Raw genomic sequence first — 116,229 nt, 5'->3', positions numbered from 1 at the left:
TCTAGGGGGGGCAGCTGCCCCCTCCTGCCCCCCTGCCTACGCCCATGGTAGCTTCGAGAACACTGTCCAGCCATCTCGTCCTCTTACTGCATGGCAAGTAAGCTTCCTCAAACAAGAATAGAGCTGGGCAAAAGCAATGCCCCCCCCCACCAGAAAACACCCCCACATTCCTTGCCTTTTGCCTCTCCAGCCCACTCCCTCCCCACTCCTTCAGAATAATAAAATACAGTACAGAAAAAGTATTTTCCTCAGACCAGAATAGCGCTGCTGGGACAAAAGCAAAGCCCCCTCCCCAGCTAGACTTCTCAAAACTGCAGGCGCTCTCCCGGCACGTGTGGCAGACAGAGGAAATGGGGAGGGTGAGGAAGAGGACCAGCAAGCTCTGCGCGGCCCCACCCCCTACTCTTGAGTGGCATGTGAAGCAGCCAATGGAGCCTCGCCTCACCCTTCCCAAGAGTATGAGGAGCTCCGTCTGTGAAAAGTAAAGGGAACTTACTTAGGGAAGGCGATGGTGGCTGCAACATCGGGGCTCCAGCCTCCAGGATGGCGGTGGCAGCGGCCGTCGGAGGTGGTGGTCACCCCCGCCCCATCCAGCCTGCTGCACGCCCCCCCCATTACTACCGGTATGCTACTGCTCCCCGCGGCTGCTGGGCTGATCCACGGGGCCGGGCCAGTTAGGAGGGAAGGGCGTCATGCCACCTAGCCACTAACGTGGTGCCTCGCTAGCCTAGCCCGCCCCTCACCTCCTCCCAGGGCCCCAGCCCAGCATCCTCAGAAAAAAATACAAAAGGAAGCCACAGGCATGCCGGCCCGCCGAGCGAGATTTCTGGCTTGGCTTTTGATGCGCCGATCGCAGGGCGGGGGTGCGGCCCCGAGTGCCCCTACTCCAGCAGGCACCCATGTGGCGCCCAAAATATCGCTCGGCCGGCGAGCTCGCCTGTGGCTTACTTTGGTATTTTTTCCGAGGCTGCTGTGCAGAGGTGAGGGGTGGGGCTCCCCGCCCCCTGCCCCCAGCTTGCTTCGCCCCTGGCTCGTCGACTGAGAGCCTGGAGTCGTCGCTGTACGGTGACCTGCGCAGGCACAACAAGAAGGAGGTGCTGCAGGCTCTCAACGACCCCTTCGCTGGCCCTGCTTCTAGGGGGGGCAGCCGCCCCCCTGCCCCCCTATCTACGCCCATGACTTGCATGGTGCCATGGATGTAGATTGTGCCATGGAAATAATAATTTGGTGCGAGTTTTGTCACAGTGTGTTTCTTAGGCTTTAAATGGTTTATTTAATTTATTTAGATTTATATCCTGCTTTTTGACAAAATTCCTCAGAGTGACTAGGGCCCTTTACTAAAATAATGATGCTAGAATAATGGATTTGCAGAAATATCTACAGAAAATATCAAAATAAGCAGTCATGGGAACTCAATCACACTTGTTGCAATTCTTATGTGGTATTCATTCTGATGTGGCTCCATTCCCGTCACCCTGATAGCATCATTGATTGAAGTTCTCACTGCCCACATAGTGAGAGTTTCCACAATCAAGGGCAGAGATCACCTTAGTGGGGTGTACCACCCCATTTCAAAACCACGCCAGCTTAGTTGGAGGTGTGGGTGTACCTAGCCATTGAGGAGGCACAGCAACTGCAGGAAACATTTTCTTACATGCCACTGCATTGCACAATGATGGGATACGGCAATCAGAGTGTGATGGGGCACTGCTGCTCACCTGACCTCTGATTGATCACATTCCTGCAGCTTAACAGGAGGTAGAGGGGGAAAGGCAAGTTGGGAGTGAGGTCAACAGTATAAACACACACACACACACACAAACAGGAGCACTGGATTGGCTCCATCGATATTTTTGAATCACACCCACTTTGCCACTATCTTCCCCACTGTCTCTCTACCTCCAGATATGTAGAAATGATGCAAGGCACTGGTTGGTTCCCCCCCACAAAACCCTCAGGTATTGGATTACAAAAAATAACTCTCTTGCCCCAATCATAATCTGCATACCAGGCATGATTTATCCCCATTGTAAAATTTTGAAACACTTATTTCCAGTATTCTTTCTCATCCCTTCACTACCATCTTACCTCCATATTGAAGAAGCAACTGGCTTCTCCTGAATAGCCTGTACCAAGGAAAAGAGGAGCAAAAAAAAAAAAAAAGAGCATTGATTCTTCTAGTCCTTTGCAATCTCTCATTTTCTCAGTTGCTTTCCTGTCAAAAGCCACTAGTTCTAAAACAGGCATCCCCAGACTTCGGCCCTCCAGATGTTTTGGACTACAATTCCCAACTTCCCTGACCACTGGTCCTGTTAGCTAGGGATCATGGGAGTTGTAGGCCAAAACATCTGGAGGGCCGAAGTCTGTGGATGCCTGTTCTAAAACATTCAGGTGTGTTGAGATAGACTGCAGAGAAAGGGTCCATTTGGCCACCTGCAGCAGTTGCATTAGGGTGGATGCAACAAATTCAGGCTGTGCAATTAAAAGTGATAAAATGGCAATCGGCCTTCTGCCAGGCCCTTCCTGTCTGCCTTCACACATATGACATGGGGATGCCACTGCCTGCCAGTTTCCTCCTCTTCAGTTTCTGTTGCCATTGTAGTACTCAGCATGGACGAAGACTAAGGGCATAACTACAATCAGTGGCTCTGGGTTTTCTTCCTGTTGCCATTCCTGCCTTCTGCACTACCCATCTCAACAGGTGCCTTTTTATTTCCTCCACCTAAAGGCCAAAGGAACCTTTACCTAGTTGGGCTTTGCAAGGGTTGGTGGACTTCTGTGGCACATTTGTCTTTCGTATCACTTCCATGGGTTTTTTGTTTTTGTTTTTTGTTTTTGTTTTTTTGAGAAATAAAGGTTAATACCTTCTTCCAATGATGTTGTCTTCTTGTTTCTTTAAAGGTGCAAGGAAATTTTTATGGGAGAGGAAACAATGCTTCAATCAGCAAGGGTTGCTTGGCTAAATTACCCCATGGTGTCACATAATCTTGGTGAGATGCCTCCATCAGCAATCTAGCCACCCTATTCTATGCCTGCTGGTATTTCTTTATCAGGCCCAAGGGCAGTTCCACATCGATCACATTACAGAGAGCATTATTGGCTGCTCACTCTCCACGTTAGAACAAATCTATACCACCAGGTGACATAGAAAAGCACTAGACATATCAAGAGACCCATCACACCCTGGTCACCGTTTCTTCGAGCTCCTGCCGTTGGGATGGAGATATAGAACAAAGCAAGCAAGAACGAGCCGTCTCAGGAACAGTTTCTTCTCTAGAGAGATTTTGGCCTGAAATGGAAATTCTGGACTTTAAAGTCATCTTGTTTTATTTGTTATATTGTATCGTATTGCACTGTTTTAATTAAGGTTTTGTATTATTTTGGATTATGTGGAATGCTTTATCTGAGTGGATGTGGTAACCGAGTAATTTTGTTGTTGCCGCTTTAAAAATAAGTAAAAGCCGATTTTCTCGCTGGGAGGGAGAGACCGGGAAAGACAGCCTGCTCTTCTGTGAGGTTACAAAAAGACTGGATTGCTTGACAGATATATTGTCTCCTACCTGGATTGAATGGAGACTCTGTAGCACTCTGAATTCCTGAACAAAAGTATTGATAGACTGGCAACATATTGAGTTCTTCTTTGTCAATTTGGTGTATTTAGAAATAAGACTTTTCCTTGCTTCTAAGACTGTTTGCCTATGTGCTATTGGGAAGTCCTAGCAGCTGCAGCAGTGCGGATGGTGCTGAGAAAATAGTGACCTTGACATTCCAATCCTGCAAAGCAGTTATGTTGTGACTGGGATTGAGGTTTGCCACCAGAGGAAAAAAACATTTAGCTTGCCGTTAATATTTGGAACTGGCATACCCTTGTTTGTTATGGCAGGGGAAGGCTCAGGTGGTGCAAAGACAAGAAGGAAACTGTCGGTCTTCCCAACTTTTGAAGATGAGGTGCTTAAGATGTTAAATACTCTCAAAGAGGGACAGGATAAATTATAGGAGACGCCAGATAAACATACAGAAGAATTTAAAGATTTAAAAAAGGAAATTGGAACGCTGACACAAGAGGTTCAGCAGGTGAAGACAGATGTGGCTGGAATAGAGACTAGAGTGACGCATTTGGAGAACGTGGGGGTACAGGATTTGGAAAGTCAGCACTATCAAACACAGGTTCAAATCGCGTTTTTACAGATGCGGGAGCGGCAGATGAATTTGAGAATACGTGGTTTTCCGGAAATAGAGAAAGAAGATTTGAAAGCAACTTTGATCCAGGAGTTCATGACAGCTTGGGAATTGACAAAAGAAGAATTGGATGCTATAATTGTGAAGGCCTATAGATTTGGAGCGAAATCAAAGAAGAAAGACTCAAAATTCATAAGTGATTGTATGGTGGTGTTCCAGACGAAAGCACAAAGAGATAAAATTTTGGGCTTACACTATCAGAAGAATTTGAAAGTAAAAGGCAAGCATATCATTCTTTTTAAAGATACTCCGAAAATTTTTTTGAGCCTGAGGGAAAGATATACAGATTTGACGACTCTTCTGAGGAAGAAAGGAATATTCTTCCGGTGGGAATACCCGGAAGGGCTCTTTTTCAAATATCAACAGAAGAAGATTTGGATTAAATCAGTGGATGACAAGATAAGATTCCTGGAAAAAAACACGAAGGATTTTGAAGTGGAAACGGGAGCAGGAGCAGCACCACAAACAACATCACCACCTTTTTTTGACTTGAAACTGCTAGGAGCCGAACCAGAGATCACAGTTTGACAGCCGGGTCAGCTCAGCAACAAATGGAACCTGTTGGGGACTCGCTTTTGAACTCTATAGGAACCTTCGATGTCCTGGCCATCACCAAGATGCAACACTAGGATTCAATATTGTAAACAGAATACAGTGGAACCTCGGTTTATGAACACCTCAGTTTACGAATTTTCGGTTTACGAACGCTGTGGACCCAGCGTTCACTTTCACTTTCCATTACTTTCAATGGGAAAGTTCGCTTCAGTTTATGAACGCTTCAGTTTAAGTACTCCACGGACCGTCTGGAACAGATTAATCCATTTTCCATTATTTTCAATGGTAAAGTTCGCTTCAGTTTATGAACGCTTCAGTTTATGAACAGACTTCCAGAACCAATTGTGTTCATAAACCGAGGTACCACTGTACGGTGGTACCTCTACTTACGAATTTAATGCGTTCTGAACACACATTTGTAAGTCGAAACCCATAGGAATGCATTGGGAAGCAACCCTATCTAAAAATTTGTAAGTAGAAAAATCTTATCTAAACCGCATCCAAGATGGCGGACAGAGCTCCATTCATAAGTGGAAACATTCGTAAGCAGAGTTATTCGTAAGTAGACGTACCACTGTATGTTATTAAGGTTTATATATTGCAAGGTGATCCTATTGCATACATATCTTGTACTTTACTGGAAAGGGGAGAAGCTACCAGGAAAGGGAGGTAACACACTTGTCACAATACCTACTTTTACTCCTTAGTCAATAACTGGTTTTCTGTGACACAGTATGTTATTGTGCAATATGACTGCTATTGTAGATGTGGAAGATTTAAAAAAGAAAGAAAATTAGAGCAAACTAATCATGTCAAACAAATTAAACAAGGCAAGGCTATCAAATTATTTCTCCCCTGCTTATCAAACCCCTTAAAGCAGGAAAGTACTACTACACTTTCACAACAATAGCTCTCCCCTTAAAAATAGAAAATAGAGTAAAACAGACCACCATATGTGTATGTGATTATTGCTCAGAATTAAATAGACAGGTCCAATGGGAATTAAATAATAATAATAATAATAATAATAATAATAATAATAATAATATTTTTATTTATACCCCCTCCCTCCCAAGTCAAAACCAGGCTCAGGGCGGCTGACACAGTAAAATTACAATAAGACATAAAAGAAAAGAAAAACAATTAAATAAAATACAGGTTAAGATACAATTTAAGATTTAAGATTTTAAAAATGCAGCCTCATTTTAAAATACCCCAATGAGACAGGTTCAATGGGAAAGCTTTCCCTGATGCAGCACTAGGATTCAATATTGCAAACATAACATGTTATTAAGGTTTCCATATTGCATGATATATTGCATACACATCTTGACCCCATAAATTTAGATTCAATTACAAATGGCAGGTAGCAGGCACCATAAACCTTTCCTCTTTTTCACAATGCTTCGTTTCCTCATACAGAGGGCACTCCCAACCACTACATAAAGGGGCATGTCTCCATAGGTGTGGAAATTAGTCTACGAAAATATGGACCAGACAAGACTTCTGCTGCTCCCAGAGAGAGGTGACTGAATTAAAGGAAATTTAGGCTTACCAGGAACGTAAGTAAAAGTTTTTGTTCCGCGAATCATAGAGTGTAGAGTTGGAAGGGGCCCCAAGGGTCATCCCCTTCAATTTTAGGGCTGGGCAATATCAGGTTTAGAACATCACTATATACTACCAGCTAAATACCACAATATCTCAATACCTCACTTGATATATCTGCAGCTGCAGAGCGCCTTGCTGGGCTCTTGGAGAAGTTACCCTTTCTCACTTTCCTTAATACTTCAGCAGTGCGGTTTGGTGAGATCTTTATAAAAAGTATAAAATCAATCTATAATGAGCAGACGACCAATATAATTGTAAACAACATATCAGAAAAATGTATGATGTATAAAGGGATGAGGCAAGGTTGCTCAATGTCCCCGCTGTTATTTATATTATTATTAGCAGTAGTGGCTCAAAATATAATAATAAAATCAATGTAATAACAGTGGGCCAGCAAAATTACAAATGAAAAGCCTTTGCAGATGACATCGTATTAACCTTAGAACAACCAAGAATGAGCATACTGGAGGTGATAGAAGAGATACGAAGAATTGTAATATTGGCTGGCTGCAAACAAAATAAAGGGAAAATCAAGATGCTGCTAAAAAATAGAATAATCAAACAAAAAAAGACATCGAATCAGAATGTGGGTGGAAAATAGGAAGAGAAAAAAATCTGGGGATTTGGTGAACAATAAAAAACATAATATCTATCAAGACAACTACGTAAAAGCTTGGAAAGAAAGAAAGATTTGGAAATATGGGAGAGAATGAAGCTATCACTGTTTTGGCCATCAAAATGAATGTCCTTCCAAAAATGCTATTTCTATTTCAAAATGTCCAAATTATAAATAATATTTGATGTTTAAAACTGTGGCAGAAAAAGGTATGAAGGTTCATATGGCAGGAAAGGAAGCCCAGAGTAAAATATAAAATTATGATTGATGGAAAAGAGGAGGTTTGCTATGCCAGACCTTCAACTTTACTTTGAGGCATCATGCCTATAATGGATAAAACATGCTATCTTTTCCTGTTTTCAAAAATGCAAAAAACAAAACAAAACAAACAAAAACTTCAGCAGTGGAATGAAACCAGCTTGCTTTACAACAGATAAATGATGGAGTCAAATACTGTATTTGTCATTTGGTAAATCTCCATGATGGACGTTGGAAAAACAATATGGGAACTTGGCAAGTTACAATGGGGAAAACTAGGAAAATATTAAATAGCATGAGATTTTTATGTAATCATGAATGCTTCTGGGATGGCAGATCAAACCGATGTACTGCATTTTCTGTTTTCCAGGTAAACAGTGGGGAAAATAGCATCACAACTGAAGAAAACTTCACTTCATATATTTATTTCATTGGCATAAACTTGGTGCTTCAGATCAGGAAACAATGAGCTGGTTTACTCAAATGCTGCAAAAACTGATTAGTTTTCCTTACTTAGTAGAATACTGGAGCTCAGTGGTTCACCCTTGGTGGTTTCGTAAGCTGCTGGTTTTGCTTTGTTCATTAATAATAGGTATATATTTGGCTGGCTGTGCTTGCTCATTTTGGCTATATGTTTACAAGAAGATGAATAAGGACCAAGAAACTGATTCTTATAGCAAAATTTGGGAAAAGCCAAGGAGATTTATTGCTCATATTGTAGATACATATGGAAAGATATGGCATGGTGAGTAAATGTTTCTTTCATAGCAATAATTCTTTCTTATGAGTCACTAAAATTTCAAAGGACTGAGGATCAGAATTTCAGGCTTGAAGCACTGGAACAATAGTTGCCACAGTGAATCAAGACTGGACCTCTGAACCCACCTCAGAGTCACAGCAGCTTCAAATTCGGGTTGGCTATATAAGGATCAAAACAAAGGCATGGCTCAAAGAACTGGCTCAACTGACAGATAGATTAAGGGGAAATACAAAACAATCATTCACACAAAAATGGGTTATGTTCAAGAAATACCTACAAAAATGTAACAGTGACATAATATCTATGGCAGCGTTTGAATGACCCTTGTGTAAATTATATACAATTAAACAAGGAAATACGGTACAATATGTTATAAGAAAGTACGAGTAAGAGAAAGGTAAGAAGTACATTCACTGTCGTAAATGCAACTTACATCGGGAAATGACGGGAAGTCTGTTTTTATATGATTTAGTTTATTGGAATTTAGTTCATTGGATTTAATATCCTGATATATTTTTGTTTAGTTTAAAATTATAAGAAAAGAGCATGTACTTATAGAAGTGTAAAATAATATCTAATGGTTTAAGTATTTAAGGCTGTACATGTACCAAAGCCTATGTATGGATGTAAATTAACGAATAAAATTAATCAAACCCAAAAAATATCAATGAATAAATAAGACAGATTACAGAAGAAAGGGTCAACTGTTGGCTGCATAAACACCATACATTAAAACCACATTTTAAGTACGCTTCTTCTCCAAAAGAAACCTGGAGAATGTTGTTTACACCTCGCAGAGACACAATTAGCAACTATGTATACACAAACTATGGAATTTGCCAGCACAGAATGTGGTGATGGCCACTAATTTAGATGGACACTGCAAGAAACAGGATGGTCTAATACAGAGGCCTTTGCCCTGATCCACAGGACTCTTTATATGTTCTCAATGCTTCCCACAGGTCTCATGTTACTGTAAGTGTTGAAAATTAAATCAGAAATACACTACTAAAACCAGGTTTGGGCCATAAGGATGAGACCCTGTAGCTACTTAGGACATGGTCAAGGGTGTGTCTGTCTAGGAAACAGCTTTCTCACTTGGTATGAAGTGATTCAGAGAATGGTCTGAAGATGCCTGAAGTTGGAGCTCTTAGGGATGGGGAGGAAATATACTCCAGGCCCTGGATAGCTCTCATACAAAGCAACACTCTGCACAGAGGGGTGATGATACTACTCTTTAAATAAAAAGACTATCAGGAAAACTTAGTATAACAACATATTAAACCATCACAACAGAGAAAGTCTTGATCCGTGTGGATGACAACCTAGCATCCAGAATGAGCATATAACAGAGCTTTTAACCTGATCTTAAATTTTATTTTATTTTTCTGAACCACACTGATTTCCTCCAATAATGGTTGTGATATTTCTTTGTTGCATTTTGTATTATTTTCAGGTTTCGAACTTACTGGAACGGAAAATCTCCCTAAAGGACCAGGGATTATTATTTATCATCATGCAGTTGCTCCTCTCGGCTATATCTTATTTGTGGCTAGGTATTTCTTAGAGAGGGAGAGAATGTGCTATTCATTAATGCATCGTTTCGGGCATTGGATGCCAGGTAAATTCTTTAAATTTAACTAATGCTTTTTTAAAACATGTAAAATATGACATAAAACAATGCTATAAGCTATGAAACAATGCTATAAAATATAAAACTGTGTATCAGGAAAGCAGGTGAAAAACAACTGACAAACAAAATAGCAGCAACAGGTGAAATTGTATAGTTAGTGCAGATGAAGGTGTAAGAATAAGAATTATTTATTATTTATTCTCCACCCATCTGGCTGAGTTTCCCTGGCCACTCTGGGCACCTTCCAACAAAAGATTAAAAATTCTTTCTCACCAAGTCTTTACAAGTAAAACAGAATGAATGCAGGATGAATAATTATTTCCAATTAACAACTGAATCAGCAGAATTGGTCTCCATGAAGAAATGCCATGCTTTTCTGTCTACATTCTTCCTTAGAGATCTAAAAACTGAGGGAATCCGGATAATGTGTCATCTGATTCCTATGCTATGACATTGACTACAAGCTCTCATGTAATAATTGCTGCTCACTTTAATGCCAGCATAGGACAAGGCGTAGGGTTTGGGGTCTCTAAGTTGAAGATTTCCTCAAGTACAAAGTGTTTTGTAAAGTTCAGTCATTAGTAAAAATGGGATATTCCTTACTGGAAAGAACAATGCAAAGTATGGGATTCTGCTTGGGAGCATCTTCACTAGCAAACCCCCTGTGCAAAATCCTCTGTATTCAAACACCACTGGGTGGCAGCTGGGACGGGGTGGGAGCTACAGCTAAGGAAAAGGGCAGAAGCCCAAGTGAAGCCCCAAAGACATGTCCGTGGCTTTCGTGGCAAGTCCAACCTATCACCAAATCTGCACACAGATCCCAAAAAACATGGCCCCACCCGAACACATGGCCAATCAAACACTCCCACACCCATCCTTTATGCCCCCATGTGACACTGCAATCAAACACATGAGGCACCCTTGCTGTAGTGTTCATGGCCCTCCACTGCCGCTCCCCCCACATCATCTTCCTCTGCATGTACGCAGCAGCCACACCAGGAAACTATGACATCTCAGAAAGGTTATTTAAGGAAGGAAGGAAGGAAGGAAGGAAGGAAGGAAGGAAGGAAGGAAGGAAGGAAGGAAGGAAGGAAGGAAAGAAGGAAGGAAGGAAGGAAGGAAGGAAGGACAAAGCCCAAAGAGACCCAGTAGCACAGAGTGCTGCTTGGAGTTTTTCCACTGGGTTAATTAATGCAGCATATAATCCCCACCCATATAACTGTGGATCAATCTCTGCTGGTGGAGGCAGTTTTCCATCAGCATAGCCTCCTCTGTGCCATGTGCATATCTCTCTCTCTCTCTCTCTCTCTCTCTCTCTCTCTCTCTCTCTCTCTCTCTCTCTCTCTCTCTCTCTCTCTCTCTCTCTTGCTGCTGATGGGTTGCGCTGGGTTGGGGCTAGTGGCTCGCGGCAAGCCTCCTCCTCCTCCTCCTCCCGTGTTGCTACTGCTGGATACCGTAGGCAGCGTGCCGGGTCGGTGCCCAGCAGCGCCGCACGGAGTGCCAGATCGAGGAGGTGGCCTGCCGGGTCGGTGCCCAGCAGCACTGTGCAGAGCACCGAATCGAGGACGCGGCCTGCGGTGTTGGTGCCCAGCAGCGCCATGCAGAGCACCCTGAGCCTCCGGGAGCCAGCAACAGCAACACTCCCAGAAGCTTGGAGCGATCCACGGGGCTCTGCTGGGCACTGACCGGGCAGGCCGCCTCCTTGATCCAGCACAGCGCTGCTGGGCGCTGACTCTGCAGGCCGCCTCCTCGATCTGGCGCTGCACTCGGTGCTGCCGGGCGCCAACCCTGCAGGCTGCCTTCTTGATCTGGTGTTCTGCGTGGCACTGCCGACCCGACAGGGGGCCTCCTCGATTCGGTTTGGCACTGCTGGCCGCCGACTCTGCAGGCCGTCCCCTCGATCCGGAGCTCCATGCGGCGCTGCTGGGCGCCGACCCGGCAGGCTGCCTCCTTGATCTGGCGCTCCGTGCAGAGATGCTGGGCACCGACATGCACACCGCCTCCTCAATCTGGTGCAGCGCTGCTAGGCGCCGACGCTGCAGGCCGCCTCCTCCTCCTGCCGCGGCCGATGTGCTGGGTCCTGTGGCTGCCTGCAGGGTTCAGCGGTCTCGCTCCGCACGGCGCGGAAGTATGGCTTATTTTCGGGGTATGGCTTATATTTCACAAATGCCTAAAAATCCTGCTATGGCTTATTTTATGACATCTTAAAATAGGGGAAACACGGACGGTACTAAATACTTGACTTGAGGAACATGTCTAAAAAGGTGGCCACCTCATTACTCAACCCCACTCAATGTGCTTTCAAAAAAAGAGAGAGAAAACCTACTGTCAGAACATCTCAGCAAAAGAGGAATTAGCATAAAGTTCCCCTCCATGAAATCCTAGTTGAAATGGATTGGCAGAGAACTATGCAATATCTTTGCACTAAACACACTTGTATTGTATCTATGCTATTTCCTAAATAAGTTTCACATAAAATGCATTCTTCTATTTGGGACTCATTTTTTCAGGACTGCAGATGTTTTTTTATGTGATCGGGTTGAAATTTTACAAGCAAGCTGAAATTGTGCAAATTATGAAGAAAGGCCATTTACTGGGCATTTCACCTGGTGGAGCTAGAGAAGCAATGTATAGTCATGATTACTCCTTTATGTGGGGTAAACGCACAGGATTTGCTCGGGCAGCAATGGAGGCGAAAGTGGTGAGTGATCTTTGTGCAATTTGCATTGCCTTCAAAAATATCCTAGATAAGACATAATGCGTTGACATCCTTGATCCAGCATCCGAAATATCTGAGGATGGCAAATATCCTGTGTGGGGGTCAAATGATATCTGGAGTTCCAAGTATTTCCCACCCCTGCTTTAAAATCACCCTTCTGAAATTGGTGACATTTAAAAAGAAAACCTGCATTTTCCTTTTTTCCTTCTTTTTTATATTTTTATTTTAAAAATTGTTTTACTTTTTAAAATACTCATTTTATATCCTTAAGATATCAATGAATTCCCTTCTTCTCCTTCCATGGTTCATTATACATATCATAAATCCCTGCATATTTTACAAAAACTATACCATTCAGTATTCCATTATTGCATCCATTAAAACTTATTTAGACTGAATTTATCTTAATGAGTTTTCAGCTTTACACAATTATTTCCCATATATTCAGTAAACGTTTTCCAATCTTTTAGGATTATAATCCTCTCATCATCTATTTCAAGTCCTTTCTCATAATATGTCTGGAGCACTCAGTCTTTGATATTTCTAGAATAAAAAGAACCCAACCATCTCCTGGAAATGTTTTCTTCTTAGAATACGGGGATTTAATCCTGAAAGCATGATCAATAGCTTGATGTACCTCCTGCTTTTGAGTCTCAAGCTTATTTGCAAGTGCCTCAGTTATTTTATCCCTTATTGGTTCACCAGATTGCTTAGCAATGAATCTAAATCTTAAAAGCATCTCTTTTTGCCTTAATTCAATTAAAGCCAAATTGTCTGCCAATAGTTCCTGAGATGCTATAGCTTCCTGCATCTTTTGCTGTTCCCTCCTTATTTGTACAGATTTCTCCAAATTGCCTGTTTGCTTCTTTTGCTGTTCCCTCATTTGTTTCTTTTCCTCTTTATTCTTTTGAACAGCCGCTTGGAGAGTTTGTAAAGTTTTCTCCAAATTGCCTGTTTGCTTGTGTCAGGGCATTGTTGCGGCTACTCTCGAGTAAAGACGCTCCAGTCCGCTCTGTCTTTCAGCATTTTATTGTGCATATAATTTACAGTGCAGAGATATCAGAAAAGATGACTGCCTAGTCCGATTCAGAACCCGGCAATGGCTGCTTGCGGCTCTTCGGCCAGCATAAAACCCTGGGCACCCCAAAGCACCTCCCCCCAACCCTGCGTGTGTGCGCGCCTCAATTTGGGCGCCAGGAAGGGCTGCGTTCCTTCTCCCGTCCTCTGGCTGGAGCATTGCAGAGGCTCCGGCACCTCGCTGCGCTGCCCTTCCCTCTCTGGCCAGCTGGGTCGATGCCTTGGCTCTGACGCGTCTGAGAGCCCTCCCTCCACCCCACTCCATTCCTCATTCCCTCCTCCTGACCCGCTGCTAGTGCTGTCACTAGGCGAAGTGGTGGTCAGGATGACTGGGGGAGGGTCCTTGTAAGGAGTCCCCCTGACAGCTCTCAAGTGGTTTATTTCTGTAGATAATTTCCCAGCCAGTTTAATGTGGCTTTGGAGGTCTTTCCGCATTTCCACCATTGCCTCCACAAGGTCCATATTTGGCTCACCCTCCAGAAGGGGGACCGTCCTTGCTTGGCTAGGTGTCTGTATCGGATTTTTCTCTTGTGAGGCCATTCATATTTTAATTGTGCCGAGAGAAAAAGGGCTGACAATAATATTTATATTACAAGCAGTACCTTTAGTTAACCACCAGATGCCGAGGGATCCCTATATAACAGCAAGTATTGCTGCTCTTTGTTTTATATATCCTATTGTTTTCTTGGCCTCATAAGTGTTTCTGCAGCCAGTTTCATTTCCAGCTGTACAGTCCTCTCAGTTACCAATAACATAAAATAAATGCCAGAACCACAACTAGGAGGGCAGAAAAAGGGGGTTTCTATTCCAAGTATCGAGGAGAACAAAATAATAGTAATAATAATAAAAAGCAGATCTAGTTTTTATAATTCATAGGTGACATGCTTGGCAAGGGAACAGAAAGCCTGTCAGAAGGGAGGAGCAAGAGGGAAAAACAATCTCAATTAAATTGCACAGGAAACCATTGATTGAGAAAGTGAAGGGGGAGGGGGGAAAGGGGAAATCTAACTTACTAAATTAATAGCAATAAAATTTCCAACATGCCCAACAGCAAAAAAGGGAGGGGGTGGGAAATGTTTCAGAATAAAGAAAGTTTTCAAAGATCTTATCCCCCTCCTTTTATTTCCAATGATAGACTTTCTTTGTTTCCTTTTGGGGGGTGCTTGTTGCCTACGAGCTCCCCCCAAACTCCAAAAGGCAGCGGCTGGTTTGCTGAACCTGGCTTTCTTTCTTCCTCAGGGCAAACCAGGAAATCCTTTTTTCTCCCCCCCCCACCCCCTTCAATTCCTGAAAATTGGGAGGACAGCTTCTGAAGTTTCGTCATCTGAGATATATGAATAGATGTGTCAGCAATTATAAAGCCAATTACATTATCATTTATGAGTTGCTTCTCATTATATATTTTTCCAAATTTTAATTCATTTTATAATAAAACACAGTAAAACAACACACCAAAGACATTGCAACTACCCCCCCCAAAAAAACCCCACAGCAAACACACTAGAAACCAAAAAAGAAAAAAACAGAAAACTTCTAAAGCCAATAAATCATATTTTCCTAAACATTACTATCTGGACTTCCTCGGTCCCACCCTTCTAAACTTCATTTTAAATCATCTTTAGCAATTTTCATGAATAATAACTTAAAATATTCTCAAAATTCTATCCTATAAATTTCTCCTATCATAGCATTAACAATATATATATATATATATATATATATATATATATATATATATATTCTAAACTATCATGTTTGACCGTACAGCTACCGGTAGTAGCGTAGGAAGATGGTGGGGGGGGCGCGGCACCCCGTGTGGCGCGATCCCAGGGGTGCCATCGTGGCTGCCCGCCCCATCCACAGAACAAGCACCACGTCCAATGCGGGCAGCGCGACTGCTCTCCGCCCCCGGTGGCAGAGCATGAAGCTCCACCACTGCCTACACCCTATATCCACCTCCTCTTATATCCATAATCCCAATATTTCCATATTTTAAAAATCAAATTTAATTATTCCCATTTTCTAGCATTCCCCCTTCTAATCAGTTCCCACTAAAATTTAACATATTTAAACATTGTTATTTCTCTGTCCATCCAGTTCATTTTCAATCCAAATCTATCCTTTAAAGACAGTAAAACAACATAATATTAATTTCAACCCACTCCCAATCTAGAATATTTTCCAACCCTAAACCCAACTTTTCTCCCCTACTGCCTCCCAAACAGCTCCAGTTCCCTTTTCATCCAGTCTCTACCAGTAGCAATTTCAATTTCAAATTCCACACTCCATCTCTGATATATTCCTTGCTCTCCCTTCTGGGTGAAAACAGAATCCATTGCTGCTTTTCGACCGATTTTCTTTCCTCCTGATATTCTCCATCTTCATAAATTATTGCTTCATCAACAATACTTAAGTCCTCAGTTTTCTTCATCTCCTCTTTAATCATTGCTCCATTCTGTATTTCTTTTTCCGAGTCCTCAAAGCAGTCTTTAAATTTTTGATTCTCTTCTTTAAATGCTTTCACCACCTCTCTAGTTTCCTGCATCAAGCTGATAAGTGTCTCATAAAAGTCTGGTGTTACTTTGACATCTCTCCATATTGAAAGTCACAGAGCGGGGTTTAAAAGAAAGGGAATGTTAAAAACTTGCATTTTCCAACTTGTAAAAACAAAAGTTGAATGTCAATTCCAATCGCCACAATAGCTTCAGAGCCTCCAGCTGAGAAACGAAATTTAACAATCTCCCACTATTGTGATGTCATAATGGCCTCTCACCAATCTGAATAGGGTGCCTCTTTCAATCTAATTTACATAGCTTTGGAGGGATTTAAATGCAGTTAACCCTTTCCCCCTTACCCTGCCTCTGGGGTAAAGTTTAAAGTTCAATCTTACGAGGTTTAATTATTTCTAAATCGTTTTTCTGGCTTCGGTACACGCAATTGACTTCCAATTAACTCAGTGGGTAGAAGCACCTTAAAGACCAACTAAGTTTTTATTTTGGTATGAGCTTTCGTGTGCATGCCCACATCTCAGTTGGTAGAGATCGACTTCTGTTTTTTACCTCTACTGTGGCCAGCTTCTTAAAATTTAATCCAATAAGCAAAGAGTACTCATGGTACAGTCCTTATTTTGCAATTCTAATTAGAATAATTGACAGCTCCTGCCACTCAAGCCTGCAGATTCCAATGCTCTGGAGGGAGTTGCTTCTCGTTATAATCCCAGATGTGAAGAATTCTCCATAGTCCATAACAAAAATAAGGGCAGGATGATTGGGACAAAATAATTATCCAGTCCTCACCTTTCTTTTCATGTTTGTTTCATCTTTTATTCTTTTAGCCCATCATCCCTATTTTTACACAAAACAATTGTGAAACGTACAGGACCATTGGAAAGACAAGTAAGTTAAATACCTTGGTTCATCAAGAGATCTCAGGAAATAAACATTTTAATAATATAGAATGAGATTTTTAAAAGAATATCTATTTACTACTCACAAAAAGAGTTTATTCCATGTACACTTATCTGCAAAAGCTGTGTTGCCTGCCTCAGTACTGAGTGAACATGCCTTTGCTTAGTTTTCTATTAGATTTAACAGAAAGCTATAATCAAAAAATGTGGGAGCAACCCTAACATTGAAGGGGAATTGAACAGGAAACAAACCATATTCTGCAGTCTATTGTACAAAACTGATGAATCTGATTGCAAAGAGCTGAGAAGAGCTGACTGAATATCTTGTACTGTATGTCTTTTCCCAAGCCCACATATATACTTCCTCTTTGGGGTGTCTTTATTGCAATTGCTAAACACTGAGAATGTCAACTAATTTCAAATTTGATATGGTGTCGCTTTGCTTCAGAATCTTCTTCCATTTCATATACAGGGCTGACACAATGGCTATATGAAAAAACTCGATGTATGTACCTTCCCATTTACGGAGGGTTTCCAGTGAAATTGAGGACATTTATTGGAGAACCTATCCCATATGATCCAAATATAACCGCTGTGGAGCTGGCTGAAAGAGTAAGTCAACTCTAAACTTGGAAGTTTAAAAGCAGAATATTTCTTTTCCTCTTCATTTTTCTCTCTCTTTCACTCTAAATTGTATTGTACATATTGATTTCCTCATTCTATATGATCAGATATAGGGTTCATTATATATACTTTTGTGCATTATGCCCATCACTCAATTTTCCCACTCCTTAACTTCTTGATACAAATTAAATGGGACAAACTATGCGGCACAGAGAGAGATCTGCTCATGCAATGGAACTTCTTCTTCCCACTACGTTAGGGTTGACTATACAAAATACATTCTGGATGTTTATATCAATAATCAAATAATAGATCTTATTCTAATTTCTACTGATGAAAATGTTGGTCAATTGCATAAAAAGTTGTTGAGCTGAGCTTCTTTGGGGCCATTGGTCAACTGCCCTCTTGCGCTTTCTCCAAACTGTCCACATGTGTGAAACAGAGCCCACGCCACAAGGACAGAAGCCGAGCGGCCCCGCCCACATACAGAGGAAGACTTGGGAAGCTGACTCCCAAAGGGAGGGGGCTAAGGGGAGGAGCATGTAGGCTCCTGGTGGCTAATGGGAAGGGGTTGGAACATGGTTTAGTTAGTATGCCTGGTCCTCCCCCAAGCACTTTCTGGTTGTTTTCTTGCTGCTTTTGATTGCCTGTTTAAAGGGGCAGATAAATAATTTCTTTCTGCACGGGGTTATGCCTTTGTTGTCGTGAGGTTCCATCCTTTTATTTTACATTGTAACAACCATGCAAGGTAACTACGGTGTACAAGGCAGCCCAAGGCACATGTCTTTGTTTCTCTGCCATTCTCATACAGTGCTCTTGGTAAACATAAAGAGAGTGGGCTGGATTCTGTGAGAGATGAGCAGTTTCCTAGTGGGGATTCCTCACCCTGGCTGCTCTGGCCCAACCCTCCATATTGAAGAAGCCACCATTGAGGGTTGAGAGACAAGGACTCTCGTGCAACACATCTCAGTATACAAAGTCATTTGCGTGTCCCAGGAAGAAGTTACATATTGTGCTTTTATGGCTGCAATAAATCGGTTGCCTCTGGTTCTGATCCCCTTAGCTTTTTCCTCACAAATATTAATAACTGTGCATAACTATTTTGCAATCTATTCCTATAACACAATGTATTCTTCTGGTTTTCTTTCAACAGGTAAAGACTGCACTTGAAAATCTTCGGGATAAACACCAAAAAAGGCCCGGAAATATATTAAGAGCTCTTTCAGAACGATTTGATAAGCATTACAAAGCTGACTAGTCCATATAAAACAGTTGCAGTGTTTCTGACAAGATGCCTGTAATAGAAAAATTAATAATTATCTTATTAAAGCTAAATTGATATATACAGAATGGTGCTGGATTGTTTATTAATCATCTGGAAGGGACCCTAGCTCAGAAACGTTCCCTGCTGGTCCTAGGTTTTCGAAGACGTACAAGTGCTTTGCTGCCCTATCCTGCAATACACCCAGAATTCCTCTTTTGGGGGAACTTTCCCCTAGTGGAGGCAGAATCAAAGAGTATAACAGGAAGCCCTATAATGCAAATCCTTTTAAACTTATAGCAAGAGAAGTAGAGAAAGCAAAAATATAGCCAGAATTGGTGAAAAAAGTGACTGATGTAACGAAAACAGCCAACTCTGGCATGTCTGGTGCCTGCCCTGTAGCAGCACTGCCCACCCTGTTGAACAGCCTCTTATCAGATGTCAAATAGATATACAACTACACAACTTTCTCAAGACATCTGAAGGCAACCCTGTATCAGGAAGTTTTTAATTGATGATGTGTGGTTGTGTTTTTTATTTTCTAAACTGCCCACAGTAACTGGAGCAACCAGGCTTTCACACACACACACACACACACACACACACAGAGAGAGAGAGAGAGAGAGAGACTCAATTCCCATCTTAGCTGATTTCTTTCTTCCATAGCCTCAATTATGAATACAAGTGTAGGCTGATCAGGATTTAAGAATTTGTTGGGCATTTGTTTTGGAAGATGATGTATGCCTTGTGAACAACGGCCAAGTTTTAGATCTGAAGATCATTGGGTGTGTAATTATAGAGCTGGTAGGTAGATATTCTTTATGACGCCTCACAGTATTATAGTCACTTGCATGGTGCCATGGATGAAGATTGTGCCATGGAAATAATAATTTGGTGCGAGTTTTGTCACAGTGTGTTTCTTAGTCTTTAAATGGTTTATACAATTTTTTAAGATTTATATCCTGCTTTGTGACAAAATTCCTCAAAGTGACTAGGTCCTTTTACTAAAATAATGATGTTAGAATAATGGTTCTGCAGAAATATCTACAGAAAATATCTAAATAAGCAGTCATGGGAAATCAATCACACTTGTTGCAATTCTTATGTGGTATTCATTCAGAAGGGGCTCCAGTCTTGTCACCTTGATAGCATCATCAGGGCCGGTGCCTCCATTTAGGCAAACTAGGCCATCGCTAGGGCGCCGAAATGGAAGGGGTGCTGGCCAGCCTGCCTGCCGCCGCCGCCGCCCACCGCCTGCCTGCTGGTTGCCCGCGCTGCCTCCGCCTCCATGTCCGTTGCTGGAGCCTGGCGGGCGGCTGCTCGTCTCGTTTCTAGATCCTGGAGGCGCTGCACCCCGCGGGGGACCCTGCGCGCAGGCGAGGGGCGGGTGGGCGGGCGAGGGGCATTGTGCCATGGTGGCCGCGGGGTGGGGAGAGCAGCGGTGTCCCGCCTTGCCCGCCGGGGATGCTGCTGCTACTGGGCAGGCGGGCGGGTGACAGGGTGGGCGCCTTGCGTGGGGACAAGATGAGGCAGCGCGCCAGGCAGCCTCTCTGCATGGGGAAGGCAGGCGGCCAGGCAGCGCTCTGCGCACAGGGGTGGGCCAACCCCAGACGGGAGCCTCTCACTGGCTCTTCGTGCCCCTTGCGTGCCTCCCTGCGTCCGGGCGTCTTCAAAAGTTTCTTCTCTCCCGTGCTCCGCTCCGAGCTTGGCGTGCGCCGCCTGCGCGTAGCGGGACACGAGGAAGAGCGGAGGCATCCGAGGTGCCCGAGCTCTTGCGCGCTAGGAGGCAATCTGGAATAATGAAGGAACATGGAAAGAGAGAATCCTCAGGACACATAGGAGGCACTTTCTGCATTTCTTCCCCTTTCTTGGAAAGATGCCCAGGGGTGTGGGTGGCTATTGCTTGGCTTCAAGAAAGAACATCTGAATCTTGGGGCTGAAAGATTGGCACAATCCCCTGCTTCTTTAGCTCTCTGAAAAATTACTTATTGTTTTTCAATAACAAAAAAAGGTTACGTGTGTGCACCCCTGCACGCCGCAGCTTTGTTTTGCTTTGTTTAGAAAATGCTGTTTAGAAAATGCTTTGATTAGATACTGTGTTATTTGTTTCCCCCTCTTAGGTTAGATTGCAGCAATAAAAACCTAAAGTACTAAGTATTCATAACAGGAAGGCAGCTCCAGAAATTATAGGTTTCATTGGAGTGGAGCTCTTTCTGAAAGTTGGGAGGTGAGCAGGCTGGGTTACACTTTATTTGGATGTGCTGAGAGGGCTCTAAGCTCCCTAGTAGAGCACCCGCCTTGCATGTAAAGAGCCCTGTGAATCCGTATCATGTCTGATTAAATGATGATGAGATAGCTGGGTTAAGAAGAAACCTCTACCAGAGACCAGATAACACTTTCCTTTTGAAAGTAGACGATATTGGGCAATAGACCAGCTGTCTGGCCGTGAGGTGGGCTTATTATGTTGTTAAACCCTAATGTGTAGTCTTCTCCTCTAAAGGAGACCCTATGAGACTCTAAAGTCCCATTGAAATTATCATCATCATCATCATCATCATCGGTGCTGTTTTTGTAGAAAAATTGGTTTCTGAGCTCACCATGAACACCTCCCTCTTTCTCTTAGAAGGGCAAACGCCCACCTGAGTGGTGCTGGAACCAAGTTCTGGTTGAAAGGAAGCCCTGATGATGGTTTATAAATTTTCATTTTGCAACGTACCCGCAGCAGATTGAAGAGTAATTGCAACAGATGGAAAGTAAAGGATGAACAAAATTATAAAAGAGGCAAGCAGAATGTGGCGCCCACCCTGTGGAACGCCCTCCCATCAGATGTCAAGGAAATAAACTACCACCTGACTTTTAGAAGACATCTGAAGGCAGCCCTGTTTAGGGAAGCTTTTAATATTTGATGAGTTATTGTATTTTAATATTTTGCTGGAAGCCGCCCAGAGTGGCTGGGGAAACCCAGCCAGATGGACGGGGTATTATTATTATTATTATTATTATTATTATTATTATTATTATTATTATTATTGGAGTTAGAATAGCAAAGCCATGAATGCCAAGGAAGGCAGAATCATATAAAAAAGGAGGTTCTAGTCCTGGTTGAAATCTCAGATTATTTGTAATTTTCTCCATGACAGCTCTATTCCAGAGTGAGCAGCCCTAAGCATTTGGTGTAAAATTTGGGGCTGCTTTCCACTGAGCTGCAATTGCTATTCGTGCCGCCAAGATAATATGTCCTTTTGACAACACGTTTCCATTGGTATTACTGAAAATAATCAGTAACATTTGGGACAGTAGCTGCCTCAGTCATACTTGCCGTTGCTGTCAAAATGCAATCCCAAAAGTCTTGCACCAAATTTCTTTGGAATTAAATTTCTTTATTGCATTTATATCCCATTTTTTTCTGCAAGGTGCTCAAGGTGGGGCCTACATGCTTCTCTCCCCTCCTTGTTTTATCTTTGCAACAACCCTGTGAGGTAGTTTGGGCTGAGACGCCATGATTGGCGCATGGTGGCACACCCAGTGAGTTTCGTGGCTGAGTGAGGATTCGAACCCTGGTCTCTCCCAGATCCTGGTCACTCCCAGTGCTACAGGTTTGTTGTAGGGATTGAATGAGGAGGGGGAGAGCCACTTCCAGCTCTTTGCAGAAAGGTAATTAATAATTAATAATAATAATGATAATAAATAATAATAGTAGTAATAGTAATTTCATCTAGATTTGTCTTTTTTTAAAAAAAAATCATCTTCATTTAACATCAATTAACATCAATTTACACAAAACTCATAACTTTAACTTAGACAATACTCAGAATACAGACAGAGCCGGCGCCTTCAGAAAGCAGCGGGGGGGGGGGGGCAGAAGGTGATCTCGCCTAGGGTGCAAAAAACCCTAGCACCGGCCCTGAGCATCATTGATTGAAGTTCTCACTGCCCAAATAGTAAGAGTTTCCATAATCAAGGGCAGAGATCACCTTAGTGGGGTGTACCACCCCATTTCAAAAACCACACTAGCTTAGTTGGAGGTGTGGATGTACCTAGCCATTAAGGAGGCACAGCAAGCACAGAACACAATTTCTTACATGCCACTGCATTGCACAACGATGGGTTACGGCAATCAGAGTGTGATGGGGCACTGCTGCTCACCTGACCTCTGACTGGTCACATTGCTGCTGCTGAACAGGAGGTAGAGGAGGAAAGGCAAGTTAGGAGTGAGGTCAACATGGTATAAACACACACAAACAAACAAACAAACAGGAGCACTGGATTGGCTCCATCGATGTTTTTGAATCACAACCACTTTGCCGCTATCTTCCCCACTGACTCTCTACCTCCAGATACGTAGAAGTGATGCAAGGCACTGGTTGGTTCCCCCCACAAAACCCTCAGCTATTGGATTACAAAAAATAACCCCCTTGCCCCAATTATATATCTGAATACCAGGCATGATTTAGCTCCATTGTAAAATTTTGAATCACTTATTTTCAGTGTTCTTTCTGCTCCCTTCACTACCATCTTACCTCCATATTGGAGAAGCTACTGGCTTCTCCTGAATAGGCTGTAGCAAGGAAAGGAAGGAACAGCAAAAAGATAAAAGAGAATTTATCCTTCTAGTCCTTGCAATCTCTCTTTTTCTCAGTTACTTCCCTGTCCAAAGCCACTAGTTCTAAAACATTCAGGTGTGTTGAGATAGACTGTAGAGAAAGGTTCCATTTGGCCACCTGCAGCTGTTGTATTAGGGTGGCTGCAACAAATTCAGGCTGTGCAATTAAACGTGATAAAATGGCAATTGGCCTTCTGCCAAGCCCTTCCTGTCCGCCTTCACACATATGACATAGGGATGCCACTGCCTGCCAGGTTCCTCCTCCTCAGTTTCTGTCGCCATTGTAGTACTCAGCATGGACGAGGACTAAGGGCATAACTACAATCAGTGGCTCTGGGTTTTCTTCCTGTTGCCATTCCTGCCTTCTGCACTACCCATCCCAATAGGTGCCTTTTTTATTTCCTCCACCCACATGCCAAAAGAACTTTACCTAGTTGGCCTTTGCAAGGGTTGGTGGGCTTCTGTGGCACACTTGTCTTGGCTACTTTCACATCACTTTCATGTTTTTTTTGAGAAATAAAGGTTAATACCTTCTTCCAATGATGTTGTCTTCTTGTTTCTTTAAAGGTGCAAGGAATTTTTTATGGGAGAGGAAACAATGCTTCGGTCAGCAAGGGTTGCTTGGCCAAATTACCCCATGGTGTCACATAATCTCGGTCAGATGCCTCCCTCAGTCACCCTATTCTATGCTGACTGGTGCTTCTTCAGGCGAGAGAGCAGCTCCACAAAGAACACATGACAGTAATACAGCCTCAAGTTACCAACCACCACAGGCATCCCCAAACTTCAGTTCTCCAGATGTTTTGGACTACAATTCCCATCATCCCTGACCACTGGTCCTGATGCCTGAACCAACACATAGACCACAGTGCTCAGTGCTCCTGGCCTTGCTGTTGGTTCATTTTATGATAAAGGAATCCACCAAGACAACAAAGGCTGATTCAATTCTGAACCTAGATATTAAGGAATATAGATAACCTGGAAGGGATTTAACAGACTAGCAGATAACATCCCTCTCTGTAAGTTTGTGGTTTTTATTCTGCATTTTAGTAGGTTCTAAGTGGTTTTAATGAGTTTTAGTAGGTTTTAACTCTTCTTCAATTGATTCATGAAGGGACTAGTGAAGATTGGAGACCTGTCAATTTTTGTTTTTCGGTACTATTTGCCTTTTATAGCGCATTTATAATTGTTTTTTATCACATCTATGACGGAATTGTGGACAGAGTACTGCATGACACAGCATTTTTGCGGATAAGGAATATCAGCTACTTTATAAATCCTGTCCCCTCAAAAATGGAGTGAAACAGACCACCATATGTGTATGTGATTACAGTATTGCTCTGACATAACTGACGAACGCATGCTGGACATGGATCCTCCACCTCCACCTGACAATATTGAACATGTACCGAATGCCAGAGACCCTTTGATGTCAAAGCGTGCCAACCTGGAATTTCTGGAGCTCCTGAGAAAGCAAAGCATACTGCAGGGGCAACTAGTGAGAAACTTTTTGATGAGCTGCCTGCAGAAAAATCAGCATGGCAGAATTTAACCAAACAATCAAATAGGTGGTATTGGAGATCTTAGACAATGCCTAGAGCACAAGTAGCTAGTCACGTTTCTTAGAGTAGGATTGATTACTGAGGATGATTACTTGAGATTCAGTATTCAAACCTAGTAGGTATTAATGAAATCCACATATGCATGCTGCTGTAGCATTAAATGACAGGTCCAATGGAAGAGCTTTTACAGCACTAGGATTCAATATTGTAAACATAACATGTTATTAAGGGATGATCCTATTACATGCACAATTCCTACCTTTACTCCTTAGTCAATAACTGGTTCCATGTGATCCAGTACAGTATGTTATTCTGCAATATGACTGCAATTGTAGATGTGATCTCATAAGTTACCCTTAATTACAAATGGCCACAACTTCCAAGTAGCAGGCACTCTAAGCTTTCCCTCTTTTTCACAATGCTTTGTTTCTTCATACAGATGGCACACCCATCACAGTCACTTTAAACCACCACATAAAGGGACATGTCTCTATAGGGATGGGGATTAGCCAACGAAAAAGTGCACCAGACAAGACGTCTGCTGCTCCCAGAGAGAGGTGACTGAATTAAAGGCAATTTAGACTTACCAGGAATGTAAGTAAAAGTTTTTGTTCGTAGAATCATAAAGTGTAGAGTTGGAAGGAGCTCCAAGGGTCATCTAGTGCTTCAAATTTACTTTGAGGCATCCTGCCTATGTTGGATAACAGATTGGATTTTGTTGAAAAAACGAAAATTGTTAAACTTAGAAGGACATGATAAACAGTTTGGGTGGCACGCCTGCCTATGGTATAGAAAAGCAAAAATATATAAAACTTTTACAAATCATGTAATTAGAAAAAAACTATTTTTTAAAAAAGTATAAAAACATACTGGAAATAAAAACACCACTATGGATATATCCAGTAGAAGCTACGACCAGCAAAAGAACAAATATGGATAACCATTGGTTACCTTACAGTGAAATTTTAGAGTGACCTTAGAGGACAGGAACCAAAACTGAGAAATCTCTAGGAATTAAGAAATCTGGTTACAGATTGGCTACAGGTACGTCAGATTAATGAATTGTTTGAAATTGATAGGAAAAATGGCTTTGCAGAACAAAAGTCTCAGTTTATCAAATACCTATTACGGTAGATACAAATATAAAAGTATTATCAAAAATATACAAATGGCTGTTGGAGTGGGAAACTAAAGATGAATTTGTGAAAAAGAGCATGATTAAGTGAGCATAAGATGTGGGTCACAATATTGATTATAAATTATGGAAAAAGTTGGGGGAAATAAATATGAATTTTACGGCAAGTTATGCAATAAAAGAAAATAAGATCAAAATGGCCCAGAGATAATTTAACACCCACCAGATTGGCAAAGATATCTAAAAAAAGAAAAAGGTATATGTTGCAAGGGAACTTGAGGGATTTTTAATTCACATGTGGTGGTCCTGTAAAATAATTAAGGAATATTAGGAAACTATATATAATGAATTTAAAAAGATACTTAAAAAACTTTTCCCCAAACACTTGAGATTTTCCTCTTGGTGATGGTAATAATGGAGGTCCCAAAAAACAAGAGAGTTTACTACGTCATGAAAATTTTGGGAAATAATCGCACAGGGAGCCTCTTTAAAATGAAAACCTGTAACCAACAGTATCTCACCTGACCTTTGGTACCAGCATTTTTCACAGCTTTATACTACCGGTACTTCAAATATTGTGCATTTGAGTGTGATCCCTACATTCAAAAATGATTTATTAATTAGCTGGGATCCTGCCACTGATTCTGAATGCCTTCAATTAATTAAAACACTTAGAGAGGGTGGTGGGCCGTTATTTTGGCTCACCTTTTCACTGCAATAAAGTATACCTGTAAAATCCCGGCAAATTGGAAATTGAGCTTGCTGATCTCTATTTATAAGAAGGGAGATAGTCAAGATCCGTCAAACTACTGCCCTATAAGCCTTTTGGATATTGTTTATAAACTTTATACCTGTTATTTGTTAAATAAACTGGAAGTTTGGGCCAACCAATCAAACCTATTTAATCCAGAACAGTTAGGGTTGATACAATGTGCATGGTATTACAGGCCATAATAGACAGGTATGTGAAGGCACAAAAGCACAAGCTTTTTGCAGAGATAAATTATGGCTAAAACTTCATAATCTATATATATAAATATGTAAACTGGCCATGTCCGTTAGTATCCAATTTTCACCAAAACCAATCACATGCACCACTTCTGCGAATTCGAAACCTTCGGAAGTCGAGTCGTTCGGATGTAGAGGTATGATTATATTTGTAATTTTGTAAATCTCCATGAACAACGGTGGAAAAACAACACGGGAAATTGGCACGTTACAGTGGGGAACTTCCGGCTGATATCGGAGCAATGGCGGGTGCTGTTTTCCTCACCTGAGGAGAATGTGGTGCCTCTGAGGAAAAGGGGGAGTGCTCCAGCACAGCGGACCCCCCAGAAGAAACCCCAAATTGAGCTTTTTGGGGACGTGGACCTGGCAGATGCCAGAAGCGAGCTCCCCCCTCTCTCGGTCTGCCTGTTTTGGGGCGACAAGAGAGCAGGGGGTCTGGAGCTAACGTGGCACAGCGGAACAAAGCTTAAAGACCACGAGTACCAAAATAACTGAAATAAAAAGGAGAAATTAGAAAAAATCTGGTCACGGGAGGAGATTTAAAAAGGAATCTGGTCTCCTCCCATTGAGAGAACTGAGACACAGTTAACTTGCCTATAGCCGCAACAAGTGAAAGGAACTTATTAATTATCAAAGAATGGACTTAAAACCCTCCCCCTGAGGCAGGGTAAAGGGGAAAAGGGCTAAATTTATTAAAATCCCTGTAAGAACTTTTTAATTTAAATGGAGGAAAAAAAACCTGGAAACTGGATTTGGGTCCCTGGATGGATTAGCAAACCGCCATCGTGACATCACAATAAGAAGGAATTTGTTTACCTCTTTGAGGTTGAGAACTGTTAACTTTGAAGAGAGTGCAAAATATAAGGCTGTGGACAAGAAGTTTGACATATGCTCTTTTCATGAATGCACACATGATTTTTTAAGACAAGAAGAAGAACTTAAAATGAGATTAATAAACAGATCGGACATAAAATTGGTTTTGAAATACGAATTGCACCATCTCCTGCTTGGTAATCTGCTCTTTTCCCATGAAATCTGAGACGACCAGGATGTCTGTAGTCATAACATCATCTGAGTCATTTGAGTCCTTGGTCTTTCAGAAAGAACTTTTGGAACAGCTTTTGGATCTTAAAAATGATTTGAAGCAAAATAATATAGTGATACGCGAAATGAGTGAGAGAATTCAGAATTATAAGGGAAGTGAAAAAGGATTAATTCCAACAGAGAACGAAGAGAAACAAAATGAACAATTATCAGTCATGGACAATGCAACTGAATTTAAAGAAGAAGAGGAAGATGCATGGATTATTGTTCCCCCAGTGAGGGGGGGGGATCAGGACACCTGTTTGATTCAAGGAGTCCTCACAGAAGAACCAGTATGGAACAATGTCCTCCCAGTGAGAGAGGGAGTGCGGGATCCATACTGGGGCCTAATTTAGAGGGGGGGAACTGAGATAGGGCTGGAAAGTGGAAATATAACTGGATGGTTTTGTGCTACAATATTTAAAGAATTGGGGAGGCAACAGGAGAGGATTAAGGAAGAATGGTGGGTAGGACAGGACAGAGTGGGAGTGGTATAAGGGGTATTAATGGATGTAATTTTCATTGATGGGTTTGAATGATGTGAAACTGGAATGACTTCTGGAACTCGCTGAAACATCTGGGAGACCCTGAGCCCAGGGGAAGGGGGGTTGTATTAGTCTTAAGTGTTAATTGTCATTATGATATAAGAATTATTAATTGAATTTATGGGAAATCTTTGGTAATAAAATTTAGGCTAAAGGGAGAAATACAAGATTGAAGGATGGGAAATAAAATTTTGATTGGGATTAATTGATTAATTATTGGTGGAATATAGTTGATGTTTCTAGAATAGAAAAATAGAAAGATAATGATAAACGGTATTAGATTAAATTAAGGTATAAGATGGAAATTGCTTAAATGGAATTCTAAAATGGACCCAGTGAGAGGGGAATCGAGGAAGTCAACAATGTTAAGTAAAAATGTAACGAATGATGTTTTTCTTTTTTTATGTTTTATTTTATTTATTTTTTGTGTTTTTGCTTTTGTAATGTTGTTTTTGTATTTTGGAATATTGGAAAACGAATAAAAATTATTTGCGGGGGAAAGTTACAGTGGGGAAAACTAATAAAATATTAAATAGCATGAGATTTTTATGTAATCATGAATGCTTCTGGGATGGCAGATCAAACCGATGTACTGCATTTTCTGTTTTCCAGGTAAAGAGTGGGGGAAATAGCATCACAACTGAAGAAAACTTCACTTCATATATTTATTTCATTGGCATAAACTTGGTGCTTCAGATCAGGAAACAATGAGCTGGTTTACTCAAATGCTGCAAAACCTGATTAGTTTTCCTTACTTAGAAGAATACCTGAGCTCAGTGGTTCACCCTTGGTGGTTTCGTAAGCTGCTGGTTTTGCTTTGTTCAATAATAGTAGATATATATTTGGCTGGCTGTGCTTGCTCATTTTTGCTATATGTTTACAAGAAGATGAATAAGGACCAAGAAACTGATTCTTATAGCAAAATTTGGGAAAAGCCAAGGAGATTTATTGCTCATATTGTAGATACATATGGAAAGATATGGCATGGTGAGTAAATGTTTCTTTCATAGCAATAATTCTTTCTTATGAGTCACTATAATTTCAAAGGACTGAGGATCAGAATTTCAGGCTTGAAGCACTGGAACAATAGTTGCCACAGTGAATCAAGACTGGACCTCTGAACCCACCTCAGAGTCACAACAGCTACAAGTTTGGGTTGGCTGTATAAGGATCAAAACAAAGGCATGGTCATTTATTTATGAAATAAGAAAAACAAAACATTTTATGAAACTAAATGTGAACTGCCCTGACGCCTCCAGGTATAGGGTGGTATGTAAATTCAATAAATAAATAAGACAAGATTACAGAAGAAAGGGTCAACTGGTAGCTGCATAAACACCATACATTTAACAAAATGGCAGAAGGAAATCTCTAGATTTATTTAGCAGGGGTGCAGACCGAGGATAAAACATACCCTACTTATTGATATCAAGGAAAGGGGGGTTCGGCCTTCCTGATCTAAAATTATATTATGAAGCCGCATGCCTCTCTTGGATAAAAGATTGGTTTCAACTTAAATATACAGATGTAATGGATCTCAAGGGGCATGATCTACGTTTTGGTTGGCATGCCTATCTAAATTATGATAAGTCAAAAGTACACAAGAGCTTTACTAACCGTATACAGTGGTGCCTCGCTAGACAAATGCCCTGCTAGACGAAAATTTCGCTTAACGAAAGGATTTTCTGATCGGAGGTTGCCTCGCTATACGATGAGGTTTTCTATGGCCACCGCTTCGTCTTGCGAAGCGTGGCCATAAAAACCTCCGATCAGAAAATCAGGGCATTCATCTAGCGAAAGGGGAACCAGCTGTAGCAAGGAAAGAAGGCAAAGGAAGATCAGCTGAGAGGCGCTGACAGCTGTCACCGCCTCTCAGCTGATCTTCCTTTGCCTTCTTTTCCGGCTGCAGCTGGTTCCCCTTTGTGTTCCGCTGGTCTCTAGAGGAACTAGCGGGGGAGGAACTAGGTGTCCGCCCGCTTGCCTTCCCTGAGAAAGCCGGGCGCCTTCTCGGGGAAGGCAAGCGGGCGGGCTACGTGTCCCCCGCTTGCCTTCCCCGAGAAAGCCGGGCTCCTCCGTTCTTCCCTCCCGCTGCCCAAGAGAGCCAAAGGCTGGATCTGTTGGGCGGGGGGAGGGAAGAAGGGAGGATCTGATGGTCCTCTGTTCTTCCCTCCCGCTGCCAGACAGAGCCAAAGGCTGGATCTGTCGGGCGGGGGGAGGGAAGAAGGGAGGATCCGATGGTCCTCTGTTCTTCCCTCCCGTTGTCTGACAGAGCCAAAGGCCGGATCTGCGGGTGGGGGGAGGGAAGAACGGAGGATCCGATGGGTCCTCCGTTCTTCCCTCCCGCCACCCAACAGAGCCAAAGGCCGGATCTGCGGGTGGAGGGGATGGAAGAACGGAGGATCCGATGGTCCTCCGTTCTTCCCTCCTGCCGCCCGACAGAGCCAAAGGCCGGATCTGCGGGCGGGCGGAGGGAAGAATGGAGGATCCGATGGGTCCTCTGTTCTTCCCTCCCGCCGCCCGACAGATCCAGCAACCCCGGGATCTGTGCTTTCTGTCGGTGTTGGGGAAGAGAGGAACTAATGGGAAGGGCTGCTTTCTCCCCGTTCATTCCTCTCCCCTCACCGCAGACAGCAAGGAGAGCTGTGGGGCTGTTGCCGCCTGTCTCCCTGCCTTCCAGGGAGCAAGCGCCGCCACTTCCAGGGAGCAAGCGCTGCCTTCCAAGCGAGCAAGCGCCGCCACTGCCGCCAGTCCCTGGAGCCCATAGGAACACATTAATTAACTTTTAATGCGTTCCTATGGGAAACGGTGCCTTGCAAGATGAATTTTTCGTTGGACGAATTGGCCGTCGGAACGAATTAAATTCATCTAGCGAGGCACCACTGTAATACGAAATTCAATACATGGTCAAGCATGTGTCTGTCCAGGAAACAGCTGTCTCACTTGGTATAAAGTGATTCAGAGAATGGTCTGAGGATGCCTGAAGCTGGAACTCTTAGGGATGGAGATGAAATGTACTCCAGGCCCTGGATAGCTCTCATGCAAAGCAACACTCTGTACAGAAGGATGAGACTACTCTTTAAATAAACAAATAAAGTCTCAGAAAAATTAAATATGACCACATATTAAACCATCTCAAGGTCTCAACACCATAGAAAAGCTTAAAGTAGACTAAAACAGCAAAACACAGTTGTTAGCTCACTCAAAGACTGGGCAAAAATGTTTCCAGCTCTGCCCAAAAGGAAGGAAGGAAGGAAGGAAGGAAGGAAGGAAGGAAGGAAGGAAGGAAGGAAGGAACATTCTGAAGAGGAGAGAAGTCCCTCCATTATATGGAGCATATAACAGAGCTTTTTACCTGATTTGAAGAAGTGTGTTTTGGTTGGATGTTTATAAATGTGTGTTAATTGGAAAATCTAATAAATTGTTATAAAAAAGAAGAAGAAGTGTGCATGCACACGAAAGCTCATACCAAGAACAAACGTAGTTGGTCTCTAAGGTGCTACTGGATATATATATATATATATATATATATATATATATATATATATATACATATACATATACACACACACACACACACACACACACACCACACACAATATATATATATATATATATATATATATATATATATATATATATATATATATATCTCTACTGCATCAGACCAATATGGCTACCTACCTGAATCTTTAACCTGATCTTAATTTTTTTTTTCCTGAACCACACTGTTTTCCTCCAATAATGTTTGTGATATTTCTTTATTGCATTTTGTATTATTTTCAGGTCATGAACTTACTGGCATGGAACATGTCCCTAAAGGAGCAGGCATTATTATTTATCATCATGGAGCTTTTTGTATCGGCTATATCTTATTTGTGGCTAGATATTTTTTAGAGACGGGGAGACTGTTATTTTCATTAATGCATCATGTCGGGCATTGGATACCAGGTAAATTATTTAAATTTAAATCATGCTTTTTTACATAAAACATATAAAATATGACATAAAACAATGTTATAAGATATAAAACAATGCTATAAAATATAAAACTGTATATCAGGATAGCAGGTGAAAAACTACTGATAAACAAAATAGCAGCAACAGGTGAAATAGTTTAGTTAGTGCAGATGAAGGTACATTCTCACCAAGTCTTTGCTAGTAAAACAAAATGAATGCAGGATGAATAATTATTTCCAATTCACAACTGAGTCAGCAGAAATGGTCTCCATGAATAATGTTGTGTTTTTCTGTCTACATTCTTCCTCAGAGATCTAAAAACTGAGGGAATCCAGATAATGTGTCATCTGATTCCTATGCTATTACTACAAGCTCTCATGTAATAATTGGTGCTCACTTTAATGCCAGAATAGGACAAGGCGTAGGGTTTGGGGCCTCTAAGTTGAAGATTTCCTCAAGTATAAAGTGTTTTGCAACGTTCAGTCAATAGTAAAGATGGGATATTCCTTACTGGAAAGAACAATGCAAAGTATGGGATTCTGCTTAGGAGCATCTGCACTAGCAAACCACCTGTGCAAAATCCTCTATATTCAAACACCACTGGGTGGCAGCTGGGCCGGGGTGGGAGCTACAGCTAAGGAAAAGGGCAGAAGCCCAAGTGAAGCCCCAAAGACATGTCCGTGGCAAGTCCAACCTATCACCAAAACTGCACACAGATCCCAAAAAACACGGCCCCACCCAAACACATGGCCAATCAAACACTCCCACACACAGCTTTTATGCCCCCATGTGACACTGCCATCGAACACATGTGGAACCCTTGCTGTAGTGTTCATGGCCCTCCGCTGCCACTCCCCCCACACCATCTTCCTCTGCATTCACACAGCAGCCACACTAGGAAACCATGGCATCACAGAAAGGTCATTTAAAGAAGGAAGGAAGGAGTCCAAAGAGGCCCAGTAGCACAGAGTGCTGTTTGGAGTTTTCCACTAGGTCAATTAATGCAGCATATAATCTCCACCCATAAATCTGTGGACCAATCTCTGCGGGTGGAGTCAGTTTTCCATCAGCATAGTCTGCTCTGTGCCATGTGTGTGTGTGTGTGGGGGGGGGCAAAATATTGGTGCCTCAGCTTCAGGATCTGTCCTTCCAGTGAGCGCTGGAAAGCTCTGCATCCTAAAGGGATCAAAGGTTTGGGTGGTGCAGCAAGGCACAGTGAGCTGTATTTTTATCATAATGCAAACTTGAATGCCATTCTGTTGTACTACAGACTTGACTTTAGGAACACATGTCTAAAAAGGTGGCCACCTCACGACTCAACCCCACTCAATGTGCTTTTCAAAAAAAAAAAAGCCTAATGCCAGAACATCTGAGCAAAAGAGGAATTAGCATAAAGTGCTCCTCCATGAATTCCTAGTTGAAATGGATTGGCAGACAGCTATGCTTGTGATCCATAATAGTAAAATATATTTGCAGTAATGACACTTGCATTGTATCCACACTATTTCCTAAATAAGTTTCACATAAAATGCATTCTTCTATTTGGGGCTTATTTTTTCAGGGCTGCAGATGTTTTATTATGTGATCGGGTTGAAATCTTACAAGAAAGCTGAAATTGTGGAAATTATGAAGAAAGGCCACTTAATGGGCATTTCACCTGGTGGAGCTAGAGAAGCAATATATGGTCATGATTACTGCTTAATATGGAGTAAACGCACAGGTTTTGCTCAGGCAGCTTTGGAGGCGAAAGTGGTGAGTGATCTTTGTGCAATTTGCATTGCCTTCACAAATATCCTAGATAAGACATAATGTGTTGACATTAATGGTCCAGCATCCTAAATGGCAGAGGATGGCAAATATCCTGTTTGGGGGTCAAATAATATCTGGAGTGCCACAGGTTTCCCCACCCCTGCTTTCAAACAAACCTACTGAAATTGGTGACTTTTAAAAACAAAACCTGCATTTTCCTTTTTTATATATAATTTTATTTTAAAATTTTGTTTTACTATTTAAAATACACACAGTTTACATCCTTAAGTTATCAATGACTTCCCTTCTTCTCCTTCAATAGTTCATTTTACATATCATAAATCCCTGCATATTTTACAAAAACTATACTATTCAATATTCCATTGCATGGACAGGCGGAGTCCCCCAAACCCCAGGCGACCCCTGAGCAGAATAATGACTCAAGACAACTTGCTATGGGATTAAAATTGGCCACAACTTTATTGAGATTCAGATGTTGGGAGACCTTGGCTCAGGCATTGGGCATTTATCCTTCCCACTCACCAGTCAGGGATCTGGGAGACTTCAGGGTTAACCAGAATGTGTGGGGATTGGGCTGGCTCTGCTGAACATATGTTCAAGCAGAGAGCCCCCCTCCCCCCCGTTCACCACTGCTTGAGGGGAGAGCAATGACAAAAAAACTCCCCCCAAGACCCCTTTAACGGGGAACCCTGCACTGCCGCAAAGGGGGGGGGCGTGGGTCACCGCTTCATGCCCCCCCATTTAGGAAGATAGACTAAAGGATTCTACCCAAGGCCTGAGACCGCCAAAGTAGTGATGTTATGCCACGGGAAAGGCGAAACCTGCCAATGCAGGCAAATTCCTTTCCGGCCCTTCAACAGCGACCTTGAGGTAGCAGTGCCTGCGTACCTTTGGAGAAGAGGTTAACCTGCAAAAGAAAACTTAATTGAGGGAGTGGAGGGTGGGAGAAGCTCTGGAGCCGACTGCTGCTTCCCAGATAGGCTACACCTTCTGTTCTGTGGGCAGGGCGATCCCTCCCCTTACCTGGCCAATCCCCTGGCAACGCCTCTCCAGGCAGAATTGGGTGGTTGACTGAGGTAGGCTGAGACTGCAGGTATCCCGCCTGGGGAGGATGAAGCCAGCCCTGAACTACCAGGAGCAGCACTGGGATCCAGGCAACTGCGTGTGACCACGCAAAAGTCGCTGCCCTTTTTATGTGGGGAGCGGTCATTATTGAATCCATCAAAACATATTACACTGTAGAATTTATCTTAATGCTGCCAGTGTTTTCAGCTGTACACAATTATTTCCCATATATTCAATAAATGTTTTCTTTCTTTTTTCAAATAATTTTTATTCATTTTCCAATATTACAAAATCACAAAAACAAAAATAAAACATTTAAAAAATATCAATTCTTACATTTTTTACTTAACATTGTTGACTTCCTCAATTCCCCACATTTTAAAATTCCAATTAAGCAATTTCCATTTTATATCTTAAATCATTCTAATGCATTTTATCATTATCACTCAAATATTCTATTCTAAAAGCCTCATCTATTCTTCACCAATAATTAATCAATTTATCCAAATCAAAATTTATTTTCCTGTCCTTCTATCTTCTATTTCTCCCCTTAGCCTACAATTTATTACCAAGAATTTCACAAAAAATAAATATAAATTATTCTATCATACTAACATTTAAACACTTAAAACTAATTCAGCCCTTACCCTGGACTCAGGGTCTCCCAGATACTTCAGCGAGTTCCATAAGTCATTCCAGTTCCAGACCATCTAGATTCTAGATCAATCAAAAATTTACATCCATTATTACCCCTCACCCCACTCCTACCCTGTCCCAGCCTACCTCCCATTCTTCCATGATCATCCCCTGCTGCCTCCCCAATTCTCTAAATACTGTAGTACAAAACCATCCAGTTATATTTCCACTTTCCAGCCCTATCTCAACCCCCCCCTTTAAGTTCTGGCCCCAGTATGGATCCTGCCCTCCCTCTTTCACTGGGAGGACATTATTCCATGCATCTTCCTCATCTTCTTTAAAGTCAATTACATTGTCCAAGACTGATTATTGTTCTTCTTGCTTCTCTTCATTCTCTATTGAAATTAATCCTTTTTCACTGTCCACACAATTCTGATTCCTTTCACGCATTTCACGCAACTGTCTATTACTTTCACGCAACAATATATTATTTTGCCGCAATTCATTTCTCAAGTCCAAAAGCAATTCCAAAAGTTCCTTCTGAAAGTCCAGGCCATCAGGTGATGTTGTGGCTACAGACATCCTGCTCATCTCAGATTTCATGAGAACAGAACAGAGCAGGAAGTGGCGTAGATCTTATTTCCAAAAACATCAGGGACCAAGTTTATATCCGAACTGGTTATACTCTCATTTTTAATTCTTCTTCATATCTTAAAAATCTTGTGACCATTTATGAAAAGAGCATTTATCAAACTTCTTATACCCAACATTATGTTTTGTGCTATCTTCAAAATTGACAGTTCTCAACTTCAAAGAGGTAAACAAATAAATAATAATAATAATAATAATAATTTATTTATACCCCGCCCATCTGGTTGGGTTTTCCCACCTACTCTGGGCGGCTTCCAACCGAATATTTAAAACAGTACATTATCAAACATTGAAAACTTCCCTAAACAGGGCCGCCTTCAGTTGTCCTCTAAAAGTAAAAAAGTTACTTATTGCCTTGACATCTGCTGGGAGGGCGTTCCACAGGGCAGGTGCCACTACCGAGATGGCCCTCTGTCTAGTTTCCTGTAACCTCACTTCTCGCAATGAGGGAGCCGCCAGAAGGCCCTCGGTGCTGGATCTCAGTGTCCGGGCTGAATGGTGGGGGTGGAGACGCTCCTTCAGGTATTGTCATATCATAATGGCGGCTCACTGATCCCTCCAGGGACCCAACTCCAGCTTCCAGGGAGACTTTCCCTAATCCAAATTAAAAAAAATAAAATTACAGGGATTTTACTGGAGTCAGCCCTTCTCCCCTTTACCCTGCTTCAGGGGGAAGGTATTGAGCCCAATCCTTGGTAATTGATAAGATCCTTTCAGTCTTTCCGGCTACAGGCAAATTAACTGCATCACAGTTCTCTCAATGGGGGAGATTGACTTTCTGTTGAAATCTCCTCCCGTGGCCAATTCTTTTCAATTAATTTTTTCCCCTTGAATTTCTTTCTGTTACTCATGGTGTCCAATGTCTTCAAATCCTTAAAAAAAAAAAAAAAAACACCGCTCCTTCACTGCCGGCTCGGAGCTTCGCTTTATGAGGGTAGCCACCTTGGGCGCTCGGTCCATGGGCGGATCGGGCCCCGCCGCCGCTAACGGCCTCCCGCCGCCTCGGGCGCTCGGTCTATGGCCGGATCGGGCCCCGCCGCTGCCGCTAGCGGCCTACCGCCACCTCGGGCACTCAGCCGGAGGCCGGATTGGGCCCCGCCTCCGCAGCTAGTGGCCGCCCGCCGCCTCAGGTGCTCAGTCCATGGACGGATCAGGCGCCAGCGCCACCACTAGCGGCCTCCCGCCGCCTCCGGCACTCAGTCCATGGCCGGATCGGGCCCCGCCGCCGCAGCTAGCGGCCTCCTGCAGCCTCGTGTGCTCGTCCCATGGCTGGATCGGGTCCCGCCGTCTTCGGTAGTGGCCTCCTGCTGCCTCTGGCGCTCGGCCCAAGGCCGGATCGGGCCCCGCCGCCCCTAGCCAGCCTCCCACAAGATCGCCACCTACCCCACTCGGCCTACGGCCGGATCAGGCCCCTGCCACCACCACTAACCTGCTGCGTCACCGTCACCCGCCCGCGCTCCCTGCACTGAAAGGTAATGTGGGGTGCATGCCTTTAAAGTCTCTTTTAAAGGGTCTTTTTCCTAGGCTCTGGAACGAATAAATCCATTCCCAATGCATTTCTATGGGAAACATCGTTTTGACTTACGAATGTTTCTACTTACGAATGTGCATTCGGAACGGATTAAATTCGTAAGTAGAGGTTCCAATGCAGATCTAAATCTTAAAAGCGTCTCCTTTTCCCTCAATTCAATTAAAGCCAAGTTGTCTGCAAATAGTTCCTGAGATGCTATAGCCGCCGCCACTTGAATCCAGGGGGCAGGAGTAACAAAAGTTTGAATGCTTTTTCTTTTAAAAGAAAGTTTTCAAAGTTCTTACCCCCTGTCCCCCTCCTTTTATTTCCAATGGCAGACTTTCTTTGTTTCATTCACTGCTTCAGCCAGCTTGTTCCCATGCAGGATAGTCACCGTTTCCGGAGAAGACTGCCTTTTGGTTCTCCTGGAAGTTCACCAAATTAATCCAAATGCTAAAGACACTTGAATAATAAATCCCTTTTTCCTTGGTTTTATTTTCTGGGAAATAGGCTGCTGGCCGAGTAGGAAATTTGAGGCAGCCTGCTGCTGGAGCACACTGGAGCCCAAAGACCACAGCTTGACAGCCAGGTTAGGCCAGCACCAAATGGAACTGAAGACCCGTTGGGAACTCGCTTTTGACCTCCACAGGAACCCTCAGAGTCCTGGTCATCCCCAAGACCGTTTTGCAGGTGCTCGTTGCCTACGAGCTGCCCCCAAACTCCAAAAATCAGCAGCCAGTTCGCTGAACCTGGCTTCTCCCCCCCCCTCAGGGCAAACCAGGAAATCCTTTTTTCTTTCCCCCCCTTCAATTCCTGAAAATCTGGAGGACAGCTTCTGAAGTTTCTTCATCTGAGATATCTGAATAGATGTGTCAGGAATTTTAAAGCCAATTACATTATCATTTATGAGTTGCTTCTCAATATAATCCCAGATGTGAAGCATTCTTTGTAGTCCATAACAAAAATAAAGGTGGGATGATTGGGACAAAGTAATTACCCAGTTGATTGGGACAAAATAATCACCCAGTCCTCACCTTTCTTTTCATGTTTGCTTCATCTTTTATTCTTTTAGCCCATCATCCCTATTTTTACACAAAACAATTGTGAAGCGTACAGGACCATTGGAAAGACAAGTAAGTTAAATACCTTGGTTCATCAAGAGATCTCAGGCAATAAACATTTTACTAATATAGAATGATATTTTTAAATGAATATCTATTTACTACTCACAAATAGAGTTTATTCCATATACACTTATCTGCAAAAGCTGTGTTGCCTGCCTCAGTACTGAGTGAACATGCCTTTGCTTAGTTTTCTATTAGATTTAACAGAAAGCTATAATCAATAAATGTGGGAGCAACCCTAACATAGAGGGGAATTGAACAGGAAACAAACCATATTCTGCAGTCTATTGTACAAAACTGATGAATCTGATTGCAAAGAGCTGACAATATCTTGTATCTCTTTTCCCAAGCACGCATATTATTTAACTCTTCCTCTCTGGCGTGTATCTATTGCAATTGCTAAACACTGAGAATGTCAACTAATTTCAAATTTGATATGGTGTCGCTTTGCTTCAGAATCTTCTTCCATTTCATATACAGGGCTGACACAATGGCTATATGAAAAAACTCGATGTATGTACCTTCCCATTTACGGAGGGTTTCCAGTGAAATTGAGGACATTTATTGGAGAACCTATCCCATATGATCCAAATATAACAGCTGTGGAGCTGGCTGAAAGAGTAAGTCAACTCTAAACTTGGAAGTTTAAAAGCAGAATATTTCTTTTCCTCTTCGTTTTTCTCTCTCTTTCACTCTAAATTGTATTGTACATATTGATTTCCTCATTCTATATGACCAGATATAGAGTTCATTATGTGCATTTTGTGCATTATGCCTATCACTCAATTTTCCCTCTCCTTAACTTGTTGAGACAAATTAAAGGTGACAAACTATGCAGCACAAAGAGAGATCTGCTCATGCAATGGGACTTCTTCTTCCCACTATGTTAGGGTTGACTATATAAAATACATTCTGGAGGTTTACATTAATAATCAAATAATAGATCTTATTCTAATTGCTCCTGATGAAAATGTTGGTCAATTGCATAAAAAGTTGTTGAGCTGAGCTTCTGTGGGGCCATTGGTCAACTGCCCTCTTGCACTTTCTCCAAACTGTCCACATGTGTGAAACGGAACCCATGCCACCAGGACAGAGCCCGAGTGACCCCGCCCCCACACAAAGGAAGACTTGGGAAAATGACCCCCAAAGGGAGGGGGCTTAGGGGAGGAGCATGTAAGGTCCTGGTGGCTATTAGGAACAGGGTTGGAACATGGTTTAGTATGCCTGGTCCTACCCCAAACACTTTCTGGTTGTTTCTTGCTGCATCAAGTTTCAGCTTTTGATTGCCTGTTTAAAGGTGCAGATAAATAATTTCTTTCTGCAAGGGGTTATGCCTTGGTTGTGAGGTTCCATCCTTTCATTTTACATTGTAACAGCCATGCAAGGTAACTACTGTGTACAAGGCAGCCCAAGGCACATATGTTTGTTTCTCTGCCATTCTCATACAGTGCTCTTGGTAAACATAAAGAGAGTGGGCTGGATTCCGTGAGAGAGGAGCAGTTTCCTAGTGGGGGTTCCTCACCCTGGCTGCTCTGGCCCAACCCTCCATGTTAAGAAGCCACTTTTGAGGGTTGAGAGACAAGAACTCTCATGCAACACATGTCAGTAGGCCTATACAAAGTCATTTGTGTATCCCAGAAATAAGTTACATATTGTGCTTCTATGGCTGGAATAAATGGGTTGCCTCTGGTTCTGATCCCCTTAGCTTTTTCCTCACAAATATTAATAACTGTGAATACCTATTTTGCAATCTATTCGTATAACACAATGTATTCCTCTGGTTTTCTTTCAACAGGCAAAGACTGCACTTGATAATCTTCGGGACAAACACCAAAAAAGGCCCGGAAATATATTAAGAGCTCTTTCAGAACGATTTGATAAGCATTACAAAGCTGACTAGTCCATATAAAACAGTTGCCGTGTTTCTGACAAGATGTCTGTAATAGGAACATTAATAATTATGTTATTAAAGCTAAATTGATATATACAGAATTGTGCTGGATTGTTTATTAATGATCTGGAAGGGACCCTAGCTCAGTAACTCAGCACCTGCTGTGTGAGCAGAAGGTCCTAGGTTTTCGAAGATGTACAAGTGCTTTCCTGCCCTATCCTGCATTACACCCAGAATTCCTCTTTTGGGGGAACTTGCCACTAGTGGAGGCAGAATCAAAGAGTATAACAGGAAGGCAAGTGTTTAACTGAAAGATGAAATAATATTACTTGCGTGTCGAGATCCCCAGGATACCCCCCAATAACTCACACAGCACACAGAAATTAAGTTTAAGGTTTTTGGCATAATTTTGGCCACAACTTTATTTAAATACAAAAATGAGAGTGGTTGCTTAGACATTGGTTCCATACATACATCATACATCTTTCTAAGACAGAACTAACTGATTTCTTCACTTCCTGAAGTCAGTGCGGGGAGAGCATTTTGGGGAGAGAATGGAGCCGGAAGGCTGGCCCTTCACCTCTTCGCCAAATGCTCCCAGGGGCTGTTGCATGGCCCTAGCCCCTTGTTGGGGTACGGACTAAAGCATGTCGAGCCCCTGGATTCCTTTGACAGAATTCACCCATGCAGCAGCAGCATTAGAGGGGCCTGCACAACCAACAACCAATTCTGGCACCTCCACCAACCAACAACATAGGAGGGACCGGCACAACCAATCGTGATCCCTCCACCAACCAATTTATGAACCAATGCCTAACCGCCAATCAAGCTCTGAGCTCGCCGCCAGACCACTCACATATCCAACCAAACCTTCAAATCCAATGGAACAGAATCCAACCAGGCATCATTTCCCAACAGAGAGAGATGCACCCCATCATCCCTGTAAAGGGCAACAGCTTTGAAGGTGATATCCAGGTGCTCGATCACGACACCCCCCAACTCACAGACCTTTTAACTGCCGGAGCATTCACACATCTCCGAGCCTTTCCCACGGCAGCTGAGCAATAACTACCTCTCCACTCACGCCTTTGCAACAAATGCAACCAAAATATTTTGACTGCAGGCAAACATGCTGCTAACTCCCCCAAATCCTTTAGGATTGAAGAACGTAAGGAGAGGCAATCAGATGACGGCAAATCATTTTCACCCAACTGAACCACACTAGCACTGGGGGGGGGGGCTTTTTAAAACCGTCACACTATAGTGCGCTTACTTGCTCCCTCAGAGGCAGCTGGGCAGAGGAAGCAAAATGCGACCAAAATATTTTGAGACCGGGGGCCCTGGCATCAGCTCATCCAAGTCCTCTTGCATGTGGGAGGCAACCTATTTTTGGGGTAAGACGGAAAATCAGTTTCACCCAGCTGCACCACCAGCACTGTGGGAGGACCATCACGGGTCACACTCGACCGGACCAAAGGAAGGAAGTCCTCCTAAAGCATTCCCTGTCTGTACACCAAGGATACACTTGCAAGGGCAAGGCGGCCAAGATGGCACCCCAGTCCAGAACTGTCAGCATGCTTGCCAGCCCAGTGCATGATGCTGTGGCCGCAATCTGAATGCACACCTGTATTTAAATCCGTTTCCAGCTGGCAGCCCGGATGGTAAAATATCCCTTAAATCTCCTGGATTTACACAGCTCCTCTCCCTTCCCCTCCTGTCCCCTCCCCTCCCTCTTCCCCAGAAGCAGCCTCTTGCAAAGGCACCATCTTCCCCATGCGTTTCTGCATCTACTGCAGGGACGTCCGACAGGTCGATCGGGATCGACTCGATGCCTAGGAGGTTCCAGTTGATCGTGGTCTCCTTTCTCTTTGCTTTTGCCTAAGAGGCAAGAGCACCTGGCCCTGGCCCCACCCCCTCTCCCCTCCCTTCATTTTCTCCTGATCTCTGGAAGGGAAGACAGAGTTTTTGCTATGAGGCAGGTTGCTTTCACAGCGATCTTTTGGTGAGCGACTAATCCCTTCCCCCTTAAATTTTCCCAGATGGAAATTTTTTTCCAAAATGGAACTAACTTTCCTCCCTGAACCCCAATAAAACAGGGCTTAAAATGGGGGACTCCCTCTCTCTAAAAAAGCTAAACAGCTTTGACCTGAACCCCTGAAAACCGGGCTCTCCTCCCCCCAAAAAACAGGGGGGAGTGTTTTAAAATCACTGCCAGATTATAATGCTGAAAGTAGATCGCAGTGCTTATCTTGCATCTCTTTTTCCTCCCTGTGCAGTGCTGTATATTGTGTGCAGAAAAGGAGGAATCTGGAGGGTGTGTGTGTGTGTGTTGGGGTGATTTGCACATCCCCCCTTTTGTATGTGCCATCATGTTCTTAGGGTGTGTTATGTGTGGTTGCTTTTGCCTACCGTTTAGACCAGGCATGTCAAACCTGCGGCCCTCCAGATGTTTTGGACTACAATTCCCACCTTCCCCAACCACTGGTCCTGCTAGCTAGGGATCATGGGAGTTGTAGGCCAAAACATCTGGAGGGCCGCAGGTTTGACATGCCTGGTTTAGACAGTCACCCCTTTTAAGCCTCTGCATTGGCAAAATTCTGTTGCTGAATAATAGTAATAATAATAATTAAGCAGGTGTTTTAACTCTCTCAAAGTCATATTGTAGTTTTTTTAATCATGGGGGGGGGCAACGTTTTGGTTACAGGTGCTATAGGGAAGAGTGATAAGCTTATTGATATGCATAAACTGCTACTTTCTAAACCGTGATCGATAAGCGTTTAAATCACAGTTATTTTCCCCAAAGCAGCGTTGTTAGAAACGTACTTTGTGTACGGCCCAGAGACTTTAAAATAGAAAACCGGGAACCAGAAGCCTTGAGCTATTTTGTTGGTGGGGGGGGGGAGTCCTGGCTCTATTAAAACCTGTGGCAAAATTCCCATTTGACCTCCTTGGGGGGCAGATTTTCATCTGTTTCAGTTTGGCCTTGGTAGAAAAAGCAGAGTGGAATCTTCCTTTTCCTTGTGGTGAGAGAGGGGTCAGCAACATTTTTCAGCAGGGGGCCGGTCCCCCATTCCTCAGACCATGTGGTGGGCCGGACTATATTTTGAAGGGGAAAAAAGAACAAATTTCTATGCCCCACAAATAATCTAGAGATGCATTTTAAATAAAAGCACACATTCTACTCATGTAAAAACACCAGGCAGGCCCCACAAATAACTCAGAGATGCATTTTAAATAAAAGCACACATTCTACTCATGTAAAAAGTGGGGACACTGAAAAAAGCCTGGATGCAGGTGGGATGAAATGGTCCAGACCTTTGGAGTCAATGCTAGATCAAGTTGTGTGGAGGGAATATTAAAGCTGTCATCTGATACGCATTTATTTGGGGGAAAGCCCACACAAATGCAGTGGGATTTACTTCTGAGTAAACATGGTTAGGATCAGATTGCAGCCTGCCTCGAGGCAGGGTGACCAATAGATTTGAGGGTCCTGATTAAACCAAGAAATAATATGTATCAGTTAGACATTGGTTGCCCAGCAAAATGAACAAATACAGCATAGCACAATTAATAACAGGCCAGCACCTTGAGTGCCAGACAAATTCCACTTAAGCAGTTCAACCTTAGGCTTGATGAGAAGAGGGTGTACTTTCTATAAAGGCTTTTGTGTACAGACATAGACACACACACATCCTAAATCCCCTTCAGAGTGGTTGACCAGTCATGGGCAGAGCCGGCACCGGAAGTCACTTTTGCGCATGTCAGACATGCGCAGAAACGACTTCCGGTGCCGCGCCGCTGGGATCCCTTATTTTTCAAAGGGAGACTTGGCAGCTATGAGGCAACCTGCGGCACTTCCTGACGTAACCCTTGTAAGTATCAGACTTCCAATGACCTGTATTAAAAAACCCTGTCCACTGACAGGCCCCCAGTGCACAGCCTTTGTAGCAGCCCTGTTTGGAAGGAATGAGGCAATGTTCAGTGGTAGGCAAGCCGCAAGCTGCAATAACTGGTGCACCATGCGAGCAACTGAAGCCTGGCTAACGGGAACCCATTTCCGTGCACTAAGGGCAGGCCAGCCCCCCAGGGGGGATGTAGAGTCCAATACTATCGGGTATCCATAACCGGGCAAGGGTCCGCCGCACCTGTGACCAGGAGCCTGATGGTGGCACCCATGCCCACTAGGTACACCTTAGAGCTCCTGGCTCCAATGATAAGCTCCAAAGCGGATAAGGAAAAGTCCTGAAGCAAAAGCCTCTAGACTCTCAGCCCCGTGCTGGCACCAACACAATTCCCCCCAACCCTTCATAGTGTTTTTAAGTGTCAGGTATAACATCAACCTGAACACAGCAGAGTTTGCGCAGGTTTTCCAGAAGCTTCTGGCAGTAGCGTAATGACTAGACGTCTGGACGCAGAATAACTATATACAGTATTTATTGGACAATCAGTATCCAGAGTTACTATGTACAAACTTCAGAACACAAAAGAAATAAAACAAAATCCTTTCCTCTCTGTTTCTCTCTCACACAACCACCTGTTACAAAAAACCACAGTCTTTTTTTCCTCTTCTGTCTTAACATCACACAATCCTTATCTTTTAGGAGCTTGTTATCCAATCAGAGAGTAGTTGCTAAGGCTCCTGTTACCTTGCTGAGAGAGAGCAGATATTGTCTTTCTGCCCAGAGTTAATTGTCTGAAGAGAGAAGCTGATCTTTCGAACATATGCAGTTTGCAAAACCCAAACAACCCTCAGTGCACCAAATGCAATGGAATGCTGAAAGGAGCCTCGCCTCGATTTTTAACCAGCAGGCAAAATTCAACTTGTTGCGGATACTGCTAGAAGGTCAAAACTGACCGGCTACCTGCCCGCTGTCCTGCAAGGTTGGAGCCTATTCCAACCATTAAAGGCCCTGCGCATGACAAACTTTTTCCAGGGTCTCTTAAAATAAAGCTTTAATGTAGCTGGTATTGTAGCAGACTGAGTTCTGGTAGTTTCTAACAGCACATCTGAATCTGCAGCAGGTGGGCCAAATACTGCAGGACCTGCTCAGAGGATGAGGCAAGTTGGAGGATGGATGGTGGCTAACAGATTGAGGTTGAATCCTGACAAGACAGAAGTACTGTTTTTGGGGAACAGGGGGTGGGTGGGTGTGGGGGACTCCCTGGTCCTGAATGGGGTCACTGTGCCCCTGAAGGACCAGGTGCGCAGCCTGGGAGTCATTTTGGACTCACAGCTGTCCATGGAGCCACGGGTTAATTCTGTGTCCAGGGCGGCTGTCTATCAGCTCCACCTGGTACGCAGGCTGAGACCCTACCTGCCCGCAGACTGTCTCACCGGAGTGGTGCATGCTCTAATTATCTCCCGCTTGGACTACTGCAATGCGCTCTACGTGGGGCTACCTTTGAAGGTGACCCGGAAACTGCAATTAATCCAGAATGCAGCAGCTAGACTGGTGACTGGGAGTGGCCATCGAGACCACATAACACCGGTCCTAAGAGACCTACATTGGCTCCCAGTATGTTTCCGAACACAATTCAAAGTGTTGGTGCTGACCTTTAAAGCCCTAAAAGTCCTCGGTCCTGTATACCTGAAGGAGCATCTCCACCCCCATCGTTTAGCCCGGACAAAAAAAAATTTCCCCAGAAAAAATTCAATTAATGAATCAGGAAATTACTATACCCAAAATCAAAGAGGCATTACGAGAAGTGAAAAAAGGAAAAGCTCCAGGACCTGATGGAATTCCAATTGAATATTAGAAAAATTTAGAAGAAGTAATAATCCATTGAATGAATCATTGAATAATGTTTTATCAAAAGGAAATATGCCGGAATCGTGGGAAGAAGCTTTGATAACATTGCTGCAAAAACAAAATGCTGATTTAGAATTACCCTCAAATTATAGGCCAATTTCATTATTAAATTCGGATTATAAAATTTATGCAAAAATATTAGCCAAAAGAATAAATTTAGTATTAAAAGATATAATACACACGGATCAGGCGGGGTTTGTAAAAGGAAGACAAGCTAAAGATAATATTAGGAACATAGTAAATATTTTCAAGTGCTTGGAGAATGAATGAGGGGAAAAGGCAGCAGTGATATCAATAGACGCTGAAAAGGCCTTCGATGAGTGTGTCGTGGCCATTTATGGCAAAGGCAATAAAAAATCTAAATATAGGTGAAACCTTTGAAGAGCGATCCGGGCCATCTATAGAAATCAATGTGCAAATTTAATAAGAATTGGAAGACTTTTGGAAAAGATAGATATAAGAAGAGGAAGAAGAAGGGATGCCCCCTATTGCCATTACTTTATATAATTGTATTAGAAACCTTATTAAAAAGCATTAGAGAAGATGAAGAGATTAAAGGGGTGGTGATAGGCGGAAAAAGATATAAAATTAAAGTCTTTGCAGACAATGTAATTATAACCACTGAAGATCCAATTAATTGTATTCCAAAAGCACTCAAAAAAATTAAAGAATATGGAAAATTGACTGGCTTTAAAATAAATTATACAAAAACAAATATGTTGGTGAAGAATTTGGAAATAGAAGAAACAGAAAAATTACAAAAAATAACAGGTATTGAAATTAAAAAGAAAATGAAATATTTAGGCATACAGTGGTACCTCGGTTTACAAACAGAATTGGATCCGGACGTCTGTACTTATCCTGAAGCGTACTTAACCTGAAGCGAACTTTCCCATTGAAAGTAATGGAAAGTGGATTAATCTGTTCCAGACGGTCTGTGGAGTACTTAAACTGAAGCGTTCTTAAGCTGAAGCGAACTTTCCCATTGAAAGTAATAGAAAGTGGATTAATCTGTTCCAGACGGGTCCACGGGGAACTCAACCTGAAGTGTACTTGTAAGGGGGAGAGAGTACAGAGTACCTCCTCCTATCATCAGGAGCAGCCCCTCCCCGAGCAGTGAAGGAAGCACAGGCTCGGGGGAGGGCAGTCAGGACACGGAGAGAGAGTGTCCGGGCTCAGGCAGGATGAAAGAGCCCAGACTCCACAGACGGGAGGAGAGAGAAGGGGGAGAGGGAAAACATGGAACGCAGACCCTTTCCGCCGGTTCCGGAATTACGAAAAAGAAGAAAGGGGAGGAGATTCAGTGTCCCACGACTTTTATGTTGGGGGCGTTCGCGCCAGGGGGCACTTCCGGATTCTGCATCGGAGTAAGAAGATATGTTTCTACACCTTCCTCACTGTACATAGCAGCACCAATAAACACGTTATGGGAAAGTAACCTGAGGAGCGTCGTTACTCTAGAGTAGTCACAAGAATCCCCTGACAGCACTTAACCCAAGGTATGAGTGTAATTGGTTCCGGAAGTCCATACTTAACCTGAAGCATACTTAACCTGAAGCAAATTTTCCTATCGAAAGTAATGGAAAGTGGATTAATCCGTTCCAGATGGGTCCGCGGAGTACTTAAACTGAAAATACTCAAACCGAGGCATACTTAAACCGAGGTATGACTGTACAAATTACAGCAAGAGGCATTGATTTAATTCAGGAAAATTATGTAAAAATTTGGAAAGAAATTAAAAAGAAAATGGAGAATTAGGCTAAATTAAAAAATATCAAATTATCAAAGTATATCAATTATCAAAATGTCAGTTCTTGTGAAAATGAATTACTGTTTCCAAAATTTTCCAATATTGGGTGGTGTAAAATGTTTGAGTGAATGGAAAAAATATGTACAGTATCTAAATTTGTATGGGGGGGGGAACCAAGAATTAAATATAAAATATTAATTGACCACAAAGGAAGAGGAGGCTTTGGCCTACCAGATATGGAACTCTACCACAATGTGCAGCTTTAAACTGGATGGAGATTGGATGGAGAATAAAAATGATGAGATATTCGATTTGGAAGGGGCAGGTCTTGGTTTTGGCTGGCATTTCTACCTAATGGAAGGGAATTTAAAACCAAAGAACATCTTTATGAATAATATCATAAGGGCATCCTAGAACCTAAAACACCAGGTTGGATTTCGCCGTTGGAAACTGTAGCCGTCAAAAAGCGAAATATGGGCATAAATTGGCCGTCGTACAAACAGCTATTGGAAGAGGTTGATGGGGAATTAAAATTGAAGAAGTATGAAGTAGTAAAACCTCACTTGAGAAGTTGGCTGCAATATTTTCAAATAAATCAAAGGTTTCAAATTGATTAAAGAAAATGGCTCCAATAAGGAAATTTCAGAATTAGATAAAATATTAATAAGGTGTAAAAATAAATATATAAAAAATGTGTATGATTTATTATCGGAATGGGAAACTAAGGAGGAATTAACAAAAGGGACAATGATACGGTGGGGTCAAGATTTGGGAAAAATAATTATGTTAGAGAAATGGGAGAATCTATGGCAGAGAGATATGAACTTTACAGCTAATTATGACTTAAAAGAAAATCTTCTAAAGATGCAATACAGATGGCATTTAATGCCAGAAAAGATTGCAAAAATGTACAAGGGAGTAATGACATATGTTGGAGATGCCACAATGAAACCGGTACATATATACATATCTGGTGGAAATGCAACGAAATGAAGCCTTATTGGGATATGATTTATAAGGAATCGAAAAAGATACTCAAATATTCATTTAAGAAAAAACCAGAATTATTATTATTGGGAACGTTAGATGATGAGATCCTACCAAAGGATAGATGTATCCTAATGTATGCAACGTCAGCTGCGAGATTATCAATAGGGAAAATTGGAAGAATAAAAAGGTATCTATTAAAGAGGATTAGCAATTAAAAATGATTTCATATTATAATCTGGCAACAAAAGAAGCATAAATTAAAAGGATAAAGGAGGGGGAAAAGAATAAAGATTGGGAAAAATTCAAAGATTATATAGCAAACTTTGTGGAGAATGCCGCTCTCTCAAAAGATTTATGAAGGCCCACAGTAATAAATATCAAAATGCATAGTCAGGAATCAGGTATACATATGAGTAAAGGAACAAGAAAGGCGCAGTATGAGATTGGCTGGAAGCACTAAAGGGTGGGTGGAGGGGAGCTTATAAGATTGTATTTTAGTTAATCAGTGTTAATTTTTGAACATTTTGTTTTACTGATTTATTGATTATTGATTACTTTGAACCACTGTATGGCAAGGTGGACCTGAATTTCCAACAACGGCTGCTGTTGCATTAGGGTGGATGCGGCAAGTTCAGGCTGTGCAATTAAAGCTGATAAAATGGCAATCAGCCTTCTGCCAGGCCCTTCCTGTCTGCCTTCATACATATGACATGGGGATGCCACTGCTAGTATCCTGCTAGTTTCCTCCTCCTCAGTTTCTGTTGCCATTGTAGTACTCAGCATGGACAAGGACTAGGGGCATAACTTATTTCTCCCCTGTTGATTATGTGATTATTGCTCAGAATTAAAGAGACAGGTCCAATTGGAAAGCTTTTCCTGATGCAGTGCTAGGATACAATATTGTAAACAGAACATGTTATTAAGGTTTACGTATTGCAGGATATTTTGCATACACATCTTGACCCCATAATTTACGTTTAATTACAAATGGCCACAACGTCCAAGAAGCAGGCACTGGCACCCTAAGCATTCCCTCTTTTTCACAATGCTTCGTTTCTTCATACAGATGGCACACCCATCAGAGTCTCTTTAAACCATCACATAAAGGGACATGTCTCCATAAGGATGGAGATTAGCCAACGAAAAAGTGCACCAGAGAGACTTCTGCTGCTCCCAGAGAGGTGACTGAAGTAAAGGCAATTTAGGCTTACCAGTAATGTAAGTAAAAGTTTTTGTTCATAGAATCATAAAATGTAGAGTTGGAAGGGGTCCCAAGGGTCATCTAATCATCCCCTTCAATGCAGGAATCTCAACAGTCTCTCATCCAATTTGAAACCATACTGGACCCAGCTTCGTTTGCAAATGTGCTAGATTAGAACCTAAATAAAAATACATAGCAAACTGAGGTTCTGTCCCCACCCATGGTAGAAAGTACCCGATATATTTCTCTTTCTTTCTTTCTTTCTTTCTTTCTTTCTTTCTTTCTTTCTTTCTTTCTTTCTTTCTTTCTTTCTTTCTTTCTTTCTTTCTTTCTTTCTTTCTTTACAAAAAAACAGCCGTCTCCTGTTAAAGCACGTAGGCGCAAACAGCTCGAGGCGGACTCACCTGCGACCGCAGACTCATCCGAAAGACTGCGAAGCTCCTTTTAACACCAGCGCAACTCCTAGCTTGCAGACGCTTCGAGCTGAGGCTACCTTCACCAACAACCTCCTGCGAACAGCAGCAGCCGAGCCCCTCGGTAGGAAGCGCCGGTGGAGGATCTCTGGCGGCCGATAGCCATTCCCTCGCGTCAGCATTCTTCTTCTTCTTCACCCCTTCCGCCCTCCGCCAGCGACGGGCGAGGTAACCGCAGAGGTGAGGCAGAAGGGCGCAGGGAGCTCCCCAATCCCCCTGCGAAGCGCCCACGTGAGGGGCTGAGGACGCCCAGCCTGAAGGAAGCTGGGCGCGCGGAAGAGCTGCGGCGCTTGACTGAGAGGAGGCGAGGCGAGGGGGAAGCGGGCGCGGGGAGCAGGGCGAGAGAGCGGTTGATTTTTTTTGGGGGGGGTTATTGGGGCAAGGGAATGGTGGCGCTGCTGTGACTGTGGAGCTGAGCAACTCTGAGGGAGCTGCTGTGTCACTCAGTCGCCCTCCCCCAACACACACAACCAGGGGACCTCCAGGTGTTGGGGGCCCTGGCGTCTGTCAACTTCTACCCAACCCTCATTCCTTTTGCTGAGCACTCAGCCCTCTAGCACCGCTTTGGCTCTTATTCTCGCATGTAGTGCTTTTCCCTATTGTGAAGGGGGGGATCCACTTCAGGGCTCCCCGTGAATGCCCCATTGGGGGGGGTACTTCTGCTGGATGGTGCTGAGGAGCCCACCAGAGGCACCTGGCCCACCCACATGTTCTGAGGGCAGAAAACGAAGCTCTGTGCTGCTTGGGTGCTGCTGGCTTTACTCTGAAGCTAGGAGGGCAAGGTGGGGGAGGGACCTTTCCATCCTATCTAGCCCACTGTTAAGTCTCCAGCCCTGAACTTAAGACACAGTGGGCACCTTCACCCAGCACATGCTGGGGGGAGGCAGGCACATGCGCCAGAGGAGCGTTTACCTGGGAGTAAGCTTCCTTTTGCACAGTAGCACTTGCTCTTGAGTAAATATGCAGAAGGCAGCACTGTGAATATGTATAGCATCAAAACCATTTTGGATATGAAATCCAGGCTATGCTTCTAGGCAGAAGAAATTTACTGGTTTAACATTCAGTACCTGCTCCATGATAATAGTAACAACATCCCGGCACATTTGCCCACAGTATTGTGTGCCTGCTGCATGTCCCCTCCTTAATCAGCTGGACTCTACCTATTGTTCCACCATCTATGGTGCAGAGAACTAGCATTCACAGCCTCTGGCGAGACATGCAGTGCAGATTGGCTGGTGTAGTTCTTGGGCAAGATAATTTGATTGTATTGCTAGTATCTCTAGAACAGGAGGAATATTTAGCAATAGCAGCTCACATCTGGTTTTTCTGGAATGAAGAGATGCTTCAAGTTTTTTTTTTTAGGAGACTAGAGTTTGTGGTAGAAAGGGTTTCACATTGTTTTATTCTTTTTCTTAAAAAACAACAACAGGCCATTATTAGTCTGAATAAATGCTACATGCCAGAACATGTCGTACTCTACATGCCTTACGTATCTGATGGAAGAATGGATTTTTCTTGAATATCTCCCATATGTGATCATCTGTTCAGTAGTGCTGGTGTTTATCAACATCCTGTTACTTTTTACAATTCCTGTATGTGTGCTGCTTTTTCTTTACCTTTCTTCTTTGTTCCTCTTCATCTATGAGAGGACACATAAACTAAAAGAAGCTTATTCCAGTAAAGCATGGGATGGTGCACGACTAATTATAGCATTCATGTGGGATAGACTTGGAAGATTTTTGAATGGTAAGCATGTTTCATCTTCATTTTCTGATTTGTATGCTGCCTTTCCCTAATTAAAACCTTGCTCAAGGCATCTTACAACATGAGAATATTTACCATAATTACAAACATAACAAAACTAGTCACCAACAATCATAGACACCGAGAGACAACAGGATTGCTCAAGGTGCCCTGACTATAAAATTGGAGAAACCGAGAGAGATATAGCCGCACCGGCGGCATATCTCTTCTTACTAGCATCCAAAAATGCAAGAAGGGCCTTTACTCTCACCAGAAGCTTGGCTCTGCCCTTGCTGGTCCTGGAAAGATCCTTTTAAAAAGTCCCATATGCTCAGAGAATCTGCGCTTGTTCATCGGGGGGGGGGGGAGGAAGCTCAGAGCACTTATTCTTTGGATGTCCCTTTTATGAAGAGGCATATAGTGAGATCATTGATCCCCTGCTGGTGAGGCTCACCGACTCCCAGAAAAGCAAAAATTCGATCTCCTGTTAGGCAAAGATCAAAAGATGACACAGATGGTCACCAGATTTTGTGTTCAGATATGTAGGCGCAGACCACCCCTGATCCAAACTAGTTCGTCAAGAATATCCCCAAACTTGGTCCCTCGGGTGATTCTGGGTCATTTCTTTGTGGTAGCTTATCTCAAAGTTTTTAGTGTCTATACGCTTATCACATTTATAAATTTTAAATTTACTGTTGTTCAGTGTTTTAAATGTTTGTGTTCCTTCTGGGATTGTACCCCCAAGTGTGTTTTATATGTGTTTTATAATCCCGTAATAATAATCTTATCTAGTCATCAACAATAAATAAAACACATCAAAAACTACATAACCAAATGGAATAATTTCTCCTAATATCTAAAAATATCTAAAAATAAACACAAAAAATAATATAAATTAACAGCAACAAAAACTCCTAAACTATACCACAGTCTAAGAGTCTGTTCAGCAGCCTCAGGTTTTGTAGCTGTAGGCCAGGTGGGAAAAATGGCCAGGAAGGCAAGGAACTTGTTTTCAAGGACTATTTTGTATGTAGCTTGGAATCTACCAGGCGTTTAGCGCTACTCAGCCTTCGTCACCAGGCAAGCGCTCATGTGCAGGGCAGGGGTGGGGTGGGGTGAAGGAGGGTCAATAGTATTCTCCGCATTCCCTTGCCGCCAGGTGTTGCATGCTGGGTGAGAAAGGGGCACAGAGAGTGCCCTTCACCCTCTGCTCCCCAGACCTTGCCACCGCTGTGTCGGCACTTGCACGCTGGGCAGGGGCAGGGCATGGATAGTGTGTCATGGGGAGGGTGCCTGGTTCGCAACCCCCCAAATTGTGGTCTCAGGGAAATGGCCCCTCGGCACCTCACACTACACCACTGGAATCTACCATAGTTCAGTTACCCATTCAGAGTTACTTAATTTGAAATAGCAATCCTTTTGTTCTTTGCATTCCAAACAGGTTATGAACTACGTGGCATAGAAAACCTACCAGATGGACCAGGCCTTATTATATTTTACCATGGAACAATTCCTATAGATTATGCTTACTTTTTAGCCAAACTTATTCTTCTGAAGCGCCGAAGTTGCTATACAGTAGCTGATCGTTGTGTTTTCAAATTTCCAGGTGATGTTCTTTGTTAATATAAAACAGATTTCAGAAACTGGCAAGATTTTATCTGTCATAAAAATGGCGAAATCTATAAATTTCTCTCTATGTAGCACCAGGGGGAATGCTGTTTACACTGGCTAGATAAGTTATTCATTAGATTGGGCAGTTTTAATGTCTAGCCTTAAATATTTGAAGCACGGGATTCATAGTGTTGTGAGTATGGGGGTTTAGCCTGCATGGTGCCTGAGTCCCTTCTAATTCTTGGGGTCCTAGATCCAGAAAGGGTTAAAATCTAATGGAGGATTCCATTGTTGAACTAGCCGGGCAAGTTTTTTGATGCGTTAATGGCCCTTAGTGTAGCAAAGGAAATTGCTCTGTGCCAGAGAGCAAATTGGTGGGGCCCCTTTCCTCTCCTGGCTGGTAGTTAGAAAAGCAATAGCAAGCGTGTGTAAGAGCTGACAGCTAGAAGCAGACAGAAGCCAGAAAGTGCGAGCTATTCTTGACTTCTGCTAGAATCCAAAGTTGTGACTATGGGAGAAGCAAGACCACCTCAGGTGTTAATGCTGTGATCATTGACTCAGCTTGTATATAATCCTATGCACAAGAAGCCAGCATAAAGCAAGATGATAGAAATTAAGCCAGCATAAGGTTACACCAGATACAAACTCTATTCAGCAACAGGGCTGATGCTGTTGCTCTGCCTCTGCCTAAGCTTGGCCAATGGAAAACAAGCCTTTAATGGAAGGTTCTGTGCCAGGTCGCCAGGTCATGTGTCTGAGTGGAATGGACTTAAGATCCAGCCTAGGTTCCCTGCTCCCCGTCTCACCACATCCTCAGAACACCCTTTGGGGGGCGGACCAGGGCCGTCTTGAGCAGATTGTGCACCCTGGTGCTGAGGGGCGGAGATCGCTCCGCCACCCGCCCCGCCCTCTCAGGGTGCAATTGGTTTCCGCGCGGCAAAGCCCTCCTTGCCAGGCCGGCGCCCAGCTTACCAGCCCCCCGCCGTGGTGCACTGCGCCACCGGGGGTCTATGTAGAGCCGGCCCTGGGGGGGACTTTCACCAGCCTTCGCTCAATCAGCCTCATTTCAGTCAAGATGAGCAAGTTATGCTGGCATATCTTCAGCTGAGCCAGGTTTAGGACTGTTTATTTGTTTATGTCTTCTTGTTTATATTTTATAGGTTTTAAAAGATTAGGTGCTGTAATGTGGCTCTTACCTGGTACACAGCAAGAGTGTGTAAATGTTCTAAAAAATGGTCATCTGCTGGGAATTGCACCAGGGGGAGTTCGAGAAGCACTATTTAGTGATAAATCATACAAACTTGTATGGAAAAATCGGAAAGGTTTTGCTCAAGTGGCTATAGATGCCAAAGTGGTAAGTACTATGCATATATGATTATACATTTGGACACTTCTGAATGCATATATGTTATCAAACAAAATAAGAAGCTAAACAGCTAGAAGACATGGTTTTAACATAAAAAATATTGTTAATCAATAATCTAAAATTATAATTTTAATGTGCATGGGATTCATTTAATATAACTAATGAAGTAATAGTGATATACCAAACAATTATATTTAAACTGTTACCTGTGGTTATGCAGAGGTTATATTTAAACCGTTACCTGTGGTTCTGCAGAGAAGATCCAAGGTGCCTAAGTATCACTCTGTAACTGATTGCAGGGAAATTCAGGGCTCGAGGCCACTGTCCTCCTGAAGCAACTTGATTATTAAGGGGATCAGGAGTTGCGCTGATCCTTCCATTTGCATTAATTCTCATATCTCGGTCTATAAGATCCACCTTGTGAAGATAAATCTCCAGTCTCTAAAAGAATCGTTTAGGGGAGTTCTCCCATGTAAATATCACATAAATTAATGACTACTATTGTGACCTCTGTTTTCTTCATAACCAAAGGAAGACTACAAGGCACTAGTTAAATTTCAAACTTCAGCTCTGAATATCTTTATCAACTTGATTAAACCTTCTGAGTAAGTGATATGCTTTTTAGCAAGGCAACTTAAAATATTTGAAATTATACATTTTATAGTTAATACAATACAGAAAAGCTCTGCCCCCCCCCCAGTTGTTTAGTTGAACTCTAACTTCTACAAGCCCCACCCTGCATGGTCAGAGGTCACGGTGGATGGGAGTTGGAGACCATCAACATATGGAAGCCACATCTTCCTGGTCCTACACACAGCTGTTCTGTACATTTGAGAGTTAGACAGTGGCACACTAGAAATTCAAATTAAATCCAGACATATGATGAGCAAATTAAGCATCTTTTAAAAGTATCTTTCTGCTTCAAGAAGTGCTTTGAGCGGTGAGAAATAACTGATTAAAGCATACCCATTTGGAGTACTTGAAAAAGGTATTGTATAATCCTGCAGAAGTCCGGCTCTTTGGAATCCCATTCCAGTGCAGGAGAGAGAAAAATGGTAAAACATTTTAAATGAAAACAATGGGTCTTAATTGCACTTTATTGTCTTCTGCTCTTGAAAGTGCTTCACATAGGAAGTGCTAATAATGACTGAATCTAGAAAATTACAACTACTCGATAGACAAAGATCATCATATTTTTAAAGGATATTTCCTGCATTTCCGTTTCATAATTAAAAGATTGATTCTTGTTTTGTTTTGTTTTTTAAAAAAGTATGTTGCAACATGAAACCTAGTAGTATTTGTATTGTAAATCGCCTTGGGATCCTTGGATGGACAGTATAGACATTTCAGAGATAATAATAATAAATAATAATAGTATCAAGTTAGAATGGAGAGAAGCTTTTTTGTTAAAGAGAGCACATGTTATAACAAATAAAGGCATTGTTTTCCATCATGTACACCTCAGCCACTGATGTTAAGTTTTACCAGTTTTGCAAAACTTGCTTCAAAACTTGAGGCAGCCACACTACAAAAGAGGTGTTTGCTAATATGCCATGGAAAATGTTTGTGTGTCATCAGTTCTATTAAAAATGATGGTCTGTCTCAGGATATCCAGCATTATTATTTATTATTATTATTAATTATTATTAATTATATTATTATTATTTATACCCTGCCCAGAGGTATTATTATTTATACCTCTGGCTGGGTTTCCCCGGCCACTCTGGGCGGCTTCCAACAAATATAAAAATACATTAAAATACATTCACTGTACATGCTCCTGTCTCTACCTTTTTAGCTCTTGAAAGTCTTGCATTGCCATCTTAGCTGATTTCTTGTTGCCATAGCCTCAACTATGGCTACCAGAGTACCAGAGTAGCCTGGCAGGATGCAGGCATGTTTCTGAAAATAATATATGACCTGTAAAAAAAAGGCCCAAGCTGTTCACCATTTCCCCAAGCCAGTTTGTCACATATCTATAAACAACAATGATCCCCTGTGTTGGAAACAGAACAATCTAACAATCCAAAAGCAACACAACAGGCTAATAATATGATTACAACACTTTTTATATCACTACTGAATTGTATGTTAATTTACAATCAGATAGCGTACAATATATACATGGTGACACCAACTAATATGAGTTAAGAAAATGTCCCAAAGTAAGGGATTTTTTTTGGCTAGTATAACATCACAAAGAATCACTCAAGCTTGAGGCAACATGCCTTCCAAGGTAAGTGTAAAGTCAGACAAAGCACAGCATATGCAGTGTTTTGCAGGGAATTTGTTGAAGGATGTTGATGCTCCAAAAACAGCAGTCAGATTGCCACATATTTATGGCATGCTCTTCATATGACAAATGGTTACATAAAATGTCCACCTTAGGAACACGCAGTACCTGACCAAAAAAGCCAAGGCTCCCCACTCACATGAAGAGGGAGGGAAAACATTCCTGCTCCTTTATCTAGTCTAGCAAAGCAAGTTTAATGTGATGTCATCATATTAGCAAGTTTCACAACCTCTTGGCCAACCTTTGCAGAACGAGGGAACTTGCAACATGTCATATCATGTCTTTGAGCCTTGATGTGCAGTTTATATAAGCTTTAGAAGGGGGAAAAGAATAAAAAGAAGGGAAAGTAGAATTTTCGGTGAGGAGAGTAAAACAAGACTCTGAAAAGGGTCAATAAATTGAGCTTAAATCCTGACAAGACAGAAGCACTGTGGGTGAGCCATTCCTGTGTTGGTGAGAGAGACGGGTTGTGTTTTGGATAGGGGGGGGGGGTACTTCAAGATCAAACTAGGGTAGGAGTGATTTTTACCCACTTCTGTTGGTCTGTTGTCTGGGACCGTTCCTGAATTGGGATAGATTGACTACAATTTTGAAGCATTGGCAATTTTGACTATATAATATTGTAATGCACTATTTGTAGGACTACCCTTGAGGTTGGTTCAGAAATTGTACCAAGTGCAGATTTCTAGAGCCTGGTTGCTGGCATTTAACACTTGTGTTAAGGAAGCCACTGGCTACTAGTATGGTTCCAAGTAGGACTGAGCAATATCTGTTTTTCAACATTGTGATATATCGCCAGCCAAACATTGTTATATACTGATATATCACAATGTATGAAATAAGGATGCAGCTATGTAGAGCAGGCATCCCCAAACTCCAGATGTTTTGGCCTACAACTCCCATGATCCCTAGCTAACAGGGCCAGTGGTCGGGGAAGATGGGAATTGTAGTCCAAAACATCTATAGGGCCGAAGTTTGGGGATGCCTGATGTAGAGGCTTCATGATTTTTGCATAGTGTGCGCGTATGCAGACACACACACACACACACACATTATTATTCATTATCATGATATGGACTTCAAACAGGTTTGGGACGATAGATCACACAGCCCTAGTACCAAGGTATCTTCAATGGCTTACCATCATCATATGAAGCCCTAAACAACACGGGATCACCTTATTTCTTATACCACAGCCTAACCTTTGCAATCAGTCACTGAGGTATATGAGACCATGTCACACTACTCTGCACAAGGAATTATGCATTTAATGTAGTGGCACAAGGGTTATGGAACTCTATCAAATGAAATCAAGCTAACATTGTCTGTAATGAGTTTTAGGTGAGTATATTTCAAGAAATGAGAATTCTAGTTGCTGATTTGACCAGGTATCTAGTTAAAGAATCCTCAACATGATCATCTAGTGCAGAGGTTTTCAACCTTTTTGAGTACATGACTAACGACATTCTTTCTGTGGCACCCCCGTGCAGCTCAGGAGCCCAGTTATGTCACCCCTTGCCTGCAGAACTGGCAGCCTCTGACCCTTTTCAAACACCCTCCCTTGTGGAGTGTTCCCTCAGCCTCCTCTCCACTCTTCTTGGAAGACATCTGGGCAGCTACTGCTGCCGCCCCTGGTCTTTGAGTTGCCCCTCCCTGCCCCAAAGAGAGATGCCTCCTTGCACTGCCCCACAGAGGCCTGGGACTTGTCTGTCCATTCCCAACAGCAAGGGCTGGTGGGCTGGCTGGCTGGCTGGCTGGCTGGGCGGGCTCTCTCACCCACCTGAATGCTTACTCCAAGGCCGCCTCAGCTCCTGGCAACCATCACCCCCTGACCAGCCCCAGAGGCACACCATTTGCCTGCGGAGCCAGGGCTGCTGCAACAAACAGCTGTGTAAGCCTTGGGAGGCAGAGATGTGAGAGGGCATCAGATGAGGGAGAGAAGAAAAGAGGGACAGAGGCCCATGTCGCCTGTGGCACCCCTGACCCCACATTCAAGGCACCCTGGTTGACAATCACTGATCTAGTGAAAAGAAAAACAACTAATACAATGTGAAGATAAGACAAGTAGAGCATGAGAGCAATAGCATTCCTCTGTTGGCCTTAGTATCAGAAATTTAAAGGCAGACTTTCTCAGAACAAGGAAACACTTGATCCATCTATCTGGGCTGATAGGTGTCTTAGATGGAGGTTTGGCTGGAGCCATTGCAAAGATATTTTGGACCCAAGGTAGACTGTAAGAGTGGTTTACATAATTCCTTTCTGGTAGCATCAGCTACCTGTGTGTATATTTATTCTCAAGATAAAGACTGAACTTTAAAGATGCTAACTTAAAATATCATATTTTCTCTCTTCCCTTAGCCCATCATTCCGATGCATACACAAAATGTTCGGGAAGGATTTAGGGTCTTTGGACGAACAAGTAAGGCATGCTTTCTGCATATTGCACATATTTAGCTTGTACTTTTAAAATGTTGTGTTCTCCAGTCTGCAGCTCAGTGCCTGATTCAAAAGACTTGCATAGCTCTTCCTTATACATGAAAATAAATCCTGTTCATTAAACAGAGTCGGGAAGCTTTTGCTAATGCTTTTTTTGGCGCAGCAAGCTCCCATGCATGCTAGGAGCTTCATAGTGGGTCTGGACATTTGTTTTAATTTTGGTACTAATGTGGACTTCTAGATTTAACTTAAAATATTTAAAAACTATTCCTTCTCCTGAAGTACTGGGAGGGGGGCAGTCATCACATCTTGGCTATGGGCAGAGTCAATAATGCAGGCAGGGCTAGGAAGCTTTTCCAACCAGCCCTGGACCTCACTGTTGAGCTCACCAGAAGATGATACCGGTAACAGCCAGTGTTTTCTATTCTCTTCCCTTTAATTCAAATGCAGGAATTAAATATACTGCATGACTTCACCACTTTCTCCTCGCAGAATATACTGCATGACTTCACCACTTTCTCCTCGCAGCTGAGCAAGGTGTTTTCTTGGGGCACAAGCCAAGTGCTCAATTGGCTTCAGCGCCGTCTTAAGCGCCCCTGTCGCCATGGTGCACCGGATCTCTCCGGCGCCCTTCCGCCCCGTTTCCCAGCGCGGTGGGCGGGTGGGCGCGGCGCTGCTGCGCGGCGGGCGGGCAGGCACAGCGCGATCTCTCCGGCGCCCTCCCGCCCCGTTTCCCAGCGTGGTGGGCAGGTGGGCGCCGTGCGCAGCTGCGCAGCGGACCAGCGCAGCGGCTGGCCAGCGGGCGGGCGCAGCTCGCAGCGCCCTCCTGGCGGGCTGGCGCCATGGTGCCCTGCGCCACCGGGGGTCTACGACGAGCCGGCCCTGATTGGCTTTCTACCTCCTTCTGCCAGCCCACACTTGCAGAGAACAAGCCAGCCTCAATACAAAGTGGCTAATAGGTTCTCTTTCCCTCCTTTGTTCTAAGCAGGGAATGAACCGCTGAATAAGGGAGCCAGCTGGTACGCCATCTTCTGCATTACCTCAGCAGCCACAAAACCCTCATCTCATAGCACCTAGTGCCCATGGATGCACAGAGAGCAGAGGAAATTCGTGGGTAATTCCCTTAAAAAGTTGGGAGGGGGCTCTCTTGTTTTAAACCTTTATTTTTAAACTAAAAACTATGAAAAGCAACAAGGTTGGCTTCTGCCTGCTTTACCTCAGTACCTGAAAGAGGCAGAGCCCAAACACTTTGGACAAAGATATCTCATTCTCTCTCTTTCTGAAAAAGCAAATTCCCTTTTACCTTATGTGACATGGGACTGGAATGTGGCAAGAGCTAAACAGTAGTACTGAGGCCTACACTTTGAGATAGAAACAATATAGAGGCAGGTAGCACTTTCCTGATCTGCAATGGAAGCTGTAAACCTTAATTAGAAGTCTTTCTGGGTGCAGGCACTCCAATAAATTCAAATTCACAAGGACTCCCTTATTAACTTCCAACAGGATGCTTTTGTGCACTCATTGAAGTAAACAGCAAAACCCTTAAAATCAGATTATATGAATCCCGGCAGTGGAGCAATGGACTGATCCTAGTGAAAAGAATTTTTAGATTTAAAAAATTGATTTTCGTTATTTTTTTCCCAACATAAAGGGCACTCACATTTTTTAACAGAAAGAAAACTGATATCTTGCTTGTTTCTTTTTTGCCCTCTTAATTTTAAAAAGGATTCACTAAGTGGTGTTTTGAATCTCTTCGGCTGCCTGTACTTCCTCCATATGGTGGATTTCCAGTCAAATTTCGTACATATATTGGTAAACCCATTCCATATGATCCAAATATAACAGCTACAGAGTTAGCAACAAAGGTATGTTTTCTGTTAAACCAATATAAAACACCAGCAATATTGTTTCATTATAAATGTGCATTCAAAATATTCCTATTTAAGAGAAATGGGTTGGTTAGCTTTAATAGCTGGTAATACATTTACTAAGCCCTCTATTAAAACAGTTCAAAATCATTTTTCTACAGACATGTAGGCTGCAATGCAATATTGTCACCTTTAGAACTTTATTGCTAAGCCATTTGGAGGTTAGAACATTATTAAACATAGGCTCGATTCCTGGAATTCTAGTTTTATTTGTACATGACGAATTGTTTGAAAATAATACTGATATCTATATTTGTTTGGACAGAGAGAATCTGTCACAAGGTTTATGTCAGGAGTGGGTAGAAAATTGAAACTGACCATGATCTGTCACCTGGGCAAAGTTGGTCTGATCAAGCAAGGCATTTATTTTGTGCTTGATGAACAGTGTCTCTCTCTGTGTGTGTGACTTGAAAAATATTAGGTTGACCCTCATTTTTAGCTCCTGAGTATGCATACGTTATTTGCAAATCAAAATGTGTTGAACTTTCACATACTAATTCTGATTAGGGAAACTTGAGATGGTGGTTTTTTAAAAAATGAAATAAATAGTGTTATTGTTTTAAATAGCATTAGTTCAATGTGGCTTATTCTACTCAGTTCCTATGACACTGGACAGTATATGATACAATACAGTATTGATGTTCATGTTTAATAGCCTGTAATAAGGTTATCAGTTAGGCATGTTACTTGACTACAATTGCCATAATCTCTACTCACTGGCTAAACTGGCTGGTGCTTGAGAGTTGCAATCCAGTAACTTCTGGAGGGCATTGGATACCCCTGAATTAGGGTGAAGCCAGATCCTAGTCGTCATCCCCATGAGCTGAAGGAGTTCAAATGAGGGATCATTGCGTGTGGAGGTCCCCAAAACCACCCCTCAAATAATTCACATCACAGACAGAATTTTGTTTTGGGTTTTTGGCATGAATTTGACCACAACTTTATTAAATACAAAATATGTGAGTGGTTGCGTAGGCATTGGTTCTCCAACTGTCACCCAAGGACAGAACTAAACTAGCCTTGTCAGCAGGGGGAAACCCTACAGGAAGAGACAGGGAGCTGGGAGCAGTGGCCCTCCCCTCTCCCCTCAGGGTCCCAGGGGTTCTCGCGCGGCCACGGCACCCCGACCGGGGGTCACAGACATTGCATTGAGCCCCTGCAATCCTGACCGGACACTCAGGCATTGATTCTCCAACTGTCCACTAAGGACATAACTAAACTCGCCTTGTCAACAAGGGGAAACCCTACAGGAAGAGACAGGGGGCGGGGGCGTCGGCCCTCCCCTCTCTCCACAGGCTCCCAGGGTTTTTGCCTACTGCTATGCAGTAGGCAAAAACCAAATGGCACCAGCCAATCAGCCAAATGGAAAAATTCCCACTGGGCCCCTGAAAACAGACAACCCCATGATAGGCACAGCAAGGTCAACACAGAGGCCTAAAAACAGGGAGGGAGGGCGGGTGATCCGAAGAACGCAGCCAAAGAGAAGGAACAAACTACGTGCTTGCCTTTTATACCCCAGGGGCTGAACATTGAAATTGAAACATGCCCCCCCCCACCAACAGCCAGGGACCAATCAGAATGGTGGCCAACTCATGCCCCCCACCTTTGCAACTCAGGGGTGTTTTTTTCGGCCCCCACCGCAACATGTGCTCTCTTTGATGGAGAACCCGCATTGTTTGTATATAGATCTGTAGACTCCATACGCATTTCACTATAATTTTCAGGTGGATTGATTTACACGCACATGAAGCTGTAGTAGTGAGATGCATAACTTTCTCTTTTCTTCATTTTCAGAGCAAGGCAGCACTCCAGGCATTAATTCAAATGCACCAGCAAATTCCTGGAAACATCTATGATGCTTTAATGGAAAGATTTCACAAAGAGAAGGGAAAAAAAACCTGAAATGATTTAGGTCCAGCTCAACAACTTTGGCTCACCCTTCCCAAAGAAAGCTCAACAACTCTGGTCAATCCACTGCCAGTTTATTTATAGTGGGAGGAGATTGCAGTCTCTTGGAAGCTGGACATCCCTGATTTAGGTGATAAGGGCTAATTCTAATATTAGGGGCAGAATGAGGCAGCAAATTATATTTATTAATGCTGTATTTTCCCCCTGATGGTGAGAGGGAGGGGCATGTATGGGATTTGTCTGCCTCCAGGCCAATTCCAAAGTAACTTGACTCTACACCTTAATAAGTGGGAGGCACCATTTGCTGCTCTGCCTGGGACAGCCTCTCTCACCCTGATCTTGCCACTGTGATCCATGCAACAGTCACCTCCAGGCTTAATTATTATTATTCACTCTACGTGGGGCTGCCCTTGGAGCTGACCCAGAAACTCCAGTGGGTGCAGAATGCCACAGTGAGACTCCTTATGCGGTCCTCACCGCGGGATCACATTCATCCAGTGCTATACCAGCTGCACTGGCTCCTGGTGGAGTACAGGATCAGGTTTAAGGTGCTGGTTTTAACTTTTAAAGCCCTATAAGGCCTAGGACCCTCGTAGCTATGGCACCACCTCTCCTGGTATGTCCTTACGCTCCTTGAGGTTCTGAGCCTTGAGATTAGACTGGTCTCAACCAGGGCTCTGCGGGATTTGACATCTTTCCGCAGGGCCTGTAAGATGGAGCTGTTCCGCCAGGCCTTTGGTCGGGGTTCAGTCTGACTCTCTCTCCCCTTTCATAAGACCTGCATGAAAATGGCATCCCAATTTTTCTCACAGGCTCATATAAATTCAGCACAGTTGGGCCTGGTGAGCATTTAAGGTCCCCAACCCTAATCTGCAGGTTGCCATCTGATTGGATTTTATTTTGATCCTGATCTGATTTTAGGGTGTAATTTAATTGATTAACTGATTTTATGTTAATGTGTTATACATTTGATGTTAGCCACTCTGAGCCCGGTTTTGGCCGGTGAGGGCGGGGTATAAATAAAAAATTATTATTAATAATAATAATTATAAAAAGGGAGTAAAATAAAAGGCTTCTGATTGTCTGTGTGTCAGTTACATAAAATAAAATACTCAAAACATTCACTATAGGGCAACATCCAACTCTTCTACTTTCTGTTACGCAATATTTCCCAAATCTTCAGACCCAAAAGTCTCAAATTCATTTATTTTCCTTTTCACACAAAAAGTCCCCCAAAAAGGTTCTCTAATTATTGATATTAGTAAATTTCAGCAGTTTTCCTCTAATCAAATATATAAACTTTGTCTCCAATAACTTCAACAATTCCTCCATATTAACATTGAATATAAATGATCTGCAAAAGGACGTTATGTACTGAAAACAGAGATGATTTATGTACTTTTGTAACCCAATTAAATATTTAATAAAAATATTAAAAAAATATTTTGGTCTGTGTCCACACAAAGTCTCTCTGCTGTGACCATATATCAAAATAATATTTCATAGTTATTTTCTTGTTATGATTTCATTAATGTGCACCCAGTTCCATATCTTCCATTTCCTGTTGTGGTTTTCCATCCTGATTTTTTTTTTTAAAAAGCCCTTCCATTTACACTTCTTCCATTCTTTTTCCACAAAAATCACCAGAGTCTTGAGGCGACACCTGGCTAGAGTTTTAGGCTTAAGTATATAAATTTTTGTATTTTCATGATTCAGTTATTCATTTTTCAGTTCCATGAAAGGGTTTGTGTATCATGTGAGGATATGTGTTCTAAAAAAGTGTATCTGAAGAAGTGTGCATGCACATGAAAGCTCATACCAATGACAAACTTCGTTGGTCTCTAAGGTGCTACTGGACTATGGCAGACCAACACGGCTACCTACCTGTAACTAAAAAGTGTGTGTGTGTGTGTGCAAGAATGTCATTTTATGCCTTATGCATTTAAAAGCAACCCTTAGCAGGTGGGATATGTGTGGAGGGGTGGGCTTGGAAGTCTAAAAAACATGAGTCCTGCTGTATTTTTTTTTTAAAAAATGAAGCCCTTCTTGTACACCATCCTTTATTCACAGATGCTCATGGGAAGCCAGCATGCAGATGAGATGCATATGTATACAAAGCTGTCCTAAGAGAATACTGAGGCCATGGTCAGTGTTAGACATGCTGAGTGGGAGGCACGGTATCTCTGCTTTTGAGTGGGAGTTTATTGGTTGCCAGCCATGATGGCTGCCCACTATCAAATCACATGACATGCAACAGCCCAAATGCTATTGCATATTGGCCGTGGCAAGCACTGCAAAGAGCAGCCACCACACATGAGAACTGCGCTTATCTCCTGCTCCCATTCAAAAACTGCCTGCCTGCCCATTGCTGAACACATCTGTGCGGGATGTGGCACAAAGTGATCAACACATTGAGGATAGGGATAACTTCTGCTCTGCTACTGGTATACCTCTTCCTATAGAAATCTTGTTATCACTGGCTGCCTTGCCCTTTGAATCAGTGGTGAGTTGTGTTTAATATCCTCAGATTCTCTGTAAACTGGAACAGCAACCTACTCAGAGGTTGGCTGTTCAGATAAAAGGCATTAGAAATGATAATATTTATGAGAAACTAGCTCCTTGGATAGGAAATTTGCAGAACGCTAATAACTCTTGACTGTTAGTCCCATTATATAAATATATGAAGGGTAGTTGTTTTGTGGTGGTAGGGAACAATTGCTGCTTACTCCCTTCTGCCTCTGAGCAGATTTTCAGGGAGGTTTCTATCAATGACTTAAAATGTATTAATTGCTGGTAAAAAAAAATCTTTTTATTAGAGATGTGGTTTGGGTTTTTTTTAAGATTTGTTTTTTCAAGTTCTGGTCAAACTCATAAACTTGCTGGATTTTTCTGGTGAACATCTAATACAGTGGTACCTCAGGTTACAGGCATTTCAGGTTACAGGCGCTTCAGGTTACAGACTCCGCTAACCCAGAAATAGTACCTCGGGTTAAGAACTTTGCTTCAGGATGAGAACAGAAATCGTGCAGCAGCGGCATGGCGGCAGCAGGAGGCCCCATTAGCTAAAGTGGTATCTCAGGTTAAGAACAGTTTCAGGTTAAGATCGGACCTCCAGAACGAATTAAGTTCTTAACCTGAGGTACCACTATATGCTAAAGATTGTAGAAGGGGATTTTCCCCCTCTAGAAGTGATTTTGAAACATTTGTATTGCACCTTCATCTGTGCTCAGAATACTCTTTTTCTGGAACAAGATTGCAGTTAAAACTCAAAAGCAGATATGCTTTCTTTTATCGGATGAGGAAAGCCTTTTAACACACCACTGTCACATAATTCTTTTAGCTCTACCACTGTGGTTTTGTGGACATAAATATTTGCAAATAAGAACTGAGAATATATAGTTGTTATTTCTTTCTCTGTAAAGAAATTAAGTCTGGATCCTGAGAAAAATTGTGGGTGTGTGGAGCATGTCTCAAGGGTGGAAAGCAATATGATGTAAAATTTTTATTGTCAGTGATAATTAGAACTTGCATATGTGTTAAATAGGCACACCTTAGTGATTGATCATTCTAAGTATACGTCTACTGAAAAACAATAGATATCGACATCACTTTTCAGCTTTGTTGCAATACATAGAAATGAGGGATTCGTTCTGACTGCTTTTTAAAAGATATACAGGTATGTGTATTTTCTGTTTATTTCTAAGTAAGCAATACTATACACAAAAAGGGCAACCAATAAAATGAAAAAGTTTGTATTTTTCTTTGGCATAGGAGGTTGGCCTGTTGGTCAAGATTTTTCAACTTAAAGGGGGCCAAGAACGAGGTGGGGTTTCATTTCAGGAAGCAAGGGGCCCACTGATACTTTGTGCCCAAGAACCTCCAGAAATCTAGAGGCAGCCTTGAGTTCAGGACTAAATGAACAGTTTCCTGATCACTTACACCCAAACCGCAGCTGTCTGCACAATATTCTATAACACAAGACCAGTGGTTCCCAATTAGGGGTCTGCGACACCATCCCCTGCCAAGGCCTCATATATCTTGGTAATTGCACAATGAAAGCCACAGATCACCCAGCCTCTGCTCATGACCAGGGCCTGCTTCCTGGCAGGGGGAAAACCTGTGAAAGAGTTGCTGGGTGGCAAATAAGCTGGCTTAGGCAAAAACCTCTGACCCTGTTTCTTTGGGCTCCTGCGATTGGGGGGGGGAGAGAGAGAGAGAGAGAGAGAAGGAGAGAGAAAGGGGGAGACAGAGTGCAAACAGCTCCATGGGGTGGATTCACACTTATCATTTAAAAAATTTAAGGGATCCCTTCCCCTTGCTCTCTACTTTTTAACTGAAAAGAACTTCTAATTCAGGGGTCAGCAAACTTTTTCAGGAGGGGGCCGGTCCACTGTCCCACAGACCTTGTGGAGGACCAGACTATATTTTGAAAAAAATAATGAACGAATACCTATGCACACTGGGAAGAATGGGGCGGGGGAAGTGCAGGCGTAATAAAATAAAATAGTGTGCATTAAAGCAGGGTGGGGAAGGCTCCTCAACAGACATTCTCACCCATCACCACACTGCTCATCCCCCCCAAAAAGAAACACAGACCCACAATCGCCCCACGGAGAAAAGGGTGGCAAGTTCAATATGCAAAGAACGGCCGAGGCGAAGGAGGGATGGTGGCTCTGGAGAAGTGGCACCAGGGATGTGCTGGAAGAAGAGGTGAGGGGGGCAAGTAGACCTCCTCCCAACCTCCCCAGCCCCAGCTGCCCTCTTGGTTTGCTGCCTGTCTCATTCGCAGAAGGGCTGGCGGTGGTGGCATGAAACGGGCTTCCTCCCCACCTAGAGAAAGAGGGCACTGTGCTTACCTTCCCAGGGGCTGCTGCCACCACCACCGCTGCTTCTCGTGAAGCAGGTAGGCAAAGCGAGCTCGTCCGCTCTGCTTTCTGGACCACAGGAGCACCAGGGCAGCAGTGGCAGCGGCGACAGGAGGAAGAGGCCGAGTGGCGACAGCTCTGCCAATCAAATGCTGCATCTGGCTTATCTCAGCACGGTGCGGGGATGTCTCTACCAATCAAATGCTGCTGAGGTAAACCAGACATGGCATTTGGCAGAGACATCCCCGCACCACGTTGAGGTAAACCAGGCACAGCATTTGATTGGCAGAGCCACCGCTACTTGGCCTCTTCCTCCCGTCACCATCGCCGGGAGTCTCGGTTCATGGCGGGTTCTTAGATGGCCGGGCGGACCAGATTTAGGACCCAGGCGGGCCTGATCCACCCCAGGGCCCATAGTTTGCCGATCCCTGTTCTAATTGCTTCCAACGACTATCAAGTTTAGAGGACTCTCTCACTGCTTCTAGGTAGGGTTTAAAGTGACTCTTGCCTTTTGAGTTTGGGATTCATGTCTCATCTTGGAAATCCAACATGGGAAATAGCTAAGCAAATTGTCACTCTGATTGAGTAGCTCACGCTCTGATGATTTAATTTAGTGCTAGGGCTGGGCAATACTTTATTTTCAACATTGTGATATTCTTCTTTTTGGCGATCACTCATAGCTGAGTAAGATTGTCTTCCATAAACACGGTTTTAACAATGAGTCCGTAAGTGACTGTGGAGGCCAATTCTGGAACCACACGTCCTTCCATAGTGGGGGCATTGGTTTCCAGACGAGAGTTGGTCATGGTGTGGATTTGCCAAGTGTTGAGAAGGTCAGAGAAAACCACGAAAGGGATACCTCCTGACAGATATACAGCCACTAGTGTGTGGGCTTGTATGGCTCAGTGTGAGCTGGAGAACTTTGAGGAAGTTCAACAATTGCCTGAGGAAGAAGCCAGGAAGTGGCACGAGGCAATGCAGAAGGAGTTAGACTCCATGAAGGCACTGAAAGTGTTTTCCGCAGTGACGCTGTCTGAGGGAGAGTGTGCTGTAAGCAGTCACTGGGTGTTTAGGCTTAAACCCACAGCAACTGCAGAGACTCATTACAAGGCTAGGTTGGTAGCCAGAGGTTTCTCACAGCAGAAGGGGTTGCATTATTCTGAGATGTTTACACCCACAGCCAGAGCTGAAACACTAAGATTCGTGTTATCTATAGCTGCTCAGAGAAATTTTGAGGTTTTTCACTTTGACATCAATGTCACTTATATGAATTCACCTTTGGAGGAAGTACTCTACATGCTACCTCCACCAGGGTTTGAGAAAAGTAAGCCTGATGTTGTCTGGAAGTTACATAAGTCCATTTACTGCTTGAAACAATCAGCCAGAAATTGGAATGTATGTTTGAATGAAGCTTTGGAAAGCATGGGTTTCCAAAGAAGTCTTGCTGACAGTTGTCTTTACCTGGCAGGTTCTGGCCAGGAGCAAATTCTTGTGCTCTGTTTTGTAGATGACATCATATGTATTGCAAAAACAGAGGCACAGCTGCAATGGTTTGAAACAGGAGCTTGGAAAGCGTTTTAAGCTCAAAGAACTAGGTCCAGTGAGGGTTTACCTAGGTGTCAAGATTGACAGATCTGCGGGTGGCAGTTTCTTGCTGAGTCAAGAAGGTAAGATTGAACAGTTGCTTGCAAAGTTCAGGATGACTGATAGTACTAGCATCAAAACACCCATGGAGACTTGTTTCATTAAGGACATGCAGTCCGGGGAGCGCTCTGAGTTTCAGAGCCCCGAGGTGTTCCAATCAGCTCTAGGGAGTTTGTTGTATCTTTCTCAGTGGAGTAGACCAGATATTGCTTTTGCTGTGAATTTGCTTAGCCGGGAGGCTGCACACAGCCCAGTGTGCATGCCTGGAATGGCATCAAGAGAGTGCTTAGATATCGGAAGGGTACTAAGGAGTTGTGCCTTAGGCTGCCAGCTGAAGGTACAGCACAAGTCACGTGCTGGTCTAACAGCAGTTGGGCAGAGTTGTAGGACAGGAAGTCAATGTCTGGGATAGTTGTGAAGTATGGTGAAGCTCTGATTGGATGGTGATCCAAGCGTCAGAGCCTTATAGCTCTTTCCTCTACGGAGGCTGAGTATGGCGCTCTTTCCGAGGTCTGTAGAGAGCTGGAGTTTTACCAATGTTTGGTCCAGGAGGTCAATGGGGAGTGTTGCCAACCCATCATGGTTTGGGGGGGGGGACAACCAGCCCTGTTTGAAGCTGGCTGAGACTGGTCAATTTAAAGCCAGAACCAAACACATGGACATTCATTTTCGGAACATTTGCCAAAGCGCCCACACAGGATTGGTAAAACTGAGGTATTGCCCGAACCAGGAAAACCTGGCAGATGGGTTCACCAAACCTTTGAGTTTCCAAAGACATGGGGAATTCTGTAATGGCTTGTGTCTTGCGTAAGAGTGTTCTTATGCTACCCCTGCGATGCAGGATGAGAGGGGGGTGAGCTGAGAGGGTTAAATAACTCAGCGTTCGTCCTGCAATCACAGGCCTATGACGTCTGCATCCAGGAATGCTGTGTACTGTTGCATTCTCTGTGTAATGTGAGACGTTCTTATTATTTCTGTACTGTTGTGTGTAGCTCTCCAGCCGGGAGTAAGCAAAGTTTTCTTAAATAAGCATCTGTGTTTTAATGAGAAAGGAGTCACCGACAGTTATTTGCAGACACGGAGGCTGAAGCTTTCTGGTTGCCAAGCAAACTCTGCTGATTTGAACTGGAAAGAAGAACTTGGCAGCAGGAATGCGCACGGAAGCATACTGAGCAAGGATTCTGATGCAGGAAAGAAATGCTGCTGGGCAGACAGGTTTCTTTATCACCTGCCCCAGCCCCTGCACTGTATCTTTTCTAAGATACGCCATAAACACTATGGACTTGTGTGAACCATTGGCAGCGTGGGGGGTTCACTAAAACTGCTAGGTTGAGGCACGGCAATATCAAAAGCAACACAATGGCCAAAAACAATAACAATGTGAAACTTTATGGAATAATTCAAAACATAAAGATTAACAAACTAAAGTCTCTGAAAGTCTCTGAAAGTAACTGAATGAATCACGGTGCCAGACTTTACCCGGCGGAGAAGAAGATGTGAAGCTTTGTAATCAGCAATGTCCAATTCTGATGTCCAACTCTGAATTCTGCTGAAAAGTGTTTCCGGATGGCAACTACTGTTTCATTGAATTCTTCATCAGCCAATTAGTTCAACAAACACTCGTACAGTGGTACCTCTACTTACGAATAACTCTACTTACGAATGTTTCTACTTACGAATGGAGCTCCGTCCGCCATCTTGGATGCGGTTTAGATAGGATTTTTTTCTACTTACGAATTTTTAGATAGGGTTGCTTCTACTTACGAATTTTTTCTCCCAATGCATTCCTATGGGATTCGACTTACAATTTTTTTCGACTTATGAATGTGCATTCGGAACGCATTAAATTCGTAAGTAGAGGTACCACTGTAAGTAGAAAGATATGTAATTTCTTCATAAGCCATTTTCCCCCCGAATAGATGTAATATACATGAGAATGGAAAATACTCTGGAACAGTGCTCATGCGATTATGTAGTCACAGTTTATGAAGAAATCACCGTGATTCATTCAGTACATTCAGAGACTTTCAGAGACTTTATTTTGTTAATCTTTATGTTTTGAATTATCCCATAAAGTTTCATATTTTGGGGTGGGAGGAAACAGATGTACAGCAGAATCCTAATAAATTCAAAAGTTGGTTGTTCTTATTGGGTGATCAGCAATGATAAAAACCTCACTCCAAGTATAAAGATTTGTTGGAGGAGGAGAGAGAGCAGTTTAAGTTAAAAACTTATGAGCAATTGAAAAATAATTTAAGTGATTGGCTGCAATACCATCAAATAAATGAAATGTTTAAAATTGATAAGAAATTAGGTTTCCAAATAAAGAAGTCCAAATTGGAGACGGAGTTGTTAAAGACCAATACAAAGAATCTTTCAAAGATGTATAACTTGCTGTTGGAGTGGAATACTAAAGATGACCAAACGAAATCAGTAATGATTGACTGGGCAAAAGATGTGGGGCATAATATAATGATACAGGATTGGGAAAGGTTATGGAAGAAAAATGTGAAGTTTACTGCGTGTAATGCTCTAAGAGAAAACATTATGAAAATGATGTATAGATGGTATCTTACACCGGTAAAACTAGCCAAGATTTATCATAAACAAGATAATAAGTGTTGGAAATGTAAAAATGTTGAAGGAACCTTTTACCATATGTGGTGGACTGGTCCCCTAGTGAAGGGCTTCTGGGATAAGATGGATAATGAAATGAAAAAAAGTGTTGAAAAACACATTTATGAAGAAACCACAGGCTTTTTTTTACTGGGGATAGTTAGAGATGAAATACCCCCAAAAGATATTACTTTTTTTCTGTATGCCACAACAGCAGCGAGAATTTTAATAGCAAAAAATTAGAAGACTGAAGATTTGCCTACTGTGGACGATTGGCAGTTGAAGATGATAGAATTCATGGAGCTGGCCGAGCTGACCAGGAGACTTCATGACCAGAGGGAAGAGTCGGTGGAAGAAGACTGGAATAAATTTAAAGTTTATTTAAAAATAAATGTAAGATTGAAATAATTAATATAAGATCTGGAAGTATAAGGAGGTTATAGAGGAGGATTGGTTGAGAATTTACAGATATTAAAATTCTAATATGTGTTATAATTATATTGTTGAATTAGCATTAGATATAAATGTCAAGGTAAAATTGATTGGTATGTTAAGGGAGTAATAAGAGATGTTATTTGACAGTGAAGTTAAGCAGAGAAGGATATGTTTATATAATCTATAAATAAGATTGAAAACAAGATGTAGAAAGTACTAAAGATGATATACATTGTAACACAGTTGGGAAGTACTGGAGGAAGTCAACAATGTAAGAACATATGTGTCACAGTGGCCGGAGTGGACTACTTCAGAGTAACGACGCTACGCAGCTCTGCATTTTTATTCTTTTATTGGTGCTGCGTATTTACAGTGCTGAAGTCATTGCTATTTACACGGAGTGATGTGGTCAGTCGGTTTCAGAACCTCCGAATGACTTTTGGCGCGTCTTTCTCCAACACAAAAGCTTTGGCAGACCCATCCTCTTGCCCCTCCTCTTCCTGCGTAATTCTGGAGTTGGGGGGATGGGTCTTCCCCCCTTACTTGCCCCTTCCTGTCCCACCTGGGACCCTGGCTCCTCTACCTTGCCTGAGCCTCGGACACGACTTCCTGCTTCCCCACTGGAATCGGAACTCTCCCTGCTTTCCCCTTTGCTCGGGGATGGGCTTGAACTCAGGAGGGGAGGGACTTCGCGATATCCCCTGTCCCTCACATCCACCCCCCTCCCAAGCTCTCCTTCACCCCTCCCCAGGCCCCCCCATGTGTCGGTGACGACTGGAAGCCTAAGAACTCAGTGCTCTCCGAGCCCGTTGGTGTGAACACCTCCCCCCAGTCCTGCGAGCCCCCCCCTTCCGCCTGGGAGGACGGGAATCCCAAAAAGTCCGTGGCGTCAGAGCTGGTGGGGGTAAAAATGTTCTGCCAATCTGCTCCTTCCTCTGACTGGGTGGATCTCGGTGACACCCATACCTCATCCTCTGGTTCCTCAAACTCCGCTTCCCAGCGCCATGGTGAGCTGCTCTCCCGTGCCTCCTCCTCCTCCCCCTCCCTTTCCATGTGCCAGGGCTTGGGTCTGTGGGGAAAGAGGGCGTGAAATTCTTCCACCAAGAATTCCTCCTGTATCTGAGTGGCCGGGACCCATTCATTCTGGGACGGTGGAGCATCCTCCCATGCCATGAGGTACTCCAGGCCCCCCACCCCTCTCCGTGAATCAAGGATGGCCGTGGCCTCATTGAGTTGCTCCCTGCCTCCCCTCTCCCCCCCTCCCTCGGGGGTTTGTTCGCTGTCTCGGAGCCTGCTGCTTTCCCTGTACGGCGACAGCAGCGATCTATGAAACACTGGATGCACCCTCATGTCCTCTGGCAGTGCCAGCCTGTATGCCACCGGGTTGACCTGTTGCGTGACCGTGAAGGGGCCCAGCCTTTTGGGTGCCAGCTTTTTGCACCTCCCTCTGGTGGGAAGGCCCTCCGAGGACAACCACACCTTGTCCCCCACCCTGATGACCTCCCCTTGTCGCCTGTGGCGATCTGCCCCCTTTTTGTACGCTTCCTTGGCCCTCTCCAAGTGTTCTCTGAGCTGCTGGTGCACCGTCTCCAGCTCCTCTGCCCAATCCTCAGCCTGTGGGCCCTCCTCCTCCTCCTCCCCCTCCCTCTCTGGGAAAGATCTGAGGTCGCGCCCGTAATTGGCCTTAAAGGGCGACACCCCTGTGGAGACGTGCACTGCATTGTTGTAGGCAAATTCTGCTAGTGGCAGGCGATCCACCCAGTCCGTTTGCCGCTGGCTGACGTAGCATCTCAGGTACTGCTGCAGAATGGCGTTGACTCTCTCCGCTTGTCCGTTGGTCTGCGGGTGTCTAGCCGTCGACAAGCTGACCTCCACCTGCAGGAGGTTCATGAGCCGCCGCCAGAACCTGGAAACAAATTGGCGGCCACGATCCGAAATAACCCTTAAAGGTAATCCATGCAGTCTGAAAACGTGATCAACAAACAGTTTGGCTGTCTCTTCTGCAGAGACTGCCCTGGCACACGGTATAAAGTGGCACATTTTGGACATGAGGTCCACCACCACCAACACTGCGGTCTTACCCCTGGAAGAAGGCAGATCTGTGATGAAGTCCATGGACACCACTTCCCACGGCCTGTGTGGCGTGGCTAAGGGCTCCAGCAACCCTGGTGGCGCTGCTCTGACCACCTTTGCCCGCTGGCAGGTGTCACAGCCCCGTACATAGTCTCGAACATCTTCCCTCACCCCTGGCCACCAGAAGTGTCTCATGACTAGGTGAGTGGTCTTGTCCCTTCCAAAATGCCCCGCCGTTGGGTTGTCGTGCATCTGCTTGAGGACCGTACGTCTAAGCTGGGTGGTGGGCAGGTACAGTGCACCCTTGTAGAAAAGCAGCCCTCTGCGTTCTGCAAAGTCTTTTGCCTGCTCCCTCCCCCCTCTCAGTTCTCTGAAGATGCGGTTGGCAAATTCATCCGCTGCCGTCAGTGCTGTGAGTTCTGCCTCGCTCACCACTGCTGCTCCGCAGGACCATGCTGATGGGGGGAAAATGTGCCTTGGGGCTGGTGGCGCCTCCTCCTCCATGTACTCTGGCTTGCGGGAGAGGGCATCCGCCCTGACATTCTGCTCTCCCGGGATGTAGTGTATGGAGAAGTTGAAGTTCGAGAAGAACTCTGCCCACCGTATCTGCCGCTGGTTGAGCACCCTGGCAGTTCTCCAGAACTCCAGGTTCTTGTGGTCTGTGCACACCTGGATGGGGTGCTTGGCGCCCACCAGGAAGTGTCTCCAGTGCTGGAACGCCGCGTGGATCGCAAGAAGTTCCCGATCAAACACCGTGTAGTTTCGCTCTGGCTGGGTTAACTTCCTGGAGAAGAAGGCACAGGGTCTCCACTCTCTGTTGGCGTCCAGTTGCAACAAAATGGCGCCCACAGCTTTATCAGAAGCATCTGTCTCAATGCGTAGGGGCGCGTCCTGAACCACGTGGAACAGGTTCTGGTCTGAGGCGAACACCCTCTTGAGGCTTTCGAACGCTGCTTGCGCCTCTGGTGTCCACCTGAACTTCTGCTTGCCTCTCAGGCAGTCAGTGATGGGAGCCGTAACTCGAGAGAAGTTCTTGATGAACTTCCTGTAGAAGTTGGCGAAGCCTAGTAGGCGTTGGGCATCTTTGCGCGTCCTGGGGCTGTGCCAGTCCAGGATGGCCTGCACCTTGTCCCTGTCCATTGCTAGCCCCTTGTCTGACAGCTTGTAGCCCAGGAAGTCCACCTCCTTGGTGTGAAACTTGCACTTCTCCAGCTTCACATACAGGTGGTTCTCCTTCAGGCGCTGCAACACTTCCCTGACATCTTTCACATGCTGCACTGGGTCATCGGAATAGATAAGGATGTCATCCAGGAAGACCAAGCATTTCCTGAAGAGGAGGGACCCCAGGACGTGGTGCATGAAGGCCTGGAAGCATGCTGAGCCCCCTTGCAACCCGAATGGCATCACCAGATATTCAAAAGAGCCCAGAGGCGTGAACATCGTGGTTTTCCATTCATCGCCTTCCCGGATCCTGATCAAGTTGTACGCCCCCCTCAGGTCTAGCTTGGTGAAAATCTTGCCCCTGCGTGCCGCTGTCAGGAGGTCATCCACTCTGGGCATGGGGAAAGCCACTGGCTCCGTCACTGAATTCAGCCGTCTGAAATCCACCACCAGACGGCGCTGTTGCGTGTCTTTCTTGTCCACCCAGAAGACCGGGCTGCCCCCTGCTGCCTTGCTTTCTCTGATGAACCCTCGCTTGAGGTTCTTGTCGATGAAAGCGCGCAGATCCTCCAGTTCCTGGTCTGACATGGCGTACAGCTTGGCTGGGGGTATAGTTGCCCCTGGCACCAGGTTGATCTGGCAGTCAAAAGGCCTGTGTGGGGGTAGGTGGTCGGACTCCGCTTCGCTGAAGACCTCCTGCAGGTCCCAGTACGGCTTGGGTATCGCCTCACCCCCTTTGACGTGCATGGTGGCCACCGTGGCTATCGGAGGCCCCTCCCCTGGTTGGTGCTGCATGCAATGTTCCAGGCAAAAGTCCGATCCAAACGTGATGCATCTCTGGTGCCAACTGATGGAGGGGTCGTGGCGCGCCAGCCAGCTCATGCCCAAGACGATGGGGGGGTCTGAGATGGTGGTGACGTTGAATGCCAGTGTCTCTGAGTGCCTTCCCACCGTCATTCTCATGGGGGGGGTTTGATGAGTGATGGCCCCTCCCAGCAGCTCTCTGCCGTCAATGGTTGCCACATGCAGAGGAAAATCCAGCTGCAGCAGCTGGATCTGGTGCTCTTCTGCAAAGTTCCTCGAGAAGAAGTTCGCGGACGCCCCACTGTCAATTAGGGCGAGGACTGTCAGGGGATAGCCATTTGGGAGCGTTAGCGTCACTTCTAGAACCACTCCTGCTCTGGGAGGGGTGGGCTGGCTCTGCTCCTCTCTGTGCGGGTGGGCGGGCTGGGGCTGTTGTCTGCTGACTGTGCCTGGCTGCTGCCCCTTGTCTCCTGCAGCCAGGCTTTCCCGTTTCCCTGCTGTGGTGCTGCGTCAGTGGGGGAGGGCACAACCGTTCCCGCCTTTCCTTGCCACTCCCTGCGATGTGGGCAGTCTCTGACGAGATGCTGGGGGGAGTTGCAGAGAAAGCAATTCCCACCCCTTCCCTCCTTGCGTCTTGGCGCCGCTGGGGTTTGAAAAGCCCGCGCGCGCGCGCTGTCAATCTGCATGGGTTCCTGGTCTTGGCTGGCCCCAGGCGTGGCTTGGAAGGGCTGTTGGGGGAGTGGCTTCTCCTGCGACCGTGGGAACCAAGCCCGCTTTGCGCGCGTTGCTTGTTTGTCGCTCCACCGGGATTCCTGTCTCACCCCCACCGCCAGAGCCGCTTTGCTCAGCTGATCCATATTACTGGGCTTTGGACCTCTCGAGAGCTCATCCTTCACGTCCTCATGCAACCCCAAGTAGAACGCCGCTTGCATTGGGGGTGACTCTAATTCCCACCCCAATCTGTGCACCAGCATGGTGAATTTCGCCCAATACGCGCGAACTGTCATATTTCCTTGGCGTAAATTATGAAGTTCCTCCTTAGTCTGGTCCATATGACTATCGGACGAATACATCGTTTTCAAACCTTCTAGAAATAGTTTGACATTCTTCATGCAAGGATTCTTTGTTGCAATTAACGGTCTTAGCCACTCCCTGGCTGCCCCGGTAAGGTGCTCCACAATAAACGCTACTCTGTGCTCATCATCAGGGAACTCAGCGTGGTGTAGCTCAAGAGCATACACAATCTCAGTCTCAAAGCCCTGATATTCCCTCGGGTCTCCATTGAACTTGCTCACTAGGGTCCCGGCTCTCCTTCCTGGCAGCACTTGGACTTGGGGTGCCCCTCCCGCCTTGTTTTTCTCTGCATCCAGCTTGTTTTGGAGGTCTACCGCCACCGCCCTTAATTCCTGCTCTCTTTCCTGTAGCGCTCTCACCTGTTCCGCCAGTTGTAGCCGGTCGTTCTGGACCTTCTTAGTCTCTTCTTTAGCTGCCTTCAATTCCCCCTGCGCCTGCAGCGACAGCTGCTGCAGTTCTTGCTGGGCTTGCTCCGCGATCTGCCGCCATCTCTCCGCCTCTGACACGCTCATCCCGGCAACTCCAAAGTAGCCCAAAAAAAGATTCGGAGGTTGCTGTCACAGTGGCCGGAGTGGACTACTTCAGAGTAACGACGCTACGCAGCTCTGCATTTTTATTCTTTTATTGGTGCTGCGTATTTACAGTGCTGAAGTCATTGCTATTTACACGGAGTGATGTGGTCAGTCGTTTTCAGAACCTCCGAATGACTTTTGGCGCGTCTTTCTCCAACACAAAAGCTTTGGCAGACCCATCCTCTTGCCCCTCCTCTTCCTGCGTAATTCTGGAGTTGGGGGGATGGGTCTTCCCCCCTTACTTGCCCCTTCCTGTCCCACCTGGGACCCTGGCTCCTCTACCTTGCCTGAGCCTCGGACACGACTTCCTGCTTCCCCACTGGAATCGGAACTCTCCCTGCTTTCCCCTTTGCTCGGGGATGGGCTTGAACTCAGGAGGGGAGGGACTTCGCGATATCCCCTGTCCCTCACAATATGATAGATAATTAGATTCTTTTTCTTTTTTCTTTTTCCCCTCTCTTTTTTATTGTAGCTGTTTTAGTTTTCTATACTCTTTTTTTGTATGCTTGTATTGTATTCATTTTCAGGTGTGTGTTTTTGGTGTTTTTTTTCCTTTTTGTATTTTTAAGCTTATAAAATAAAATACTGTATTTGACTAATTAATCTCTTTAAGCCAGGGATGAAACCTGGGCACAGAAGGACCAAATAAGTTGTTGTTGTTGTTACTACTACTACTACTACTACTACTACTACTAATTCAGGTACAAAATTCCTTCTCCGAGAAGGGGATGGCAGAGGACGAGATGGTTGGACAGTGTTCTCGAAGCTACCAACATGAGTCTGACCAAACTGCGGGATGCAGTGGAAGACAGAAGTGGCTGGCGTGCTCTGGTCCGTGGGGTCATGAAGAATCGGACATGACTAAACAACAACAACAACAAAATTCCAGCTGTTTTCTACTCAGTCTTCACCAATATGTTCAGCTTTGAACTGCTACAGTTCAGTGCAGTGGTTCCCAGTTAGCTACTTATTTGGCCTTCTGGAAACAAAGCTGTACTTAGAACTCCACCTTGTGGTGATTTATTTGCTCCATCTAATGAAAAGATATAGGGTGGAATGACTGAAAGAGCACAGTACATACAGTACTGTACTGTATTGAATTCCATCCTATATCTTTTCATTAGATGTAGAAGATAAATCACCACAAGGTGGAGTTCTAAGTACAGCTTTGTTTCCAGAAGGACAGCGAAGAAACAGAAGTGTGAGAACCACTGTGTCGCAAACTTGCTACATGGAAAACAGTCTACATAAGAAGTAGTTTGCAAAATGTGTAATGCACACATGCCTTGCTGTGAGTACACAGTGCAAAATGTATGCATGTATGATTGTTGCATCTAACAGTGTACAAGGAATTTTAATGTAGTCTCTCCTACACAGGTTTTTATGAATACTTTTGCCTCACTTCGTACTGTAGCCTAAAAAAAACTGTTGTGATGCTACCCGTAAAACCAATAGCTCAGGCATAGGCAAACTCAGTTGTTTTGGGACTACAACTCCCATCATCCCTAGCTAACAGGACCAGTGGTCAGGGATGATGGGAATTGTAGTCCCAAAATATCTGGAGGGCCGAGTTTGCCTATGCCTGCCATAGCTCAAATCTTTCCTTTCATGGAGCATCTGCTAGGTCATCCTAGGCAAACCAGTATCTCTCTGTCCCAGTGCTGCTTCTTTGCAATGTGAGGTCAGTATTGTTATCTCATCTTAGAATGTGGTATGGAATTCAGAGGATTATGTCTGTAAAGTGATTCAAGCGCTTGTAAATACTTATTGTTGTGTTTAGCCTTATCTGAATTCAGGTATAAATATGTCTACAAACATGACATGAAGGCTGGCAACATTAACCCCACTGTGTGGGAATCCTTTGCAGATGGACTGCAGTGCCTGGAGAGAAACAAAATAAAAAAATTCCTTCAGTAGCACCTTAAAGACCAACTAAGTTTTTATTTTGGTATGAGCTTTCGTGTGCATGCACACTTCTTCTGAAGAAGTGTGCATGCACACGAAAGCTCATACCAAAATAAAAACTTAGTTGGTCTTTAAGGTGCTACTGAAGGAATTTTTTTATTTTACTTCGATCCAGACCAACACGGCTACCTACCTGTAACCAGAACTATGGAGAGAAACAGACAGTCAAGTCATGTATCCACAGCTGTGACCAAGGAGAAATTACTACTGGGAGGAACGCAGAGAGAAGAAATGCCCTTCCCCAGCTGCGATAAAACAATCTCTCCTACAGCCACAGCAGGTGCTATATCTCACCAACAGTTTGACTTTACCCCTGAAGACACACTCTTTTACTGTCTCTCGAGACAAATTGGTGCCAACAATAGTCTTAAAAGGTAAAGGACCCCTGACAGGTAAGTCCAGTTGCAGATGACTCTGGGGTTGTGACGCTCATCTCGCTTTACAGGCCGAGGGAGCCGGCGTTTGTCCGCAGACAGTTTATCCGGGTCATGTGGCCAGCATGACTAAGCCACTTCTGGTGCAATGGAACACCAAAACCAGAGCAGTGCATGGAAACACCGTTTACCTTCCCTTCCCGCCGGAGCGGCACCTATTTATCTACTTGCACTTTGACATGCTTTCAAAATGCTAGGTTGGCAGGAGCTGGGACCGAGCAATGGGAGCTCACCCCGTCGCGGGGATTCTAACTGCCGGCCTTCTGATCAGCAAGCCCAAGAGGCTCAGTGGTTTAGACCACAGCGCCATAGTCTTACCTGAATTCAATTTCATTTGGTTTGCTACAATCCACTCTTCAACTTTGTCCAGACACTAAGCAATTTACAATACTGATAAATTAGAAAATAAATATTTGAGAGTGACAAATTAATTCCAACCCCTGATGAATGCCATCTAAAAGGGGCTGGAATGGGCAAAAGTGTCCCTCTGACAGTTGAGAGTCAGGAAGGACATTACACCTGCAAGGAATTGATCTCTTGGTGGCAGCAGAGGCCAAGACAATGCGTTCCAAGGGTGTGCTGTGGTCAGATCCAAACCTCATTCTCATTTCCCTGACATCAAACACATCCACAAATAGGGCCTTCTCTGACTTGTTTAGGCACCTGTCCGCCTACTCAATGGGTCCGGGTGGAGCAACTGCCCTAAGGTAAGCACATGACAAGCTTTCCTCTTTTGATGCATCCTCACTCAGGACAATGTGATAATGGTTAAGTGCTATCTGCCAGGAGTGGCTGCTTTCCATACCACCCCTTTGGGGGCGGCAGGAGAGGAAGAAAAGGAAGAGCTCTGCCATCAAGTGAAGTGTCTCTGCTGCTGCTGCTGCCACCGCCTCACCCTCCCTCTCCGAGACAGGTGAGACTCGTCTTCCCTTCCTCCTCGTTAGGATGCAACAAGTTGTCTCTGGGGGGGGGAGTTGACAGAGGGAGGGCAGCCATTCCTGGGTCCTTTCTCGGCTTCCCCTCCACCCCCATTACATGGGCAGCCTTTTCTGTTGCTTTTCGCCTCTTACTTCTCTCAGGACTTCCCATCTCCGTACCGGTTTTGGCGTTGTCTCAGTGATTCTGACTTGAGTCCTTGCGTTGTGCGGACGCCGTTAATATTTCCTGTGCTTTATGAATGTTGTAGGGGTTTCTTCAGGCGGCAATTCTTACAACACCATGTCAGATAGATATTGCAGGTGTGCAGCTGGGAAAGCACGGCTCCCCGTTTGCTGGAAGCCATCCAGAGAATTTATAGGAGAGACAAGATTGTTTGCTGGAAGCCATCCAGAGAATTTATAGGAGAGACAAGATTTGAGATGGTCTTTCCTGATTTACCTATCGGTCATCAATTTGCAGAAATGTCTCCCTGTGCACTGAGTTGCTGTTGTGTGTGTACTTGAGCATTTGTTTTTGTTTTTAAGTGTTTTGTGGGAGTGTCTTTTTTGTGGGATGTTCACTTGTCTGCTTGCTCTTTATTGCTGAAAGAAAGACATTGAATCATGATGAGTGTCCCCAAAGGACCAATAGCTCTTTTTGAAAAGCAGGTGGTTATTTCATCAAAAAGACATTTGTGACCCCATCTCTGTCAGGTACACAGATCTACTCAATGTATCCTGGTAAACCCACGCGAGTTAAAAGAATGAAGATGATCACCGAAGCGTTTTTAAAAGGGATCAGGTTTCCATCATTGAACTCAGTTTGCTGCTCTTGTCTTTGTCACTGTATTACACAAAAAGGGTGATGTTGGGACACAGCAAGAAAACCGAAGAGGGCCATGCATAAGTTGTTGTTGTTGTTTATTAGATTTATATACTTCCCTTCATCAAAAGATCTCAGGGAGGGTCACAAGATAAAGACTGGAACAAAGTCCCTCCTGTATAAAGAAAGCTATCTTAGATGGGCTTTGCATTTTACAACATTGAGAGCCTGTTTTCTACTACTGTAGAAGTGCTACATGGGAGATAAGCATCTGTTGCCATACATTGCACTTCATAGACTTTAAGAAGCACAGGGTAGGCAAGTATTACAAGTTCCCTAGTTGCTTCACTCCCAAACTTGATTGTTGTGTTTCACTTGGCAATGACAGCAGTCTGTATTCAACTTAAGAGTATTCTGGTCCAGAGCCGTCTCAAGCATTTCGGGTGCCCTGGCGCCGTGGTGCGGAGATCGCTCTGGCGCCCCTGCCCCGCCACGTTTCTTGCCACGGTAGGTGGGCGGGGGCAGTGTGCTGCACGGCTTCTGCATGGCGCCCACCTGCCGGCCCAGTGCCCTGGTGCCCCGCGCCACCCAGCCTACCCCTAGAGCCGGGCCTGTTCTGGTCTTTAGTGAAAATTGTCTGGAAATTCAAAATGACAATTACAAACACTTCTTTATAATATACTATGCAGATGTTTATATCCTTTAAAAAACTTGTTTTGTTTTCTTTTTAAACAGAATATGACAGGCCGGAATGAATCCTGTGGTGCAGACCAGATGCCCATGTCTTACTTGACTTGCCTTCTTTACACACTGGAAGGATGGACTGGAGTAGAACACTTGGACGAATATCTGAGTTACCTGGCCTACCTCAAATGGCTCTTTGCACCATTGCTTGTAGCATTTTTACTTCCTGCAATCATCCTCTTTCTCTTATATGTTAGCAGTTTTATTCTTCATATATACAAGTTACGGGCACCCCTAAAAGAGGTTTATACAAATGATTTTTGGGATGGTGCAATGCTAACAGTGACAACTATGTGGTCTGTTCATGGAAGAATATGGAATGGTAAGTACATTTTTCTTATGCAGATCATATAATCTAAATAGTCTTCAAGTATAAGGATACCAAATCCCATACTTGTTTTCAGAAGAACTTTCCAAAGCAGTTTTTCAGTAGCACTGCATAAACTACTGTGAAGTTCCTGTGTGGTGAGGAATGCATAGTGTGTGCATAGGAATGCATGGGTCAGGGGTAGGCAACCTAAGGCCCATGGGCCGGATGCGGCCCAATTGCCTTCTCAATCTGGCCCACAGATGGGCTGGGAATCAGTGTGTTTTTACATGAGTAGAATGTGTGCTTTTATTTAAAATGCATCTCTGGGTTATTTGTGGGACATAGGAATTCGTTCACCCCCCCAAAAAAATATATAGTCCGGCCCACCACATGGTCTGAGGGATGGTGGACCGGCCCATGGCTGGAAAAGGTTGCTGACCCCTGACATAGGCCTTTTCCTACAGGAAAGTTGAATTCTGTTGTGATTCATTCCTTTTAAACAAGAACTGCACCAATCTAAGAGGGCACATGAGATTCTCAAGATAATATAATAAACTATTTAGCTTGTACACTATAAATCTTGGACTACAATGCTTTTTAGACAAGCTTCTTGTTAGGGAGAAGTCTTGTAGAATGGACAATAACGGGAATGCAACAGTGGTTTCCTTCCTTCTTCCCAGCTGCCAGAAATCAAGGTGTTCCTGTGAACTTTCAAAGAAAACAGGAACTTCACGTAATCAACTCTGTCTACTTTTCTTCTGCTTCAGACTACCTTAACTATTGTTTCCCAGTCTGGTATGTCATACTTATCGTCTGTTACTTTCCTGTGCTGTACAGGCACTAATATTTAGCAACTGTATTCAGGTGACGTAGTTTGTCCTTGAAAGACAGATTTAGTCTGAGTGAATATTTAAATATATTTTGAATTTATATGCCCAATATGTCCTATTTACTAAAATAAGTAAATAGGATTTTTTTTTACAAAAGGTTCTAAAAGATACTGTGAAAGTCAATAATGAAACAATTAAAGGCTTTCTAGGCGAGGTTGCGAGACGACTTCCCTTCTTTTTCCTTGAATAATGTATGCGAATTGTAGCAAGTATAGTTTAGAAGAAAATGAATAGTATGAGATTGCCTCTGAGTCTGACTAATGGAATTGGTGGCAAAGTATAGTCAGAAGTCTCTTTGCTTGAAAAACTACATTATGGCCAGGAAAACCAGTTCTGTTGTTTCAAGCCTGCAGTACTATGTCTACTCAGAAGTAAGTCCCATTCAGTTCAGTGGGGCTTTACTCCTAGACAAATGGGATTCCAACCTCAGTCAGTATTTCTGCTCCTTCCCTTGTAAATGATAATGAATAGCCCCACACTCATTTCTGTTACAAACCTAAGCAGCCTAATTAATCCTTCAAATATCCCATAGCTCAGGGAAGGACAGACTTCAGGCTTGTGGGATCTACATTTTTTTTCTACTAAAACCCAAAGATCTATTAACCAGAGCCAAGTGCAAACAGACACCCGCACTTAGAATTAATAAATTCTGAACCCAGTGATTTTGAGCATCAGAACAAAACTGAACTCTTCAGTCCCTCCACACATTAATGCGTCACTTTCTGCTTCATTTCAGCACTATACAGTAATGTGGGTGTGGGTGTCATTGCTAAACAATTGGGGATTTGGGAATCCTTGCCAATCTACTTAAATTCCCCAGAATTCTGCTGGTAGATGTTGCTCCACAGTGTCCACTAATGCCCTAGCCTAGCCTAACCTAACCTGTCATATGGAGGAAAATAGTTAAATGAAGGAAAGTATGCAATTCGGGCAGGAAAGGGGAACCTGTAGCCCTCCAGCTGTGGTTGTACTTGCAACTTCTCTAAGCCCCAGCCAACATGGGCTGTGGGTGTGGATCATGGGGGTTGTAGTCAACATTTGAAGAGCCTGAACTTTTCTGTCCATGACATAGGCCATGATATAGAAATTTTCTGTATTTCTGTTCAAGCCAGCAAAGCCTGTTAGCCACAAACGGTGTGACCCAAATTCTAAAAAGTTGGTTGTTCAGGATTAGAGTAGCAAACTGCAAGAACCACCCACATGTGTTGCCTCTTGATTCACTGGAATCAAGAAGCGCATTAAGGCTAATGAGCAGTTTTTGCAATTGACTTGTTTAAGATTACATGTCATGTTTTCAGAAATGGGAAATACGTTGATACTTTTGAGACTGCAGATTTGCTTGTGCCATATTCTGCAAATATACTGAAATATTTAAATGTTACTTTAATTGTCCTTGAATCTTCCTGCCACAATTGACATCTTCTCCTGCCACACCAGTGTGGCAAGCCACACCATTTGAAAACCACTGACTTAAACCATCAGTCTAATAAGGCACCTATATATGCTTTTGCCAATATATTGGTCTACCATTTTATGTCATTCCCTTCCCCCATCCCAAGCTTCACAATTATGTGGATGTCCAGAGGAAAGAGCACAGAAAAACTAGTGGGGAAGATTGAAGAATGACTGTAGAAAGTCCAACAAGTTCAGCAAGTGTGTGATTATAGCAATTATCCACATTCATTTAGGGAAGTGGGGAGAAGCCCTCTTTATGGAAAAAAGGTATCTTACAACTTTTAAGAATTAGAATAAAAATAATTAATGGACTGAGTAGATATATACAAATATATCGGTATCTTGTGCCGTGGGTCTCAAGAGGGACAGACAATGCAGATTTAACAAAACTTTGAAGTACTATGAAATTAAAACCATTTGAGATAGAGGGGGGGGAATTTAAGAGGGTTTCAAATTTCATCAACATCCGAGACAGAGGGTGACATGACCTCATTGAAATGACGTGGAATGACCCTTTCCTTAAACTCAGGTTGATGACAATTCTTGGAAATTCTTAAGCATATCTATTTGGCTAAATAGTCAGGTGTTCACATGAATTTATCTTTACCTCTCTTACAGCCCACGGCTGGTCCAGCCATTAAGTGGAGTGAGACTGCTGCCTCAGGCAGCAGAAGCCCCCAAGGCTGTGTCCTTGTGGGCACACCTTCTGCCCCACTGCCTCCACCGCTGCCATTGACGCTGATTTCCAGTGAGATTTTGCTTCAAATTAGCACCATTGCTGGAGGCGCCAGGATGGCACTTCCTGTTTTGCCTTAAGCGAGTAAAATGGGACACTCCACCCCTGTTGCAACTTACCTATTTGATGAAACATAACTATTATTAGATTGTGGAACAATGAACTGAAGTTCAGGAAGCTCCCCTTTTCAGATCTTGCCTCAGGTGACTTGGTAAACAATTTTGAGTATAGCACAATAAACATAGAAAAATTTCTAAATATTTTTCTTTACCTTGCCTTAAAATGATTTTATTCCATTCTTCCTAAAGGAGCCCAGACCTGTACATTACATTAAAAATGTAAAAATGTAGTGTAGTTATAAACTTATAAAACTTATAAAATTATCAACATGGAAAGGCCGTGAAATAGCAGAACTACTAAATTCCATAGCCGATTTATGGCCCATATCCCCAGGTGAACATTTTAAAAATTGGTATCTGAATAGTGACAGTGTGGGGGACAACCACCTTTCCTTTGGGAGGGAGTTGCATGTTCAGGGTGCTGCCACTGAGAAGGCCACTGCCTTAGACTACCACCAATAAGCCAGGCCATTGGTTGTATCTTGGAACATAGGCCTGTAGGTATTGGGAGAGCACTCATTTAAGTACTTTGCTCCTAAGTCATCTGGGGCTTTGTACTCCAGTACCACACATTGAAATAGGCCCAGTAGCAACTTCTGCTTGGATCGCCACATAAGATGGCTGAAAATAACATCGCTCCGGCTATCATGGGGTATTTAGAGGCTGAGATGGGAGTAATCAGCCTCCTTAAATCTTCCCGGGGGGTACAAGACGCAGTCTCATCCACAGATGCCCACCAACCAGCCTCAACTTCGGAAGGAAGGAGGGGCTGGGGGCACTGGATGGAAGCCCCTGAGACAATATGGCTCTCCTGGATGCTGCTTTTGCGAGTAAATCAAGTTCCATTGCTGAAGATGAAAAATTGGATTTAAGTTTTGGACATGTTTCAGACAAGGAGGGAAGAATTTCTTTGCTAAACAGCCCTGGCCACTGAGAGAACTGAGGAAAGATTACACCAGAGATTACACCAGAGCCAGAGTGGTATGTTGGACGGAACGGAAGGGGGGGGGGCGAGACTTTTTATTGTTTATTGCCTTAATATTTTACCTAACACAACCCCCCTAGAAGCACCGTTTACAACATTTATCACAAGAGAGACTGGAAAGTTTGGAATTGATTGATATAATATGGTTTTGAAAATTAAACTGTGTGGAAATGAAAATATATACAATTAAGGCTTTTATTTTCTGATTTGCTTGGAAGACGATCAAAGATTCCCTAAATCATTGGCATAAAAGAAGCAGGTCTCATTAGCTGCTGAGTTTGTGGGATGTGACACAGTTTTAATTGGGGTCCGACATGTTGGAGTCAAGACCGGGTTACAGATAAAGTCAAAGGTGGAGGTGAGCCATAAATATGTCATTAGATGTGTGATTCCAGCTTTGATCTGGCATACTTCTCCTGGAAAGACTATATTAAGCAATCGGTTTTGAGAAACTTTTGAACAGAGGCTTCAATTTGATTTATTGGAACTACTAGAAGATGACAGAATTACTGGAAATGACTTTGATTATATTGAATAGAAATGCAGTATATTATAAGATGATCAGACCCTCCGAATCTGAAGCATGGAAAGTATTTTTAAAATGTTATAATTTGGCAGAATATTTGGATTAATTGATTAATTGATATTTGTATAATTTGGAATATGATTGGATGGTTAAAGTGGAAAATTTAATAAAAATGATTTTTTTTGAAAAAAATAGGCCCAGTGGCATGCGTCAGCCAGTGCAGAGTTCTGAGGATTGGAATCACTTGAATCCCACCTGGCTTCCCCTTTTAGGAGCCTGGCAACCACATTTTGCACTAACTGCAGCTTCCAGACTATAGTCAAGGGTAGCCCCACATACATTGCAGTAACCAGTCATGAGGTTACCGGAGCGTGGATTACTGAGACCTGCTGTCCAAGTCCAGGAATTGCTATAGCTGGTGAGGAGTAACTATTCCCACTGAGGCTACTTGTACTTCGAGTGACAGCTTTGAAATCTTGGAGAGCTCCCAAGCCATGTACCTTTTTTCAGGTACAGTGCAACCCCATTCAGAACAGAACAGTCTCTCCAATTTGGAAACTCTAATTGTGAGCAGGTGGTTCTTAAAGATTAGTGTCTACAGCTCTAGGTCCTCTTTGCAACAGCAACAACAAAGGTGGTTATTTCCCCACTTTGCATGGGTACTTCATGTGCCCATGAAGTAGTCAGTGAAATCTTTTGAGTCAGATGGGACATATTCCTTATCAAGAGAATTCCTTTTGAAGGTAGAGCACTGTTGTAAGCGGATTGTCTCCACAGATTTTCATATATGTGCTTTCATGGGGTGGAGCCAATTGTATTGGAATGATCAGATATGTTTTCAATTGCCCACTCTACTTGCAAAAAAATGTTTCTCAGGAGCGAGGCAGAGATGAAATGAGACTCTTAATATTTGATAATGGAACAGCAGCAATGATCTGAAAAGGACAAAAGTCATTGCAATTTTGGCAGGACACTATAATTCCTCTACAGAACAGGACTTTATTGATACTGACTGCATTTATCAAAGAGTGCACAAGTATGTTGAGGAGTAACTAAACAATATTATGGGATTTAGCATATGCTGGTGGAGAAACTGAGATGAACCCCGATTCTATATGTTGCTTAATCTTTGTGTCCCATGGTAACCATATAACCCAGATTAGAAGCTCTTACTATTTTTCATTGACAGAAGCTAGTGCAATACAAGATACCATTTTTAAGAGTAATGCAACTTCTGTCTAAAGTAACAAAAGAGAAGTCAGTAGTTACCTAATTGGCAGACAATTCAGTCATTTATGAGGGCATTAAAAAGTAGTTCAAAAGAGGCTTTCTTTCCAGTAAAGTGCTCAATCCTTCATATTGAATGGCCAGTTGTGATGTGGCCTTTGCTTGCCTGTCATTTGCAGGTGTAGTTTGCACTACAATTCTGGTGCTTCTTTGAGTAAGCTTTTGCAATGCAAAGTTGATATCAAATGTTAACCTTCCCTTCTCTTCTTAACAGGCTATGAGTTGCATGGCCTAGAAAAAATACCTGATGGCCCAGCCCTATTTGTTTTTTATCACGGAGCAACACCTGTAGACTTTTTCTACTTCGTGTGTGCTGTTCTTGCTAAGAAGAAAAAATATATCCATGTAGTTGCTGATCACTTTGTCAATTTATTACCAGGTAAAAACTGTGAAATGTGATTATGATGCTTGTAGCTCTGTTAAGAGTACTAACTGGACATCTGAAGACATGTGTTATGGACAGGATTTATTTGTTTGTGCACACAGGTGCATTCATACATAAATTCAGTGAGCAAATGTGCAGTTTGTAGAGTTGTAGAACAACAACTCAAAATGCAGAAATGAACATTGGCTGTGTTTGTATGTCATTTCCCCCCTCCCTTACCTTTATATCCTACCTTTCTTCTACCCTGGTGCCCAAGGTGGTATACATATGATTCCCAGGCAGTTCTGCATTGAGATTCTGACCACGCCTTGGCTCTGCTTACCTGTAACAATGTGGTAGCCCCATGTGACTTCAGATCGCAGATCGCCGACCTGGGATCCATAGCTTACCACGACACATGAACACACTCCCTGAGAATGTTCTTAAATTGTGGCTTCTGCATTGCAAATATGAAATTTGACTTACTTTATTATGATTTGCCTACTGGACTGAGTTCTGTCTTCAGTGGTGAAAATTGGTAACAATGATCTGAAAAGGGATTGACTGTACCTTTTCTAGTTGTAGCCCTTTGAAGATGGGAACAGTATATTTCATGACTTTTAAAAATATATCCTATATTTAAAAATAAATAACCATTCCTGAGGAATGGTTAGAAAATAAGGTGTTTCTTATTCATGGTTGCAGCCCCATACAGATGTAACACTAAACAATGGTTAGCATTTGCCATAGCTTGTTTCCTTTACCCTTTGCTAAAATTCCCAAATGTGCCATGAAATATATCTTGCTGTGTTAAGCCATTGCCCTTAGGTGAGAGTGGTGGGAAGACACTGTTAAACTAAATAAAATTTAATGTGACTAAATAAATGGAAAGGTCACTTGCCAAATTATTAATTATACTGAGAATTCTGTCTGATCACACCAAACTCTATGAAGCTTTAAAATTTATAGAGTCTATAAAACAATTCACAAGTTTTATGAAGTAGAATGTGTCTAATCTTCAAAACACTAACTTTTCTAGAGTGATAATAGTAATGGTGTGTTGTTGCTGTATTAGTACCATGTAAGCCCTGCAGCGGGACACGGGTAGCGCTGTGGGTTAAACTACTGAGCCTAGGGCTTGCCGATCAGAAGGTCAGCGGTTTGAATCCCCACAACAGGGTGAGCTCCTGTTGCTTGGTCCCAGCTCCTGCCAACCTAGCAGTTTGAAAGCACTTCAAAGTGCAAGTAGATAAATAGGTACCGCTCCAAGCGGGAAGGTAAACGGCATTTCCGTGTGCTGCTCTGGTTCACCAGAAGCGTCTTTGTCATGCTGGCCACGTGACCTGGAAGCTGTACGCCAGCTCCCTTGGCCAATAACACGAGATGAGTGCTGCAACCCCAGAGTCGGTCACAACTGGTCAGGGGTCAGGGGTCCCTTTACCTTTTAAGCCCTGCAGCACTAAACTTGAATTGGCACAAATGCACCTGATGTGTGGAAATTAGGTAACAAACTTTGTCCTAGAGAAAAACAATGAGTCAATAGTTGTTTAAAATTATCACTAGTTTTTGTTTTGAAAGTAAACGTTTTAATTAAGCCCAATATTGATGCAGGAGGATGTGAACAAGCGGTGGGTGCTGAACTGCATTTAGGTGTATAAAATCCAATTCTTTCATGGTTTTGTTCAATATTTCCATTTTTCTTTTTTGCCTACTGTTTATTCTGGATTTCTCACATGAACTCTCTGTTTCTTAACTCTTTGCAGGTTTCAAAATCATACTTGATGTGTTTAGAACTGTGCCTGGATCACAGGAGGAATGTACAAAAGCATTAAAGAACGGACACGCATTGGCCATTGCACCAGGAGGAGTCCGGGAAGCCCTGTTTAGTAATGAATCCTACACCGTGCTATGGGGAAATCGTAAAGGATTTGCTCAAGTGGCTATCAATGCAAAAGTGGTGAGTGTTTTCTGAGCATAAATGCAGAATAACACTGCAGGCATCTTAACAAAACCAGCACTATAAATGTTGGAATCTTTCTAAATGTAAAATCAACAAAGTAAAGACAGATGATTTGCTTGCTCATGTTCTTCATCCAGAGAGAACTATACAAGAAGCGGAGACAAGCAAGCAGAAATTGAAACAAAATGGATGCACTTAATGTCTCTTCAAAAAATGTCTGTATGGAAGCCTATCACATACATTGAGAATCTATATAAAAATGTTTCCATTTGTCCAAGTTGATCAGATCTTACGTATTCCAAAGTAGTTGTATAAATGGTATAGTATTGTGTTAGTGCTCTGGTTCTTCTGTGTAACACTGTAATAAATGCCAACAAAACCATCAAAACCATTAATTTCCTGGAAATTACAGAACATCAATTATTATTCACTAATGTGAATAAATGAATGTGTTATATGCAAGGCTTTTACTGGAGATTTCTTAATACGTTATGTGGCTTTCAGATGTTTCGTCTGATTGACTATCATACAGTCTGAGGGCTTGATCCATCTTTTTTTGGAGGGGGGCTGTCCTAGTACACACACACAAAAAAGCTTTACTTGTATCAGTCTTTTCATTCTGAGAATTAATTTCATTTGCCCTTAATTGTTTTAAATAAATAGAAGGCAAAGTCTGTTTTTTCAAATTGCATTGAGGATGAAATTAAGGATCATATGGAAAAAATAATGTTCTTGAACAGGAACAGCTCACATAGAATGCTGAGAATGACCATATTGATAAGATAAGATATTGATTGTGATCCTATATACCTAAATTATTAGCATTGCAATTGTTTCTGTTAGAATGTGCGGCTATGAAACACAAGCATTTGGGTGAAACGGATTCCTGTTCTAGTTGTGAGCAGAGTGGTTTGGTTTTCCTTTGAAAGTACAGATTTACCTAGAAGGTTTTTCTTACTCCAAAGGAAATTCTTTCTTTCTCTCCAGAATCACATTCTAAGTTTATAGGTGTAAATAGGGGATTTATATTATGCTGTGGGTATAAACTCAATTTTGTGATAGAGACCCAGGTTCAAATGCCCATTCCCATATGAATCTCATTGAGTAATCTGTTTCACTGGACAGCTGTGAAGAGAGTAAGTGAGAAAAATTGCACTAAGCTCCTTGGAGCAAGCATAAGATATAAATGTAATTAATGAATGGTTTAGCATGGTTCTCTCGGCTTGCTAATCATTTAATTAATCCTATAATGATACAAAGTACCATAATCGTTAGTGAGTAATCACTGAGGAATGCACTCTGTTATTTGGGATGCAACGCCTTGAGTGTGAGACAGAAACTGCTAACACATGCCCTTCATCTTTACAGCCCATCATTCCCTTATTCACACAAAATGTTCGGGAAAACATTCGAACACTTGGTGGATTTAGTAAGCAACTTCAATTTTTTTGGTTTTTATATTATGATTTCAGTTGTTACATTTATTGCTTGAACCTTTGGCTTGCTATCTTTGGTGCATATAGGGGTAAGATTTTCTTTTTTGAACGATGTGGTTGACACTTTAATCATTAAGTGCTGTAAAGTGAATATGTTTTTGTAATCCAAAACATCTGGAGGGATTTGGCTGCCTTATGCTAACTCAAGCTCTACAAATCCACAAGTGTAAGTTGTCCTTTTGGAATTATTAGCAAAGTTTTAATACCTAGATATATATATATATATTGTTCTGTGTAGCAAGGTGTTCCAGACTGGTTCCATTTTTTCTTAAATTGCCTATTACATCCCCCCCCCAAGCCTTTGACATTCCATTTTGTAAGAAAGAGACACAGAGAAAAAGTGTAATGCACAACCACTACAAAACAGAACAGAAGGCTCTGTTGCCTTTCTGTCCCCAGATCCTTTTTGTTACTTTCCTTTCTATTGCTTTCTGCCTCCACCCTATTCATACTCAGTCCTCTCATACGTCTGCTTCTCTAACCATCCTTTAGGCAGCCACCCTGCATCTGTTTATCCCATACTTTAGTTTCCATACTCCATAAGGCATCTTTCTGCTCTGCTTTCTAGTCTTCAGCATCCCTGTGCCTGCTTCCTGCCTTCTCTTTTTCCTAGGCACTAGAGTCGTCCCCCCGCCCCCTGCAAACCAGGGTCTTTAAAAAATAAATGGAGGTCACTATTGTAGCAAGTAAATCTTAAATCTTATATGTATAATCTTGCATGTATAATCAAAGATAAAGAAGGCAGACTAAAACTCATTTAAGGGTCTTCCTAAAAGGGGAGGGGGTAATTTGCTGCAGTTCTCACACTTGTTTAGATATAAGTTCTCTCCCTCTTATGACAATAGCACATTGATTGACTATGGTCCTATGAAGACCTAAAGAAAGGCCAAGCAGATAATCTATTTATCACAGCACATGCCCCCTGTCTCATAACGCAGGTCTTTAAGAAAGCAGCACTATGTTTCTAGAACAATGACTCTTTCCTCCAAAGCAACTTTTGGAATCTCTTTCTTTTACTATGCTACACTAGGGAAGAGAGGTCAGGGCCATCTCAATGATATCTGGAGCCCTGCCACCGTGGTTCAAAAATCCCTCTGGTGCTCCCCCCATTCAAAGATCCCTCCGGCGCACGCGCACACACACACTCCATTTCACCTTTTTATAGCGGGGAAGAGGTGGAGGCTCCGGGGCTCGCCCTCAGCGGCCGGCCGCCTCCTGGCAGCCCTCACGCGCTGCAAGGGTTTGGCGAAGCGCGTGCACGTCGTGGTGGGCCTTGGCGCTTCAGCAGCTCCTGCCGCCATGCCCTGAGGGCCCCTCCGGGCAGGCAGCACTCTGATGGGACGGAGGCTCCAGACGCCACTCGGTATGGCGGAGGCGGGCAAGGGCAGCAAGCTGATGCGAGGAGGTGCCACGTCCGGTCTCCGCCGAGCGGCTGCTGCAGGCGCAGCGTGGTGCCCCCTGGCGGCCCGGTGCCCTGGCGCATTGCGCCACCCAGCCTTGCCTTAGGGCCGGCCCTGAGAGAGGTTATATAGGACCCAGGTGGCGCTGTGGTTAAACCACTGAGCCTAGGGCTTGCTGATCAGAAGGTCGGCGGTTCGAATCCTTGTGACGGGGTGAGCTCCCGTTGCTTGGTCCCAGCTCCTGCCAACCTAGCAGTTCGAAAGCACGTCAAAATGCAAGTAGATAAATAGGAACCGCTACAGTGGGAAGGTAAACGGTGTTTCCATGTGCTGCTCTGGTTTGCCAGAAGCGGCTTTGTCATGCTGGCCACATGACCTGGAAGCTATACGCCGGCTCCCTCGGCCAATAATGCGAGATGAGCGCGCAACCCCAGAGTCGGTCACGACTGGACCTAATGGTCAGGGGTCCCTTTACCTTTACCTTTAATCTTTTAAAATAGCTTCCCACCTTGCAATTTTAAGGCTTCATTCATGCTTACCACTAAGCTATAGTCTTGGACTCGTGCACTTCTCTTTTTCTCCTCAGCCATGCAGAAGAGGAGATCATAAGTTTTTGCTTCTGTTTTCAAGTAACTGTAGTTATTCAGTATGTTGATTGTTGAACCAAGAACTGTGGTTAGTGTTAACTATACAGCAGTTGAGGAAATGCAATAGGATTTCCTAAACCAGAATTAATACCAACAGTTTGTCCAGATTCATATATTACTGGTTGGTGGAAAATGGAAGCAAAAGCTTGTGATTGGTGGTGGGGGTAACATTACATGCAAACACAACCTACAGCTTGGAGGTATTTCAGCAATTATTTCCTCTCTCTCATGACTTCTTGCTTAGAATGCATAATCTGTACAACTAGCTCAGGATTGGATATACATATTCCAGAACTGTGTAACTTTTAGCTTGCATCAGTAATTTATGAGGCATTAATGCACACACGTGACTTGAAAGCCATTGCCTCCAAGATACCTTTAAAGAGTTGCATGATTTGGGCAACAGAACTTTATTTTACCTGCTATTCTCTTAAATATGTCTCCCCCCCCCACTTCTTTTTAATGAACCAGAACTATTTAGATGGATGTATGAGAAAACTCGCTTGCCACTAGTCCCATTGTATGGAAACCTCCCAGTCAAACTACGCACATATGTTGGAGATCCTATTCCATATGACCCAAATGTAACTGCTGCAGAACTGGCAGAAAAAGTAAGTTTTTGTTTTCATAATGCTGAAGTAGCAAAGTTACCTAATCCTAATCATATTCCTAAATAATTGTAGTGTGATATTCTTATGTTCTGAATACAGTTATGGAAACATCCCAAATAGCCATGGGATGAAGCTGGTTAATTTCATTGAATTTTGGGTGAACTGCCAAGATTGCCCAACGGTGCGCTAAATCAGTGGAGAACATTTGTGGAGGTTGTGATTTGAGAATGGGGATGGGAAAAGGTGAATATGACCTGGCTGAGATAAAGATGCAAAGAACTAAAGAAACAAGAAAGTGCAAGGACAGTAGAATAAGGAATAATGAGAGGTGGGGGAAGAGTGACACACATCTCCTTTTGAAGATAGAACTTACAAGCTTTGAAATACATTTGATGAAACATATCCAACTTGAATCCTGCTATGCTGGATTTCACAGCCAGAAATTTCTCTTACTCCAATCTTGGCCATGATGCTAGAGTGTATTGTAACTTGTCAGCTTCAGGTTTTTCTGGGTGATTGAACCTGGTATTAGGCTGGGTTAAGGAAGAGGACCAAGTTTACGTTGCCACACATCTCTCTCTCTCTCTCTCTCTCTCTCTCTCTCTCTCTCTCTATATATATATATATATATATATAAATGTAAAAATCTTGAAAGTGTCGGCTGAACTTTTCTCCGTAACCGCTTGACCGACCGTCCTGAAATTTTGACACAATGATCCAGGCCACTCCCCGAGCGTTGTTTGAAAAGAAAATCCCTCAAATTTCACACCTGGGCAGGTAGACACCTGCTTTTCCACAAAGTAAAACAGCGCCCTCATGTGGCGTTATTCCCTCAGCGCCTCCTCCTACACCCCCTCCCTTCCTGTGAAATCTACGCCACACACACACCAAATAATGATGTCATCAACCAAGCAACTGAGACCACCAAGGCGGCCATTACCAGACAACCCACAGAGTCAGGCCAGGGCCAAGGAATGGAGATACAGGGCAGAGGCCTCGGGTCACATTTAAATACTAGCCCAAGCCAAGGCCTCGCCTCTACTTTACAGCCTAAAGACTAGGCCTCGGCTCCATTTTACAGACTAGGCCTCAGCTCTACAGCCCTTTAAATACTATCCCAAATGGAGTCCTGGGTGGGAGGTGGGGGGAGGAGGAGCCCAAATAGGTCATGGGCTGACGTAGGGTGGGGGGAGCAACTGTCCAACAACCACCAAAACAGTCATTCCACCCCCAAAGCCCAAGCCCAAAGCCTCTCCCGGCGGCTGCATTAATAAACGCCTGGCAGCATTAGGCAGTCGTTCATCATTTCTCCTAACACACACTTGGGAGCACAGCAAGGGGTTTTCGCTTTATAATTTAGTGGGCGTTGTGTCACATGTGAGGCTCCGGCGGCCATTTTAAGTAAGGGCAGTCGTGCCCCTTTTAACCTAGGCATTATATACTACGACTGATTGCAAGCCTCTGCGTCTTTTTTTTAAATAAAAAAAACAACCATGCACTTTCTCTCCCCAGTTTAAGTCCTCAGATATTTGCAGTGGCCAATCCCCCCCCCCCAATTTACAATCCCCTACCTTGCCACTTCCTGGGTTTTTTATGGAACTGAACAACTCGGGTGCTTCAGAACGCGCCTTCTGTTGCCAGACCCTTGCAGGGACAGACAGAGGCCCAGGCCAGGTAGATAATGTGGCCCTGTTTTTAACCCTTTTGTAACTTTTTTCATTTTACTGATTGTGAATATGCTGACCGAGGCCCCCTTTAGATTCGGAGGCCTGCGCCAAGTGGCCCATATGGCCCCCCTCCTTCTGTCTGGGCGTTTCTGTTGCTACAGGACTGTGGGGCTTCGCTATTTGACACACACACACACACACACACACACACACACACACACCGGTCAGGATTTTTAAAGTAGTTCTCTGGGTCCCAGGGCGCACCATCACCCCCGATCCTTAAAGAAATGTTCACGATGTGTGCTCAGGGGCCAATGTATGGAGATACAGGGGGGAGGGGACAACAGAGGGCTCAGACAAAAGTAAATACTGGGAAATGGAACTCAGAAACTGACAGTTCCTTCTCCAAGGGTGGGGGCCAATGTAGGAAGATACCGGGGGTAGGGGCCAACACTCCCCAGGGACAACAGAGGGCTCAGACAAAAATGCATGCTGAGAAATAGAACCCAGAACCTAACAGTTCCTTCTCCAAGGGTGGGGGCCAAGGTATGGAGATACATGGGGGAGGGGCCAACACTCCCCAGGGACAACAGAGGAAAGGGTACCCTACCAAAACAAAGGGATGAGCCGGGGTGGAGGGAGGAGGGGCAGGATATGTCATGGATCAGGACAGGGTGGGGGGGATCACAGGAAAGAACCACAGCAACAAGTGGCCGGGTCAGCTAGTAGGGGATATTATTAGAGAACAAACATTAGACATCCTGTGGGTTTATGGAGCTACTTACATATTTGAGCTTCGTTGCATATTTTAGGTCTGGGCACCATGTTAACTATTTAGCTTTGTCAACTATATGCTATAAATCATTGGATAGAAAGCATCAGAATTCTAACTTCAACCCACCTGACAGTTGCTAACACTTCGTACTCCATTTTGTGCGTTTGCATCTCACACTTTCACATTTTGAAATTAAACTGCTGGTATCTTGGGTAGTATTGCTACTAAAAGGGCCAAATCCTGGTTTTAATTTTAATCTGTGACTGATGGAAAGCTGTTATAATAATGAGCTATTTTCTTTTTGACCTTATAGGCAAAAAATGCGTTACAATGTTTAATAGAGAAACATCAGAAAATACCAGGAAATGTATTTAGAGCATTGATGGAACGATTTGAAACACAGAAAAAAGAAGACTAGTGTATTTTTTGATTCACAAATAGTTGCAAAATATTTTTAAATTATGTTTATGATGTGATGTAATATTTGAGAAGAATGCAATTGTATTTTACTTTCTTTAGAATTGTACAGTTTTACAGAAAAACCAGTTATTTCCCCCAAAGATCCTTGTTAAATCTGGGACTTGGGAATCTTACGCTTTAGGTACCAACACAACAATTTGATATACCGTATTTTTAAAGCACAGTTGTACCTTGAAATAAGCTATAAAATGGCTTTCTTGGTTTCTTGAAAATATTTGGAATTTCCTGCTGTCATTTTAGCCAGATTCATAAAAAGATCGAAATTCCAAATTGAGCTGTTGGAGAATAATGTTAAATTATTGTCGAAAATGTATAATTTGCTGCTTGATTGGTACACAATGGATGAGACAATAAAGGAATGTATGATAAAATGGGCTATAGATCTGGGATACAATATAGAGTTTGATAAATGGACAAAATTGTGGAAGGAAAACCTTAGATTTACAGCATGCATAACTTTAAAAGAGAACGTATTAAACGTATTAAACGTATTAAAAATGGTACACCAGCAAAGCTGGCTAAAATGTACAGGAAAAAAGATAAAGCTTGCTGGAAATGTAAGTTAGCAGAAGGCCATTTCTACCACATGTGGCGGATGTGTGACAAAGTCAAAAGTTTCTGGGAACAAGTCTATAATGATTTTAAAAAATTATTTAAATACATGTTCCCAAAAAACCCCGAGGCCTTTCTGTTAGGGCTGATGGGAAATGAAATTCGGAAAATAGATCAAAGACTGTTCATGCACGCCACAGTGGCAGCGAGAGTCCTATTAGCCCAGAGGTGGAAGACGACAGAAATACCTACAATTGCGGAATGGCGAGTGAAAATGCTGGAATATTTGGAACTGGCGAACCTGACCGGCAGAATCCGGGACCAGGAGGATACAAAATTCAGTGAAGAATGGAGTAAATTTCGGGAGTACGCTAAGGAGAATTACAAAAATTTAAAGACTCTGGCGGGCATAAGTTAGAACCTACAAAGTTGATGTTTCTAAGATATGTTTTCGGTTAAATATTTAATTTGTCTGGGTTGTGACGTGTTTTTTCAAAATGCGCGTATCAAAAGGAATTATACCTCTTACCAAAGGGGGGAGGGAAGTCCGAACCTGAAAGAAACTGACAAATGTATAATGTTGAAGCTATCAAGCTGTTGTAAAAAGTTTAATGAAAAATCAATAAAAATTCATTATAATAGGAAAAAATATATATTTGGAATTTCCATACAAATTTTATTTAAATGGAAGGTAACATTAGGATGTATTTGAACATTACAGCTGTGTCCATTTCATGTCTCTTGTGGTATAACAGAGATTCTCCAATCATGATAAAGCCCTGAATTATATTTATTAACATTTGTGAAATAAAGATGATGCTATTGTTGTCAAACTAATACTCCAATAATATGCATGGGTACCTGGGAATAAATCTCACTGAACTCAATGGAGGCTGGCTTCTGAGTATACATGCATAGGATTGCACTGTAAGAGTGCTTCGAAAAGGCCCTGTGGGTGCTATAATTTTACCATGTGTAAGGAACATTTAACTTGCATTACCTTCATTTGAAATTCCTAGAAATGCAAATTCCATCACAATTTGCTGTGCTGCCAAAGTGTTTATACTTGCATTGCTGAGTTTTGCCTCTTTGTAGAGGGAGAGTATTCCCTCTAAAACATCCACTCAAAGGGTTGTTTTCTCTTTTTTTCCATCTTTGGTGGTGGCTGAAGGTTTAGAATTTCCATAGACACACTCTAATAAGGAAAGCTAGCAGGATTAATAGTATACAATTGCACAGTTCTTTAGCCCAAAAGAGCAGTGTGTAGTTGGATAGCCAAGCCATATGCATCAGAAAAATGCCAAAACATGTCGAGTTTTAGCACTTTAGAAGGATATGAATGCACTGAAAATTGTGTGGACCAATGTTGTGCCAGATGGAAACTTAGCTAATTTACATAGCAGCCGCAGTTATCCCTCCCCATATATTATGAAAGTTAAGTGGTGGCGGTATAGATACTGCTCCATTTGCGATGGCAGCGTTGAAGCCACTGAGAGTTGTTCGGAGAATGGCTCCACATAGGGACCTTAACATTTATTTATTTATTTCAAAAAAATTATGCACTGCTTCTAGGTTAAAACATGCAGCTGAAAGCTGTTTACAAAAAAATTAAAACAAGCAAACAAAAAAATTAACACCAATAATGTAAAACTTCCAAAAAGGTAAAATAACAATAGACCAGAAACAGATTTGAAAAACCACCTGGCACTCTTATGTAGAGAGTCTGCATTTTGGCACCAACTGCCTAGACTGGTTGTGAGTTCACTTTCTTTCATGCAGCAGGCAAGACGATCTGAGGAGAGCATTCCACAAATTGAGCCACTTCAGAAAAGGCCTGTTCTCATGTTGCCACCCTGTGGATCTCTCATGGAGGAGGTGCACAAAAATGATGGCTGAAGAGTCTGGGTTGGTTCATATAGGGAGAGGCAATCCTGGAGGTATTGTGGCCCTGAGTTGTTTAAGGCTTCATAGGTCAAAACCAGAACACTGAACTGGGCCCAGAAACTAATTGGCAGCCAGTGCATTCAGGCCAGGACTGATGTTATAAGTTCAAAAGATCTTGCTTCAGTGAGCATCCTGGCTTCTAAATTCTGCACTAGCTGAAGTTTCCAAACCATCTTCAGAGGCAGTCCCACATATAATGTATTGCAATAATCTAACCTAGAGCAGACTTCCTCAACCCTGGCGCTCCAGATGTTTTGAACCTACAATTCCCATCATCCCTGACCACTGGTCCTGCTAGCTAGGGATCATGGGAGTTGTAGGCCACACACATCTGGAGGACCGAGGTTGAGGAAGCCTGACCTAGAGGCTACCAGAGCATAGACCACAGGCTATCCCTGTCCAGATAGAGGCACAGCAGGGCCACTACTCAAAGCTGATGGAAGGCACTCTATGCCACTGAGGCTACCTGCTGTCAAGAGACAGCAATGGATTCAGAAGCACCCCCAGAGGGAGTGTAACACCATCAAGAGCAAGCAGTCTCCCATCCACTAACATTGCCTCAGTCTTACCTGGATTGATCTTCAGTTTGTTGGCTCTCATCCAGTCCATTACCAAGGCAAGACATCCACTGTCACCTGCAGATGTAAAGGAGAAGTAGAGCTGTGTGTCATCAGCATATTGCTGATAACATACTCAAAAACTCCTGATGATCCCACATAGCTGTTTCATGTAGATGTTAAAACAGCATGGAGGATAAAATTGGGGGGGGGGGGTAAAATCGAACCCTGGGGAACCCACATTGAAGTCTCCATTGAGCCACACTGCATTCTCCAAACATCACCCTCTGGAAATGACCATCCAATTAGGACCAGAACACAAAAGGAGCCTGCAACTTGGACAGCTGCTTCAGAAGGATACCATGGTTGATGGTATTGAAAGTTGCTGAGAGGTCAAGGGAAATTAACAGGGACACATTTCCCCTGTCTTTCTTGACACAGGTCATCATACAGGGCAACCAAAGCAGTTTCTGTGCCAAAACCAGGCCTAAAGCCCAATTGAAATGGATCTAGAAAATCAGTTTCCTCTAAGTGCCTAGATGTGGTCCATGATCACCCACTCAAGAACCCTGCCCAAGAAGGAGAGTGGTTGGTAGTTACTTAGGCTTTCCGAATCCAGGGAGTTTCTTGAGGACTGGTGTTACCACTGCCTCCTTCCAGCAGGGACCACCCCCTCCCTGGCCCAGTCTGCTGTCCTCCCTCTGCTAGTTTTTACCCATAGATGTAGAAACCCTGGAGGGAAGTGGCTTAAGATTTAAACAGAGATGGGATTGATGGGTGAGCATAGCAGCTTTATAATTTTCTATCAGTTTTTCAAACTTCTCTCTGCAGCCTTCATGGCCTGAAGTTTACATTTTAAAGTGAACTCCTGGATTCTTACAAAAGCCTGCAAGTCTCACAAAAGTGCCTTAGGAAGCATGTGTTGCATTTTAATGATTATTTTTGGTGCAGACTATACTAAGAACTTGAGAAAGTTGAGTGTTTGTAAATTCCCATCATGAACTGAAATAGATAATTGGGCTGGGATTAAATACTCAGACTTACTCAGAAAGATTAAACTCCTGAGAAATTATTTAGAATTTATAAAAATATTCCAAATACCTGTCGGAAATGTAAAGAACACGAAGGGACATTTTACCATGCTCAGTGGACATGTAAAAAAGCACAAAAAGGTACAAATACGTAGATACAGAGTATTTTTAAGATTAACTTTCAACTGAAACTAGATCCTGCTGGGACTTATGAATATACAGTTAGAAAAGGACTATGGAGAGGCTTCCGATTCGTCGCGCTGGTGAAGTTGGACGCAGGGACTTCGTGCTCTGAAGTCCCTGGCTTCGTGGAGGGGGGGGAAGTCCGCAGAGTGAGCGGACTCCCCGAAAAAACACCGGGTAGAGAGTCCCGGTGACATAGTGCCCAGCTGTTTGCTCCGGACGCGAATCCTCTGCTGCCCGAGAGCTCAGTAGAGCAATCGAGAGCCAGCGGAGTGGAGTCGCGGGAGCCATTTTTGGGTTTCATCTTACCTCCTTGAAGTGAAGCTCCGAGTCCTCAGCCTGCAAGCGGCGGATTCTTCCAAGGAAATAAAAGACTTCTTCAAAGTAAGTCAAATCTCCATTCGGATCTTAAAAATTTTAAATTTGAAGATAGGAAGAGATTCTAAAGTAACGGAAGCCGATCTCTTCCAAATGGACAATCGGGAGGCGCATTAAACATTCCCAAGCCGAAAAGGGAAAACTTCTTTCAAGATTGCGGACCTGAGAGAAAGAAAGACTTTTCCAAACCTCCCCAGCCCCCGGTGTCGTTGCCCCTTGAGGTTCAGCAGCAACAAGGGGGAGGACGCTTTGACAGCTGTCAAAAGCTGTCAAATTGTTAAAGGACTAAGAAAGACGATTTTATTCCTGTGAATTGGAAAAATTGATTCAAAAGGTTTTAAAAGGATTTAAGTGGACTGGAAATTTGAAATCTGATGAGGTTAAAGACAAAGGATAAGAACAGCCAAGATGGAGCCGACAACGTGGTAGAGAGGAATTTTCCAGTACCCTTCTGCCCTTATCTCTGGTCTGCCTGTGGTCAAGTGAACTATGAAAACAAAATTCTCTCGAGCTTTCCAGGAGGCTGTGCTGGGCTATCTACAAATATGGGAAGATATCTACAAGGAAAGGCAATGCTTTAACCCAACAGAAAAGGAGAATGAGGTGCAAGAGCAAGATTTAGAGGACAATTTTGATTATGAGATTGTGTGTGAGGAGCAACAATTTGAGGACAATTTGGAGACTGATTCAGACCATAAAAAATATGTGTTGGATGATGAAAAACAAAGATCAGAACAAAGAGATGAGGCCGACAAGGAGAAGCAAAGTGAAGAGAAGATTGATGGAAGTGAAAATCCTGGAGAGACTGAAATGTTGAATGGTGTTAGTGAAGGGAGGGAAAGGCAGAAAGAGGGAGGAGCAGAGGTCTGGAAGTGGATGTGGGAAAGAATTGGTGTGGGGTAAAAAATTTAGTTTAAGGTACTTTTTTTGGTTTATGAACAACGGTGTCGGAATCTTGGCCTGCTAAAGGATATGCTGATCCAATTGGGAGGAGGGACATTGGGGGGGGGAAGGAGAGATTTTTATAGTTTAAGGTTAAGAGCTTTCTGGAGGGAGTAAAAAGAATGGCTGAGGAAATATGCTTAGAGTTTGTTTTTGAATAATTTTGGTGATCAGGAGGTGTTTGGGTGGAAAACTGCCTGTCTCCCCCTTCTTACTCTTGGTACCCAGTGGCAGGGGGTGCCTTGAGGGGAGAGGGAAGGGTGGAGGGAAACCCAGACACAAAAATGGAACCTTTTGACTGCTGGACTCCTCGGGCTACCCCAGTGGCAGGGGGGGGGGCTCAGATGGGGACAGCATGAAGAAGGAGGAGGATTGTGTTAATATTATAAGAATAAGATTCTGAATTGGATTAGAAAACCCGCCATAACTATGTAAAGAGGTTGGGAAATCCAGGAGGAGGAGAGTCGTGGAAGCCATTAATATTTTTCCTTTTTCCTTTTTTTTCCTTTCCTTTCCCCCCCCCTTTTTATATTTTTGCTTCCCCCCCCCCTTTTTTTCCTTGTTTTTCTTTTTTCCAGTACAGTGAAGAAATAGCTGGGGGATAAGCCAATCCCCAGAGATCCTCCGCCTTTGTCCTCTCAGTGGCAGGGGGGAGGTCAAACCCAGCTTAAAATGGACCCCTTTGTTCCCCAATACCCATGGGTCTCACTGGTGGCAGAGGTGGGCTTGTGGGTGGAGGGAAAATGAAGGGACAGAGTTTATGTTGTATATTTTGTATGTGTTTTCTTTTTCTAAAAATTAATAAAAATTATTTAAAAAAAAATAGAAAAGGACTATGGAACTTTGTTTCAATATATCACCATGGCGGCAATACTTTTATATGCACAAAGATGGAAAGACTCATCATTACCAACAATGGAAGAATGGTTGTTAAAATTAATGGACTTAGCTGAGATGGCAAAATTGACATGCTCAATCAGAGAAAAGTTATTGTTAACATTTACTAAAGAGTGGAAACCTCAGACTTCTTGCATGAAAAAGAAAAAGAAATAGTGGAACTTGGATTTGAGGATTGAAGATAATGTTTGTTTATAGAATGTGGTGTTGTTCGGTGTTATACTGGAATGGATTGTTTATATATAGTGGACAGACAAAGAATAGGAAGTTCTTTAGTTTCTTTAGTTCTCTCTCTCTCTCTCTCTCTCTCTCTAATATCTTTTGTATTTCTTTTTCTTAATCTTTCTTTCGTTCTCTCCCCTCCCCCTTCTATGTTTTTTTATCTTATTTAGATTAATGTTTTAGCTTGGACAAAAAAATGATATTTTATATTAAGCTTTGTATTTCTCCTTATAAACTCTAGCAAAATCTATTATATGTAAAAAGAAATTGCTGCAGTTTTGGGAGGAAATTATTTCCAGCAGAAACCGTGGTTGGATTGTGGAAGCAGCTTATAATTGTGTCTCAGATATATGGACTCTTTGTGTTGACATCCATGACAAATCTAGATCTCTGAAGACTTACCATTGCACGGTTGCTCAATCTTTTGAAACAGAATGCATTTACAAGCAGAGGACAACCCATTAAAAGACTCCATGGCATCCGTAAAATGACCACAGTGTACTTTATTTAATGATTTGGTACTTCGTGTTGCAATAAAAAAAAATCTACAAAATCCAAATATATAAAATTTTCAAGTTTTCCTTTGAAGTTTTACAAGAAAAATCAGGTTGTAACCAAAGAAATTTGTTAGTATGAAGCACTACTTTCAACTTCATTTCATCACAAATTGCAACTTACTTAACAGACCAAAAGAACTATGGTACTGTAGTACACCAAATACTTCACACACTGTGTTCTTTACTATAGCACACTGCCACACGAGACAGTAGTCTCTAGCTGATAAAGACACTCTTCACAATCGGGACTCTAAAGGAATGTTCGTATACATGGAATCTGAATATAGTTATTTACAGGAAGGATTTCAATTTCATTTAACTATTTTTTGAATCTTCATTTCAAACAGAATACCAAATACATTTGTACAATGTTTACAATCCATAGCACAAGAACTGTCATGAATATCATTCAACTCGAGTCACTGTGCTTGTACCAAGGGAAATATCTACACTTTCCATAAACACAAAGGTGATCTCCCAGAACTTGTTTCTGATAATGGTTAAGTATTGAGTAAAAGCACAGTAACAATTAGTTAACACAATCAGTGTATAATTGCAACAGTTTACAACAGGAGCCGAGAAATTATTGGTCCACTCTATTCCATTCACTAGTCTGCTGTTGACAGTCACATTTCATTGTTATGGCATGTTTTTAAGAGTTTTATATAATTACATATCTGGTACAGGAGAAACAAAATGAAAAAGACTCATGAGTGGAAAAAGCACAAATCTCTTAAGGCAAATTAAGCATATACAAGCAGTGACCGTTTCTGTTCCTGGGTATGTGGGTTTTGATCCTGGATAATTAAACAACACCTCACAGACCCATAGCTCCTGATCCAGCTATGCATGCAGTGAGCTGAACAATCTACCCCGCTAATTAAGATGGTTGATACTGTTGACTGTGGACACATCTATCACCTTTTTTTAAGAGAGAGGGCTGAATTCATCTTCCCTACCACTGAAGTGATTGGTACTGCCATTGCCTATCAGGACTGTGCTCACAGTTCCCTCCCTGCCCAAAGGTAGATGAAGCCTGGAATTTCAAACCAAGCACATTGTTTCACATCACAACACAAGACGTGTGGAAACTTGTTTTGTGCATGCATTGTCCTAATTGGATCAGGTTAAGATTGTTAGCTACTACAGTATTCAGTATTGAGTGTCTTCTATGAATAAATTGCCATGGCTTTGAAACAGGTTTCATTTTCTGAACTGGGAAGGGCGGGTTGAGACAGAAGCCCTGATAAATACAAAGTGCATGCTTTAATATGTAGAGGGAGGAGATAAATTAAAGGTAGCTGAGGTAGTTTGATGTAAAAATGCAACGTGTCAGAATAGCAAGCAAAACAAAACAAGTCAATTTTAAAAAGTTATTTGGAATTTACTCACTTATTATATGTCTTTGGGATATTAATTAAAAATGGACACGACCCAGCCAAAGTTAAATATGTGTAAGTTCCATCTGGATTCAGCTGAAATAAGAGGAACTTAAACATTCTTAACATTCCCTGGCTTATGCCCAGGAATCCCTAGGCATGATCACTTACTCTACTGTAGTCCCATTTACTTGACCAGTTTTGTATCAATAAATAACAAAGTCTCAGTAACTAAACTGTACAAACAAAAAGAACATTTAGAATTGATTTTCAAGTATTGTTGCGTTTTTGCAGGTCTTCTTGTCTTTTCTTTTCTTTTCTTTTCCCAAATATGAGATAACAAAAAACGACATGTACTATCTGAACAAGCAATAGCCCACTTAGCTGAGCTTCAGCAGGATTTCATAACAGCATCTGTAAGATACATTTTTACCATTGGAAACTGTCATACTTGTAGGAGTCTATATTAAGATGTGTTGTTTGGTCTCTAGCAAAGGGATGTTGACATTTCGTTCAGTTTAGCCCAGTACATCCACAAGGATAAGCCCTGCAGTCCTCTGTTGTAAGGCACTGCATATAGTCAAAAGGGCAGAGATATAGCACTCTGTATTGTTTCCAGATTGGCCATGTCCACATTGGAAGGTGTCACTAGCCTTACTCAGGCATTTCACTCACATGTAAAACCTACACTCAAGCGGGGGCAAATGTGCTAAACTTTGCCCTCCCACAAGTTGAAGGTGGGTGAAGGTCTGAAGTGGGCAGCCTCTTCAGCATGCAATATACCATGCTAGATCTTAAGCCACAGCCATGAGGACAGGAAGCACCCTGCTTTAGATCTTCACCCTCTATGAACTGAAAGGCAAGGGGGGCAGAGGTTAGCACTCTTGTCTCTGCTCATGTGTAGGTTTTACGTGCAAGCAGAACTCCTGTTTAGGACTAGTATTCCACACAGTTCATTTCCCTGCTTTTAAAACTGTAGATTTCAAATCCCCCCCCTCTCTGTGCCAGTGTTGATGGCAACACAAGTAGTCAGGGCTAGCTCCACTCTTGAGGGGACCCTCGGCATTGAGTATTCTAGTGCACTCTGTTCTATGCAGATGGGGTACCCCATGAGCCCAGGAAGGGGTGATATTAAGGGGTGTAGCAGGCAGCACTCCTCACTAAATGATGGCCAGCTACAGTGCCCTTGAGCACCCTGATGTAGCCTTGCTCTGTGGCATTGTGGGAAATGTAAAAGGCAGCTGTAACGTATTTATTTCCCACAAAGCCCCAGAGTGATGCTACGGTATGTCAGAGGTGTGCTGGGGTATTGCAGGAAATGTAAATGCCACTCCAAGCCACTCAAGACAAGTTCAGTGTTAGGGATGTCTGAGGAGAGCAGGTGCTGAATCTGGACCTGCTCATAGTGCAAAGGCAGGAGCCAGATGTTAGGAGGGAAGAACAGAGCAAACGCACAAGCCTAGAGTTGTCAGGTTTCCAGCTTGAGGCAGAGAGTAGCATTGTTGTGGGGCTACTTGATTTCAAGGACAGAAAACTGATAGGCAGATGGGGCCCATGGATGCAGTCCAAGAGATAAAGGGCCAGAGTCCTTTATGGTAAAGGGGCAGAGATAGATAGCTAAATGCCCAGGAAAATGAAAACATTGAATTGGGGAGGGCAGAGAAACAGGTTTCATTAGAGTGGGGGACTGCATTGGAAATTTGGGGTGGGGAGAAATAGGAGTGGGAACTATTAATGCAATAGTTTCAGAATGATCAATGGTGGGTTTTTTTAAAGGACGTTTTAAAATAACTAGACTCTGTTGCAAAACGCCTAGACCCAAGATCCAAAGGTAGCAATTTGATACTTGCTGTGATGACCCTGAGATTTAAACTTGCTGCCCTGAGAATGGACCCCAAAATCCCTGTCTCAGCGTCAAACCTGAGACCTATCAAACCTAGGCAAACTCCAAACAGATCTAGTGGAGTAATAGTGGAACTATAAGCATTATAGCCCAAGCCTAACTATTTCTGCTCAGAAGTAAGTTCTAGTGAATGTATTGACTGTATTAGGGTCCATTCTCAAATAAGTGGGGTTATCCCTTAACCACTAAAACATACAGATAGTGCCCTGTTTTACTGAATTAGCTGTAAACTGTGGATTGTGCTGTGCATCCATTTCTAGTTGCATGCTAGACAACTCTGTGAATTTTGCAATTCTAGTGAACTGACTTAGGCCTCCTGAACAGAATATTCTAAAATGCTCATATTGGATTCATGTGGAATGGAAATGAACAAATCATATCCTGAAATGTTCATTTATTACAGCATTCTCTCCTTAGCAAAGGATTATTGCCCTAATATGGATTATGGTGGAGAGTAAATTCCTTTTAATTCAACATTAAAAAGCCCTTTGCCCCATTTGTTTGCAATTTGGCAGGTTTACTCCATTCACTGTAGAGGGGATACTGTGCCTGCAAATTCCATCTACTACTGCCAAGGAGAAAACATTATAGACATTTTTAGATTTCTCGTTAGAGTGAAATTCAGAGCTTTACTTCACAAGGGTAGATTGAAACCCATATCACACATTGAAATGGACAGAGCATGTCAGAAACATATTAGTTTGTTAGGATTTTTTTTTAAAAAAGAAGATATACAAGACAAATATTGTGGCCTACCTCTAAACATTTACTAATTAGATCCCATGGGTTTTAATGAAGCATTTTAATATTAATATTATTTATTTTTATATATTTATTTTCCAAGAATGTGTTTAGCTAAAGAAACAGGCTGATTTATTAATTACCATCCCTTGGATGCCACAAATATTCAGCAATTGCCAACCTGATGAACATAAAATAGCCATGTCTTTCAAGGATGGAACAACATTATTTCTGGAATGGAAATCCATGGGATTAAACAACAACAAAAACAGGTTGCAAAAGAGGCAGCTATTATGTTCTTCACTGGGAAAGGAGGAGGAGTTGGATGAAGAAGTCACAGAACAAAAGATTTGCCATGTGACACTTCCTTGGCCTTTAAACTAATCCTGATGCCGAGGCCAGATAATGATAGTACAATTGGAACCATTGCACAAGAAGTGATGTCTACAATGGCTCCTCTTGCAGCTTTTGTTGTCCCCCCCCCCTGGTTTTCTGCTGACATCTATCATTTGCACCACCATTGTACTGCAGCTGTCTCACCCCTCCCTCTTATGATCTGACCTGTGGCAACAGCATGCCAGATGATGTGGAAAGCCTGGACCAGTGGCCCCCACCACAGGCTTGTCCTTTGTCCCCATCCACCACAGCATCTGCCTTTGCATAGGAGGCCATAGGATTAGGCAGAAGCAAAACTGCTCCCTTCCCGATGGCACATGAAAAGGATTAGGCACTGCATGCCACAAGAGCATCATGAGCTGCTCCAGAAAAAACATGTCCATATGTAGTCATCACATGCAGGAGAGGAGGAGGAGGAGGAGGAGAGAGAGGTAAGCCTTGTGTAAACAGCACGTGGTGTTAGCTCACAGTTTCAGAGGTATGATAATGAAAATAAAAATTTCAAAAGCTCACAACCAATGATAGTATGCATGTTAATACACACACCATTTAATTGGCATTTAATCTTAGATCAAATTGCTTGCTATTGGTTTTGCCCCCTCCTCTCCCTCATAAATCTGAAATAGCATTTCTTCACATTTTTGTTGTGGTTCATTCTTTGTGTTTTGTCATCATTACTTTGGAGAATGTATCACCAAAAACCATGAACTAATTGCTTTGCACAAGTTTAATCAGAAGTCATTCCTATTGAGTCAATTCAAATCAAGTGGGACTGGGAATAAGTGGGCATAGGACTGTAGTGTTAATTCCTCTTTGCCCCAAATAAAACATTACTCCCTGTTCCCATTTGAAAGCTGCCATTCAGGTGGAAGGTCTATGACACAGAAGCAGGAATCTAGAATACAGCATAAGCCCCACCTGCATGGCACTGGCCTCAGTGTTTAAGTAGTATAAAGGTAAAGGTAAAGGTAAAGGGGCCCCTGACCATCAGGTCCAGTCGTGTCTGACTCTGGGGTTGCGGTGCTCATCTCGCTCTATAGGCCGAGGGAGCCAGTGTTTGTCCACAGACAGCTTCCGGGTCATGTGGCCAGCATGACAAAGCTGCTTCTGGCGAACCAGAGCAGCGCACGGAAACGCCATTTACCTTCCCGCCGGAGCGGTCCCTATTTATCTACTTGCACTTTGATGTGCTTTCGTAATGCTAGGTGGGCAGGAGCTGGGACCGAGCAACAGGAGCTCACCCCGTTGCAGGGATTCAAACCGCCGACCTTCTGATCAGCAAGCCCTAGACTCTGTGGTTTAACCCACAGCGCCACCTGGTATAGTATAGAAGCACAGAAATCTGCCTTATGCCAAGCAAGACCAATGGTCCACCCAGTTTTGTCTACAATGACTGGCAGCAGTTCTTCAAGGTTTCAGGCAGGAATCTCTCCCAGTTAAAGATACTGGAGGTTCAGCCCAAGACCTTCTACAGGCAAAGCAGGTGTTCTACCACTGAGCAATGACTGTAATTGCAACTCTTCATTCCCCCTACCTCCATTTGTCCAGAAGTTGCTATGCTTTAAAAGGAGAGTTGTGCAAATACATATAAATTTGTACCCAATAAAGCATTTAAGGAACCCATTCCTAGATCTCACAACACTGGGGCTTAATATTAATGGACAAACTCGCAATCCATGTCCGAGAGAGTCAAACAGACAAGAAAATCACTACTTTTCAATCAACCTGGCATAGTTTTATTATACATGTAACCTCACAAGAACATGTTTTTGGCCTCAGAGAACACATAGCTATTTGTGGGAGGATACCTTTGTTTGAAAACTGAAATGACTTAAAAAAAATTAATATAATTAAATAAACATTTGGTGCTTTTGTGGGGGGTGGAAGTGGGATTTTTTTTAAAAAAATCAGCTGTGTATGAATAACTACTTATGACAGATATATGTCAGAAACACAAACACACACACTCATGCCTTTTGGGGGAAGAGGTGGGTCTTTTGGAGAAACTGCACCAGGGCCCCTAATCACCCTCATCTGGCCCTGCCTACTTATTTGATATGCATCTGAATTTGAAATCTCTCAACTTTATGTAACTTTATCAATACTGTAGTCTTAGCGCTTTGAAATAGTTAGAAGGCAAATACATTTGTGGGAGGAATAAAGCAGCTTATTGGGGAGTTGCTCCATTGAAACTACCAACTCAATCAGTTAATTAAGAATGGCAGCTATATAATTACATTCTTGTTGAGACAAGCCTACCCAGAGGTTTATAAAGTTCAGGTAATTTTAATCTTTTTTAGTATTTTAACCTTTGTATGTTTTAAACCATGGCTGTGAATTTTTCTTGATTTTACTGTTGTGTCTTTTTCTAAACAGCTTTGATGATTTTGACAACCAATCAGTGTATAAATTTTGTGAAACAAAGAAATAATAAAAACTGGGGAGCAATACAGTCATGGGGGAGAAGATTACTAGAAATATTACCCTTCAACATTTACAGGGATTGTAAGAATTTAAATTCATGGTTAAAAGGGTGTGATGCTGGAGCAAAGCTCCAATAATAATAATAATAATAATAATAATAATAATAATAATAATAATAATAATTTATTATTTATACCCTGCCTATCTGGCTGGGTTTCCCCAGCCGCTCTGGGCAGCTTCCAACAGAAAAATGAAATAAAATAATCTATTAAACATTAAAAGCCTCCCTAAACAGGGCTGCCTTCAGATGTATTCTAAAAATCTGGTAGCTGTTTTCCTTTTTGACATCTGATGGGAGGGCGTTCCACAGGGCGGGAGCCACCACCGAGAAGGCCCTCTGCCTGGTTCCCTGCAAGTTGGCTTCTCGCAATGAGGGAACCGCCACAAGGCCCATGGTACTGGACCTCAGTGTCTGGGCAGAATGATGGGGGTGGAGACACTCCTTCAGGTATACTGGACTGAGGTCACTTCAAGATACATTGATTTCAGTGGAATATGTAGAAGAGGAGTCTTTGTTCAATTGCATCAATCCACACCTAGAAACACACTCACTCTAGTTAAGGGCAAAACAGGTGCATGTCCCTACACCAGGTTAAAAGCAACTTAGAAGTAATACTGAGACGGGGGAAATGGGGTGAGGGAAAGGACTCAGCACCACTGCACTCATTCAAACATGAATCACTCTTTCAGCCATGGATCTTCCATGTCACATTTCTTTTGGTTCTTATACAAACTCTGGCTACTGTCTATAATGTGTTTGACACGAAGGGGAGGCTAGGAAGGACAGAATCCAGAATCCCACTTCCTGCTCTGAACAGCTTCTAGTGCTATTTGCCACCTTTAATTAGGAGCTCAAAGATATCTCTGAGAAATTAAGATTTTTTAAATGTATGGATTCCCCCCTGCTCATTCTTTTTTATGCTCATTCACATTTATATGGCAACAACACAGAATCTAGACCTTCTTTTCATAGGAGGTGATTCTATGGGTTACAGTCCTATACATACATGCCTTCCTTGAAGTAAGCCCCTTTGAACTCAGTTGGGCTTACTTTTCATTAGACATGCACTGGATTGCCTACTGAGGCCTTTCCTGGTGCCCACAAGGTGTCCTCCATGCCCAGTTGAAATTAGTTTTGAAATAACATCTCTGTTTAGCCAATAGAACAGGGGGTGAGTTGTGCCTATGATAGTTTTTCCAGTTTACAAATCGAATCCTGGGGCTCGACGGGCTCTCGTCCGTACCCCCGCAAGGGGCTAGGGCCACGCAAGAGCAAGAGCCTCAGGGAGCATTCGGGGAGAAGTGAAGGGTCTGACACACAGCTCCATCCTCTCTCAGGGGGTGTTTACCTACTGACTTCCCTAGATGGCTAGGGATGTCAGATCTGTCCCAGGGTGGGGGCCAGATGGATGAACCAATGCCT

General features: G+C 43.2%; 4 protein-coding genes across 18 annotated transcripts; all 4 read left to right on the top strand.

Annotated features, from left to right (window-relative positions):
* The first annotated feature begins 6,222 nt into the window (after positions 1-6,222).
* LOC118090251 (DGAT1/2-independent enzyme synthesizing storage lipids) lies at positions 6,223-18,845 on the top strand. 2 transcript variants are annotated; one of them, XM_060277822.2, is made up of 7 exons: positions 6,223-6,356; positions 7,647-8,021; positions 9,493-9,657; positions 12,180-12,370; positions 16,800-16,860; positions 17,344-17,483; positions 18,649-18,845. In XM_060277822.2, the coding sequence occupies exons 2-7, from the start codon at positions 7,742-7,744 to the stop codon at positions 18,751-18,753; spliced, it is 942 nt and encodes a 313-aa protein (XP_060133805.2). In that variant the 5' UTR covers positions 6,223-6,356; positions 7,647-7,741; the 3' UTR covers positions 18,754-18,845. The 2 variants fall into 2 exon arrangements, with proteins under 2 accessions (XP_060133805.2, XP_060133806.2); XM_060277823.2 differs by having other exon boundaries at positions 6,261-6,356; positions 7,869-8,021.
* On the top strand, positions 6,243-41,397 carry LOC118079479 (DGAT1/2-independent enzyme synthesizing storage lipids-like). 2 transcript variants are annotated; one of them, XM_088675505.1, is made up of 7 exons: positions 6,243-6,356; positions 29,305-29,679; positions 32,476-32,640; positions 34,211-34,401; positions 39,354-39,414; positions 39,886-40,025; positions 41,201-41,397. In XM_088675505.1, exons 2-7 carry the CDS (start codon positions 29,400-29,402, stop codon positions 41,303-41,305), a joined length of 942 nt encoding a protein of 313 aa, XP_088531631.1. In that variant the 5' UTR covers positions 6,243-6,356; positions 29,305-29,399; the 3' UTR covers positions 41,306-41,397. The 2 variants fall into 2 exon arrangements, with proteins under 2 accessions (XP_088531631.1, XP_060133807.2); XM_060277824.2 differs by lacking the exon at positions 6,243-6,356 and adding an exon at positions 25,364-25,515.
* A 9,517-nt stretch (positions 41,398-50,914) lies between these two features.
* LOC118090293 (DGAT1/2-independent enzyme synthesizing storage lipids) lies at positions 50,915-66,260 on the top strand. Of its 12 annotated transcripts, none has more exons than XM_088675498.1 (8): positions 50,915-51,064; positions 51,403-51,700; positions 52,950-53,266; positions 54,705-54,869; positions 56,035-56,228; positions 60,892-60,952; positions 62,695-62,834; positions 64,692-66,259. In XM_088675498.1, the coding sequence occupies exons 3-8, from the start codon at positions 52,987-52,989 to the stop codon at positions 64,797-64,799; spliced, it is 948 nt and encodes a 315-aa protein (XP_088531624.1). In that variant the 5' UTR covers positions 50,915-51,064; positions 51,403-51,700; positions 52,950-52,986; the 3' UTR covers positions 64,800-66,259. The 12 variants fall into 12 exon arrangements, with proteins under 12 accessions (XP_088531624.1, XP_060133814.1, XP_088531630.1 ...); XM_060277831.2 differs by having other exon boundaries at positions 53,186-53,266; positions 64,692-66,258; XM_088675504.1 differs by having other exon boundaries at positions 53,169-53,266; positions 64,692-66,258.
* A 16,933-nt stretch (positions 66,261-83,193) lies between these two features.
* LOC118090328 (DGAT1/2-independent enzyme synthesizing storage lipids) lies at positions 83,194-102,029 on the top strand. Of its 2 annotated transcripts, XM_035125942.3 has the most exons (7): positions 83,194-83,361; positions 84,924-85,254; positions 91,455-91,619; positions 93,368-93,561; positions 94,933-94,993; positions 97,579-97,718; positions 100,474-102,029. In XM_035125942.3, the coding sequence occupies exons 2-7, from the start codon at positions 84,927-84,929 to the stop codon at positions 100,576-100,578; spliced, it is 993 nt and encodes a 330-aa protein (XP_034981833.2). In that variant the 5' UTR covers positions 83,194-83,361; positions 84,924-84,926; the 3' UTR covers positions 100,579-102,029. The 2 variants fall into 2 exon arrangements, with proteins under 2 accessions (XP_034981833.2, XP_088531622.1); XM_088675496.1 differs by lacking the exons at positions 83,194-83,361; positions 91,455-91,619 and adding an exon at positions 84,555-84,695.
* Positions 102,030-116,229: the final 14,200 nt, after the last annotated feature.

Source organism: Zootoca vivipara, chromosome 8, assembly GCF_965207765.1.
Source record: "Zootoca vivipara chromosome 8, rZooViv2.hap1.1, whole genome shotgun sequence".
Taxonomy (NCBI): domain Eukaryota; kingdom Metazoa; phylum Chordata; class Lepidosauria; order Squamata; family Lacertidae; genus Zootoca; species Zootoca vivipara.
Note: the sequence above shows the minus strand (reverse complement) of the source record. Positions and strands in the feature narration are given on the sequence as shown.

Bases quoted from the DNA above. Each gene is read 5' to 3' on its own strand.
- LOC118079479 (XM_088675505.1), top strand. From the start codon at position 29,400: ATGAGCTGGTTTACTCAAATGCTGCAAAACCTGATTAGTTTTCCTTAC. The intron at 29,680-32,475 runs GTGAGTAAATGT...TATTATTTTCAG, and splicing joins ATATGGAAAGATATGGCATG to GTCATGAACTTACTGGCATG. The intron at 39,415-39,885 runs GTAAGTTAAATA...TTTCATATACAG, and splicing joins CAGGACCATTGGAAAGACAA to GGCTGACACAATGGCTATAT.
- LOC118090293 (XM_088675498.1), top strand. From the start codon at position 52,987: ATGTCGTACTCTACATGCCTTACGTATCTGATGGAAGAATGGATTTTT. The intron at 54,870-56,034 runs GTGATGTTCTTT...TATATTTTATAG, and splicing joins TTGTGTTTTCAAATTTCCAG to GTTTTAAAAGATTAGGTGCT. The intron at 60,953-62,694 runs GTAAGGCATGCT...AATTTTAAAAAG, and splicing joins TAGGGTCTTTGGACGAACAA to GATTCACTAAGTGGTGTTTT.
- LOC118090328 (XM_035125942.3), top strand. From the start codon at position 84,927: ATGACAGGCCGGAATGAATCCTGTGGTGCAGACCAGATGCCCATGTCT. The intron at 85,255-91,454 runs GTAAGTACATTT...TCTTCTTAACAG, and splicing joins TCATGGAAGAATATGGAATG to GCTATGAGTTGCATGGCCTA. The intron at 91,620-93,367 runs GTAAAAACTGTG...AACTCTTTGCAG, and splicing joins CTTTGTCAATTTATTACCAG to GTTTCAAAATCATACTTGAT.
- LOC118090251 (XM_060277822.2), top strand. From the start codon at position 7,742: ATGAGCTGGTTTACTCAAATGCTGCAAAAACTGATTAGTTTTCCTTAC. The intron at 12,371-16,799 runs GTGAGTGATCTT...TTATTCTTTTAG, and splicing joins CAGCAATGGAGGCGAAAGTG to CCCATCATCCCTATTTTTAC. The intron at 17,484-18,648 runs GTAAGTCAACTC...TTCTTTCAACAG, and splicing joins CTGTGGAGCTGGCTGAAAGA to GTAAAGACTGCACTTGAAAA.